Source organism: Anser brachyrhynchus (assembly GCF_964034855.1).
Source record: "Anser brachyrhynchus genome assembly, chromosome: 11".
In the NCBI taxonomy this organism is placed as follows: Eukaryota; Metazoa; Chordata; class Aves; order Anseriformes; family Anatidae; genus Anser; species Anser brachyrhynchus.
This window is the reverse complement of record NC_137706.1, coordinates 13602745-13737197: the sequence shown is the minus strand read 5'-3', so window position 1 is coordinate 13737197 and position 134453 is coordinate 13602745. Positions and strand designations below refer to the sequence as shown.

Genomic DNA, 134453 nt, shown 5'->3' with positions numbered 1-134453 from the left:
AGTGCTGGGCGTTAACAAAATAAGTTTATTCTAGTTCATACAAGGGTCCAGTTGACTTTAGGAAGGCTTTTACACTTTCCCCTCACTGCTTCTGTTCAAGTGTACCACCTTCTTAGCAGTGGCTGAAGACAGAGCTGTATTTGTGTCATCAAAAGACACAAAAGATTTTAATATAGTATTACATAGACCCAATGAGGATAAAGCTAATGACAGCAGTTGTTGCAGCCCTATCTTCTCTTTCATTCTCACTGCATCTCCTTGTAGCATCACGTCAGGTGTGTTCACCTTATAACGTAGCTGTTTGTACATCAGTTGCTAAAATTGACATACATGATGATTTAAGCTATGTTCTTCCAGAAAACTGGAAATGGATTTGCAATTTCTTTTTCCTCTTCCAGGTATTTATGCTTGTCTCCTTAGATTTTAAGTGTATTTTAGGAAGGAAGCAGTGGAAGTGAGAAATCAGGCAAAGAAGTAAGATGCAGTGCTTTGTGTCTTCAGTGCATTGCTTTACCCACAAATAGTGTCTTTCGAGAAGTCTTGAAAAATATTTTCCATCTTATGATGGGAGCATTTGGTTCCCCCCACTTTTAAAAAGGAATTAAAAAAAAAAAAAAAGGAAGTAAGAAACCTCAGAATTTCTTGCGAAAATATTCTTGGTATAAAATTGTGAAAAGAAACACTATGAGAATATTATCTTTTTGGGAGGGGCATGGGAAGAAAGATGGAGAAACAAGTGCTGGAAAACTAGAAAATGCTGAACAAAGGGGAAATCCAGCAGGTGAATTTACAAAGTGTGAAAGCTCTGGTTGCTATGATTTTTTTTTTTTAAAGAAGTTACCTACCTAGACAATACCCCAGGTGATGACTTGCCTACCTCTCATTCCTTTATTCATATGAATAACAGAGAACAGAGAAGACCAACAAAGGAAAGCAAATTCAAGAGTCAGAGAGCCTGCAGGACAAAAGTCTTTTCCACCAGTGATCTAACCTATAAACATGGGAATTGTTAGCATAGTGTTCTAGATAGCTAATCTTAATTGCTGTGGTTTGGAGAACCGGGGGAATTAAGTATACTGCTTTCATGAAGAGCCTATATGCATCAGTCTGTGCATGTGAAGATTATTTATAGAGTTAAGTACAAGAAAGCTGTTTAGTCTGGGAGAAGATGGAAACCAATGGGCAACAAAAGAGTGGCTGAGACATGATACCTGGGGTAAACAACTTCAAGGGAGTTAAAATAACAAAAACTCAATAATCAGTTGGGAAAATGCTATTTTTCAGGCCCCAGGCAGTTGCACAGCTGGCTTGCCAAGTCTGAGAGCCCAGAGATCAAAAAGAATATGAATCTTAAAAGGACCTCGTTGGAACAAGAAAGGAAGGAGTGGGTTGTGAGCAGCTGTCTGGAGATGCGTGGAAGAGCCTGAAAAAGGAAGGGAATTCAGCTGAGCCCAAAGATGGAGAAAACTGAACAGACTGCAAAAATGTAGGCTGAAGCTCACTGCTGCACAGTGCTTATTTCAGCAGCAGGTGGAAGTAAATCCTAGTGCACCTGGGAATATGGTAACTAGAAATATCTGATTACCATAAGGACTTGCACTGATACCCAGGCTTTTGACAGGGTTTAATTTTCAGTGATCAAGGAAGAAGGCAAAATCTAAAACAGGATTTTGGTGCTGAAATTCCGTTACAGTTTGAGAGTCAGCTTTGTTGCTGTTCTAATATTTCCCCGAATTAGTCCCACTGTTTTTTCTATGCAGTAGAGAAATTTATTCTCAGCTTTACTCAGAAGGATCAGTAAAGTGCTAATGTCTTTGTCCAGTAACATCCATGCTATTGATTATGTTGCAGTGCAGTTGTAGGGCAAGGAAAGTTTTTTTTTTAAGCAGGAATTGGTTCTAGGAGATGCCTATTCAAGAAAGCAAAGCTGACTGTTACTTACTTGAAAGGAACTAAAACCTATAGTGAACTAAGCTAGGCGACCAGTCATTTTGCAGATGGTGCATTGTTTGTATACCCAGTAAAGAAACAACTTAATGTCAGTTGTAGGAAGCTTCCGATTTCTTCCTCTGAATGAAAATGAAATATTTGGAAACTAAAGAACATCCAGTTATGTGCTCTGAGTCCATGCCTTAGCCTCATGAATATAAGGCATTTAGGATTTAACAGTATTCTTTTAGCATATTTTTTCCAGAATTAAGATATCAAACCAACAAATGATTTGAATAACCGACAAGGAGCTCTACTCATGGCAGTGTGCGCAGTTTTTTAAATTTTCATTTGCTGTAGGTTTGGCTCACTCAGACATCAGTTTAATACCATAACATGCTTGTGCTTTAACACCGTCTGACTTAACATTCCCAATAGCGACTACCGGCTCTAATTCCTCATCTATTCTTTGCTCCTTTTATTTATTTTCTGTTGTTACAGCTATAAACTCAAATTTTAACAAGGGCTTAAAATCCACAGAACTTGGGACTTAGTCATCCTTTCTGTCTTCATTGCAAAATGTTTTCTGTTTGTTTCTCTCGTTCCTTTGCATTGTAGATCAGGTAGGTGTGTTTTAGGTCTCCCATCTACCACAAACTAGAAATAAATGTGAAAGTACAAGATATGCACTTGTCTTTCTCAGGAGACCTTTTGCACCATGGGAAATGGAGTACTTGCATTTTCTGGCTCCATTAATGTTTTTCCTTAATAAAAGATAAAACAATAATAATAAAAATAATAAAAAAGACAAGCAAAAAGCTTTGGCAATTGTGTTGTAATTTTCCCCTTGTGAAGTTAATCGAAGTACAACAAAATCTCTTAATGAGCCTGCTGCTATTATTGGTAATGATCAGTAGGGTCTGGGCTTTGAACCAGTGAGCCAGGAGGCTCTGAAGCTTAGATTTCAGAATGGATAGTAAACTACATTTTAGCAGGTAATTGGGATATTAGGGAAGAATTGCTCCTAGATAATACCCTTGTGTTGGAAGCTCATGGTTTTTTTTTTCAGCTTAATAGAAATAAAAGTACTAACAGCATCCCTGCAGTGACAAATTTGTGTGAATAGACAGAGAAATACAGAGAAATAATTAGCAAAGCCAGTTGAGAAAATATCATGGATTTGCATAAAGAAGAAACTTGGTCTTTTACAGTTAGAAATATAAAAGCCACACAGAGCTGTGAGTTAAGGATAGAGAGACTTCTAGGGAGTGCTCGGATCCTACATGGATGAATAATTCAAACAGTACAAACAGTGTAACTGGAAAGGGAAAAAAATATGCTAAATAGAAAAAAAAATATGATCACATAAAGCTATTTCTTTAGAGTCCAAGAAGTTTAGGAATACATTATAAATGCAAAAAAGTGAAACTGAAGACTCAGGTTTCCAAAGAGAGTTATCAGAGGTAACAAGCTCCTGTTGGCTGATCTGCACTATTTGCTGGTGTTACATTATTGGCGAGTAGAAAAATTCTTCAAGGTTTGCTTAGAATCTCCTTAAAAGAATGTATTGCATTGAAATTGTCTGGAAAGTAAGTCCCTTAATGTTGAACTCCTCTCAAAAATACATTGAGTTTGAACATAACGGTGAAGTGTGGTGTTTTTTTTTTTTTTTCCCTTTAACTCTGACCCTAAGCCATACAGGCTAGGACAAGCCATACTCAGCCTTTTGGTAAATTAATTGTGATCTTCTATATGCATCACTTCTCTGCTGTCAACATCATGTCTGCTAACTCAACTCCTGGCAACTGTATTCAAATGCAATAAGGTTTTCTGCTGGAAACAAAAGCTCGCTGAGACAACAGCATGTAAGTACAAGCATTGTCTGTGTGGGACGAGAGTTTATGTTTGGAATGGTTCTTTTATCTTTGAAGCTTTGAAAACCATAATAAATATTAAGGAAGCAGATTCCCTGACTGGGGTTTCTTTGGGATTTTTTGGAGTCCCATGGTGCCTGCCTCCCACCCCATCCCACAGATTTGTCTCATCTCTCAGCTGTGGTTTGTCAGTCGAGCTGCAGGCTCCTTGGAGCAAGGACCGTCGTTTTCCTCGCATCTCAGTGAGCTGGCTGCTGTATGCTGTAAACATGTGCTGCAAAATAATAGCAGCCTTACCAAGTGGGATTCGGTTAAACATCCAGTTATTGCTTTTGAATTTGAACTACTTTGTTCAAATCTTCAGGAAAATATTGGGTTTTCTGAGAGGAAATCCCTCTGCAGCATAAAAGGCAAAGCCCACAGCAGAACTGGGATCATTCAGCTGTGACCTCCACATTGGAGTCTGTGCGGTCGGAACATAAAGCTCTAAATATGCTGCTAACCTGTGGCGAAAGATCACCATTTTGGATTCAGTCTTTGGTGGATATTGAGACAAATATTGTCTTTTATGGGTGCTTAGAATTCTCCCAGTGGACCTGAACAGCAAATCAGTTTGCTGAGCAGTTGCTAACAGACCCTTCTGGTGGAGCTGAGTCCATTCCCTCACTTTCAGTAAAATGAATGTACGCCGATTTTATTATAGGCACACATCTGCCCCAGCTCATGTCAGCGTGGGCTCAGATATCCAGGTCCACCCACAGATTAATGTTAGCAGGGAGTAGCAAGCAATGCAACAGCTCATTTTTTTCCATCTCTGTAGAGAACTGGCCTAATGTTTCCACTGGACATAAAACTATGCTAGCTCATGCAGCAAAGGATTATAAAGTCTATCAGAAATACCGTGCCACGGAGTTTTCAGAGTGACGTATATCCTCGTTCATCTGCCTCTTCAAAATTACCGTCCACCTAAGCAACTTTTCTGCACCTTGGTTAAGTGCCAAGCATGTTCTCAGCACCAGGCAGGAAGAAGGAAGGCTCAGTCCTGCTCCTCAGAAACCACCATCACAAATCAGGCACTGACAGCCTTGTGAAACCCACGGGAGAGCCAGATCTTAAATCGTCACACATTTGCAGTTCTGAATTGTTACTCGGTGGCATCCTCGCTGGCAGAGGTCTGTGGACATGGAAAAAGTGAGGCCTGAAGGGTTACTTGAAAAAAAAGAGATAACATTAACGGCTCTGGCTCTGCACAAAACTCGCAGGGCCTGCTTTGACATCCTGCTGGGTATGTTCGGTGACTGGGTAGGGCTGCAGAGTTAGCTGTGATGACATTTTAGTTAGTTGCATGGCATTTTGCTGCTCAGATGCTCTGAACCAGTGTGTTGACCCCTTCAGCAGTGTGAGAACTAGGAGCAGCCCGCGCTGTTTCAGGAACGTTCATTGTGTTCCATCAGTGGTGATTTCCACAATTTCTGCTGCATTTTTGCTTTGGCTCCATCTGCAGCTCTTGACCCTTTCCCATGAATTCTCTTGCTTCTTTCCAGTCTCATTCAGCATAACAGTACCAAGCATTCTGTTTGGTTTTGAAATGTGACGAGTTGTTTGAACTCACCACCAACAAAAACCTTTTCCTTGGGAAAAAAAAGAATAAAATTGCTTACAAATAAATAATGAAAAGTTTAAGGATCAAAAGCACTCAGCATCTCTGACTGATGTCAGCTGAAGTCTTCTCATTGGCACTAACATCATTTATAACTAGATAAAGTCCAGGAAGATATGCACAGGGATTAAATATATATATATATATTTTAAATCTGTTCTTTGTTGAAAAATGACAAAGCATCTGGGAAATTGAGATGAGGGTTAAATAAATAGCAGATTAGATAGATTAATGATGATATACTTAAATAGGTAGGATAGGTTATCAATAACTTCATAACAGCTTGCTGGAGGTATTTAAGGTTGTCTATCCACTTCACATAAATTTCATTTTCTGTTTGACAACAGGAACAATATATTGTCTATTGCCAGGAGACAGTGCGTGAGTAGGGCTGGGAGGGCCAGATTTCGTGTTTCTTCCACAGTACCTCATTGAACAAAAACCCTTGATTTGTATGGAAAAAGAAAATATCTTAATTTTGATTTATAATTTTTACTGTTTGATAGAGGGAATTCTGTCCTAGCTCTAATAAAATTGCAAAATGTCTTAAGCATTTATCCAATACTGCTAATACTCACTGAACAGCGAAATAAAAATGTATTTGCTGTCTTCCAACACCCATTCTCACAGAATGTACTCCACAGAAGGAAGTTGCTTTCATGCTCTTACAGCTCCCATTTATTCTTCCAAATTGTTCTAAAGTGATCCAACAGGTAGAAATGCAGTGTCTTTGTATGTCCATGTATTTTCTTCTTCCAGCATGTATTCCAGCAGTAATCTTGTGTCATAAGTAAGTAAATAAAACCAACAACATATATTATTACCTCTTGTTGCTCTGTGTCTGCTGTCCAACATTACTTCATAACCCACTGAGTTTATTAGGGGGATTTTTGTAAGACGTTTCTGGAAATGCTGGTCAGATGTAATTCCACTGGAGTGAAAGAAATATTTTTTGACTTTGTGCTTTTCTGTGTCAAAGCCAAATTTACGTCTGGGTAGATATTTTTTTTTTTTTTTTTTGCCAGATAAGACAGTAATACAACAAGACCCTGTCTCTGCATTCCTCATATTTAGGGTTTAGCAAGCTTTTATTAACAAGCTGTTCTATTTTTTTCTCAGAAGTATGCCAGAGATGACATAACCAATGCCAGAATTTAGTTTTGTAGACCCTAAACTCATTTTCATTACATATTTAAGTTGGGGAGATAGTGATTAGCCAGAAATCTTTGCACCCATACTGTATTTACCTTTGCATCTTAGATCTTTTATTTACTTTGCGTTTGTTCTTTACACCAGTGCTGTGTTTGCCTCAATATCTCAGATCTTTTCATCCAACTGATGGCTTTCCTTGCATGAATTCCCTTTGAGCTCTTCTGTAGATCCATAGCTAAACTTATTTATCTAGATGGAAATTAATTATGCCTCATCCTTAGGGAAACTGGATTCATGAACTGAATCTATTGAAGTATTATTGCTGATAAAATAACGTGTGTTTCATTTCTGGCCATATATCACACTCCTGAAAGAGTAGAACAAGACAACCTTTTACTCATCAATGGAGCAGACTTGGAATAAAATCAATTATATTGTCCTAAGTGCTGCATGTACTGCTGTAAACAGGCATGATGTTCCCTGATTAACTTAGAGGCAAGGTGGGCAAATTGCTCCATCCCTCTCTGCTGTTTCTGCCTCTGTGATCTTTGTTCAGGAACCTGGTCAACAGCTGAGCCATGAATTAGAGCTCCCTTTTCCCACACGTCCCCCTTGCGCCCCAGCTGTCTGACCTTGCTGCCTCCTACACGTGGATGTAAAATAATATTCAGTGGAGGAGGCCAGCTGTGTAATTCATATTAATATAAGAAATTGCACTGAGACAGGATTCTTTGTGAAACTAAGGGTTACTTGTATGAGTCAGAGACCGAATGTTTTTCTAGGTGCAAGCAGTGTCATTAACGGAAACGAGGAATTCAACTAAGTAAGTCTTGATCGCTGGAATACCTCAATGCCACACAGTCAACGGCCAAATATACTGTGTGCTAACAGTGTGGGAACAGAGAAGCAGAAATATGGAAGTAAATAAGGAAGAGATCCTAATAGTTTAGTAACATTATGATTTTTTTTTAAATGTTTTGTTCCGTTTTAGTGCTTTTCTCTATGTCTCGCAAGTCTGGTGCACTAGCTAGAGTTGCTGCCTTTGTGATTTAAATTAAATTCAGTACCTCTGTCTCATTTTACTCTCCATTTTACTCATTCCTTACAATGAGAAGGTCTTGCATCAGTATATTGCTTTAAACCACGCATTAATGAGCACTTGCTCGTTAGGCAAGGATTGCAGAATTTCACTTAATACTAGCATGAAGCAGTGAAGATACTTTAAGAAATGCAGTCTGAAATTCTCAGCATTATAAACCTATCTTTTTTTATAAAGCAAATTCAAATGACATTTTTTTTGTTTGATTGGTTTGTTTTTTAGATTGTGCAGTTAGTTCTCCCCTCTATGCTGGACATTTGTCTGTCCTGTTAAAATCCACATATTGAAAATCCTGGAAATCCTGAAACAAAGAAAGCAGAACTTCTGTTTTCTGGAAAAGTTTTCATCTTGCTGTGATCTACTTGGACACTGGGCAACGTGCAGACAATTTAATACATTTGCTACTGTGTGGGTACTTAGACTCATTCTATTCATATTCTATGCATCATATAATTCTGTGTTTCCACATTATTTATCCAAGACATCAACCTAAATTATCTTTCAAGTTTGCCAAGTGTTGGCCTTACCTGCTGAGAGGCAAGGGTAGATCAAACCTCTCTCAGCCCAAAACTTCACTGAAAGGGGTGAGATGAACAGACAAACCCTTGGCCTCACTGAAGACGATGGAATTTTGCTATTGACTTTGTTGGATTCAAGTTCTTGCCCATGAACTCCAGCACTTTGCTTCAGGAGCAATGAACTGCTGGCTTAGTGAACAGGCAATGTTGGAAAAGGCAGAGCACCATTCAGTCTGGTGTATGCAGCTCTCCGAGCCCTGTAAAGCTCTGCTGAGCTGTATCCTGGGTTGGTCTTTGCAATAAACTCCTACTTTCTATGAAAGTGAAAAAGGAAATTATTTGCTTTTGTCCCGAATTGTTTATTCGTGAGAACAATCCCACACAATCAAAAGAATTACTCAGATTGAACCATTGTATAGCTGCAAGTCTCATGGAAAGTGACAGCCGTACAATATTTACTTCTTTATGATGTTGCCACAAGTTTGTATCCAGGCAGAAATGTAAGATGCCTGTTTTGCTTGTAGTTCTCTTTCCAGCCTTAAATATTTAAGCATGAGAAGTAAGCAAAAAAGGTCCCTTACCTTGACTGTTGCTTCCTATTTTGATTTAAAGCTTTGCAAGTCATAGAGCGCAGTGTTGATAGTAAGGAATTTCTGTCCTATGATTTGTGAGACAATTTGGTTTTCTCAAAGCTGCTGGAGGTCCAAAGGAACAACCCTGTAGACCTGGTTGTTCATGTGAGTGAGGGACTTGGATTCCAGCACTTGTGGCTATTAACTCTGTTTCCAGCATGATACAGCTTATACTGTGAACTTCGGGAGAGATATGGCCCAAGCTGTAATGCTACACTTTGGCGTTTTGTCCTTACGTTTTCTTTTTAATGAAAGTGTTTCGTGGCATGTTACCCTATAAGCACTTGCATCAACCTGCCATAAAACTGCTCTATGAGTCTTCTTACTTAGCCCCTTAGCATGATAGACCCTAGAGAATTTCTGGGACCTGATATTTCTACTGATGAAGTTAAACCTTGCGTATGGAGTAATGTCCTTGATTCCAGCGGCTCAGCTGACAGATTAATGTACAGTACAACCTGTGCAATGAAATCAGAATGTGGGCATCCATTTACATCGGGCATGACATTTGTGTAATTTAAATAACCTCCCATGGCCCTTGTGTGAATGTTATTGGTCGTGTAATTACAGACAGAAATGATTGTGCCCATAAATCAGGGGAACTGTGTATAAGTCCTTGATATTAGGGAGTAGGATCTTGAAATGTAAGTTATAGGCAGAAGGAATGTAACACACAGAACAAATTACTCTTGCCAGGAAAAAAAAGGTTGATTCACAGAGCTCTATATAGTTTTTAATTTATAATAAACTTCCTTTATCTCAGTTTTTGTACCTTTTGTTAAAATATTAAACAACTTTATATCAAATGTATCCCCTGTGGTATTGGAAAGGAAATGGAAAGCTTAGCCACACATTAATTACATTCCAGAATGTGGTATATAGCTTAATAAGTTTAATTTAAAGAACCTTAGAGCAGAGACAGTTACGTTTTAACTAGAGCAAACAAAAGTTGTGCTGCACGCTTTTAGACAAACAATTTTTCCGGTCAAGCTAGGCTTTTCTGACAAGGTGCACTTCCCTGCAGCATGTCAGTCTTGTTACAGAGGCTAAATTGACTTCCTGGAGATGGCCATTGGCTAAAGAAAAGAAACAACAACCACCACCACCACCACCACGACGAACAAAAAACACCAATAAAAAGCATTGTGAGAACCAAGCAGAGAGTATAGGCAGCTTTAAAGCAAAACTTTGTAAAAAAACAGATAGGACTTTCCCAGGAAAATGAAGGCATTTATTTCTGTTTGAGGAGAAGATATTAAAAGGACCAGATATCTTCCAAAACCAACAATAAGTGTTTAAGATGATTAATGTTATTTTAATGATCCCTTTCTGCTCTGGTATTCTAATATCAGCACATACGTCTAAAACAGGAAACCTCAAAATTTGCGAAGAAACGATTGACATGAGACAAAAATCCCATGCAAAATCAGAGACAGATTAGTAGATCTAATTTACTTAAAAGGTATTCACAAACTGTTATAAAAAACAGATTGGTCATAAGACTTAAAGTTGCTGCCATATGCATCTCACAGATTCTGTTATGTTCCTTATGCTGGCAAACTGACTAATGATTTCAAGATTGCTCTCCAGACAAGAACATGACAATTCATGTGTTGTGCATTAAAGCTCTTCGTGCTCTGCAGCAGAGTGAAACATAAATTTTGCAGAATTTAGATGTTCTTTCACAATCTGGTCTGGGAAAAAGGAAATTGTATAGCAACTCAATATATATTTAAAACAGAGATTCTTACAGAGGGTAGTAAGCATACTGCCACTGTATTTAATTTTACTTTTTCTCTTTTTTTTTTTTTAAATACTTTTTATCCACAATATTAGTATTTCATTATTTAGTGGATTTTCAAATCGATAACTTCTGCAGACCATTTGGTTGTTTTCTTAGGTGTTTTTTTTTTCTTTTTTTCTTGTGATTCGACAGAGTTTGGAGGCACTTGAGACCAGAGGACAAGCAGAACAGCCAGGCAGACCTGCTGAAAAGAACAGCAATTGAATTGTGCATTCTGAAACCTAATGGTGCTAATTAAAAATGTCAATACTATCAATAATCCAATAACATTATCAATGCTAAGTACAGGTATTTGGAAACATATCCGAAATATTTCATTAAAAAATCTGATCACAACATAAAATTAACATTTCTTAGGGAATTCTATCATTTCAAGGATTTTCTTTATTATTGGTTTAAAATCCTTAACTTTTGGGGGGACTGAGGTCTCAAAAATGCATTCAAATCAAGAAACCTTCAGATTCTGGAAAAAATGGTTCCATTCAAAAAATGTCAACAGCCTCTATATTGGGGTTCATCGGGCAGTTTAGTGAATACAAAAACTAACTTTTTTTTTCCTCCTTATAATCTTTGAAGGCCTAGAGCTACATTTTTTAAAGGGAAATTCATTTTGGAAAGCACTTGGACTGTAGAACCATAGGATGTATGTGGCATCAGGCCAAGTGCTTGGTATTAGCTGTTAATTGGAATTCAAATTCTTACTCCTCTTTGCAGGCGTGTGTGCCTGAAAAGTGATAAAACCAGAGCAGTTCTATGCAGCACTGTATGCTACAGAAATTCCTTAAAACCTTTCTTATAAACTGCCTTACCTCACTAGCAAGAGGTCTACTTACGAATCCTGGTAGACTAGAAACTTAAGAGTTCATTTATCTTAGACTGTCCTAGGTATTAAGAGAAAGCCCAGCTGCCTAGAAAATGTGCTCCCATGCTCTTCTGCACAAAAAGATGACGCCGATGAGCTATGCAATTGATGTCAGATGATCTGAGAGTGAAGCTCTAACCCCATGTGATCCAGTGGCGAGGAGAAGTCATGAATTTACCGAGCATTATTTCTTCTGCCTGGCAGCGAAGACAGGAATAAATGAGCAATTACCACTGAGTTCCTCTCCTCTATTTTAATCCTGAGACATGCCCTGCAGCATCACACTTAAGAATTTGAAAACATTGAATCACAATATTTAATTGTGGTTGCTTAAACCTCCATTTGATTGTGGTAGAGTTTTGATTCTGAAGACACAATGCAAAAAACAAAGAAACATTAAAAAGAGTTAATCTATACTTATAATTGTGGGGTAAATATTGTGTGAACTCCAAGAACAAACAAACAAAATCATTAGTAATTTAAGAAATGTCTTTTCTTCCCTGTTACTGCCATTCTGTTGTAACACAACCTGGTGGAGTGGGTTTTGCATGTGGCTGTGTGTTTCCAAGGGATGGTTAGATGATTAGTAATTCAACATGACCCTGAATGCTATCACCCACAAGCTGGTAATCACACAGCTTATGTCTATTTTGCTATTGCTTTGAACAGGGGAAGATGGAAGGATTTCCCTTCTTCATGAATATTTTAGCAGCAGGGCTAATCTGATTCCATATGGTATTAATAGAAGTTCACTTTTTTATTTTTAATTCAAATAATGTCTGGGAACAGCATTTGATATTAGTCATGATAGCATGAAAATATTGTGTCAATATGTTGTCCATGAAAAATATTGCAAGAAAAGATGTATTTTGTGGATGCTGGTCTCCAAGACACATCCCTACTGTTCTGTCACTGCTGCTCCTGTGGTAAGGCACTGTCTTGTACATCAGATACTCCAAACATATGCCAAAGGTTGTGTTCACAGGAAATGAGAAGAAGAGGATGTTCTTAATTGGGAACATAACTTAATTTTTAATGTCCACCTTTCATTCCAGGCCGAGATTCTCAAAGTCCTGATTTGCTCACGCCTTTTGAAGATCCTAAATTCAGTGACGTAGCTGAGGGTAAATGGAAGGATTCAGCGTTTATCCAATTCTCATTTTGGCATGGGACAGTGTCAAAACTGTGCACACATTTCTCCCTACCAGGCATTGACTACTGAAGCGGTGAATCCACCTACGTGTCTCTACAAACATTCAGCAGCTTTTGGGCAGCCAGACCCTGATTTGGAAGTCTGTCTATTTGCTATGGAAATCATCTGTTTCGGGCAACAGGGACAGCAGAGGAAACACTAGTCAGATGCTGAGTTTGATTAAAGGCAAATTTAGACCAGGATCAGCTGTGTCAAGCACCATTCCAGGAAGCACTGGGAGCAGTGCTTTCCTGTGATCCCGTATTATAACCGACGCTCTGGTTAATCACATTTCACATGGCTCCCTCCTGCACTTGCTCGGTGTTCTGGTCTGTCTTCATCATGCACGGTCAGTGCCAGAGATGCTGGTGATGTAATTGCAACACGGGGAACACGTGTAGTCCCGTCCAGATGGACACAGCTGTGTGACCTTAATATCCTCCCTAGCTGGGTCTGGAAATTAGCATCATCTCTGCGGTCCTCAATAGCTCTAATGCACCAAGGGCATTTCTTGAAAGTTCTTTTCTCTGATTTTGCTTTCCATCACCATACAATACCCTAATTGATGGATTGTAACTTTGAAGAACAGCGTGCCTAGAATGGAAAATCCCTAGAAAAATCTGGAAACATCACATTGTGAAACGATAGCTCAGGCTCTGAAGAATGTCACCAATCCATCATTCTTCTTCTGATCTCTCTGTCTTTATCTGTCCTTCTGCCTCACACCCATGGACATGATAAAGCACATCACGGAAGAGGCAGTATGAAAAAACGTTGATTTGCTTACATCCCACTGACAAAGTTTAAAAGGCACCTCCTTTCCAAGTTTTTTGCCAGGATGCTGCCTTGGAGTGAATTTCATGCACACCGAGGGAGAAATGCTGCTCTGGAGTGGGTCTTCCAGAAGTCTGAATTGATCTTCTTGCCAAACAGGACAAGTCCAAAGTAGCATCCCAGCCCTCATCACATTGTATTCCACAATACGGTGATTGAATTGTGAAAAAGCCAACTACTCGATCTTTTTTTTCTTCTTCTTCTTTTCTTTTTTTTTTTTTCTTAAACAGAGATGCGTGGGAAAAGGAAGAGGCTTATATTTCCACTTTCAACACCCCCAAACACATTTACTTACTATTGTCCAGGAGGCTTATCTTCAACAAGCCTCTATGGATGTGAGTCAGGCATAGTGAATACACATGGAATGAACCCAGGAAATGCATTTCAACCTCAGGATATCAGGATATTTTGCGATAGATTTCCCTACTCTTTTGTCCAGTTCACAGGACACACCTCAGGCATTACTATTCCACAATCTTTTTCTTATAAGCGTTTATCTCAGTGTGCCTTTCAGTGCTATTTGCACCGTATCGTTTCCTCTTACACCAAAAGATGCAGCTATGAAACAGCAATCTGTGTGCCAACTCTATCACTCCACTGTTTAAAATCCTGATACTGAGCCTCCTGTTTCAGGGGATCAATGCACAACACAGCCCAGGTGGGTGGAAATTAATTGATGTGACATTTTACAATTAATTCAGAACACTGGGCTAATGTTAAGAGGCGTTTTAATTATGCAGATGAAACCTCTAAGGTTTCAGAGTATGGCAGACACAAGTATAACTCAGTATTTGCCTTGTCTTTGCCCTTTCTTCTCAGGCATTGCAGAGTTAGTGGACATTGTCAGAAACAGAATGCTTGGGCAGGTGGAGCTTTGCTCTGATTAGTTCTTGTATATTGACAACTTTTTTCAACGTAAGTATTTTAATGCACCTTTATTTTTACATGTTAGCAGGTACAGTAAAAGAATTAGATTATATTTGAAGTGACCTAGAAGGGCTGAGAAGAAAGAAAAATGTTCTGTGGCTATATATCCAGCCATTAAAATATTCAAGATGGTTGTTCCTTCTTTGTAAATGCAAATGCAAGAACCATAAAGCATATGGTAAGGGATGCTCCGTCACTCTTAAAGCACACTTTTGCTAATGTAGAAATGAATTATGTCGCATCCCATAATTCAGGGATAAGATTTTTGAACATAATTAAGAATGTACTGTCTGGTCTTTGAGACACAGGTGCACGTATTCACTTTGTCTATTTCAGAAATAAAATCAAGTGGGAAGCTACCAAAAATATTTTGCGCAAGCTTTTAAATGCAAGGGTCTGCAGAGAATTTGCATAATATCTTACTTATGAAATGTAAAACCTGGCATAAATCATAATTCAATTTATAACACAATTAAATGCATGTGGTTCTGTTCTCTTTTATGGTTCTTGGAAATTGTTATCTTGCATAGCTGAAGAAAGGGGAGCCGCAGAAAGCAGAGAATGAGCATATTAGAATAGAGGGCAAATATCAGACAGCCATTTCCTTACATATTTGGGTTTTGTTGTTGTTGCTGTTGTTTTTCCAGCTGTCCGCTCTGGACTCTGAAATAGTGCTGCATATTTCAGATTCCTCCTAATTTTGTATTTTATTTAGGACACAGAGTGCCATTTGTATCTTGTGGAACTCGGGCTGTTTTGCTGCAATTATTTCTGAGAAATTTTCTGCCTTTTTAGTCTTTTTGCAGCTTATGATCCTCAGCAAATCTCTCTGGTAAGATAAAGCAATTCTTATCCTCTGTAAAAGGGATAAGATGATGTTTATAAAATTTACCAAAATACCCTTCATAAATTCTCATTTCAAACCAGGCGAAGGCCTCAATTAAGTTGGCAGTAGTATTTTTCTAATACACTGTGTTTTTAAAGTATACTTTTAAAAATGCATTGCCAAAAATGTAAACTTGTTCTAGTCCTACCATTAGTTTTATTGTTATGACAGAACGCATTAGCCTTTTGTGGATTATAGAAAGATCAGTTCTATAAATATTGTTGATACCTAGAAAACCTGAACTGAGAAATGAAAATACTTTTGTCAAAATGTGGATGTTACATTACTTGAATCTTTACATTTTATTGCATTCATGAACTTTGCTATTGAGCAGATGGGGCAGCAGGAATCTGGGAAAATGGTAGTTTGCTCCTACCCTAAGCATTGATGTGAAAAAGGCCCTTTTTCCATGCAAAAGACCACCTCTGGCTTTACTGATCATTTTTATTAAACTGACTAAGGTAGTTTTTTAATCCAACTAGTATTTTAGAACTAGCGAGCTGGAGGGTTGTCACATAGAGGCAGAATTGCTAATGAAAGCCTTCATCTTGCTGTGCAAATTGGTTTCAGCAGAATTTAGCTTAGGCTCTTATTTCTGAAGGTGGAAAGGGATAAAAGATGTTGAGGAGGATCTAGTGACGTGGAAGTCCACTTCTGTGACTCAAACCCGGAAGGTCTCACTTCATGTTTTAAATCACAGTGTTCTAACTACAATATATCACACACACAAACAAAATCCCTTAAAATGGATAAACTTTTATTGTATTCCAAAGCAAGACGTGGCATTTTGGTGAAAAGGGCGTTACTTCCATAGTTCTGATATCTGCGTCATTTTGCTGATTCAGATCCCGGTGTTATTTCTGGGATCTATCCTGTTGTTTGTGTCTTGGCATTTTGGTGAGGAGAACAGTATTGTTTATTCCTTTTTGTTTTTTGCCCAGTTGCTTCACAGAATGGTTTCAGGGGCGTAATTAAGTATGCAACATGGAAACTATATTCCTGTATGCTCTGTGGTCTGTTCTGCCCGAGGTAACCAGCAGCAGCCTCTATCACCCTAAGGATGCCACTTGTTGGCAGTGCTTCTGTCAGTAAGTCATGTTAACGTTAGGAAAGAAAAATATAATCAGCTTAGTAAACCTTGTACAGCAAACAAGTGGTCTGTTAATGTGTTTGTGCCAGCTACTGCTCTCTTAGGCTTGATAATCATCAAGTTTCAGCATTCGAATTTTGGTTGTTGCTTAATATGTGGTTAAATTTGCATAGACTTCCATAGACTTGGGATATGTAGAATGTTAGAGCTGATGATATGAAATGAAGGACACCTGTGTGCTTGGTTCCTAGTACACACTAGCACAGGAATATTTATGTGATCTCAGTTACATTTCTTAGGTAAGGGGAATTCTGCCACAGACATTTCACCTTTAGGAGGATTTCTCCAATACTCAGTGTCATTTTCCCTAAAGGAAAAGCACCATAGAATTTAACAGCACTAACTAGAGAACATCATAGAAATTGCATTTCTATACCTCCAGGACTGAATAGAGATTAATGTATCTTCTACATTCTTATCGAGGTATTTCATTGCATTTTATAGGAATAATAAAATTTTCTCTTAGATTATATGGGATAGTTTAAAGAACAAGGTTGTAATTTCCTTAACAAATGCTTTTAAGACCTTCCTATGATTGTTCATTTAAAAAATTTCATTATTTTCTCTATAGCTTATTTAGGCAAGTGTGGTCATCCATATGTGACGAAACAAATTTAAAAAGGGCACTTTATGTTCCAGTTGCCAACAGTTGGGTGGATGGGGTTGCTTAATATCCAAGACTTTTGGATGAATTACGAGCAATATATTAACACAATTACAATGGTAACACAGATCAAAGAATGTAGCTGGGAGGTCTTATTAAAGTATGAGACTTTATTAAAATGTCCTGGTTTTGATTATATTAGATTAAAATATCTGAAATATCACCTAGTTTCTTCATGTCCCTGGAAAAGTAAATTCTGCTGGGGAACTGAATCTTCAAGGTTTCATACCTTGACTTTTAATTCTTTTAAAGTGGAATTGTCATAAATTAGAATAGCCATATGACCTTTTTTTTTTAATCTATTTTTTGACATTCAACACATTCTCATTCACTTTAAATTATTACCTTCTTCTTTTGTTTCTGGACTTTATTGATTCAGATGGAGTAAACCAGCTTGGAAAGACCTAATTTCTTCAAAGGAAATAATTTAACAAACAAACAAACAAACAAAATAACTTTCCACTATTTTTAAATAAATAAATATTTAGAAATTATTAGTGCATTGCATGGAATGAAAACACATGGGAAGACGCAAGTTCAAGTTTTCCATCTCACAGGTCAGTGTGCTGTAGTGCTTATCTATTTCTAGTTCTTGTGCCAAGATGCAGAAAATACATCTATGCTGAACACTAGTATCAGTGATAATAGGCCTCTAAATTGGAAACAGTCACTGTAAAGACAACTAACAGAGTCTTCCTCTGGTACATAATAACTGGATTGAGATAAAAATCACTTTTCGTAGTTCATTCACTTTCTGTTGCTACACATCATGCCAACGTTTGTAATCATGTTAATATGGTAAGTAAAGCATCCTGTTGTGCCACACAAACAGTATATATTTTTTTAATATTGCTGTATTGCTTATATATTACATTTTGTAGTTGGTATTGATAGAGTGCTGTTTAATCTCTCAGCAAGTGTACGGGTAGAGACTGGCACTGCCCTTGCTTTTGCTGAGGAACCCCATTCCCTGTGAATTTTGCTTTCAACCTGCACATCTAGGCGTAAACTTGGGGAAACAGCAACTAATTTATTTCATGCTGTACTGTATACCTGTTCTTTGTATTGCAGCAAAAGTAAACACACACCGTGTATTTCCACAATTACTAGAACATACTTTTAATAGCAGTGGTGATTTCTTTCTTCAGTTACCGGCGTTACAGATCTCGCCACAGATATGGAAAGGCTCAGAATGAGATAGCAAGGAAGTAGTTTATTACAGACAAATAGAGGTCAGTTTCATTCACCTGTGGATTGTTTCTGGGATTCTGAAAAACCCTGGTAAAACTACCTAATAAGATAGAGAAAATGGGAAGGAGGGAAAATCAATCTCATTTCTCAGTCTATCTAAGCGAACAAAGAATTGCATGTGAAACAGAACACCGTGAGTCAACAAAGCTCACACTGAACCAAAAAGAAAAAAAAAGCCTTACTTTGCATAATTATGTCTGAATTACAGTAGATTTGACAGAACATGTTCCATTCTAAGCTCTAAGGTCTTATTTAGATGGAGCACGATATCAAATGTACTGGCTGCAACGTGCTCTTTCTGGGCTAATCTAAAGTCTCATGGGATATCATGCATGGAGACAGCACACAGTGTTGTATGGCTTCATTGGTTTATACTCGGCTGTTTGGCTTATTCGATACATGTGTTGAAAGCTGGGATAGCGCACTGTCAGATCTCTGTAGGCTTGTTTCTTCCGGGGTGGCTTCCCTATCTCTAAAATAGAAATGAAATAGAAATTATTAATGCTATACTGATAAGAGAGGGATAAGGCTTAACCCCTGAATACTTGAAAATTGCTTCAGAGGACACTTCAAAAGTGCCTAATGCTATAAATCATGTTTTTATCAAATGGTATTTTATCAACATTATTGTGTTAGGGGTTTGGCTGTTTCACCTTTATGCACGTATTTAACTTGATGCCATGTGGCTCACGGCAAGGCTTTCATGAGCAGCATTACCTGTACAATTTGAATAAGGGACTTAATAGGAACCTAAAGGAACTGAGCTATGCCCTATTTCCTGCTGCAGGGTAAGCTACTTGGAGCATGGCTTTTCCTCACGAAAGGTAAGAATCTAGAAATACTGTGACCAAGGTTCTCTAAAATCACAGTAACACAGTTTTATCTGAATGAAAATAAGTTATATTTACAAAATTGCTGATGCTAACAAAGTCTTCTAGTATTATCAGCATATGTGCCTTAAACCACAGGAATTAGAATGACTGTAGAATATCCCAAACTCCACAGCATCAGGAGGCACTACGGCAGTAAGATGCTTAGAAAAACAGCTCAACATCTCACAGGCAAAAGCACAATAAATCAAAGATAAAGTAAACTTTCTAGATAAGCAAGAGCATTTTAATGCCATGCTGATTAAACTTATCTACAGGAAATGAGTAAACACAGCCTCCATGCTTTCTCGGTCTTTCTGCCAATTTACATCTTAATGGCGAAACTGGTGCAGGTTACTTATTCAGCAGAGCAAGGGACTGATTTGCAACTTTTTGCTCTGAGTGCTGCCCTTAAAGTCTGCAGGACTGTTCAGGGCAACTGCGCACGGCGAATGGAGCCGCTTAACGATTAACAGGCCTTTGCAGCGTTACGGGGGCACGACAGAGGCATTGCAAGACAGGCATGCTTTTTTAGTGTTATACATATATATCATGTGTCTGCTGCAGTTATCACACTGAGGGCTTTCAATGAGTCTTGAAGTTTGTTAATTCTGTGATACTGGTTCATTTTGGAGCCCTGAGGTATGAGATTACAAGAAAAATCTCTGATTTCATTAAAAAGCATACATTTATGGTCCTTGTGTTTGTACCAGAAAGCCTTAAAATGCCAACTGAGTAATAAAGATCAGTTGTTCAGCTATACTTATGCTTGAATGTGAACACAGAGTAAGGCAAACTGTTGATTTTTAAAAGGACGCAACACAACTATAATCTGTATAGATCCCATGAGGAGCGGAGTGGCCCGTCTGAATTCTTTGTGTTTGTCATCTTTTTCATACTGAGGAACTCCATCAGTTACTACATTTTCATTAGTAATACAAGGAAAATCATATTATTAATAATGGACTGAGACGTTTCTGTATATTATCATCCATTTGAAGCCCCAGATCTTCCATCTTGAGCTCAGACACAGGCGAGGCACACCACCACGCCTCAAAACCTCTGGGGCATGCTTCACACCCGACCCACCCCAAGGCCACCCCCGTGCCCAGGGCTGCATTTTTGGCTGGGACCCCCAGAAACAGCGCTGCCAAGCGGAGAAAGCCCCCGCGGCATGCCGGTGCCGGCGCCCCCTCAGCGGCGCCCACACGGCCGCGCCTCATCGCCCGCGCGCGGGCCTGGGCTCGAGACCTCTCCCTCAAGGGGCTGCGCGCCGGGCGAGGAGCAGCTCCCGGGGCCGCGGGTTCGAGTCCCGAGCGGGGCCGCTGCTCCGGGACCGGCGACGGGCGTTCGCCCGCCGCTCTTCCCGGGGGGCGGCGGCCGGGGGTCCCGCTCGGGCGCGGTCCCAGCGCACATGTGCGGCCGCCCGTCACATGCTCACTGAGCGCGGCGCATGAGCAGACGCGGCGCGGGGCCGTCGGACATCTTGGGCCGCCCCGCACGGAGCGGGGAGCGCCGCCGCCGCCGGGTCCCCGGGGCGGGAGCAGCCGCGGCGCCCCTCTCGCCTCGCCTCGCCCCGGCTGCCTCTCCCTCCCCCGCCTCCCCCGGGCTGCTCAGAGCATCCCTCCTCCCCTCTATGCATTTGTCTTAATCCTTCTCAGAGACAAGATGGCAACGCCGGCGGCTGTAAACCCTCCCGGTGAGTAGCTGCCGTTGCCCCCCTGCGCCGCAGGGTCTCCGTCTCGCCCCACGTTGGCCCCGCCGCACCACACGCCCCCGGCCCGCCGTAGGCACACACCGCCCGTGGCGACCGGGACCGGGACCGGGACGGGGACAGCCCCGCGGCTCTCCCCGCTCCCCCGCGGCTCGGAGCGGGCTCGCCCCGGGACCGGCGGCGGCCGTCGGCGGCCGGGAGGAGCGGGCGGGCGGGCGGCCTCGCACCGAGCCCGGGGGAGACCTCGGGAGCCCGGAGGAGTTGTGCATAAGCACCTGGGGGCAGAGGGGAGCGGGGAGAGGCTGAGGGCCGGGGGCTGCTGTCAGTGTATGGTGCCCTACGCCCAGTCTCTGGTGCCCTATGCCAGGTCCTTGGTGCCCTACGCCCGGTCTGTGGTGCTCTGTGCCCGGTCTCTGGTGCCCTACGCCCGGTCTTTGGTGCCCTGCTGCTGTCCCAGGCACGCTATCTGAAGGGAAAGCGGCACGTCGAAACCCCAGGAAAGCACCTCAGGGCTGGCAGGTTCTTTGGTGTGCTCCCGTTTCCCTGCCAAAAGATGCCATAAATCAATTTTCCAATAATAATTTATTAGCAGAAGGAACTCACTAAAGTTTTCTCTTCAAATTCTTTGTGGGGCTAAGACGTTCCCTGAGGCGACGTGTGTCTGTGAGGCGCAATGTCTGGTTCGTTAAGTGTGTGGTGGAGTAGAGTGGGCTCGTGTGATGCGCCGTAGTACGTGTTTCGGTAAGGTACTTTGGTCAATGAAGTGTCGTATCGTCGAGTATCTAACATTAAACACAAATGGAACAGCGGATTTTGCGCTGGGCACAATACGAATGAGGAACACTTTCATCAAAAGTGGATTCCAGTCCTATTTGTTTTAATACTGGGATGCTTTGCCATTTTTCGGTCAGTTTCAGTTCTGACTGTTAAGGGCTTCCTGGAGGAAATGTCAACAGTCGTTCAAATGTTCTTGTAGCTTTCACGCTGAAGGTAAACCTTTTGGTGTACACAGTTTGTTTGTTTCAGTAAGTGTCAATAAAGTAAGCAGGAACAACAAACCTTTGCCAATCAGATTGAGTTTTCATTTCAGAATTCTACGTATTAAATGAAAATCAATATTTAATGACAGGTTATTAAACGAGTGTTATTTAGCTTCCAGGCTACCATGTCATGCATGAAAACGGAGAATTTCTGTGCGTGCACATGTAGCTAGAATCAGTGAGCGGTTTTGCAGGCACAGGCGGATACAAACAGCTTTTTTTGGGGAAAAGTTTGGTTTGCCTTCGTCCAGTCTGCTCCTCCAAGCTCTGCACAGAAGGAGCAACACTGATCGCTTAGAGGTCTGTGCAGAAACTGCTGAGGATTTGTAGAGCCTGGCGGCCCTTTGGCACCACCCTTTTCCACCTCTTTTTCTACCTACCTGCAGCTGGAGTCACCAAAAATGTGGTTGCAGGAGTTTGGGTACACACGCGCTGCAGGGTAGCCTTGGAGCAGGGCTTCCCGGTCGTTCCCCTGTGCCCCAGGGAGCGCTTGTGTTGTGAACTCAGGGAGAGCAATGGGAAACATACTGAATGTGAGCGCCAAGCGTGCTGGCAGTGCAGTGATCCAGCACAACGAGGCTGGCTTGCCGTGCGGTCGTCAAGCGCTTCCAAGCACAGATTGCCGTCCTCCGGAAGGATGAGGAAGCGTGTTGGTTTCCTGGCACGAGCCTACACGTGCGTCCGCGAGGCTGAGGTTGCAGAGCGTCTTCTCACTCGTCGTCTAGGCAGCTGGAGCAGATCTGGGCTGACAGACAATTCACCAGCGATTAACGACCCTCCCATGTTATCTGCGCATGAGCATTGCTGTCAGACAAACGTAGCTGTGCATGGGCAAAGTCAAAATGAGGAGACTTTGAGCTGTGAAGAGGTGAGAACAGTAGACTTCACTCTGCGGTGCAGTGCTACGTTTGCTCTACCACGGACAGCAGAAGATAGAGCTGTGTGCGTGACATATCTTGACTTGTATTGTTTTTAACATGATAATCTGTTTCTTTTGTTATTCTATTTTTAGATTAACCACAAAGCAGTATAGAGAAGCAGAATCAAAAGCTTTACTGGGAGGATTTTAAGGCTGCTTTTTTCTTTTGGGGCCGGATCCTCAGCTGGTGTAGAACAAAAGTAGCCCTATTAGTATTGGTGAAGCTGTGCTGCCTTACGCCAGCTGACTTTCTGATCCACGATGTTAGGGGAGCACAATAGAGAGATTAACTTGTTAAGCATCTTTAATGATGATTAGAAATTACAATATGATTAAATTTTTATTAAGCAATTGTCTGGGGTTCTAATAACATTTGATAATTTAGGCAGGACATTAACCTACAGCTACCACAATACAAATACATGGGGCATTAGTCATATTCTAGGTAGTGGAATGGGGATTATCAGACACAGAAAAGCTGGGTATTCTGTAATTCTGGACGTGGAAATCTTTCCCTGTGGTATCTCCTGGTACAGAATTGTGCACTGCTCTGTGATGTTCTGTTCTCTCCCACGTTAGATGCAGATTTATCCATTTCCCTGCTCTTTTTGCAACAGGGTGGGAGCAGTTTGCAGCCTGTCCATGTTAGGGCTCGCAGGAGCTGCAGTGTCAGGACCGGATTGTGACAGGGATACGGCCACATCTGCTGACAGGTCTTTGTGGTGAAGGTGCTCGTCCATTGCTGCAAAGAGACATTGCTCTGAGAACTGGGGGCTCTGTAAGATAATCTCTTTTCTTGCTCTTCCTGCACGCTTAACCTCAGGAATAGGATCTGGTTAGAAGTACTTTGTTCGTTTGTCGTAATCTGGATGACTAACCAAAGTGTGAAACACAATACAAGTGTGTGGGAAGCTCATCTGCATTGGCACAAAGCATCAGAGTTAATTTATTTCCTCCTGAAATAAGATTGGCATATTAAATGGGTTTTAAGAACAAAAAAATTGTGGAGGTGTAACAAGCATTTCATAAATTACTGCTTGCAGCAAAGTAACTTAGTGCCACGTCTGTTTTAAATACATATATTTTTGGAATGCAAACTTGTCCGTAACTGTTGCTACTTCGGGGTCAAATTTTGCTTAACTTGTGATGAAGTATGTGATGTGGTGGTTCTTGTAAGAGCCCAATTGGGATGAAAATGTGAAATTCTTAATGAAATCAACTTTTTCTTTTCCTGAGACTTTATGTGGCCTTGGGTGACTAAGTTGGCTCAGTCTTACGGATGGTGCCAGAGCAGCAACTTTGTTGTGCTTAGGAGATGGGAAATGGGCTGGCTTTACCCCTTCAGCTCTTCCCCAGGTGGAAGGGGCAACCTGGGTAGTACCCACAGATACACTGCCAAATGCCACACACTCATACACCGAATCTGTAGAAATATTGAGATTAAACACTCAGAGCTTATCCAGAGTTACACCAGAGGGCAGTTCCCTTAGGGTGGTTTTGGCCATCTTTGAAGCTTTTGTGAATCTTTAGGATTGTATTCTTATATTTAATTGAAAAAACAATACCAAACAGTAGCTGAGTTGTTCACATAGTCACTAAAGCTCCTGTAATGATTTCTTTTTCAGCAGAGAGTCCAAGGTCTGACAGTATGTACAGCAACCTACCTGGCTCGCAAGGGCATCTGTCAGAGCTGGGTTGAGATTGAGAGAGGTGCTGGGCAGCGGCAGAAGTGTGCTGCTGGGGCTTAAAGCCTCCCTCTCACAACCACAGCAGCTGACTGCACATCCTTCTAGCCAATGGCTAATGCAGGATTTAAAAAAAAACAAACGCCTGAGGTTGATCCTCAAGGAAAGACAATTAAATGAGCACTTTCCACTTGCAGTTTGTAACGAGTTAGCAGCAAACTTCATGTTGTATGAATGAACACGTGTAACTCAGCCCTGCATCTGGCTTCTTGTCTTAGGCAAGTGTGTGGGTTCTGGGAGCTGGTTTGGTCGGTGTCCATTCGCTTCTCGTGGGAGTTCAAGGTGGAGATAAATCATTCTCCCGTTCCAGCTGGTCCCTCTGGGAATGAAGTGGGTTGTTAGCCCGCCTTGCATTGCACTCAGGGTGCTAAGATGTTAGAAAATGTGGAAGGGGTTTATTGCTGCCACGTTCCATGTTCCCACAAAGGAATTGGCTTTGACAGCCTGGCAATTCTTTTTATTTTTTTAGCTTTGGTAGGGCTTAAAAATTGATGATTAAAAAATCTAATTTGGTGTTTTAGATTTCAAAAGTGTCTATTCAATGCTGAGCCCCAAATTTGTTGTGTTTTATTGCTACGGTAGTAACAGCTTTGCCCATCATTACAATATAGACTATCCAGTAAACTCCAAAATCAATTTGACAGCATCCTGGGGAGTAAATGGAGTGTTCTACTGATGGGGATTATAATGGGCCCTAATGTTTCTGGGATGCAAAAACGTAGTCTTGTTTCTAGGATAATGCTGAAACTCAAAAGCTGAACACTCATTAGCTAATGGGATCCTTAAACTACAGATCTTTTCCTTCTGTTTTCATTTCTTTCTTTCTGCAGAACTTGTCCTTACTTCAGTCAAACAGTGGGGTGAGGTGATAATGCCTATTGAACTGTTCTGTGATAATGTTTTGACCATCAGGACTGTGTACAGAACAGTAACTTGCATTGAAGAAATGTAATTTTTTGGTGTTTCTAATCTACAGGGATTCCAAAGCATTATATTTTAAAGTATCTCTTCTATCACAGAATATTTATTTAAAATTTGCATATGCAGCTTGTGGTTAGTTTCAAATATTTTTTTCAAATAGAATAATGTTTCCCCGTTCCTCTTAATAAAAATGCAAAACAAAACAGATATTGCTGATTCCTGTGATACCAGATGGTACTGCTGTTTTTTCTTTCCAGTAAGAAAAATTGCTGTAGAGATTAGGTAGGAAAGGAAAAAACAGCCATTTCAAAACAATCAAGGCAAAATAACACCTTTGAGTTAGTGATTATTGCTATTAAGAGGACAGAAATGGGGCTGTCATTATGAAGATGAATTCAGAGATTATGCTTAAATGGCTTGTGAAGATCAGATGTGTGTATAGTTTAGGGTAATTTTTTTAGACTTACTGCTTCATAACTGACAAGTAAGAATGGAAATGCGTTAATTCAGTGCTAACTGAAGAAAGTATAATGCTATTAACATTTTGCAATAGAAGGGGGAAAGAGGGGCCTTGAGTTTAGGACGTGGGGATGTACATCTCAGTTCTTGTAGGTCTTCTGCAGATTTTCCAGTCCGCCTTGTGGAAGCGTCCCTTTGGGTGGCCAGCAGCATTCAGAGATGGATGAGGATGGGGCTGCTCTGCCTGGCCAGCACCACGGATCCCTGCACACCAGCCCAAACTAGGTTCTGCTGCTGACTGAAGAGCAGGCTTAATAACAGCCATGGGGGAAAGAAATCTGAAGATACAAAGGTGCTCCTTCACCCATTTGCTAAGATAGTTTGTGCAAGAAAACAGATGCGTTGGACCAAAGAGGCAGAAATTCTGAAATTTCGGAGAACTTGGGTGGCCGCTCAGTATATAAACAATTGGTACTTGTTTATTCTTGCCGACAATGTTTCCTTTGTTCGAATGCAAAGCATTTCCTGCCGCCCCACGTGTAGCCTGCATTCTGTGTAACAAGGAAGAGAAAAATTGCGTAAGGCTGTTGCCCTACGTTTTAGCTTTTGGTTATAATCCAAAGTGGATGCACATTGTAACCAAAGAAAAAGAATGCTAAAAGTGAATCATTCTTCATCTTCTATTGTAAAAGTAAAAAAACAAAAACAAAAACAAAACCACCACAATATCAAATTAGATAACTGCTTATCCAAATTAATTTGAGTATGGAAGGAATACTTTTGGTTGATGAAATAAAAACAATTGACCTATTTAGTCAGAGCATGCTCTTGGAAGATCTTCGAACTGGTAGATCTGATGCTCTCATACCTGTCTTTGGTTTTCTTGCTTTTTCAGTCATTGTTGTTTATATCAAGTTAGTAGTGAAAAGGAATTGGTTGGATAAACTCACGTGGACCAAATTCCCCCTTCCTGCCTACTTCTGAAGGAGTATTTTTGTCACAAAGTGTTGCAGGATTTCAGCAAATACTGGCCTTTTAGATGAGTAAGTTGCGTGGTTTGGAGCTTCAGTACCGGGCATAGACTACCATGTTTTTCAGAAGAGGTGATTGCAACTTTACCTTGAGTAGTCAGCATTTCAAATGGATTTATGTTGAAAAAGGCAACATTAATAAACTATCCTTCATCTGTCTTGGGTTTATCGTTTACGTGAATTAATGACCATAGTCATGCAATGGGTAATGAATTAGAAGCTGCTTTCAGGATAGATGTAATTTCCTTTTTTTGTACCCGAAGCATGCTAGTCCTCCTTGGGCAATGCCATCTGCACGTGGAGAAAGAGAAATGCTTTCTTTTGGATGTTCTGCATTTTCACGAATGTTTCTAAATTTTCTGCTTCCTCCTGTCTTCTGTCAGTTTTTATTTCCCTTCTGCCGATCTACCTCCCACATTTCTGTCCCCCGGTTTCGATTCTGCGTTCCACTTGCGTGCCCCTGCCTCTCGGACGACTCCTGTGACTGCCACAGTTTGACTGTGGTGCTGAGCTGAGCTGTGCATTGGCTTCTCAGTTACTCTTGTCTAAATGTAAATGAGTCCTGGCATTGTACTGCTGCTTCTCTCAAATCTTTCAACAGTTTATAAGTTGTCTCCATTCCATTGATAGCAACTCCTTAAAGAAAAGTCCGTCTTCTTCCGAGTAGCAACTGTGAAGCCTTTTATGTAATGAAGCAGCTACTACAAGGTATAATCAATTGGCTCAAATTAGGACTATCTATTAGTTTACATATTCTCTACATGTATATATGTTGCTGTTTTGTTCTAGGACAGCTCATAACATTAATTTTAAATGTTTAGATTTGGGCTGCTGCTGTTTTTCTCATCTAAATGTCAACTGCATGTGACAAATAGAATAATATAAAATAATTACATATTTTTTCTCCAATCGAGGAAAAGGGGTGTTGAATTGTTTAATTACTGGCTTTGCCAGCATACAGATGGGAAGGCTTTTCAGGTAAGTTGCTCATACAGAATGCCTGAAATGGGTAGTAATTAACAACTGGCTCTTCATTGGTATGTTAATTATGCTGCCATTTGTCCTGGTGCCTGTCCTTGTTTTAAATGTTCAGTTACACTGAACTGAAGCGTTCACTTCCTGGCAAACACAGAATGTATCAGAACAGTTCGACTCTCAGATATATGCAAATATTTTATGGGAAGAGGCATGCCAGTAAATCACTGAGCTGCAAAGGACAAAAACACTGCATATTTGTATTCCTCAGAGGTAAAAGCAAAATCTGTTTCTATGGAATACACAGGCCTGGTTTTGAAAAATGTTCTCCAGTGCTTTCCCAGTAATAATCCAGGACACAATTTCATGCAGGTAAATAACCTGAGGGACTGGTTGCTGCTGGCTCTCTCCATTAGGAAGGGTAGGTGGACATCTGGGTGCTGTGACATGTTCTTGCAATGCATGTATTTTTAAAACTGCATTGCCTATAATGTCTGGATGGAAAATCAAGCAGAGCTGGAAACAATTTTAAAATTTGAGGTAAAACAGGCTATTTTGAATGCAAAGAGAATTAAAGTAACATCTCGTGTATAGATCACGTCAGTAGTTTCAAATCGTATTTAATTTACAGTTCAGTTCTTTTGAGAATGCAGGTTGTCCTCTGTTACTTGGGTGGTGCTTTGCCCAGCGCATCCCCAATCTCCACATATTACCACGACAGGTAAAAACAGACTGCATCCAGCATGAATCTTTAAGTTATTCAGCGATGTCCTGAAGAGGGCCGGGGTGGTAGTTAGGTGGCTGACCAGCATGTCAGAATGAGACCAGTGTTTGAACTTGCTGAGCCTCTGTCACGTGGAAGGTGGTTCGTCTTCCCAAAGCCCTGTGACCCTCGTCATCACAGGGCAAGAAAGACACCCCTGAAATTAGGTGCTGGTTTTATAACAGGAGCTGTAGGAAGAGGATTCGAGTCATAAAATTAGCTATAAAATGGCACTAGCTACTGTGTGTCACTGCCCTCTGAGTCATGTTTGAGCTGTTTATTGACCAAAAAAATGTGGTGCTGTTGGTACTGCAGAGCCTGTATGGCTCCAGAAGAGCTGGAGATCCCTTGTTCCGTGTCCAGCAGGCAAAGCTGCTAGCTCCGTTTGGAGTCCAGCTTCAGAGCCTGGAAGTATTGTCAGCTAGAAAAGCTTGGTTTTGAGATGCTGAATTCCTGTGTTCACAGCCACGGAGAGGCAGCTCATCTAGTAGAGGCCTGCGGAGGCTCAGAGAAACAGGGGTCGGTCTGACTGCCCCCATGAGTCCTGTTCATGTCACAGTACATGGGGACACCGGTGGTTTCTGACAATTTATTTTTTTAGGGCATCTTAAGAGATTGACTGGTTGTCTGTGCATAGCTGTGTCACCTTGCTCTGCACTTTCTGTAATAAGAAGTGATTTGACCAGTAGAAAACAAGGCTGCATAATGAAAACTTCCCTTTATTTTTCGGGATTTTCAGCAGCCATAGGAATACAAAGGTAAATTATTGGAAGTATGTAAAGGTTTCGGTGTTCCTGGGATAAATATTCTTTTACTAATTCATCTTGTTGATGTTTTCATGGAAAAAAAGGTGAAATTTAATTTGCTGGGAGATCAGGTTTGTGGGAGCAGCAATTGCATCTTAGCTGCATTGTATTTTTACTTACCAGTGAAGGTTTGAAGTATGCACATTCATTGTTGAAATTAAAGTAAATGAACCATCACTGAGAAAAACACGGGAGCGTTTTCAAGCTCTTTTACGAAGACTGGAAAATAAGAATAGCTTCTGAATGTGTGGGCACGTTTAAAAGGTGGGCTGAAGTCCTAGTAATTATTCTTCAGCTCCTTTCTTGTAGAAATTTTATCAAGCCAAATAAGTTTCCCGTAAAAAATAGTCTTGGAGGGGGTATTGAGACCTTCTCTGGCCGTGAGGCACAGTTTGGCTGGAAGAGGTCGGTCTGTGCCTGCCCCACAGGAGGATGGATGGCTTCCCTCCTGCCCGGCTCTTGGAGGTGCCCGGCCGTGGTGCTGAGTGGGCTGGAGGTGCTGTGCTCCCCCTCCACTGCACCACTGCCCCCGTGTAAGCTAAAGGCTCATGGGGCAGGTTTGGGCGACGTCTGTCTCTGAGCACCGACTATTTGCAGTCGGTGTGTTGAGGGCATCTTCTGTTCTCTCATCATGGCGGTGGTTTCCAGCAAAGAGGACAGTGGACTGTGGGATTAAGGGTGTTTCAAATAAACATGAATATCTTCCCCAAAAGTCACGTGTTGAAGTCTGCAGAATCCAAATCTTACACTTGTGCTCTGGTGCTGAAAAATGTGGAAGGTCTCTGCAGGTTCTCTGCCAGAAGTTGTCCATGCTATGAGTTAAGAAGAGAAATGTTCTCCTGTTACGCAGGTGAGGCTCAGCTGGAATTTCACTACCAACAAAACACGGCAGATCAGACTTGTGCTACATGGAACCCCTGTCCAAAATTTTGTCTGTCACAAACGTTTAAGAATAAAGTGTAACACTTCCATTATGGATGCTTACGGATTAAGACTGCAACAGAGAATTTTCTACCTTCTTTGTAGGTGATGGGCGTTGTGAAGTACGTAGGTTTATAAGAGTCTTTTGTTCCTCTTGTAGGTTATTTAAGCTTGAGACTTGGTTCTTGAATGATAGCCGTTGTTAGTTTTATTTCTTCTAACAGAAATCAAGTACTCCTCTACTTGGCATGGTCTGTGATGTCTTCCTGATATAACAAATGAACCCGTGCTCTCTGAGATGTAGTAGTAAATCAAGTAAATTTTGCTACTCTTCTGCTCAGCAAACAACTTATCATTGTAAGTTTCCAAAGTATTTGCTGGCTCAAGACTTACTTTTTTTTATTATTTTTATTTTTTAAATGGTGTCCTCCTTCAGCTACGTTAGCCCTTTGGTTCTCAACAGTAAATGGAATTAAGGCTTAAGATTTCAACATTTTAGTGAAAGCTGCCAATCTGAATTTCTTTTGCCGTATTCCGATAACCTTGAGATAGGCATTCTAGCCACACATACTGTAAGCATACCAGCCAGATTTCTCCAGAGTTTTCCCTTTTGCTGTTTGTATTTCTCCCTCCAGGTTCCACGTGTGTTTTAAAAAAGGAGACCATGGAAATATCTAAGTAGTTTTTGAGGTGAGGCAGCTGTAGGAAGGTGCTGTAAAATAAAATCTTAATGCTGGGGTACAATAACCAAATTAAGGGATAGGTGGTTTTACTTGTTGGCATTTTGCTTGGATAGAATCAGTTGGAGATCTGTGGGTGGGTGGAAAGAACATTTACATGAAGTTCATGCTGAATTATGTTTTGCTTGAGGAAAACTATTCATTACTCGCATAGCTGGCACATGCTTTCCTACTCCTCCTCTAAAGCGCTACCTGACTGCTTTGATGAAAAGGTTGAGATGTCATTAAGGAAGCGGCTCTGCCTCACCTACTGATGCTGTGAAAAACCTTTCCTGCCCTTGGTGTAACCAAGTAGGACGCAGGCAGAACCAGTCCTGGCTTTGCTCGAGGAGGACCGTACATGTGGTGAAGGTTTTGGGGTGTGTGGGGTCACGGCTCCATCTCTTGGGATGGAGTGTGTGGCTGTTCATAATGCACCAAAGCTCACTGCAGCTCCACCTGTACCCCCTTCTTGGGATTGGTTTTCCAAGATGATCTTCAGGACGAAATGTTCTTTCATCGTTGCTCAATTCAAAGCGACTGTGGTAATTATGAATAAGAGTTTTGGAGACCAATAAATTCTCACAGTGCAGGAGAATTCTTGGCTGTTACAAGCTGCCTGCATTTTTCAGTTTTATTGCTGGCTGGCTACCTCCTGTCTGAGAAGTGACCGGGGAAAGAAGACAGACTTGTGACACAGTCACTAGCCAGGGTTCAAACTGATTTCAGACTTCTACTTAACCTCTGACAAGTCAAGTAATAGCCGCGTGCCAGAGTTACCAGTCATTTGATTTTTGTTTCAGTTCTCTTATTTCCAATTTGCCTGTCCTGCTTATAAGTCTGTGTATTCTGGGATGGTTTTTTTATGTGCATCTGTGAAATTAGTTCAGTTACAATGGGTTATAAAATAACATATCTGTAGGACAGTGTGGAGTGCCTGAATATATATATTTTTTCATTGTTATGTAATTAATAATATTTTAATAACAGACCTGTATTATGTTGGTCTACCGAAGAATATTTCCCTCTCATTGGGAAGAAGGGGAGATAAAAAGCAAAATATACATTTTCTTTTGCCTTGGAAACAACAAATATTATTTATTCTAGGCACACTAATAACCATTAATTTGTATTTTCTTTATATGGTAGCTATGATGTTGGGATAACATGTTTTCTTAGTGTCTTTGGAAAGTATACCCACAAGCACAGATGGATAGCTATTTCATTGCTAAACTACCAATCATCGACCTGGCTATAAAATCTTAATATAGGCTTTACAACTCATTCCTTGCTCTCTTGACTTATGGTCACTCAATCTGCATTTGAAAACATGTTGGTTTGTTCTCAGCCAGGTACAGTTTGAATTAAGGTTGAGAGCAAAATATTGATTGCTTTGTGCACACACACAAATTAAAAAAAAGTATGAAAAATAGAGTGAATGAGTAATTTTTCAAGTGTTACATGTTTGAGAGCTGAATCCAAAAAGTAGGAAAATGCATTATAGGGGGTATTTGGTTGGTATGTTAGCTCAAACTGTTCTTTCAGAGAAACTTGATTTCAAGTAAATACGTTTTCAGAAATCAAATCGTGATTTGTCCTAATGTTGAAATGTAACAGTAAGGTATTTGTGGTGATTTTTTTGTTGTTGTTGGTTAATGCCTTGGGCTGCTAACAGTTGTTTGCTTTGTTCTGTAGAGTTCCTGTAGTAGCTGGGACACAGTTGCCACGTTTGGCATTCGGAGTAATTGTATATGTCCTTTGTACTCGTCTGTGCTGCTCTTCCATCAGCAAATATGAAAGTTAAAAATTGAATTTGATCAATATTTATAGACAAATACTCAGCTTGTTTTTTGACAAACATCCGATTTGTTTGTAGTGAGTTTTTTTCAGTGTCGTTCTTCGCTCCCGTATTTGGTGTATCCACAGAACCGTCTGTATAGTTTTGTGAACAAGGGGCTTGTAACGGATGTCAGTCAGATCATATTTAACGTGAACATGAGGCCGTGAACATCCAGTAAATTCTTGTGTTTTGTAATTTTGAAAAAGCAACAAGAGTATTGCTTTTACAGCAGAACGCTTCTTGAAAGCCCAGCAGAGCTTACTTGGAACCATAATTGTTTTTGTTTTAAAATCGGTAATTCTGACAAAAGCAAAGTATAAGATTCAGTATTCATTCAATAAATGTAACACCAAGGAACCTTCTGCAGCAGAGCATAGCAGTATTTTGTATTTACTATATGCCTATCAAGATTTCCCTGACTCCATATTGTTGGGGTGTTCTCTTTGGGGCATGTGTGGGAATGAAACACTCTAGAAAGTAAAGCAAAAAAATGCAAATGCAGGTACTGTTGAATTTCCAAAAGCCTGTGGGCTTCTATTATATTTTTATTTGCAGACATGAAAGATGTAATGCTTGAAATTACCTAGAAGGCAGACTGTTCTAAACAGTGTAATTAATGATCCTGGGGCAGTGCTGGGTAGAAAAATCATTAAGACCTTTGTTTGTAGCCTTTTTGGAAGGTAGAAAAAATCAGCTTTTGGAGAAACTCTTCTTCAAAGACATGGGCTACTGCTAATACAGGTTGGTATGTCAGAGCGGTGGGAGTTTCAGAAGATGTTCCTAAGGCTGTCCTCTGCCGGAGGTTAAACTGAACACATCCAGGGCCCTGAACGGTGCAGTCTGTAGGCTGGAGGTAGACTGGTGGATACTTTTCAGGCATCTATTTTGAGGTCCAGTCAGATTTGAATCTGGAATTTCCCTGTCCACAGACCTTTTCCGTGATCTAAAGGCTGGACTACAGAGCTTCATAAATTGTGCCTGGAGTTTAGAAAAAGAATGGCTTGAAATAATGGATCACGACCAGTCTATTCACTTGTGCATCTTGTTCAAGTGGTATGAAATTTTTGATCCTCGTCTCTGCTATGGAAAAGTGAAGATAGGTGTTTTTTCCCACCTCTAGAAAGAAAAATTAAAAGAGATGTCAGTCAGAAAACCTTTTACTTGCAGGAATTTCAGTGAGGGATAAAATGAACATGGTATTTAATACTCAAGGCTCAGGCTGGGTTTTTAAAATGGAGCTAAGTGTGTTTTTTTTCCTCACCAATTTTTTCGCAGAGAACGTTGCTTAAGAAATTTTGAGGAAAAAGGAGAAACAGGAAGTCATACTATTTTTAGAACATATTTTGTGATGCATACTGATATTCTTCTTAGGGTATTTCACACAAATATTCTTACTTGTAGTAATAAATAGGGATGTGGAAACACCTGAAAGGCCAATTAATTATCGTAATATCAAATAGGCATCATTTGCTTGTTGATCGAGCAGAACTGAAGTCATTAGTGCTATCAATAAAATATTGTTTAATGGAAACAACAGAATTGTGATTACCCAACAGTGCCTAAGGACACTGTAAATACACTGATAATTAAGTATTTGGTAACAGGAGTAGTTGTTCTGAATAGAATTTAGAATTAACATACTCTTCTGAGGCAAACTTAAAAAAATCTTTGTAATAAATAATAATAAATTAATAAATAATAAAGGCATTTGAAGGATATGAGTAAGTGATTTACAACTAATAATTTAAATTGGAGTGGTCTAAATTTTGTATCTTTGTAGTTGGACTGTGTTGTTCCTGAGCTTTCTACACGCAGTGGGACTGGATTCCCTGTGTGTGGGCGCATCCAGAAGGCTCAGGTCTCTGACCCCATCTTAGTGGCTTGCAGGACAGCTCGTGGTCCACTGCCACAGCAGCAGTGGTCAGTTCAGTCTTACATTGTTGGACAGACATTGCTTCCTCAAAGGTACTTCGTTCAGATCTTTCATCGTCTTCCTTAGCATCCCTTGATGACTTGGCTCAGTGAACTGACCACCAGTGGTGGTTTCTCTGGGTGTTTGACCTGTGCTCTGTTGTAGTGGGCAGTTAAGGCACGAGACACCGCTTCTTGGTCTGGCTCTCAGAGTTGCAGTTTTAAGTTTAGGATAAATAATGTAAATACTTGTACCTGTGAGCTTAGACCATGCTTACTGTGCCTGTCCACCTCAATGAAAATGGATTAAAAGAATATTTATGTGAAACAGCTAAGAGGGGACCACACATGAATTCATTCACAAGAAAGTCTCTGCTCAATGTTTAAGAAAAGTCTTGTTAAAGTTCTTCCAAGTCAAATCAAAAACTATATGCATAAATACTGCCTTGCATGCTCATGAAATCTGAGAGCTGATTTACCATAGATAGCTTTACAGAAAATATGGACAAGAATCAAGTGATGTTGATTCTCAAGTCACGTAATCTGACTTTCACGTGCATTTCTAGGTTAGGATGAAAAGTGAAATAGTCAAGAGAAGGCTTTGGATTCCTAGGAAAGCTAGGCTACCCCAGTCTGCATTTCGTTAAGGTCAATCTTGTAGGCAGATTTATTACCCATTACCTTTATTTCATTGCATATTTACAGCTATTCGGTATGTTTTTATGAGGTTGATAGGAGCTCAGAGCAGGCTACCTCTGTGAAAGGAGAGCACTGTTGTATTGTTGATGTGAACTCCAGGGAACCATAGTGAGGCTTTTCTTGCTTGTACCATTATAATTACCTTAATGGTAATTTCAAAACAATTTCTGCAAATTGACATTTGAACTCAAATTGATTTTGTTCACGTGCAACCACTGAACTTTGGCCAAAATCTAAACCAGGTTCTGTTGCTGGAAAAAAAATGGCTAGACAGACAGCAAGAAGCCAGACTTCTTGATAGAAGTGAACTGTTGTTTTTATTCACTCATCTTCAGATTACTTATTTAATAGTGAAGTCACAAATGATGGCATAGTAACTGCTCAGTAGTTTATCTACACATATTGCTATTATTTATTTCTCATAAAACAGTTGCATAGGAATTTATTAAAGCACGTTAGCTTGTAAATATCTTTGGACAATTATCTTGCAGAACAGGAAAATGAAACAAGATGAAGAGCTTGAGGAAGGACAAATAGCAATGTCTATATAAAACAAGTAATCGGTCATCAAGAGTAAGGACGTGCTATGGCAAATAACTTAATTTGATTATTTATGAAATAAATTGGGAGTTGGCTAATTTCTTACCTCTGGAGAAGAAGCAAGCTTGAGAAACATGGTGTTCCCTGCTCATCAGGTACAACCTGGCTGTCCTGTCCCAGACAAAAGGTTCATCCAGCTCAGCATGCCTTTTTCCAGCATTGGCCACAGCAGATGCTTGAAGGAGTATAAAATCAGGGCAAGCATGTGTGGTGCTCCCCTGGGTACGTTCCCACCCCTCAGCCATGCGTGACTCAGAGCCTTCCTGAGCCAGGCATGACATTTGTACTGAACACCTCTCAGCATGTTTCCTTTCCACTGTTTTGGGCAGGCTCGTACAGCCTTCTAGCATCCGCAGCTTCCTGTTGCAGGGAGCTTGGAGCATCCAGAGATGGTCATGGCTGGTCAGGATGGCACGGAAAGAAGTAAAAATGGTGCAGGGAGATTTAAAAGAAAAAAAAATTAAAAGGGACAATTTGTAGGACAGTTTAACTCAAATGGTTTCCCTTTGCACTTGATGAGTGGACGGGCTCGGGGCGGTTCCCAAGAGGGGACTGGCAGTGCAAGGAACCTCGATTCAGCTGTTCGGTTTGAGGCACAGTCACGGGGACATCCGGCACGTGGAGCAGTGCAGGAAATAAGGGGTGGTTGCATGAGAGCGTTTTGCTTTCTGTGCAGAAAGAATTCAAGTCTTAGTGCGGAGGCAGATGCAACAGAATTTAGACATAATCGGAATCCCGGTAGAGCTAATGGTGCAGTGACGCGTGTTGTTTGTTGGTGGTGGTTTTGTTTGTTTGGTTTTGTTATTTTAGCTTGTACTGGAACAAACTGAGAGCAACCCAGTTGGCTCTTTGCTTTCCTGCTGAGCCACAAAATGTCAGAGCCTTACCAAGCCCTTTTAACTAATAACGAGTGAGGATATTCTGGTGCAGCTCCACGTGCAGGTGTTTTGCCTAGGTCCGTGTTACCGTGCCTGGCTTCAGCGTAGCTGTGGCTTGTCTTGCAGCTTCCGCTTTCCCTCCTGGTGTTTACTGGTTGAAATACAGCAAGTGTTCTGTTTTAAAAAGGAAAAAAAAATATTCCTGTGCATGAATTTCTAATTGAATGCCAACCCAAACAAGCTAAATGAAACAGACTTGTTAAATGATGAGTTAATGGACTGAGCGTGATCTGTCTCTGAGAAACTTGAAGGAAAGTCATTGCACGTTATTATTTTTCATCTTGTTTGTTTGCCCAGGCTGGGCGTATGCTTCAATTTTTGTGAGTTCATAAATGGGTTAGCCTTGGCCCATTTTGCATAAAAGAATAGCCATAGATTGTATTTGCTAGTTCTGACACAGTAAGTAAAAAATATGGAAAATAACTTTGAATGTTACCTTCTGTTTCTTGCACACAACTTATAATTATGCAGTTATTTTTGGCAAATACAAAATGTCAGAGGAGGAGGGAGGATCACCATTCATTTTAAATGGAAATGATGCATTGTGTGGGAAGCCTAATTTTTTTGTAATGCAGAATCGTTTAATTAGTACTTTTGCCACGTGTCACTAATATCAACTGAAATAATATCAATAAAGCCAGAACAAATTAAGGCAGAAAAGATGAGGAATACGTGTTATCAGTGCATGATCGTGTATGCAATGGCCTAAGACCAGACAGGGTCAGATTCAAACGGTATAAACCATCCTGGCTGCAGTTTTACCGTGACCCTTCGCGTAGGCTAAGCTTCTGCCTCTTTTGTTTTAATTAATGTTCCCTCCACCCTGAAACAGCCTTTCGAAGCCGGATTTTCATCCTCTCTGCAAACTGTCCTTTTACAGTGACTACCCTACTTCCCTGCTCGGTTTGCACCTACTCTTTCCCACTTGCGACTATTTATACCCGAGAGTCTGTTGCCGTGTGGTTGAGGCTGAGGTTGGGTTTTCACTCCAAGGCTGGTCCGGGTCTTTGGATATGCTTCTGACCTGGTTTTTGGTGCGCTTAACAGACCTTGGATGCGAGAAGCACTCCTTCCAGTGAGTCAGTCCATCGTAACATGTGGTGAAGTCCTAAGCGGTGTCCTGCTGGAGTTAAATCCACTGCGTATGCAGTGACAAAGCTTTACGGACGTTCAGAGGCAAGCCAGGTGCTCAGGTTCGGGTGACAGTCTTCAAAGCTCGTTCCGCAGTGAAGGTACAAGCCTTCTTCTAATACTGAGGGGTTTATTATTTTCTGAGACTAGAGACAAGCTTTTAGAACAGGAGCCACTGACGCCTCTCTTTAAGTGTTTCCTCCATGTTTTGAATTCCATCAACCTCTCATTATGTGGTGGGGAGGGAGGGGGTTGAAGTGTACCATGACTTGTCAGCAAAGTTGGATTTGTTAGCTTATTCCATGGAGTACAAGGAATAGTTCATCTGAGCCAGATACTGAATAGGCCAAGAAGAGATAGCAAAGAATTATGAATGAGAAATTGAAAAGCAGCTAGGGAAAAACACACAGGAATATGTGAGAAGGTGAATTGGTGTCATGCAGTTTGTCAGGAAGATGGGAGGAGTGAAGAAGCAGGTATCCATCCTGTCCTTCCCCAACTAGTTGGGCACTTAAAGGAAGAATTCCCATAAAGTAGACCAAAACTGTATCAGTTAAAATTAAAAGTAGAGCCCCAAAGTAAGTTTTTTGGACCCTACCTCCTTTTGCACATCCCCATGATGGACTACAAGGCATGCAGAAGGCATGGTTAGTACTGAGATGCCAGGACTTCTGTAACTGCCCTTGGGACACAGCAGTGAGATGTGGAGGCACCACGCAGGATTTCAGCTCTTCGGATATGATAAATATCTCCTGGATTGGTTTCATTGTCCTAACAGCTGTTGGTGTCTCCTCCGGAGTCACAGCAAAGGCAGTGGGCACAAGATAGCTGGATTTGGCCTCCAGACCACCAGTTAGGGCATCTCTTAAAAGGTCTGTGACTGTCTCTGCCGTGTCCCAAAACGATGAGCTTAATCACATTGTTCCCCCCCCCCCCCCCCTTTCATGTATGCTTAGCGTTCATCTGTGATGCTGAAGGGTGATAAATCCCTGATACTAATTTTTTAAAAGGGAGCATTTCTCCAGTAACTACTCAAAATGTGCCCTAATTTTTCTTTGAGATTGTGAGAGACACCCCCCCCTCCCCAAAGTACAGGGCATTTTGATTTTGGTGGTGGAGAAATTTTAAAATTAAGTAGAATTTATATATTATTCATAAAAGCCCTCCCTTTCTTAGTAGCTGTTTCCAGAACCTAAATGGTTAAAGTAGAAAATGTTAGTAATTTTGCTGCAAATAAATTGATCAGTATGCAAGACGGTTGTCACTGGCTGAATCATGGTCCACAGTTAAGGTAAACAGATCTGTGATGACATTTTCTGAGCAGAATACCAATGCTGCTACATTTCTTCCCAGAGGTTTCTGACACTTCTTATATGCGGATAAAATTTCTCTCCAAGAAGGTTTTGTTCACAGGAAAGAAATAGCATCTTTGAAAGAGTCTTCTTTAAAGGTGGGATTTATTATATTTCCTGATTTATTTGCTATGATAATTGTGTTAGAGAGCATAGAAAAGGATATTTTTGCTTTTCTGCATATCCTCTCTGTACAGTAGATCTTTCTGATGTGGAGTCTATTTAAAGTATCTGGCAGTGAGCTGCAAAAAAACAGTATTGAACAGAGTTAACGGGAACAATGAAATGTTTTAATTCCAATATTCTCTGAAAGTCATCTCTTGTTTTATAATCTCCACAGATAACATGCAAAAGCAATGACTGAATATGCAGCTTTGTTTTAGCATAGGTGTTTCTGTGAAATATTTTTGGCTACATGATGGTTTCATACGTTCAGTGGCATATTCTAAAGTAAGAGATGCAATTTAGTTTATTCCTACATGTCTCCGTGCTAGGCAGAAACCCTCCTTTGCAAATGACTGCAATCAGAACCTGTTTGCTGAGATGCATCTAACCCCCGAATGACTTCAGGGTATGGAAAGATGCAGTTTCCAAAGAACTTTGTGAAATCTGCTCTCTCGGAACACTTAAAATGTCCGTGGATGTTGCTGTTTGAGGGAGAGGGAACGTTCGTATTTCTGTATTTAGCCTTAGATCCATGTTTACTTGGAGGTGATTGACATCTTGGTCATTCTATGGATTAGCGGTCAGAAATCTGTTACATTTCTCCTTATATAAGGAGAATCCTGTTAGTCTAATCAGATGCTGGTATCCGACTTTAATCCCATCAATTACAGTAAGTGCTGAAGGATAAGAGAGCCTTGCTGAGAGCATGCTCCGTGATACCTGACATGTCATAGCAGACCTGGAGCTGGTCATTAAACTTGACGTCAGAGATTCAGAGCCCATTGAAGTCGGTGAGAGCATTTCTGTCACCTCCTGTAGGCTGTGGGTTTAATCCTGGCATGTGTAGTTGAGAAGAGCGCGGCTTGGCGTGCTGGAAATAACGTGGCTAACAGTTCCTTCGGTAAGGTGGACTTGCAGAGCCTTGCTCCTCGGACGGGTGTCTGAGCCCGTGAGCAAGCCAGGAGGAGCTAGAGCTGGATTTCACTCTGTGGATTTTGGGCTTGAGATCTGGTGCTTGGGTTTAAGAGCTGTGGTTTAATAATTCCCGAACTCAAGAAGAAAGCGCAGATTCATCCAGGTGTGTTGTCCATCCAGTGATTCTTGTGACTGTGGTTCACATGTGCTTTCAAGTTATCCCCATGCAACATTTAGCTTGCTTTCTGTCTTCAGCTTTGTAATCCCTCTAGATATTTTTATACAGATCTCTGCAACAGTTTGAGATTAACTTGGAACTTACTGGGAGGAAATCCCTGTATTTTATCTGTATATCTTATGTACATTTGCAGATTATTTAAATTATTTTAAAATCCTTAAATATATCTGGTGTATATATCTGTATATAAATATATCTGGTATATACAGCACTGGAGAAAAGTTCGAGCAGAGCTTGATGTGTTCAGCAGTAAATTTAACTCTGGACAGAAGCGTAGGGATCAATTCTGCTGCTTTTACGATGCGCAGTGCTGTTGTCCCAGGATTAGCACAGCTCCTCGGGGGTCCCTGCGGTGACCGTGAGGATTATGGCAGGGTCAGGCCTGCGCCCAGGCGTGGCAGTGATAAGACAAGGCCTCTTAGGTCGTCTGGTCCGTAACTGGAAGAATATCCACTACAAATGTGAGTGTTGAGTTTTATGTTAATAGCATTTCCATGTTCTTTGGCTGATCTCTAGGTCACTTTCTAACCTTGAAATTAAATCCTGTGTGCAATTTTCAATAGAAGAGCGATTTCCATTTGGCACTAAGGAAGTTCTTTTAAACAAGTTATTTTTCAGAGCACTGCCACGAAGGTTATAGATGATTTTCTTGAACGTTCAGCTTGACATTGTTTTGCTTTCTGAACATTATACCTTTACACTTATGTTTTAATTTTGGGTACAGTGAGCAATGTTTGTCTTATTTCTGTTGGCAGAAGGAAAGTCTTCTCGAGAAGTCCAATCTCAGAAAGAGAACAGTTCGTTACCTATTGTTCGTTGCTGCTGAAACCCTCCTGTGAGCATCAGTATTAACATCTGTGTGGATGTGGGCCTTGAAATGTCATCTTTGATTGTTGACCACATCTTTTATTTTACTTTATTTTATTTTTGGGGGTAACTAACTTGACACCTGCTTCTGCATTGATGGGCTTTGGTACTAGTTTATGCTACAGCAGAATAGCTTCATTTACTTTAGGGGGCTGCCCATAATGTGTTTTCATGAAACTTCAGACAATAGCATCTTCCTCTTATGATGATGATTGTTATTAGGTCTTGGACCAATACACACATTTTTTATTTTTATTTTTTTTTAAGGAAATAAGCTCCCTGGAGTACCCATCTACGACAATATTTCTGTCAGAGATTGTGGTCTGTGGGTGGTTGCTTGTCCCCTGTCTTTCCTTCTGGAGCATGGACATACAGTTACCTTCTCTGATCTCCAGTGCTTAGTCAGAGAAGAATCTGGCTGTTCTGTCGGGTTCTTATTCTGACTCTTCCACACTGGCCTTTGCTTTCTGAGATAACTCTTTCATCCTTTTCTTACCAGCCCATTTTGTAGTTATCCCATCCTGTCTATAAAACCCTCTTTTACAAATGTGAATAACATCAAAGATCTGTTGCTTTTAGATGCTTGCTGATGAACAGAGATGGAACTAATTTGGGAAGCAACTCAAACCTCTTCCATCATCTCCCCAGACGTTCTTGCAACCTGGAGGGGAAGGCTGGGAGCAGCTCGGTTTGTGAGCAGAGTTTTTACAACCACAATCCAGTGCTCCCATTTCTAGAGCAGCTGTCCAGCCTGGGTGATGCTCAGCTGGGTGCTGGCAGCTGCAGTGGGGTCACTGGGTGATCCAAAGTACTGAGTACTGAATTGCTTTCCTCGTTGTGTTCCTTACGTGGCTTGGGGAGACCCAGCCCACCCTCTGGTTTCACCCTCTTCAGAACTCAGGAAAAAATATTTGATGGCAGGAAAGCAAGCTTGGAAAGCTGACTGCTTTTATTAGCAGGGTGCAGCTACCCCCTGGGGTTTTGTGAAAGCTGTAATAGGTGACGCAGTGGCTGGTGGCACCTTGGCATGGCGGGCTCGGGAGTGGAAAGGTAAATTGGGTGTCTTATGCGTGGTTGTGCGTGCAGGGCTGTCACACCTGGCTGTCCCTTAAGGGAAATCCTTCTGATTTTAAGGGCCTGAAACTAGAGGCACTCTTAGCTGAGCTTTAATGTGTGTGGAGCCCCTGATTTTATTTTCCTGTGCGTGTATCTTGGAAATGGAAATTTTTGAATACATCCTTCTAGGGCAGTCAGCTCAATCAACTTAATTTTGTTCTCCCAGGACTGTGAAGACGTGTTTAAAGGCTATTTTGTGTAAGAAGTTGATTTCTTCATTTTGTTTTTATTGATGCATCATTCTGGAGATTGAAGATACCTACACAGTAACTCTTCATTTGTCTGTCAGGGTATAATCTGATTATTTGCTTCAAAATGTTTTCTTTCAGGTGTTTTTGGACACTGGTATGATTGAGTCTGTGGTTTGGTCATTCCTCTAGCCACTGCCTGTGTTTTTCTTTTTTTTCTTTTTAAAAACATGCAGTTCCTGTTTTACCATCCTATTTGAAATTCCCTAACTGCCCTTTCTTCTCATGCCTCCACATGTTAAAGGCTGAACATAGGAGCAGAAACCCAACTCATTTTCCCTAGCCACAACCGCCTAAATTGGACGTCTGATTAGAACTATATGAGTCTGCCTGAGTAGTCAGTGACAAGAGCAAGGGCCCTACAAAAAGAGGGCTACTCAACCTAACTCAGATACATCCCTAAGCACAGAATGCGTAGTAATGCAAGGATGGTGTTTCATTTCTATTTCTATCTATAAAGTTAACTTAAAAAATCTCTTTTACTTCTAGACTTTGAGAAGGAGATGAATCCAACCCTTGGCATGGTTTTCTTCAATTTTCTTTTACCCTTGAGGAAAATGAGACTACAAGAATTTCTTATTACAAATACAGCATTACGTTCAGTCTCTTCAAAATACCACTCAATTGATTTGAAATTGTTTTATGATTACTGATTAAAAAAAGCAAAAACTGATCTCCCAAATGATTTACACTAAAATGTGTTTCTGAGTGATGGGGACACTTTGCAGGTAGATTTATGGTTTTCACCATCTGTTTTAACAAATGAGTCAGCAGAGCATTTCAAAATAACCTTCGGTTATACCCATGAAATGTGAGTTTGAATGTTCCAAGTGAATTACCGGCATGAGAGTGCTAAAAGTACTTTTTCTGGAAATAGTGTTTTACCAGTTGTTTAGATGCTCTTGCTTTTATTTGTATGGAAGTACACCAATATACATTCATGTAGTGATTCCACATACCAGAAGCTTTAGACACAGCAGGGCTTTTCATAGTATGGTAATGTAGGCAGAGGTCTTGTTGGTTGTCCTTGCACACTTTTTTGAAAAATATCGGATGAGTATTTTGCTCTGTTGCTTTTTGCTTGAAAAGGAGTTAATGAAAGTAAATGCACCAGAAGAAATTCATGGAATCAGTGAACAGATAAAATGTTACTGTTTGAAATGCATAATGCTGCATAATGGATTTATATAAAGTGTGGCAGAGATGAAGTGCTGTACAGACATAATGAAAGAAACATGGATTCCTGCTTCCATAATTGAAGTTCTTTTGTATTGATCTGTTGGGAAAGAATAGCAGGATTTTTGAACAGATTTGCTTCCCATTAGTAAATATATTTATTTGTAGCTCCAGATACTCAGCCAAGTTTGAAAAAAGAAAAGTTGGAAGGAGGATGCATTTTCTTTCATGATAATTAAATGTTATGACTGTAGATTTTTACCTCCAGAGTAAGTAAAGTTTATCTGCATTTAAAAAGTTTTAATTACTCGCATACTTTACAGGAATCGCACAGAGACAAAACGTGCTTAACCTGTGAAGTAGGAAAAAATGATATAAATACGTTATATTCCATTTTTCTTTTTTAGAGTGTAACAGACTGTTACTGATAGCTTGTAGAAGTACTTGCCGGTAGTGGTCTGAAGGCAGTTGCACTGTTTTTGTTCCTCAGGTCAAGGATTTGAGATTTGGAGATCTCACTAAGCCTGGAGCACTGGCAGAGGGATGAGTGCCAGCCTGCGTTTCAGGCTCAGGTCAGCTCTGCAAGGTGCCACGCAGAAATGCAGGAAGACTTGGAGCTCTGCTAAGTTCAGTCTGGTCTACTGAGTGCTACCAAAATGTAAATAATAAAAAAACAGTGTTGCCCAATAATTAATTCGTGCTCTAAACTCTTGACCTCTTTGGCGAACTGGGAAGTCCTTGAAGTTTTATTTTCCTCAGTTCGTACAGCTTCATTTCTCTTGGGAATTCAGCCCCGCATATCTCTATGGGGCAATGTAACTACTGTTAAAGGTTGCTGGCCTTCCTCTGCCAGCCCCTCTGAGAAGCAGAACCGTGACGATCCCATAGGTAACCGTTAGTGCAGAGGCACCTACAGTATGCTGTGTTCTCTCAGCCATCTCCCAAGGCACACATAATGGTTATTTACAAACCTGCACTTGTTTTAAAGGAGCTGACAGCTTGCTAGGCTTTGATGGGAGAGCTTTACTTTTTCTTAGAAATAAAAAGGAAAGCTTTTCCCTGTTTATGTTTGAAAGGGCCTTTCCGTAATTTTGTCATCACTGGTTTCTCCTTGGAGGTAATGGATTAAAAGATCTTTTTCCCCTCCCTCTTTCCCTACTTCTGTATTACAGAAATGGCATCTGACATTCCTGGCTCGGTGGCCTTGCCGGTGGCACCAATGGCAAGTGGACAGGTGAGAATGGCAGGATCCATGCCTTCCAGAGGAGGAAAGCGCCGCTCTGGGTAAGCCATTTCCTTTTTTTCAGTGCTGAATGGAAACTATTTTTATTGAAAAACTGGAAATACATATTTGTATCTTTATTATATAACGTTTATATAGGTAAACCGTGTTATGGTATTAGTTGCTGGTGTTTTGCTTTGCTTTTCAATGTATCTGCTCTTACTGCAAGATCAAACTTGCTGATAGGGGTGGTGTTTGTTGTTTTGCACACTTCAAAGGACTTTGGGATTTGGCAAAGCATCCAGAAACAGAGTTTGGGTCCCATGGCTGTTTTTTGTGTAATGATTGTGTGTTGCCTACGTCTGTTTAATCTCAAAAGCGTTTATCATTTGAATAAAGGTAATAAGATGTGTTCTTACTTGTACATGCTGACTTATCCAGCTTCATCTGAAAATTGGACCTGGAATCTCTCAAATAAATGCCTTCTGTTAATAATGTGTTTTTTTTTTTTTATAGTCCCAGGTACAGAAATAGCACAAGTAGTTTCTCTGTTCAGAGTTTGTGGTGTATGATATCCTAAACTTCATGGGAAATGTTGCATAGTCTCCCCACTTCTGGGAGAAAGGGCCTGAATCGAGTTCCTAACCTAGATGAAGGTTCTGCTAAAGAAGAGGATTTGTTTTATCCAAATATAAAGGTTGGCATGGTGTAGCCATAGCTTTTCCACATCACGTTGTTCTGTGGCAGCTGATAGTAATCTTCTGTATTAGAAGAAATACATATCAAGAGATGCAGAAGAGCAGAAAACCACTCTCTAATACTATCAGAAATACCAAAAATACCTTTTTTTTTTTTTTTTCCCTTAACAAATGGTTGATCACAAGTAATGGTGATTCTTTCCCAGAGATATCTCTGGTACAAGTGTGCCTGCAGAAGAGATTGGTTAGTATTATACTTAGCCCTAAATATTACAGTGGTAGGACTTAACGGGATCGATAGTGTGAATAAAATCTTCACTGATAGGCACCTGGTGAGAAGACCTAATTCCCCGTGAGTGCTGCCCTAGGGATCGCTGGCCAAGACATGCTGCCCGTTCTGGGTGCCTGCCCAAGTACTGGTGCTGGAGTCTCATTCCTGGAACGAGTTGGGAGGAGAACGTGGACCTTGCCTTGGATGCAGAACTGAGCTGGTGTGAGCTGAGCACTTGGGGTGTTTGCCCTGAGGGAGGTTCCTTTGGGCAGGACAGTTTGGAGGTTGTTCCTCTTGGAGTGTGCTTCCGTATGCTGAGCTAACTGCATAGAAGTGCTCTGAGAAATTCCTGAAATCTGTTTTTAACCTGTTTTTTTTTTATCCCATTTTTAATTTGAAACTGTTCAGTGAAAAAGCCTTTTCAAAGTTGCCCTCAGAAGAGAAAACAAAGCATTAACATATTTTTATTGCTACATGGCTTGTATAACCTTCTGTGCTTTTGAGTTGCAGGATAGTTGATCTCTTTTTTTGATCATAAACCATGTCAACTACGAATACAAGTTTGCAAATTACTGTTACCAAGGGTTGATGCTGCTGACTGTGAAATCTTCTGATTATATTAAGTCCTGCCTTGATATTAATTGAAAGCTCTGCTTTAAATGTTGCATTTTAAATATCGTCAATCTATTTCCAAGGAAGTGGAGCGGGGGAGGATAGGAAGAACGTAAAACCAAATGATTTGAAATGTATTTGATATGCAAATTCAGTGAATAAGATAGTACAGATTTGCTGTTATATCCATACTGTGGTACTTTATCTGTGCACCATAGCTCTAAACTAATAACCCTTCTTCAAGTCTGAGCCAAGGGTGCGTTTTTTTTTGTTCAGTGTGTACATATTCAGGCCTGGAGGGAAAGAATGCCTGCTGTGTCTAATTCCTTGAAGCTTCTCTTTGAACAAAGTTGCAGCTAACACTTGGTCCTTTCATTACTGTCCTGGCGATATATCTTTGTACACCTAAATCCTTGGGCATTTTAGAAATGAATGCTTTGTGTCAGACATAAAGGAATATAGCTCATGAACACAGTCGCCTTTTCTAGCTCCAGTTATCTCTGAAAATTGTTTCTTTTCTCATAATTGCTGAGGCAAGCTGGCAGAATAATTGCTGTATGGACTTGAATGTAGATCAGTTTAAACTCATTGGCTATCCAGGAGGTGTTCTGCGGTGCAGGCATTCAGCTTCATTGACAGCTCAGAAAAATATTTTTCCTTTCTATAAATTATACCAAGCACTTCATAGAAAAAAGTGACAGCCTAGTAGTGCATAAGAGAAAACATCGCTGTGATCAGTAACTACCGAATGTAAAGTGAAGTCTTTAGGTTTAAAGTAGTTTTAGAGGGTAAAGGGGCTTTTTTGCCCTCCTTGGTTATCTGTACTCGGAGAGGAAGGGCTGTTTTTTTTGTTTGCTTTTACAGATGCATTGGTTTTGTTTCGGTTCAGCACATGGTTTTGTTTCTCAGGCACAGAACAGGGAGATTTGGGGAGGAAGAGACCGCAGCCAGCAATCTCTCTCCCCGGGTGCCCCCATCTCGCACCGAACAAAGGGCTGTAGTGCAGATCCTCATCCTCCTCTCAGCAGCTCTGCCCCATCATTCCTACCTGCACCTTCCTATACCGAATAATCGTGGCAAGCCATCTTTTGACACTGCTTGGGAGTTTTACATAATTATTTTGTTGTGTTCAAATCCTCTCCCATCTCATTTTTTAACCTGTGCAGAACCACCTTGTGTTGTGAATTGTTGTTTTTTTTTGTGTGAAAATGTTTCTAATTAAAAATCAGTAATAAAAATATTTTTGTCACATTACTTATGTTACCCACACATCTTTTGATGAAAATGTTTTACTAAGTACCTCGTACATCAGATCTTTTCACGATTGACGTGAACAGTATGAAAGAGGAAAACAAGACTTATGCTCTTTTCTCAAAACAAAAGAGCACAGTGCAGCTCTTTTTTAGTCTCTTTTTAATGGGAAATTTAAATGAAGATAAGATACTCTTTCTGGAACTTCTGAAATGATGTCATTTGTCTTCTTCAAGGTTGCTTCAGCTGCTTTGGTACTGTGCAATATATTCTATCTGAACAGAAGATCTTATCTGCCAGGGTATGAAGGGTTTGTTGGAATATTATTTTTGTGTGTTCTGCTGTGTTCAGCTAAAGGTTGCAGCTGATTCCTTACCTTTCGCTTTGCCTTACTACAAAGCAGATGGAGTGGTTCTGGCAGGAAGTTAGAATCACTGACTTTAAACCTGAGGGTTTTTTTCAGATTTTTAGAGGATTTTTTTTTTTCATTTTGCACAGTGAAATGTGAAATTAGGGAACTTATTTATTAACAAAGAGGGGACAGATACATTTGCATTTTTGCAAGTATTGACATTTTCATGAACTACACGTTCAATTTCTTATTTTTTTATCTTACTGCATTTGGAAAGAAGTCAAGATTTTTTGGTAGTTGAAAAAGGAAAGGTGTTATTTAGAGATTTAGTATGCTGCAGTCTGGCATTGCACCCTAGGCAACGAGTTTCTGCAGTGATGAGCCTGTTGTACATGTGGTAGGGGTTACCTATGGGTATTAACCCATCAAGATCTTATGAGATGAGGAGCTGATAGCCAGCCATTTGGAAAAGTAGGGAGTAAGTGGGACTAGGCATTGAGCATGGGCAGCAGGATCGAGCCTTAAACTGTCATCAGGCTCTCTGTAATTCTCGGTATTATATTCTGGCAATAATAAAACTTAGTCTAAAGTGCAGCAGAGACAATACTTGATTTTTGAGGGGAAGATCCATTTCTTAGCACTCAGCTAGAGTATTTGGCTGGAAGCTAAGAAAATCTACCACCGTATGGAATCCTAGTGTATTGGAGAGGAGGAAAAGGGAATTAAAAAATGAATGCATCCCAAATTTAAGGAGTGTCTTACTAAATCTCTGGGGGAAAGTCTTTTCCCTATAGTATGGCTATGTATTTTTTTTTCTGTCCGTGTTCCATACACTGGAAACTCCAGCTTTATCTCAGTTGTGTTTCAGTTGCTGGTGAAACCAGGGAAGGATACGCCTGACATGATGATTTTGCAAGTTGTTCTAGCTGCAGCCAGCCCAGTGCCTGCCTGAGTGTGTGCTTTGCTTGAAATGAAACAGCTCTCACCTAACATTGACTTTCACATTTTTGGCGTAAGCACAAACACTGCGATTGATATAACCCCAAAGTGGGTTCTGGGCTGTTGTATATAGGCACATTATTATGTGGGGAAGAAGCAGGTAGGTAAGAGGACAGCTTCAACAAGATGATAATGCACAGATGTTAAAATACAACGAGTGTTGCAGCATATCTGAGGAAATTCAGGCTGTGGATGCCAGCACCGAAGGCCACGTTTGGGGGTAGCAGCACATCGCAGGGTCCTCCTGGCGTAGTACTTCTGCATAGGAGATGTCGCTGGCCGCTGGAGGTCGGTGTTGTTCTGCACAATGCAGCTGAGAGGTCACTGGCAAGGGAAGTGATTTAGAAACTGGGTTTGGTGATAATTAGGTGAGCAAGAATGTAATTTGTAGTGAAAATGATGATTGCATCAAACAACCAAATTAAATGTGCATCTCTTCTTAAGACTCTTTTGGGAAAATGGTTTTCTCCTTGCTTCCTTTAGAAATGAATAATCTCTATTGCCATCTGGAAAATATTACTCTGTCTTTTTTAATGCCATTTTCAATTCCTGTGCTTATTTGCTGCTCACGTCCTGATTGTACGTAGATTGCTGTGAGTCAAATGCATCTTGTATAGACCAGTCTGTCTTTGATATCAAAATTAGGAAGCAAGGCTGTATTGTCTAACTGGAGCACATTCTGCTGTATGTTCATGCAATTTTAAAGAGTGTTTTTACACCACTGATCCCACACTCTGAATGTATAAATCTTAATTTTTAATTGGAAAGTTTTTTTTTTAATATTGAGTTAAATATTGCCACTTTTCAGGGTTTTTGCCTTTAATATGACATATATCTATCGGTAACATGAAGTAGTAGAGGCATTGAATTTGTAATTATATGAATTATATTATATTACACTGAAATGTTAGAAAGCTTCGAGTGTGAAGAAACCCAATAAAATCATTTGCAAAAAACCCTGTGATTTCCTATCTACACGAATTACATTTGTGACTGCTCAAGTCTCTGTCATACTAACATAGCTTCTTATTAAAATAAATACACTAACACGGTAATTGTATATGATAATTTTATATCAGATTGGTTCTTAGTCTGGCATGATGCCAGAGTCGCCCCCTTGTAATTGGGATATCTATTTGTCTACCTCTTCTTAGGGATACAAACATGTAAAAAATACTTTTTACAGAGCTTTGTAGTGACAATATCAACAGGAAGGAGGTAATCGTGCTGCGTAGTGTAGGAAAGTAATTTAGGTGACTAATTTAGGAGGTTAATCTTCCTAGTGTCTCTGTGTGATAAGTGAAGAAAGAGGTTCTTGCTTTTTGTGGCTCCCTAGAGCATCCTAACTGGAGGGCTAGGATTTGGCCCAAGGAAGAGCTCGTCTCTTTTACTTAAGAAGGTCTGGGATACGAAGCAGGTAAGTTAGGTGCACAGTAGATCCAGAGGTCATTTTAGTATGGCCTAGGTAAGGAACACCACAAAGTAATTGCTACCTACAGCCTGGTTGGTAATTCATGTGAAATTATTGGGAGATACAGGACAGGTCTAAGAGTGTGCCATGGTTACAATCAATAGAGGTGAAATACGTAATCTTTTTGGCAAAGAGGCTGGGAGTCGATAACTGCTCCACCTTTAATTTCTGTAGACTTCTATCAGGCCTTAGAGATAACACTTCTGGCTGTTTCACAAGAATTGCATTTGTTTAATATTTCCTTTTATTTGTTGATTTTAGCAGTGTGGATTTTTGTGGAGCAGAACAGCGTGGTTTTTTGTTTGTTTCGTTGTGGTGGTGGTGGTGGTTGTTGTTGTTTGTTTGTTTTTTAACTTTTGTTCTTTGTATTCCTGGCAGCTAATAAGCTACTTTTAGGGGGTCTGGAGAGTATGAGCAAGACTGGAATCTACAGCCATCACTACCCCCAGTCAAAATATAAATCAAACAAGATTGAGAACTGTTGACTTGAATGTTCATGTCACCATTGCCAACTTCATGATTGCATATTTGGAAATCTTGCTTTTACAGAATGGATTTCGATGATGAAGATGGGGAAGGACCCAGCAAATTTTCAAGGTGAGCCTTTATGAAGAGTTGACCAAATTTCTTACTTTTTCAGTGGAGAAAGACAGCTGTCTCACTACTGCTGTTTTATAGTCTCTGTGGATATGGGCTGAAGAAATTGCCAACAGCTTGACCTAAATTCTAGTTACAGTTTACCAGCTTCCTCTGCAAATTAGGCACACTGACAAAAATCTGCTTAATGTAGTTATTGGCTTACAAAGTTGACAGAATATTTGTGTCATAATTTCACTCTGCAGCTAAAAATCACAATTTTTCTCATTTGACATAGCTTAGTATTTCAACTGCTGTAAATGAATTTTGATAATTTGACATTGCTGAAGTTGTCTTTTTGCCACTGAAAAATAATTTTATTTTGAACTTAGTTCAGATACTAACTACTTGTTAAGACAATATGACAGATCCTAGAGGCATGGGTTGTTTTTTTAAGATTCAAGGTCATTATGTACCATTAGGTGTAACTGAATAGTAAGAATTGCCAAAATAAATGTTACAGTTAATGTGGAATATTCTATGCTAGAAACAAAAACAAACATCAAAGCATCATTGCCATTTTTCACTTTTCCTTTTGTTCCAGTCACACTGTTTGCATTTTTTCATTAGAAACCAAGTGCCTGCGCTGAGAATAGGTGCTTTGAGGCCTACTGATAACTGCCGATCATTCAAATTGTAATTGCAGCTATATAGTAGCAGCCATGTTCAAGCACAGCTGTCACTATAGGGTTTTAACAGGATGTGTTGCAACACCATAACATAACCTCCTGGACAGGACCAGCAGCACACAAGTTTAGCTGGCGTCTTTTACAGAAAGAATATTCCAGTCTATGGCATTAAAACACCTGGTCTGAGGGCTACTCTAATGTTTGGTAGATGATGTGTGTTAAGGGTTCAAGATTTATAATTAATATGATCTGATTTTTGTCTGCATAAGCATCAGGGTTTCTAGGTACAGTTGTGCACATGAGTTGGTCTGTCTCCAGCCTGGCTTTAGCCATGGGTAGTGAGGAAAGCAAATATTTCCATTATTTTTATTGGAGAAGTATGGTGTACAGTGCGTAGACTCTCTGATTTTAGATGCCAGATCAAAATGTGATATTTAAATCTTAAATGATGTAAAAACAAACAAACAAACAAAACAGATTGTTCTGCTTTTAGAGAGAGTACAGAAAAACAACGTGGAGATGCCCAGGGCTATGTGCAGACATCCTCTTCTGGCCACGGTTGACCTCTCAAGGAAATGTTATTTCTAGTTGTCCTCCTTTTAGGTCTTTTTCCCTTCTCCAAATTGCTCACATAACTGATTCCTAGCTTGTGTTGGCCAAAATTAGTTGTTTAGCAAAGAATTGCTTTTTAAAAGTTTAAGCTAACCCAGCTTGTCTTGACTGAAGTACCTCAATAATGCACTCGTAGAGGTCAGCTGGGAGACTGGAAGGGAGAAAAGAGTAGCTAGAGGCAACAGCATATTCAGCCCAGCCAACCAGACAAGAATGAGTAGACAGTCCCTAAGCTAGCAGCAGCACTAGAAGTAGTGGTGTTAGCATGGTGCTCCACGTGAGTTAACACACATTGCTTCTCAGGGAGTTCCAAGGCAGCTCAGCTACCTGCATGGCTTCTCACTGTCACCTGGAGACACATGCATGTACTTCTCGCCTAACAGCATGTGGACATTCCTCATTGAACCTGTATTTTTGTTTAAAACTGTTCAGGCACAGTATGTTCTCAGGGCAGAGTCAAGTGGAAGAAAGTGACATTTTTCACTTGAATGTTTTGAGGGTGTTAGTGCTAAAACAATATAGAAAGGAATGCGCCTCAAGTCTCACTTAAGCTTTGTCATGAGAGTTCGAATCAGACTTAGTGAGGAAGGAAAATATGAAGCCTCATAGAGGAACTTGCACATTTGTGGTACTTAACGTTACTTTTAACTCATTTCAGAGGAGAAGTTGTTAATTATTAGTTTTTAGAAGAGAAAAGATGCTTAGTTATGCTGTGTTTCCTTATCAAGTAATAAGTGAAAGCTTCATAGGCTCTCTGTAGTAATAAATTACATTGTTTTGGAAAGACAGAATTCTAATACAAAATCTCACTGGTCTATTCTTAACCAGTAATGCTCTTCACTTGTAGAAAACCCATTAGCCTCTTAACCTTTTTTTTTTTATTATTATTATTAAATTTTTTTTTATTTTCAAAAACGTACTTTTTCTGTTTTGGAAAAAAGCGTTTGTGGTTTCTCCAAAAGTAAGATTTTTTTTTTTTTCAAGATGCAAAAAATGCATCTTTTTGTAACTACTTTAGCAAAATCTAATTTTGAAGGATTAGTATGTTTTTAGGAAAGGGAAAGGAGCATGTCATTTTTTAGTAAAACATCACATTGGTGCCTGTCTCTGGGACAGCACTTCAGAAGCAGTGAAACTTCAATCCTGTGGGGCTAAAGTCCCATTGATCTGGATTTCCTCCATAAAGTTGACAGTGATACACCACGAGTATCTGTTCGGGCATCTAACTTCTGTTGATTTGGGAAGGAATGAGATAACTGTTTACTTCTAGATATTTATGACAGTTTTAACTTCACTTTTATTTACCTAGCAGTTTCATCTGCCTGCCTGACTTTAGCCAGTCTTACCAACAGACGGTACATCATAGATACCTACCTGAGCTTTTTTCTGAAGGCATCCCTACGTATTGCATTGCACTTAAGTGTGTGTCTGTGCCCTCCCATGTTATCTGTAGACCATCAGTGCCCTCTACTGAAAGGAGCGAGTTGTGGTTGCAATCTGGGAAAGATACAGCTCATTCACTTCCAACACAACAATGAATATTTCATGGGCTGCTGCCGATAGAAGCTCAGTGGTGTTTTCTGTAATGGTGTTGGTTGTTAAGTTTCCCAAGCAATAAGTGTACGTCAGAGTGTCTGCATAAATCCACTGAAATATGTCTTCAACTTGTTTTAAATGTACAAATGAAGTTTTTGAATCGGCATGGCTTGGAAGTTTCATTACACTCCACATTTTCTTTGCTTTATTATTTTCATGCCCTCATTTTTCTTGCTGTTATTTGTAATAGTGTGCAGTTGTGAACCTCTTTGCTTTCTGCTGTGTGTTGACTTTAGTACAATGTATAACCCTTGTGAATTTACTTGCTATCTTTTGTTTATAGGTATGATGGTGATCAAATCTCTGGTGATAAGGAAAAGTTTGCAAGGTAGGCGTGTTCCGTAGAGGTCCTCTGCTGAGAGAAAAGAGGGGAATGGTCATATCCAAAACATCTCAGTATTTGTGCATTAGCTTAGAGAGCTGGTTATTTTGTTTCTAGATGGGAAGATGATCAAAGTACTGCTGACACAGGAAGGATGGCCAGGTATGAGAAAGGAAAATCAAAAATGGTTTGCCCCCATTTTTATTTTATATGATGCAGTTCTGACTGTCAGGAGGGTTGACTGATCCAAAAATGCTTGAAGTCAGAAACACTAATGCTGGACCAAAGTGGGTTTGGATCAGCTCCCACAATCTCCCAAAATGTAATGTGCCTCCAAAACATCCACACAAAAACAAAGCTAGAATTGACAGAATTAGGACATCATCCTGCACATGTTTATGAATGCCAGGGTTCCCTGGGCAGGCCCTTTTGGAAAAGGAGCACAGCCCATTTTTTTCTTTTAAGAGTTTAAATTTGAACTAGTTTCAGGAAAGTTTCAGGGTTTTGTTTGGTTGAACCTTTTCATGGCCAGTTGGTTAACAGACTATTACTTTTTAGTTTTTACGATCATAAATGAAATGGACTATTGGATATTCTTCTCTTTCTTCTCAGGAAGTCCTGCAGTCTGTTTACTCCTTATAATGGTTGTTTATAATGATCAGTAGTATCAAAATACTTCAGTGGCAGACAGTGGAATATGTATTTATGAATGTAAAATGTGTGTTGAATATGTGTTCTTTGTCTCTCTTGTCTCTCAGCCACCATTTCTGTGAAAATGCTGAACTTAGACCAAGCTTTCATCGTGTAAAAATGCATTTTTCTTCCCCTTGTCCGTATTTATCTTCATGTATAAAGACTTGAACACACATGCTCTTACGTACATGCACACTGTCACACAAGATGTTCTGCTTGTGTGTGTGTATATGGTCTGACTCCCACAGGCAGTGTTCTCTCCCACATCTGTGCAGACCCACACAAAGACTGTGTATCAGCCATTTGAGATGGAAAAGTTTATTATTAAGTTGTAAAGTAGTTGAAGAGTGTGCCAAGCCTTTCATGATCACTCTTCATAACATTCAGTTCCAAAGAATGTTGCAGTTTCTTTTAAATTTGTGTTTCTGTACTGATCAATGCTGGTGGACTCTCCATGCGATCACCTTTCACATCTTGTTGGATCAGCCAGCGATCCCACAAGAAAATGCCATGCACAGCTCATTGAAATCAGTGGAAGATGCTGCTTTGACATCTGAAGCATCACATACCTGTTGTGTACTTGTATTTAGCTGCCACCTGACAGGTACAGTATCTGAAATATAAGTACTAGACAGAGAAGTATTCTAGGTCCCTTTGGACTGCCTCTCACTTCTGTATTTATTGGTGAAATTCCTTGATAGCAATCAAGCAGTGGTGATTTACAGTAAGGGAGAACTGAACTCCCAGATCTTCAGCTCTGGCAGAATTTGGTGACTGTCAATTTTGAGAATTCTCAGATTTGGCTCACCAGCGCAGTCATATGTTTTCTATAAAAGATGAGAACGCTGGAGCTCGGCCTGAAGCGGGGCAGCATCAAGTACTGTCATTGTTACTTCCCTGCTGTGTTAGATTGTTCTTGTACATAAATTCTGATCTTTGTCTGACAAGCCAGATGTTTACTTGCTGTCTTTTGTCTTCAATTTATTTATTTATTTATTTATTTGGTATGTACTTTTATACCATATATGGTCCCAGTCCTGTCTGATCCTGTAGGCCTGTAGCGTCTCCCTGCAGGCCTGTGGCTTTGTACTGGGATGTGGGACTTTCCACAAAGCATTACAGGACTGGAGACCTATGTTGTCCTTAAGTGGGTGGTTGTGGGTGTGTTGTGTTTTTTTTTAGCTGTCAGTCAGAACTGACTCTTACTCCTGACATGATCCAGTTGTTAGCGAGAGCTTTCCTCTGAAGGAGGCCTCTTACAAGCAGAGCCAACACCTTGGGCAAGGACTGGAAGCTGTGAGATGCATGACATCTGTAGCAAATTTGGGAGTTTGGCAGGAGTTGACAGGTGTCAGTACCTCATATTTTTCTACTTCCATTATTAGTCCTTCAACAAAGGGTACTAAACCGCTTAAGAGATTAAGGTCAGAAACAAATAGGCTAGAAATATGGGTTCTTTTCACATTTAACCTTCTGTGGCCTGGATTTTCTGTCTATAAACTGAGAGATAATAGTGCTTAGCTTTGTAAAGTACTTTGCTCTCCTGGAGGGAAAGCTGCAAAACAAGTGTGAAGTATTATGATTTATTACCTCTGATTGAAATTCTTACATTGATCCTGTCTGCTTTTCTGTTGGTTTGGTGTTTCTCTAAACAATCAGGGAGAATCACAGTGAAATTGAGAGGCGCCGAAGAAATAAAATGACACAGTACATCACCGAACTGTCTGATATGGTACCCACTTGTAGTGCGTTGGCTCGGAAACCTGACAAGCTGACGATTCTTCGGATGGCTGTTTCACACATGAAATCAATGAGGGGCACTGGAAATAAATCTACTGATGGAGCTTACAAGCCTTCGTTTCTTACAGAACAGGTAGATTTTATTTCACAGGTATCTGTTTTCTCTGCTTTGTGGTCTTCCGTGGTGTGAGGAAGTGCTGAGAGGAGTATGGTCTCAGTTTGACCCTTCACTGTTGAGTAGTAACTGGTACAAGCTAAATATCCAAGACGTAAATGCACACAGGTTTCTTGTGACTTTTTGGACTTTATCATAACTATATGACAGATCCCTTGCTCTGAAGCTGCAGAATGGACATTCTTGTCCATTTTCGCAGCATAGGGTACTTAACATTGAGGTCTGTCCTTCTGAAAAGCAAATCACAGGCTGTCCATTGCCATTGGAGATGACTGTTCATCTCTAGGACTGGGTTCCTCCTATCCTAACACAGATTCTCTAAAAAAGATAGAAAGGAATCTGCAAAAATCTGCCTCTCCATCCTTAGTTTAAAGGAAGATTTAAAAAAATTGTTTAGTTTCAATGCATAAGTTCTAGACAGCTGAACTGGGCTGAGATGAATCTCATCTGTAACAGCTGAGGGACTTTGGTTATATTTTTGATGGAGGAGGAGGGAACATGCACCCAGTTTTCAAAGAAAACCTGTGCTTAACAGAGTGCACTGGAAATTCCTACCACCTTCATTGTTTTTGAAGTCCAATGGGTGTAATGTGCATTTTTGTGGTTTGAACAATTTAAGTACTTACACATGTAAGTTATGGCTAGAGGTACTACTTCTTTCTGTTAGAGAAACAGCAGCTGTTGCTGACCTCTGAGTGTTCACATCTCTGCTTATTCTGGCTTTCCTGAAGTGTGCTTCTAGAGGGACTGCCATTCAACTGGTTTTTGGTAGGGCATCTTGCTCACTTGTCCTTCCAACTTGGCTTTGGAACTTTGCAGGATGACAGAGCTTATCTTTTGTTAATTATATATTCAAAACAGTTAATTATATATTCCTTATCCTCTGTATAGTGCAGCCAGCTTGCAGTGAGTTGTTTTTTTTTCATTTACTAAGGGGTTCAGAATTGATATGCTTTCTCTACAGTAAAGAAGTTGAAGCCAGCAGAAATCTTCGGTCTGTTTAGTGTTTCTCCAGATGTGTTATCCATTTCTTTTGGGCTTTAGTAGAATTAATCAGATTTTGATCCTCACCTTATCAGGTAGTATCTGCCACTTGCACACCAGCCATGCTGTGCTGTCTGACCTGAAATGGGGCTCAGAAAGCTCCCTATCTGAGTTTCAGATGCAGTAACTCACTGCTGTATCCTAGCAAGCCCTGATACTTGCTGAAGCCACCAGGCAAGGGCTGTGCAAGCTTGTTTTCCATGAACTGGGGAGACAGTTGTCTTCTTTTCACATCAGAAGTTTTCAAGCTCTGTTAACCAAAGGCAGTGTTTTCATGTGACGCATGCAAAGAGCCATTTGCATATGCAATTCAAGATATTGGGTGTCTAGACCGAATGTCTGAAAGTGAGGGACAGAACTGCCTTGATTTAAAGGTCTGTGGCCCCCAGCTTCAGATCCCAAGGTGGAGTGGAGGCTCTGGGTGCTACGTCTCAGGCAGATGGGTGAGTATCTCAGAGCAGAAGTGCTCAGGACAATGAGCAGGGGACCACATAAAGAAAGGCAAAGGGCAAGGGTGTCGCAGTCGTCTTGGCTCTCAGAAGCTTTGTGTTCACAGGTTGGAAAAGGAAAGCAATAAATGGTATAAGTTTTGTGTGTGATGGCTTGGGCATCCTAATAGGAGAGGAGGCTGAGGATTCCTGTCCTTGCGCCATCACAGTTTCTGTCTTTTATCCACCGACTGTTTAATATACAAACAGAACTTGTCCAGAGGGGGAGAAAAAAAAGAAAACAAACAAACAAAAAGTCTCGTTGTTTTCTTTCCAATTAAATTATCCAGGACATTTAATTAAGGGATGGGTCTGCCATATGAGTTCTAGCCCTTCATTTCCTCTGTTTGTACTCCTAAATAACTTTATAAAAAAAATATTAGATATCTATCATGTACCAGGCAGTGAGTTTTAGTTCATTTTCTTAAAGTGCATTGAGATCACCAGATAAAAGGCAATAAAGGAAAACAATATTGTTTGTTACTAAGGTCAGCAATTTATATTCTGCTGCTAATTTGGATGTGTTGTTTTTTCAATACTACAATAAAAATTTCTCCTAACGTTGTGTTCATCTACTAAAATCACAAGAAAAAAATATTCTTTGGCAGTGATGTATGTGTTATTTAGTTCCCTTTTCTTGCTGGCCTTCTAATCAAATCCTTTCTTTGAAAGGAACTGAAACATCTTATCCTGGAGGCTGCAGATGGGTTCCTGTTCGTAGTTGCAGCTGAGACCGGAAGAGTCATCTACGTATCTGATTCTGTGACTCCTGTGCTGAACCAGCCTCAGTCCGAATGGTTTGGCAGCACTTTGTATGAGCAGGTTCACCCAGATGATGTGGAAAAGCTACGGGAGCAGCTGTGTACATCTGAAAACTCTATGACAGGTCAGATATATCTGATGTATGGATCCCTGCAGAGTTTTTCTGACATTCAAATGCCTGTTGTTACAAGTCTGGTAAAAATGGAGTTCTGCAAGATTAGGGTGCTTTTTTTCTTGCAGGCACTGCAGTAATTTAAGTCATCTTTTGCATCACTACATTTTGTTGCCTATTTATTCGACTTCAGTCAAACCACCTTCATGTAGCTCTACCTTTCAGACTTCTGGCTTGGGTAGGTTTGGAAGCTGAATTGTTTTCAGGCACGGTCTGGAAGTCTGGATTGTTTTCTTTTTGTCTTCAATGAACTTGTGACTTCTTTACAAATGTCTTGCTTTATGGCAATGTTTATTTTGAAGGCAAAATCATACTTCAGACTTTTCCATTTTCATAAAAGTTCCTTGTGGTTTGTTAACGGGAATCCTGGAAAAAAAATTTACTGTTTGGCAGCTGAAAATCTAGTGTGGATTTTAAACAAGAGGCTTGCCCCTGTAGCAATGTGGTAAGTTAGCTACAGCTGACTATGTATCATTTGACACACAAAACTAAATAATATTCACAGTATAACTCTGGCTTTTACAATTTTTCATGCTCAAGACTTGCCAATAGGAAACTATCACGTCTTTAATAGAATCTGTGTATCAGAGCTATGAGAACGCTAAATCCTATTTTAACTCAGAATTGGAAAGGAGGAAACCCAGCTTCTCATTTTATTCTTCCATGTAATACATTTATAGCTAAAGGGAAAAAAAAAAAAAAAAAGGAAAATTATTTATAACAAAATCCTGATCGAGGCAAAAGTCATATAATTTCTCCTTGCTTTAATAATTCAGAATTCTGACCTGGCTTGCTGGAAGTTTTGTTGTGTTTCATAACTCAAAGGACAGTGATCCAGTTTAGAGTGAACCTGCACACTGTTTACAGCTTCCATGTCAAAACAGTGCCAATTTCATGGTTTCCTGTGGTTTGAATGTGATGTGGTTTTGGCAGAGCTTTCCCGTATTCATATTGGAAACTCAAAGCAAGATTCTGTGGTAAAAAATCCAGATGGATCAAACCCAAGCGAACAGTTAGGGGAACCTGTGCAGAGCAAAACAGCAGAGTTTCATACCACTTTAAAATGTATGTGTGAGATTTGCAAAAGAGCACAACGACTGGTTTTTATTACATAGTATGCAATACACTTTAATGCACGTACCATCTTCCTCTAAGAAGCAATTACTCCAGAACCTCAACGAATGGTCACACTTAGACTTTCTAAAGTGCTCATTTGGTGAGTGGGCTTAACCTGCTCAAACTGGAGCACGACTAGACAAACACAGAGCACTTCTGAAAGTCCAACTCTGTATTTCTTTCAGCTTTAACTGTATGCTTTCCTTTTACACTTCATCCATCTTTAGCCAGTGGAAAGAGAAGTTCAAATACTAGTACTTGGAGGGCTAAATCTTTTTTCTTGTCTGACTCTTTTAGACTCGTCAGATTGCTACAGAAGGCTCTTAAAACTGTCATACATGGGCAGCTGAAAGTTTTCCTGGCGTGAGGCAAACAGCAGCCTGTTTAGAGCCAGGGTACTGAGCTGCACACTTTAAGGTGTGCATATAGGCTGGATGTAGAAAGACGCTTTTTAGGGACTGGAGAGTGTGTGTAACTACAGCCATTTCAAGCAAGTGCAAATAACAGTGCATAATTGGTCCTAACTGTATAGGATACCTTGTGCAAGTTTTCCTTTGCAAACCTGTTGTGGTTACTTGTATGGTGCAATTTTTTTGGCTGCCTAAACATCTCACAAGCCGTAAACACAATAATCAGTCTGCTTCTGAATCAAGCATAGACCTATAGTTGTATGTATCTCATGTCCTGTAAGATCATAATAGAAAGAACAAGTTTTTGAGGTGCCTACTGAATTTTTCTAGCTTTTTAATAAAAAAGTGTGAACCAGTTTACATCATCATATAATCCTGCTCTTTGAGTAGTTTTGTTTTAAAGATGTGACTGATGAAGTACATTTTTTATTTTATTTTTTTAGAATAACAGTAGTTTTGTCAGTCTGTGGAGCATATAAATAAAACTAAAAGCTGTTTCAATTTGTTGTATTAAACTTGTATTTCCTTGACTTTGCAAAGTACCATTAAATAAGAGAAGCAGTCCTCTTTAAGGACTGTCAGCCAAGCATCAAATTGCTTATAAGCAGTATACAGTCGGACTTCAGGAGCATCACTCATGAGCCTGTGCAACCAATTCCACTTCCCTTCCTGTAACACAAGCTATATTCAGAGTAGCAGCATTGTAACAGGTAGGAGTAACTGGTAGTGAACAGAAATAATGAGTGCCATAGTGACATTAAAAAAAAAAAAGTCATGTAGGCAAATGCAGTTCTTTTAAGTCAGTGTTTACCTAACCATTTGGGCAGCCTCAAGTCTCTCTAGGCTTTCGAAAGTTACGTTTCATGCAAAACAAAGGTCAATGCAGAGCTTGAAGGAGCAGCAAAGTGCAAGCCAGCCAGCTGTGCATTTGATTTTTTTTTTAATTTTATTTTATTACTCAAAGTGAAGGTCACCCTGAACAGCAGGAAAACCCCTATTGTTTAGCGGCCTCTGGCTGTTGAGCACTGGGACTACTTAGAGAGAAGGGATTTTCAGGTGAAAGCGTAATGAATCTTACAATTCTAAATTTTGCTTTCCTCCTCACCTTCTTGGGGTCTGTTTCTCAGTCCTATAGCCTCCTCCTTCAGCCCTTGACCTGAGGAAACAAAGACAGCATCTTGACAAAGATCCTTCACTTGCTTTGCGCTGGATCGGAGCACTATCCTCTGTGTGTGTTTGTTATTAACGGTGATCGTTATCACTGCATTGCTGTGTTGTTTTTTTCCCCAGCACCTCTTAGCAATCCTGTCATACAGAAAAGATGTTTCAGACCCCGAGAACTTGTGAGGCTGCCATTGCCAGAGAGAAGTGACAGAATGAGCTGGTGGAGAAAGCAGTCTCCCTCTCACATTTCTGCCCCCAGGAATAAGACTAGGTCTGTGGTTGCATGAGCGTTTCTTTGGCAGTCGTACCAGCTTATGCAATCCTCACCTCGTTTCACCCTCTATTACTTTGGCATTTACAGCGTGAGTCACATTAAGGGGGCTGGTCCAGCCGAGAGCTAACCTAAGCAAAAAAAAAAACCCTTGGTTTTAGTAGAGATAGCTCTTTGGCCCACCTTATCATAGGGCTACTTGAACTCTGTGCTAGTGCAAAGGAGAAGCAGGGAATAGTTATGGATAAGGAGAAGACAGGACTTCAGGAGCAATAAAAGCATATGCCAAGCTGAAGTGGCTTTTTAACTGCGGCCTAAAAAACATGATTTGTTTGCAGAGTTAATTGCTTGCTCTATTTTTAACTCTCAGGATATGGGGAAGGATGGATATTTCTATTTCATTTTATACCCTTGGAGATTTTATTTTTCCCTGGAAATGGAACAATTGTCCGCTTGTTTATTGTACATTAATTGCAAACACATTGCAGCAACGGGAAAGCTAAACTGTATGTATGGTTTGAAATGCTCTAGAAAAGACAGCAGCTGAGACTTGATAGCAACAAATGGTGCTCCCAAGAAGGGTTTGCGTGTGTCATGGGCATGATTAATTAGAATGGGTCAGATATTCAGCGTAATAATGTATTTTCCCTTTTTGTTCTTGGAAATCTGCAGATGGGAAAAACAAATCACTTTAAATATGCATGAGATCAGATCCCACAGTAGGATCCATTTGCAAAGACCTCTTTGTTCTTAGGATGCACTGATGAAACTTGATGGATGTTGGGGTTCAGATGCAGGTTCGGGGTTGGAGGTTGTGAAGTGGTTGAACAACGCACAGCAGAGTGGAATCCTAATGCAAGTGAGAGCCTCTAAACGGCTACAAACAAAAAATCTCTGATGGCCCAGAAGATAGATAGAATTTAGAAAGAGGTAAGTAGAAAGAAAAACAGCTTTTGAAGAATACCTCCACTGTGTTTACACTGGAGTGTATGATATTCAGCTTGGAGCTCCAGGCAGCACAGCACATTGTAATCCATATATAACGTCTTCCTTCTGCTTCCTTATAGCTAAGGTGAGATGAGGAACAGGATAAAGAGTCCCATCCATGCACAAAGCCTGCTTGAGACCCTCATGTTGAGAAGAAGTCTTTGCAAACTGTTTTAGCTGAGTATATGAAGGATGCTGAAACTGTGGTCCTGTGACTGGAAGGAAGTGATGAAAACCAGAACCTCCAAAGCTTTCATTTTCAAGTGATTTAAAAATGACTAAGTCAATTTAGTTGCTAGCTGAAAAAGATTAATTGAGGTTACTTCTGGACAGGACTTGTATTCCAAGTTTAGTCTTGGCACAATATTTTATTGCCATATTTTATAAGTACAAAAAAAGTAGAACTTTATGATGGAAATGGTGACTGACCACAGCAAAAGTTAAGCTGATAGGTACCTTTTTAGAAGAAAAGACCATTGTGCTGCAGTTTTCAGTGGTTCATGAGTACTGTGGAAATATCACTCCATATTAGTTGAACAGAGGTTTGGATTGGGGAACCTGTCTTTCAGAACTTTCAAGTAATGTGTTGTCTGGTGGCGATGGTTTCATCATATGCAGTTTTCTATGCAGCTGCAAAACTTGCTGTTACCAAGCACAGTTTGTACACACAGACAAAATGTAGATGCTGTAGATAGAGTCAAATTGTCTGTAGAAATGAGAAAAAACAGTGTTAAATTCAAAAGAGGGCAATGTCAGAGACCAGTGGAGAAGCAAAGCAAAGCTTTCCATAGCACTGAACAGATGGAAAATGCTCAACAAACTGTAAACAACCATGTGAGAGACAAGATTAGGAGTAACTTCCCTTTGCAACAGATGCTCTTCCTGAAATTCAGCACAGGGTTTTTGTGCTGAGAGCTGTCTTATACCTCCACATCAGTTCTTCAACTCTGATTTCTGCATGAGCTTTCTTAGAAGAAAGGCGCTTCTTCTCACACACACTGCCAGCCTGTGAGTGCAGATGTGACTCTTAGGCATGCTCAGCATTTTGAACTCCAACTTGAATTTACGTTTCAGGAGAGGATCCAACTGATATGAAGAGTTGGATGAAATTCTTCCTTGGCTTCATGTGCAAAATTCTCCGAAGAGATTCAAAGACCGACTTGAGGCATGCCCAGAAACTCAGCTCTGGCAAATCGAGTGCCACTACACTTTAAATATCATCATCAGTAGCAGTAAAACTCATGATTAATAAAAAAGTAGTGTATTATCAAAACATTTAATTAATGGGATGACTTCTGCAATATATTAGCAAACCAGGGAGCTTTTCCTAATCTATTTGAAAATTGGGTCAGCCTGTTAATAATAATAATAAAAAATCTATTCAAGTTATCGGTGCCTGAAATTTTATACCAAAAAAAAAGTTCAGAAACGTCTTCTGACAGAATCTGTCTTTGTTCTGTTTTGCGGTGATTAAGATACTTGCCGAAGATAGATGTTTTTCTACCCAGAGCTGTTCAAATTCCTTGAAAAAGAAAAATTCTCTTTTGTTCATGTAAGCATGTCCTTGTCAAGACAGTTGACAAAACGAAGAGTGGTAGTAAAGCTTGTTTCAGAATTTATTCCTTGGCCTTTGGTTCTGAAGAGTACATTTATCAGAGTTTTATGCATCAGGAAGGTACTGTGCATGTGGAGGGCTGTTTCAACTGGCAGCGTTTTACTTCTTTATTTTTTCTTCTTACTTCTGTGAACTCTTTTGAGTGCATGAACTCTAAACAACCATCTGCCTCTGAAACATGCCCAGCCCAGCAGCTTAGGAAGTCAGAGTACAGAGAATTAAAACCAGATCTCAATACTTCAGATTTTAATGTCTTAGCACAGGATGACTGACCTAGTAAGACCATTAGCCTCTGGACAGGTAGGGAACAAGTTGTATTATTTTTATTTTTATAGAGAGAATTAATAGCTACATGTGTCTTTTATTCGGGGATAAAACAGCGGTTCATCATCCACCGTTTTCATTGAATGTCCATGAAACTTAACAACCTCTAGGATGAAGAGAAGCAGTCATCCCGTAAACAACATACGGTACCAGCAGGCAGGTGGAAGAGGAGGAGATGAAGTTTCCATATACATGATATGAGACGTCCTGAAGTCTTCTAAGTCTCTGCAGAACTGTCTGAACCTTGACTCTTAATGTTTTATGGGATTTTCCACCCAACCACACCCCGCTTTATTCCATGGAAGGGTGGAAGCCTGGGACAGCTGTGCCAGGATTATTGCACCTGCAGGGGAAGGGAACAGAAATTTTTGAAAACAGAAGCATTGAGTTTGTCCCTGCTTTTTCAAGATGTGAGTTCACGGTCTTGTGTAGAATGTACAAGTGGTTCATGTGAACTGGGTATTTCAGGATTCAGTCTGGTTTTATGGTGGAAAAAGCTAATTCTGGCAAGGCATCTTCTCATATTTAAATCCTGGAAAATATTCAGCTAATTTCTGACAAATACCAAATCACCACGTGTTACCTGTTTTTCAGCAAAGGTATGTGGTCCCACCGGCATTGCAGAGAATGAAGAGGATGTTTCAGATGTAAGGCTTTCCAAACCCGCCAGCCCATTTCTGTGCCATTGTTCCAAAGAACAAAAATCTGCCCACAGCTTTGTGGACTGTTTGTTCTGGTAGCAAGGTCACAGTACCAGCCAGAGATGGCATTTGAACTTGGGCAATGCCATGCAAAGGAATTAGTGTTTTTCTGCTGTAGACTGTTCAACTTGTTTTTACATGTCAGATGAAGGAAATGAGTGTTTTGCTTCCCCCAACCCTGTTCTGTTTGCAAGGAAATGAATTAGTACAGTAGATGCTTAGGAGCATGAAACAAGAAAGCTGTGCCGCTATGGCACGTACATCTTGGATCTCCCACTAATGTGCTTAGAAGTTATGCCCAAAGCCTCTGTGTTTCCCACTTCTCTTCTGTTGATGTTTGATTTGATATACTGTGGTTTGCCAACTCTGTCTGACAAAATAAAAAGCTTGGTGGGTGAATGAGGTTTGTCTGAATCTGTGAATGTACTGAGATCCAGAAGGAAGACAAGGAAACTTTTAAACATTCTGCGCATTAAATTACATGTATGGGACTTGAGGTTTCCTTTACAAGTGAATCACACAGTTTTTCGGTTGAAGTGGATGGAACAAATCATTCATTTGTGACTGTGTGAGCAGTGAATGTGGTTGCATGGTCTTACAGGGGCAAAGAGGAGCATGGAATTTAGCTTTTTGTGTTGTTCGTGCGAGGAAGAGGACTTAGGTTATTTCTGCCCTTTGACACACTGGACAATATCACAGAAATAGAAGAATGTAGTTTCCTCTCAAAAAAATAGGTACTTTCAAATGATCATATTTTAAATGTATGGTACATTTAATCTCTTTAACTTATTCCAAGAGAATTTTGTTTTGCTTTGGTCTCAAGGGTTGTTTCTGGGGAAAAAAAAAATCCCAAATGTTGGGAGAAGTCAGCTGTGCATAAAACAGTTCATAAAGTAACTCCTACACAAACACACAGATCCAGTGGTCTCCCTGCTGCTAAGGCACTTGGTATGGGTGGATAGTACTGGAAGGAAAACCAGTGATAATAAATTCAACTTTTAACGTGACTTTACTAATTATAATGGTTGTTTAAAGAGGTTAGTACATGTTTTTACAAAAATAAGGAAGCAGCTTTAGCCTAGTACTCTAAGACAGACTTATAACACCTGAATAGCATTAGGGAATGCTTTTAGGGTGGATTTTCAGGTGCTTGGGCATGCATGTGCAAGTGGGTTTTGTGGTTGTTATTTCTCTTTAGTCTTCATCATGAGTTTCTCACTTGGAAAGTGCCATGTACTTAGGTCTGTTATCACAGATGTTTGACTGGATCATTTTCAGTTGCTGGATTTTTTTTTCTGTTGTTGTTTTAATGTTCAATATTTATTCAACCTGCTCTGTTTTGTTATACTGTGTTCATACATGATGAAATATATGGAGTTAGCAATTTTTCCCCTTTTGAAAAAGATTAGCGTTTCACAAATACCTTACAAAAATGTTCAACTTTTTTGGTTAGCACGTTGCCAGTAAAGCAGTCCAAGTGTGCCTCGTGGAGCCTTTTGGCACTGGCCCTGCTTGCAGCCCACTGTAAATCTCGGATGGTTCAACGGAAACTCCTCAGATGCTGGGAGGGTGCAGTATTAGCTTTAACATCTGCCCTGTGGGGAAGCAGCTTTTCCTTCAGTCACGTTAGACTCCTGTGCTGTCTCAATTAAGTTAATACAATACAATACAATACAATATTTTACTGTTGTGTGATGAGTTGTAGGAGCAGGAGGAGTGGTGCCGTGGAGTGATAGTCTTCCACCCCAAGCATCTGCTTTCTTCAAGTGGGGGATAACTGGCTTAACCCATGCTGCTGGAATCTTTTCCTCCTTAGCTCAATCTCTTCTATTTCATAGTAGAGGGACAGCAGAGGCTTCACTTCCACATTCTTTTTCTATTCCCTGCCAGCTTGCTGGGACTGTGGCACCCACCTGCCCTGCCCTGGTCCTGCACAGAGCCATGTGGAGGGAAATGCTTCCCGTATGTCGGGACACTGCTAGCGTGGTAATGTGGCCTATCACCAGTTTTCTGTGATGTGATCACAGAATCATAGAATATCCTGAGTTGGAAGGGACCCACAAGGACCACTGAGCGCAACTCCTGGGTCTGCATAGATCCACTAAAAATCAAGCTGTGTCTGAGAGCATTGTCCAGACGCTTCTGGAACTCTGGCAGGCTCAGTGCTGTGATCACTGCCCTGGGGAGTCTGTTCCAGTGCCTGACAACCCTCTCGGTGAAGAACCTTTTCCTAACACCCAGCCTAACCTTCCCCTGTCCCAGCTCCATGCCATCCCTCGGGTCCTGTCTCTGTCCCCAGAGAGCAGAGCTCAGCGCCTGCCCCTCCGCTCCCCTCGTGAGGGAGCTGCAGGCCGCCATGAGGCCTCCCCTCAGCCTGCTCTGCTCTGGGCTGAACAAACCAAGGGACCTCAGCCGCTCCTCATGTCTTCCCCTCTAGGCCCTTCACCATCTTCATAGCCCTCCTTTGGACACTCTGTCTGTTTTATTGTAGTGCCTTAGATCTGAAGTTAAGTCACCAAGCATATTCTTCTTTCTGTTTTCATAGTGTGGAGACTTCTGCGTGTAATGCATAAATGTCTTGAGTCTTCAAAAAGAGAATTAAAACCTGTTACGATGTTTTGCCACATATACCGTATCTTCATTGAACTAAAGGAGTAGAGGAGTAGCCTATGTCAAGCAACCAGCTTCCCTGGGCATTTTGTTTTCTTCCTGCTTTCTTACCCTTCTTTTGTTTAAATTTAGTTCTGTCCACAGCAAAATATCTCAAAAAGTCATCCAGCATTCATTACTTATTTTCTCTAATGGGCTGTTCCATTGTGTGTCACTGGCTCGTGGAACAGACCACAGCCTAATTTCAGAACCAGATGATACTAATATTTACTAATAAAACATATATTCCAGTTATTTGAGTTTGATAATGAAATACAAATAATTCAGAACGCAAGAATTTGAAGCTTTTTTGGCAGAAGTGTTTTTCAGTAAAGCTTCCTGCTGAGCATTCAAGTGGAACAAATAGTTTAAATTAAAAGCTACTTACAAGCTTTATGTATTTATTTATTAAGCAGCTGTGAATGGTAAAAGAATAAATTGCATCTTAGAGTTAGTTTGGATGGCTTTCCTGTGGTGGGAGTTTCTGCTAATGGTACTTTGGAGTTTTCTGGGGTTTTAGATCCTTTTTCTAGCTGTAGAAAGTCTGCTTTGTCTTTGAGGAGTTTTGTATCTTGGGTCTTTGGCAGGCCTTAGTGTGATAATTTTCTTCTGCTCCTTCAAATACATCTGATAGTTGTTACAGAATTGCTGCCACAACTGTGCCCAGTTCATGGAGACATGAACTCAGTGGTATTTATTGGTTTAGAAGTACCTGTGGAGGTCAGAATAGGTCTTTCAGGCCTTACGCAGCATTTTAGCACGATAAAGCTGCTGCACAAGTTTAAATGGTCAATGCAAAGATGGAAAAAGAGAGGATCACCATCCCACTTTACAGGTGGGGAACTGGAAATAGAGAGAGAGTGCTGTTGTATTTTTGTATAAGGAGAGCTCAGGTGTATGACCTTGCAGAAACTACTTCAGTTAGCACGGTGAATATTTCCCATACGTAAGATAACTTGTTGAGAGTTCCAAAGACTTTTAGTCCTTCCTTTTTTTTTTTTTTTTAACGTTATAACTTAACTTTTATGATATGCTTTGAATTATTTGCTTGGGATTTTTTTGGTCCATTTTTTCCAGGTCCATCAGTGCAGAAAATTGCCTGTGATCTGTAATACTATCCATTCAGATAGTCCCTTAAAGTTAATTCAACAGCGTGTCTTAAAAGCCCACATAGTTTCATTTTTAATTTAATTAAAAGGATGCATATTTGCCCAACACTGTGGAGAATTACATGATGCAGTCTGGCTACTCAAACATGAAGGCAGTCACAGCAGAGACCTTTTGGCCTCATGAGCTTTTATAAGAACAAGTTGTATTAGGCTAACAGCTATGTAATGTGAGGGGGTTCTTATTAAAAAAACAAGGGGGGATGGGGAGGAGGTTTTTCAATTCCCCCTTTGCTGGTTAGTGTCTCCAGTTGGTAAGCAGGGGACAGACAGATTTTAAAAATAGCTACATTTCAATTGCATTACTTCGTCTCTTTTGAAAAAAAAAACAAAAAAACGTTGCTGTTGATTGGATCGGCTCTTCATTCTATTATAAGAATGTCATAACTTGACTCTAACGCTTATACAACGCCTTTTGCAATTAGATGATGTAAACCTTAATATCACTAGAGAGGGTCAAATAGTCCCCCTGAGGAGCTAGACCAGTGAGAAAAATGAGCTTTGATGGCTTATATTTATAAATGGAACATTATCCATCATTAAGGATAGGTAGTTCAGGATTTTTTTCATGAGTGCAAAAGGAAAAATGAGCAACAGAAAGCATTTTGTGGTTCTAAGTAGCATCATGAACGTGGGGTATTCAATTTAAGTGCAGTTTATTTTCCTCATTTGGGCTAATTCATTTCAGGTTTTATACTGGTACACCAAGAGGTTATCACTGGATTTAAAGACAGATAAATCAGCCACCCAGTCTTTAGTCTTTTTTTGGAAGTGTAGTCGTACATTTCACGTATAAGCTGATTATGCCCCCATAAGCACAAAGTTGCCATGAGACTTTATGGACTTTCTGAGAATCACTGTAGATTATGTTACTGAGAATTACTGTCTACATCTACAGTGTGTGATAACTGGTATTGCTTTTGTGAACTCGGGCCCTGATCCTGACTGCACCTCCTGCTTCTGGCTGACCAAGTGAAAATAATTCTCTTTTGCTTCAGTTTTTTCATCTCTAAAATAGGAATAAGGGTATGGATCTCCTTTGAATGTTACTTTAACGTCTGCTAACAAGAAGTACATGCTTGCAGCTAGTTATTTGTTTTGTATACTGATGTATTTGCTTATTGATATATTAGTGATGCTTTGTAAAGTGGGATACAGTGCTGCTTATTGCTATGTGATAAAACAAGTGCACAAGAGCAGAGAAGCCTTATGCCTGTGAGAGCTAAAGCAGTTTCATAACATTTGTGTGGAAGGCACTCATCTTCAGAGCAAGAGCAACCGCATTTTATCCATGCCATCCCATGATCTTCTTGGTTGATATGAGTGCAGAATAATGACAGCTGGGAAGCCCTTTGTGGTCCCTGATTTTGTTCCTGGCTGTGTAAGGCTGACTGATTTAACATTTGCGTGATATTCTCAAGGGATGTTGGCATATCATCATCCCTATGGCTTCATTCTTCTGGATGCCTGGGGTTATTCTGCATGGCGTGGTTACTCTGCACAACACACACTGTTGAGCAGTCGAGCAACATCCCGACTCGATGCTAGAAGACCTGCATACATGCAGTCTGTCAATATGTCCAGTTTTCCTTGTGAAATGGCAAGTGGGACATGGGACAAAGGCAGGGAAGAGCTATGACTTGTTCCTCTAGGTCCCTAGCTACGAGATTCCACATGCACCTTCTCTGCATAGCTGAGAATTATTGAATGCTGGAAGCACTGCTGTGTCAGTGGCGTTTGTGCCCCATTTGGCTTTGCGTGTTGTCACCCAGCAGAGTCTTGTCCCATGCTCCTGGCCCTGCTATGCCCTGTTCCACCCAGGTGCCACCTCCAACCCTCCCAGTCCCACAGGGGGCATGGGGAGACACTGGAAGCAGCATTTATTTCCTTTGCCCACCTCTGCGTGCTGCTGTCACAATCCTTTTTGGTAAAGCCTAAGGATTAAAGCTGCTTTGTATTGAGCCTCTTGGATGCCTGAAGATCCCAGGAGGGGTTGGACCATGACATGGAATCCTATACGGCAGCAGAGAGAGGTATAAATGGTGTATTGCTGTACAGCCTTGGAGGTAGGGTGAAGTCTCTGGTGGGAAAGTCACATCATCTCTGCAGCCAAACCAGCTGGGAAGCAAGGGCAGGAGGTGTGCATGGGGTTGTGATTGTTTTCCATGCAAAATCCAAGGACTCCTGCACCCAGAGGGGAGACAGCCTGGAGAACAGCCCCCAACAGCACCCAGACCCTCAACCACTTTCCACGCGTGAATTAAACCTATGTGTACACTCTCAACAACGCAGCTCCGATACTTCACATAAATCTGAAACGTGAAAGAGAAGTGCCTCCCGTCTGGTAGGAACCCATCTGTTCTGCATCCTTCCAAGTCCTGGCAGCTGTCCCGCGTGGCGGTGCTGCGTCTGATTCAGGAGAAAGTGAGTGTGTTAAGGAACGGCAGTGCCAGCGTGCTGGGGTTGCTCGTGGCAGGGCGATCTGGTGAATGAGTTAAGCATCACGAGGTAGCAAATGTGTTTTGTAAAAACAACCTCATCAGGCGCTTTATTTCAAGAACTGTGTGTTCCTTGTGACTTCTTTGTGTATTTTAAGTGCTGTTAAGAATTGGTGTTTTTGTGGTAGGTTTAAAAGACCGTTATGAAGTAGCGGTGTTAAAATAAACAACAGATTAGCAGGTACTGCCTGTGAGATCTGCACTGCAGCCTCTGAGGGGAGTGAGAGGAATGCTGTAAAATCAGTGTTGGCTTTTGGGTGCACGCTGTAACTGGTGCCAGTCAGGTGATTCTGTCCCTGGTTTGTAATACGAAGTTTTGATGGTCATAAGTCCACCTATTTTTGAAATATTTAGGCTATTCTTCTTGCTCGTGTTTGTGCTCCCCTTTCAATGAGGGGCCAAAGAGGCATTTTTCGTGGGTACGGTTTTACTAGGATTGTGTTGTTCAGCGTGTTCACTCCATGTAGTTCCTATTTTGGTGTTGAGATGCTGAAGGAATGCTCTCTTTTTGGAAGGTACTTGGATGGCCAGCAGCATATTTCCGGGCTGTGGCAGTTTCTTCTCAATCTGAGTGCATATTGTTTTATTTGTATATTGCAAGCGGCCTCTGGTTTTTATGAACATGATTTCCTGGAGGGAGAACACCCATATTGTGTTCGTATTTCTATTTTGATTCTTAGCATATTTGTAGATCATCTGTAATTTTTTTTATATTGGGATCCACAGGGTGGAAGTTTATTTATTAAACTTAATAAAGCTTAAAACACTTGCTGAGATGCATTAAACATGAGACATAACTGCATCTCTTACTATTATAATGGTATCCATTTTTAAATTGTCTTTTTTTCTTTTAATTGTTGATTTAATGCAAAATAATTACTTTGCTCTGGCATGAGTTTAGCAAGAGTAATTTAAAATAAATTGATGAATTGTAGGCTATCTAAGCTTATTGACAGTATTTTGTTTATGTATTCATAATGCATCTATTGTTTTCAAGAACAATTCTGTCAGCTGGTGTAAAGCTGAATTTTCAGCAGTAGTTGGTGGATATGTGCAGACTGGTAATGGAGAGGGGGCGAAAAAAAAGCGTTAGTTTTCTGGAACTTGGTTGTTTGTCCCAAGCAGTGGACAAGTGGACAACATCTTGTACCTGCTGGGCTGTTGTTGGAGAATCAGCCTTCCAACCACCGCTGCTGCCTTCACATCTTCACATCCTTCCTATACCAAAATACAGTAACAGAGACCACTCTGTGATGCTGGCTCTCCTGGATGACCAAGTCTTTTCTATGTTTCCTCCCTACAAAATCATAAATGATAAGTAGTTCATTTGCAGGGTTGCGCTTCTTTGTGATGGGCTGGCAGCTAGTAGTTGAGAGTCCATATCACTGCTGCTGCTTTCTGAAGGCTTCTCATACGAGCAGGGAGCATCAGCACAGAATAAGGCTTTTGTTTTCTGACATTTCAGTTTGCGGGTCAGCTTACGTTTGTATCTGTATCCAGAAGTTTCAGTACCTTGACCATCACTTCTATTTTATTTTCATTATTTCCTCTTGTTTTCCTGCATCCCTGTCTTGCTTTTTCTGTTTTTGTAGTAAGATAAAGATGTTTTTAGTTCTCATAAGAATTTTTTGGTGCAGTATTCCTGCGTTCTGTTTTTCTTCCCTGAGTAGCCTGTGGAGTGTTTTTGATGAACACAGAGTCATCTTTTGTTATCTTGTCCAAACCAAACTTAGTTTCACCTTCATTTTATTTTGCCTGGAAAGAAGTGTGTAGACAATCCAGTGGCAGAGAATAATTATGAAATATCCGGCTTGTTCTTTCTAAGGCAAGAGACTATCCTCTACAGCATGAAGTTTGCTGGGTTGCTGAAGGTTATTGTTTTGAAGGCAATGTGAGACTCCTTCTATTAGTTCAGACTGTTTCCTTATCAACTCCAAGATTCTGTGCAGGACAGCAGGTGATCTACTCATGAGCTGGAGGAAGATGGAAAGTTGTATCATGAGCTTTGCCAACAGTATTCTGGTGTGCATGAGGCCAAAACAAACCTATTCTGAACCAAGAAAGCAAGTAGAAGTAGCCTTTGGATGCAAAAGAAGGATATTTCCATGCTGCAAACTCCAGTCCTGGGTCTGGGTACCATATGATAGTTTTTGAAACAGACAAAGTAACTTGCATGGAATTTTTTTCGGAAGAATACTCTCATGTAACGGGCTGTAACGGGCCCTTCTTTCTAATTACAGACTGGGGGATTCTTAGGAACTGGAAATCCAGCAGAGAAAGCATTTATGATAGAGTTAGGTGTAGATGCCTATGGAGTTTTGGATCCACCAAAAAAAATAGAACTGAAAAACTAACAAAGAACAGGCTGTGTTTGATAATCGGACTATAAACCCTAGCACGCAGTGCTTATATGTGGAGGAACAAATTTTCTAGCAGGCTGGTGCTATTGTGTAAAGATGGATTTGAGCCAGACTTCCAGATTTGAAACCCCATGAATGCCGGTAGGCTCAGGCCAGGCTTTGGCTTGGGTTCATCTCAAGCATTGCAAGCACAGAAAAGGTATTTGAACATTCACAGTAGCAATTGGAGGTCCAAAAGGGGAAGGTATCTGCATAATCCATTCACTGCTTGCACATACAAGGGGCTTATTACTGCCAATTTGAACCTTTGTCTCCTTGATTGTTACGAGAACATTTTTAGAGCATCTTTGAAAACATGCTGCAGCATAACACAAAGGGAGCGCTCCTGGCATGCATCCTCGCTATTTGAATTGGTTGCTTAACTATTCTCTTCAGTGGGAAGAGCTTTATTTAGCTTCTCTAATTTTACCCAAATAATAAGTCTCTTGCACATTGTCCTCAACTATGTGGTCCCCTCTGACAGCCCTTTCCTGTAGCAACAGCTGAGATCGGGTTCCTGAATTGCGTGGTGGATTCAGAGGACAACGGGTACATTACAGTTTAAGCAATGCTGCTGTCCGAAAGTGGACTCTAATGGGTAGATTTCAATAAATTATCAATTATATCCAGACCAACTGGAGTGATTTATGTGTTGGTTTTAATAAGCCTTGCGGTCATGTATTCACTTTCACTTTTGCAGCAGAGTAAACTCTGGTTTCCTCTGAATTGTGCAGCTGCTGTAAATGGTAACAAGGCACCAGTGTCAGTCACAGACATGCATCCTGTGCTTGCTGTGTCTGAGGGTTGTGTCTGAAGCTGGAGAGGGGAAAAGTTGCACGTGAAAGTGAACTATGCAGTTACCAATTTATGTGGAAGCTCATGGGGGATTCAGCTGGGGGTGGCACTGAATGGCGTTTCCCTGTTGAAATTGTTCTGCTTAAGAAACTAGAAGAAGAAAGGGAAAAAAATGCACGTACGCACTGTTCAGTTAGAGGAAGTTGTCAGAGCATCCTAAAATATTTCCTATTAATGAGAATATAATTGCCAACTTTTACATCAGATGTACTTTATGCAGGTTTCCTGTGGAGAAACCTAAATGAGCATTTATCACTACAGAGGCATTACTAGTGTAGAAGACGCAGGAACACACAGAAATACGAATATTTTATGGTTCTGTGACAGAGCTATCACCAGAATGTACCATCTCCTTGAACTGAGCTGCACGTGTGGCACGAGGTTGTGATGTACGTTAGATTGCTTGCCTGCAGAGTGGGACCCACTGAGGTCCATCATGTGAGCAGCTGCAGTGAGTTGCAGATGATATTAAAGCAGGTAGCAGATGATTTTGCAACTCCGTGCTGGCAGGAGTGGAGTCCCCTTCCCAGAGTCAGGCGTGGAGTGGCAAAGAGCCCGGGGAGGAGACACGGCTGTGACTCCTGCCTTGAGCCCAGGTGAGGTCGTGTTGTTGCAGCTGCAGATTTTCACAGCAGTAAGAAGCTGTCACGAATATTTCCCTGCGCAGCGTGGCCACACTCGTTGTGTGTAAATCTCATAGCAGGTTGTTTCTCAGTTTGCTCTACCAGACACGCTGCACACCTGATACCACCGGTACTATGAACTTAAAAGCTCCAACTTTATTGAGAGCCCTGTTATGCCATGTTTTAAGAAATCCCTCTTATTCCAGGGATGCACTGGCAGACTGGTTTGAGCTAAACTGAAAATTTTATCCTTGGTCTACTCAACTATAATTCTTTCCCCTTTTAATACAATTTGTTCATAAACTTCTAGCAATATGTAAGACAAATTGCATGTTCTTTATCAAAATTGGTGATATATTGTTACAGCACACATGGCAGGCTGTTGAAACAAACTGCTGAGAGAGCTGTGTCATAATATCTATGTATCAAATATTTCTGACTCACCCCCACCCCCTGCAGTTATTTTGTAAGTCAGGGCAAAATTTAGACCGCTGTTTTTTATCTGGTACATACTTCTAAGGCATTGCTAAACAAAAAGTTAATCTTAAAAACTATGACTTCTTGTTGGGGGTTCCAGGCTTGCCAAAGGAACTTGTGTCAGCAATTTTAAGCTTAGCAGCCACGTAGCTCTGAAGTATATTTATAGATGCTCTTTCCTGACAAAAACTGCGAAATTTCCAGTGGCTGTTTGAGTTACGTTTATAGTCACAGCTTTTTGTTCACTAACATCACTTTAAGAATTATAGAACATAGAATATAGAAATGAAGAATATAGAAATGAAGAAAAAACTGGAGTGCACAAGAAACAACTCTTCTTTTATTTACATGTATGACAAAGTCATTGGGTTCAAAGAGAAAAGCACTTTTAATGGTTTGACTGAGCACGCATGCTCATGTGGACAGCTGTGGGGTCCTGCACATATGCGCATCTTTAACCTGTTTTGTACCGATTTTATTCCCATTCTTGGTTGGAGGTAAATACTTAAAGCAATTCTGAAATGCATATGGTTGGCAGTAGAGTTGTTTCAGAACTTAATTTTTGGACAGAGACTTTTGAGTAAGTCTGGTGAGGGAGACTTTGAATATATTCTGTATTTCTCCAATTTAGTACAGGCAGAGTAGGTTATATTTCTATAAATTTGGATACTGTCGTATCACAGTAAAGGCTTTAAAGTCATAGGCTTGTATCATTTCAATAATTGAAAGGTACTGTACCCACCATAAACATGTGGGTTTGCTCATGGCCTGTGTCATCAGCACTGGTGGCTGTAATTTAGTTGTCTAGCAGCTGTTCCACTGCATTTCTCTTGGCCACTGTCACTTCAGTGGTGTGTGGAGCCCTGAAGCGTTGTGGAGCTGGGCCAGTGATTCATTGCTAGTCCATTTTTGTAATAAACAACATTTTATATTCATCTGTTAATGACTGAGCTGTAAATGCAAAATAGAGGTTTGTCAGTTCGTTGATAAGCAGTAGGAGCCTAGATGATACCCTTACCCTGCTATTACTGACCTGAAGCTTTTTGTAGTACTCACTGCCTTCTGCTTTGTCTTAGGAGTGTGGAAAGATTAAGTTATGCTACTGCTTTGCTACCTTTGTGTTGTTTTTTTCCTGAAGACCTCCCCCAGTTTACTGTAGGAACATCGGCTCAATTCTGCGTCCGTTTGTCCTCTTCTCATTGCTGTGTTTATGGAGCAAGGGGCTGAGCTTCATGGTCAGCTCACACAGATCAGCAGGGTCCGGCCATGGACCTTGCACAGAGTCGTGGTGAGTCAATTATCTCACAGATCCAGCTGAAATTTAACTTCAAAAAATACTGATGTGTCAGTTTTTGATCAACTCTGAAATGGCCGTACCACAGGTGCTGCTGTGACATATTTTGTGTCTCTTCACCAAGGAGAAAAACTTGGTGTTACATGTTTCTTATCGTCGTTATAAGCCTGTATGTGTGAGGTGTTGTTACGATGGGGATTCTGGAGAGACAAACAAGCACAGGGAATGAGAAGCAGCCATCAGAGAAATGCCTGTTGCTTTATCCACACTTCTGGTAAGGAGCAGAGTAAGCAGATCAAGTCAATAAGCCATTCTTGCTGTAATTGCCTGCCCTACTTCCAGACATTTGACCCTGGCTTGGAAGCTGGTCTAGGGCCAGTCAAGAAAAGAGCCATCACTCTTGTGACTCAGAGTCAGCTTTGCTGAAATCGTTAGTTAAGCATATAACCAATGTGAGACCAGGATCAAGCTGTTTTGTTGTTTGTTTGTTTGTTTTTTCTTTTTTTTCCCCCACAGCGACTAATGACATTTAGTTTATGAGCTTATTGTCATTTTATAGTAAATGGGATTCAATTTATGTATTAAATGTTAGTTGCTCTCCCTGGCTTTTCTAGGACGAATCCTGGACTTGAAGACTGGAACGGTAAAGAAAGAGGGTCAGCAGTCCTCAATGAGAATGTGCATGGGATCGAGACGCTCTTTCATTTGCAGGATGAGGTATGTATACACTCGATGTTCCTGTTACAGTCCCTTCTCAAATTATAGGCTCCAGACATTGTGTTGCACTTATTTGACCTTGTTTAAAAGCTGAAGCTGTAATGACACATTCCTATTAAGAATTTCCAGAATGCTTACTTTTGTAACTGTAGTAAAACTGAAACTTGTTTTCCTTCATGATGAATGACAAAGCAGTACCTCATTTGTGTTGCAGTTATTTTTATCAGTATGGGGTGTTGTATGCTTTCCCCAGAGAACTGCATGACAACTTCATCCCTGGAATGTAAGCCATTGTCTCTTCTGGTCAAATTATTCGAATCAATACTTTGGGAACTGAGCTTTCGCAAGTGTAATGAAAGCCCAACTCTGTGTATTTTTCCAACAAACCAATAATATTAGAAGAATCTTGAAGACAAACAGGAATTCAGCTGCAAACTTGCCCGCTATGGAAGAATTAACCTAAGCCTGGTATGAATTAACCAGATGTCAGCTGGTTGATTCTAGATAAATGAGTAATTGTTGGAGGATTTTTATTTTGCAATTTTCCAGCTTCTCCTGTATTGCTTGGGCTTCCTAAGAGGTCTGCCTGCCCAGTGGTTCTGACTAGAGCTTTGTGGACACTTTTATTGTAGTGCAAACTGGATAAAATGTCTATTGCTGTTGCAATAACTTCCTCTCTGTGTGGTTGGGGGGGAAGTACGTAATTGCATCTGCAACCTATATCCAATATGTACTCTGAGAACAGATGATGTAGAATTTGTTATAGAATGGAACACACAAACCAAAATACTTGACACGTTACAACAGATCCATGTGCTTCTGTTACCTGTGGTGGATATTCTTCCAGTCATGCAAGGAGTCAGAATATATGGCTGTTAGGTGCCTTTGTAAGGGGCTTGTGTACTTCATGCCTGCAACATCAGACTTGAAAGAAGCTGTAGCTCCTTTTATGCCTTGGCATCCTCGGTCCATGCAAAGAGTCCCTGTGCTTTAGACTTCACTCTTTTTTGTAGTGATATATGCAGGGTAATGGCCATAATTTAAACAAATAATGAGTGTTGGAGGATGCAGTAAGAAATGTGTATTTCAACAGTAGCGTTCATCAGACAAGGAGAACACTTCAAAATTGAAGGATGAGGGCTACGCTCTGAAGACCGGTTCTCCTACTTTTTTTCTCAGTGCTCTGCAATATATGAGGTTGCTGCTCCTGCTGATTTTAACTGTATTTGGCCTTTGAAATTCTGAATCCAGTATCATGCACGCATCCTCTCAAGTAACGTTAATTGTAGTTTTCTCTATTGTAGCTTGTTAGGAAACAAAATACGGTGGCTTCAGACAAAGATTTCTTTAGAGACGTTAAGTCTGATATTTGCTATTTGGTAAGCATCTTTTCTTCTCTAACAAGGAGACAGCAACCCACAGCCAGTGCCAAGGATGGTTAGAGCTGACTAGTTAGGCTTTTGGATGTTATTTAGCAAGGCTGATACAGGGTGAGGAGCCAGGAGATGTCTTGAGATACATTTCTGGGCGTAGCAGCTGTGGTTGGCCAGCATGGGCAAGATGCTGCTGGTTGGCAGCGCCTTGTCTCTTTTGAAAGACAGCAGCCTGAATCCTGTGGTGTTACTACATTTAACTGCTAATTTCACGGGGAAAAGAAATACAGCCTGGCAGAGAGACACTTGGAACACTGCTTTGCCTTCCTCCAAGCTGCACATAATAGTCATGTGAGGAGGACTTTTTTGTGCAAAGAAGGCCTAATGTCCTGTTTACTGTTTTTCCCCAGCTTTTAAAACGATTCAAATTGCAGTTATTTTTTAACACTGATTCTGGAAACTCCAGTGCATGAAAGTAGTTTTAGACATTCCAATAGTCCCATTGTTTTTGTAATTCTAAATCTTACTTTAATTGTTCGTTCATTCTCATTGGCAGTGAGTGGTAAAAATAAATAAATAAAAACCTTGTTAGAAGAATGATCCTCAAATAATGTGAACTTTCCTTGGGATTACTTCTTTCATTGTTATTGTTCTTTTTGTCAACTGCAAATGAACTGTTTCAATCCTTCAAACTATTTACTTAGCTTCAAACGGACTGTTAAAATTATGCAGTTACACATAGAAATGCCACAAAATATACAGGAACAAGTGTTAAACAAAATTACTTGTCAGTAATAAATAGTCCATTCTTGCAAAGATTAGTTTAATATCTAACAATGTTATAGCTGGTGTGTGGCAGTTGTAATGCTCTGTCCAAGAAAGCTACTAATACACTGAGATTTTTTTGTGTCGGTGTGTGGGGACCTGACTTATATTCTTGTCTAGTCTTCACCCTTTTTGTAATTTATATCTTGAAGTGTATCTATTCTTAAGCCACTCTTGGAATTTCTGTTTCAAATAGTCCTTAGGTTTGGGGGGTTGGAAGGGAATCTTTATTTTTCTTTATAACATAGAGAAAATATTTGTAGTATACCCAAAAAGCTTGAGCTGTGAAACTCGCAAGTTCTAAGAAAACATGTATCTGGGACTTCCTGTCAGAAATAAATATCCATTATGGTCTATTTATGCATACTAATAGAAATCTTAAAATGCATTTTCATCTTAGGTATTTATGTTCATTTTTGAGCCCTTTCAAATATGAATTTACTTCTAGGTGTGGAAATGCTCCTCTGGATCATTTACCTCTGAACAGAATAACCACCATGAGAAAAAGATACAGGTACTATTACTTAATTTACTGCAACAGTCAGTTGCCATAAGCACTCTCATTTTTCCACTGGTCTGATGCTCAGCTGAAGAGTACTACCTGGACAAACATCTGCGTTAGCATAAAGTGTGAAGTAGCCCTGGGTCACAGGGGAGGAGAGCTTGCCACTCAGCTCAGCCGTGGCAGAGTCACTGGATCTTTTTGCAAGCTGTTAGCAAGTCACTCAATTTATTTGTCTTAACCAGCACCATATCTGAAATAGGTTTCATTATATTTCTCTGAAAAGTATTGTGGAAAACAGGTAAGGTTTGAATAGCATTGTAATAGAGCTGATGTTGTACAAAACTCTAGGTTGGCTGTTTCTAATATAACTTAAAGTTAACGATAAATCATTAGTAGTTTTAAAATGTAAAGCTATAATGCATGTCAATCAATGTGATGTTTTTGTGTTTCCTTTTCATTTAGGAATGGCCTTGGCCCAGTAAAAGAAGGCGAAGCACAGTATGCTGTTGTCCATTGCACTGGCTATATCAAGGCATGGCCACCAGCAGGTGCGTACCTTGTATGTGGCATGCAGCGCACTGTCTGCAGAGGGAGTTGGAAACATGGCTCAGGATCCATTTGCTGGTAGAGAGCCAGTTTCTATCTGATCTTGAGAAGCTTTTGATATCAAGCAATCAGCAGTTGTTACACTCTCAGAATCTCCCCATTGTTCCCTGTGAAACCCTTCTCAATTTTATTGCCATGGAGTGCTGTAGGAGTTGTCATTAACGTGGGACCACAGCAATTGAAGCCAAAAGTTTTCAGTCTGATAGCCCACATAAAAATGGCCAGATTTTAAGCAGGTGAACACAGAGTGCTTGTACCTCTACAAAACACCAACTAGTGCTTTTATGTTTAAGTACCAAGTTGCAAGAACCCACATATGAAAATGTGTAATTTCAATTTCGGTGCATAGGTCTTCACTTCAAAGTGGTGGTGGAAGTGAAGAACATTCAGCGTTTGTGATAAGTTCTCTATTAAGGCTGTTTTTCTGAGAAACAAGTCTTGATGTGTTTCTTTGAACTACAGAGAAAACGTTTACCTTCTGTAACTTAGTATTGCACATGGGAATATTTACATTGGAAAAATTCAAAGAGGAGACAATGGAGTTCATCCAGACATCATCATGAACTGGGCTGGCTGACCTTGGCATTTGCAGTAGTTGGAGAGCGCTGTTTGCAATATGACAGCACCTGGCATGAATCAAGCCGTGAGTTGTCCTGCCCTTTTGCGGTTGTATACCACAAGCATAAATCACATTTATGCAGGGATGAATGCTAAAAGTAGTTTGCACCGAGTCTGTACACTGGTGTGCAGATTACAGGCGTAAACCTCTTGTTGATTTCCTGCTGAACTGTAGTTCAGAAGTTATATAATAGTTCAGTTACCAGTGATTTTCGTCTTGCACACAAGTACACACAAACAAATATACATGTTTAAAATAGTACAGAACTGAAGCTTGTGACATTGTCTGTAACTTTTGCAGCCAAGAACAGGGCTAATTTATATCACACGTGATCTGTGCTGGTTCAGACCACAATGCAGACAGTGAAAACCTCTGCTCTTATTGCTAACAGGATTTAATACACTTCAGCGTGATGTAGAAGTCAAAATGTCCCAATTTCATTTCAATCCCAGAAGAGTGAACAGAACAGTATATGTAAATTGCTCTATGAAAATGAAACATTTTTGTTTGCTTCCACAAAGAGGTCAACCTTTCTGTTGGTATTCCCAAGCGTAAGTAAATTTAGCTGTGATATATCGGATGTCTCTTCAGAAAGGTGCAGGTCAAATGAGATTTCTTGGAGATCCTCGCTCATTTCAAATGAAAAGCTTCCTGTACAGTATTGAAACCTTAGAGTCCTAATGCTTCAGGGCTGTGAGGTGTTTTCCCCTACTCCAGCTCCTCCAGAACCACACAGTTGTCCCATGCTTAGCATCCTCTCCAGTCTCATCTTCAATAGTTTATGGGAAGATTATGCCAGTGTGTATTCTTGGACTATATTTCACGTAAGATCAGACAGGAGTTTTCTTGTCTCTGTCTCCAGTGTTCTGGTGCACTTCGAGAAGGAATTCATATCCTGTCAGCTTTTACTTTGCTCGGTTAAACCATCCCACTTCTAATCTCCACTCTTACTATGTACTCTTTTCTTTGCACTTACTCACATTTTAACTTCACTCTCCAAAATGTGGGTCACCAGAGCTATAGAGTCTTGTTCCAGATGATACTGCAGTGATATATAATGAAAAGGGTATTTCCTGTCCTGACTGGCAGTATATGATATGGTCTGTTTCTCTTTTATATGGTGCATCCTGTTGGCATCTTAAGTCACCTAATATATATACCAGACTGTCTTTTCCTCAGTTGTTGTCACTCAAGATCTTCCAGTTTATAACAAAAATAGCTGTGAATTGTGTGATCTTCTGATTTCGTAATACGAAGTTTCATCCAGTTTCTATTGCTGTCTGTGGCAGTTATTGGTCCCCAAGTGCATGCTTATGCATTTAGCAATGTTGAATTTCATCCCATTTCTATTACTCCTCTCCTCAAAATCCCATGGTGCTTCCCCTATGATATCCCAGTGCTCCTCCACAACGTTAATGCCTCCAAACTGTAGCACAGTCCTAAGGGATGTTCTAGTCTTTTTAAGAGCCATATGTGGAATTTCAGTGTTCTTTTATGTTACCATCCAGATTGTTACTCGTCACAGTCATGCCTCAGTGCCTTTTTCAGGGCATATAGTACAGAATCGAGACATCTTTCATGACTGTTTATTTGCCCTCACCCCCAAGTCTTACCCAGTTTGTATTGGTGATTATCATGTATACGGTGTCTTTAGGAGCTGAACGGGAATATCTAAAGGCTGAATTGGCTTCCAGTATATTTGGGTAAATCAGTGGCAACATTACTACATTTGTTCTCATTTCCAGCGGTAATTCAACCATAATGTGCAAAGCAAATGAAATAACTGCACAAGTAATCGAATTTGCTAAAGCTTTTCCACCCTGTAATAAAATTACTTTTTTTCAAGTCAGGTAGCAATTAACAAGCCCCTGGCCTTTTCATCATCTCTGCATTCATGGGAATAAATGTGTTTGTGCCAAATGTCAGCAGTTTTAAAAATTAGCTGTAGAAAGTATCATTTTCACTTATTTTTCAATTGCCAAGTGGACACTCCAATATAAACTCTGTATCTTCTTCTTTCACAGTATGCAATGTGGCATGTGCATTATGCAACTAAGACATAAGGCATACTTCATAAAGAAAGTAGCAAATATTTAGCAAATTTACCTAATCTGCACTTAATTAAATTTGTTTAGCACCCAGTATTTTCTCTTTCTGGGTTGTATTGCAATGTCCGTCGCCAATGTGTTAATTCTTTTTCAGTCCCACACAAGCAGTAGTGATGCAGAAATGCCAAGACAAGAACTGCTGCACCATCAGTGTTAATGTGATAGACCAGCTGGTCAAAGGTTTGACAGTTGCTGCTATGAGTAATCTATGCTAAATCGCTCAGGTAATTTGAATATTTTAAACATGAAAACAAATGAACTATAAACAGCTGTCATCAGTGTGGTGGCATGTTTTAAGGATCGGGCTTGTTTTTTCAGAGTTCTAAAACAGAAAGCAAATTCTGTTTTGTCTCATGTCTGTGGTCAGTGTGAAATCACTTCTGCCCATCTAGCCTTTTTTTCTTTTTTTTCTCACCTTTATGGAGCAGCAAGGCTCACTTACTTATTGGCAGGCTGCCCGTAGTGCCTATTTCACTGTATGATGGACGGAAGAGAAAACAGAAGCAGCATCATACCTCATCCTCCTCTCAGAAGTGCGCAGAGAGCAGGCAGGACCCGTGGGCAGCACCTGCCTCCTTCCTAGCAGAGCAGACCAAGGAGAGCTGCGGGCTGTGCTCCCTGTGCATTCCCCTGCAGAAGGTGCTCTTTGACTGTTCCCTTAATCCCGTGGGGTTTGCCTTTGGTTGAGTGAACCACAGAGGGAAGACAGCTGCTTGGAGGGGTGGCTCTGCTCAGGCTGCGTGTTTTCCTGGTCTGTTCATTGTCCTTTGTGTCTGCAGCAGAAGGGTAAAGCTTTAAGTGCACGTACAAACCCTGGCGTATGACACCTGCACACCCATACGCTCACAAATTTTAAGTTGACCTCAGATAGACTCTGCATCGGGATAAGTTTTGTGTGGAAGTGAGGGGATTCAGATCTTCCAGATCAACATTCCAACCTGTTATGTTGTTCATTTCTTACATGGAGTGTATGTTAGAATAAGTAACGACAGTGCAGTGTTGCATTATTTTGAATGAGATGAAAAGCCCCCTTGTTTGAAACTGGCTGTGTACCAACTCCAGGCTTTGTCCCCCTGTTTCCCATGAGGCAGCCCAGCTAGAAGACCGTGTGATTCTTAGCCCAGAGAATGCTTCAAGCTCATAACCAGTCACAAAACTGAGAAGTGCTGACCCTTTCCTGGTTGTTCGGTTTTAAACTTAAGCAAGTACTTACTTTACAAATTTTTCCTCTCAGAGCATCTTATTCCTGAAAGGAAATTAATCTTATGTAGTCCATATGATATTTTCCTAATAGTTTATTTTCATGCCGTAACAATTGATGGAAAATATTTGGTGGAGAGAGAAGATACAGTCTGTCAAGATGTTGTTAGTTTTCTGTAAATCAAAAACAGGACCTGCAGAAGAAAACATTGTGAAGAAAAGGCTTAGATAGATCCTTATTTCAAAAGCTTCAAATAAAAAGTCCCAGAATAATGTTGAATTCAAATAATGTTGAAATCTTCCTCTTTTTTCCTCCTTAGTTTTTTATCTTAAAAAAGAAACAGTTTGGTCTTCCAAGTCAGACTTACGGTAACGTCTTAACCACAGCATGCCAAAGCTGTTAGGTTATTTTAAAATTTTGGCTGGAATCTGGACGTTTGTGTAGAGTACTCCCTCTTCCAATACAAAACAAAATAGTTGCTTGAATATTCTTTGCACTGCTGTCATTTTAAAGTTCTGGGTTTTGCTTTGTTTTTTAAAAAACGAACCTCAGCTTTTAGTGGGATTTTCACAATCATTTTCTTTGGTATGCTGTAAATATCCACAGTTTCCACTGTTGTGTATGAGAAATAATCTCATGCAGTGCAGTTTCACGCACAGGCGTATAACTCTATCAGTAATGGTTCTGATGGAGATAGGCATTTATAGGGGATTGCTAGAGATCACTGGGCACTCACTTACATCTTTCTAAATACTCATAAATGATTTATTTTTGAGTGTAGTGAAGTGAAACCACAAATCCACTAACACAGTTCTGTGTCTCGCAGAAAGTATGGGGCAGAAGGACAGAGAAAGAAGGCAGAAAATGAAGTTTTTTTCTGTTGTTAGAGCCAACTGGAAGCTCAATGGGAAAACTAAAAAGTTCCTTATGTCCACATAAACACATGCCATTACCCTGTGGGAAACTGTTTGCTGGCACACAGGACACTTGGAAATTAAATATAACCTCTAACAGCACAGTGTTCTATTTGTGATGCTCAGTTGCAGGCTTAGCTTTGTAAAATGTTGATACTAACTTGAACAAGCATCGCACTATATTTATTATTCGAGGGGAGCATATACTTGGTGTTGAGAAATAAAGCCTCTGTCAGGGTTACATGTAAAGAATGTGAATAACTGATGTATGTTTATTTTGTTCATGTCTTCTAAAGGTCAGCAGCATGGCCGCTCTCCTGCATGCTTTTGGAACTTTTCTGGTGGTGCTGATGGTGCTTGATGAACTTAAAGAGCAATGTTACATTTTGTTAAGAGCTACACAAACCTGTCCTAACAAAGTCTGTCGTAAGAAAATAACTTCCATCTGTGGAGTGCTATCAGTAACAGCCCCTACACTGCAGACAAGTGGACAGTCATTTTGGCATATTTTTGCCCTGGGCACTTCTAGAGAAATGACAGTACTTTACTGGGTCGTGTATTGATTAATTCCAGCCAGGTTGTTTTTTATTCATAGTGTGTCTTGTGGGATAAACCAACTAATAACTTTTCCAGTGTGTTATGGAGACCAAATATACTCCATCTTGAAAAAAAGAAAAAGAAAAAAAAAAACCACTAACAAAAGGTGAAGTTTAGATCAACACCTTCCCTTGCCAGCACTGAGATCCATCAAAAATGGTGTTTCTTAGCTTGGTTTAATTTTGGAGATTGTTTATGTTGCTTTGAGTTTATTTGGGCAGTAGCAAGCCTGTACAAAGTTCCTAAAAAGGAAAGTGCTGTTGAAAGCTGCAGAAAAAGGATTGTGCAAAGTGGAAGCCGTCCAGCTGGGTGTCCTTGCTGTCATTTCAATGCACTGTGCCGCTAAGGAAGTGACTGAAACTGCTGTTGGACACAGGAACATACTTCAAAATTGTCCTCTCCAAATGGAAAACTCCATTTAAAAGAGATTTTTTGGTTAAGATTCTCCAATCAGGAGGTCTAAAATTTCTTCCTTAAGAACACGCTTCTCTGTGTTTAAGTGGCCTACTTCTCAGAAGTCCCAAGCATCCCCCAGGAAAATCCTCTGGAGGTGGCAGGATCTCGAGTCACCCACCATCAGTGAAATCAGACCTCTGCTACCGAGCTGTCTGAGCGTAACCGCCGTTACTTCAGGCGCTGGCTTTTAGGATGTTTGGGTTTTTGGCTGACAGTTGAACTTACGGATTTTCCCTGGTGTGGAGCTCAGGGCTGAGCGATGTCCCCAGAGGCGTGCAGTCCCTGCTGCAGTCTTCCAGCCAAAGTGTTACAGCTCTCTCCTGTTTCTCCAATTTTTTTTCTTTGTGTGGTTGTTTTGTACGCTGCTGCATTCCTTTCACATCAAAGTCAGCATCCTCGTGTTCCTTCTGCCACATCATTTAATTTGTCATGCTCTCGGTTCACCCCTCCACTCACAGCTCTGTAGGATGAAACAGAGTCGGATTCCATTTGCAAACTGCGTTATACAATCCTCAGTTAACCATTTTACACCTATTTAAAAAGAAAATTGGTCACGTGGAGGAGTCTGCGTTTAGGTTCAGCAGCTCAGCCTTCCCTACCCACCACATGTATGTGATCAAGCAGCCATGTGTCTGCCAAAATCCTGTCTTAAGTGGACAGGATTTTTAGTTGCTGTGTTTGATGCTGCTTTTTCAGGACAATCTTCTCTTCTTTTTTCTTAAGAGGCAGCCAAATTCAGTTCTTTTGCATATTGGAGCTGTCATTAGTTAATTACTAGGCCTTGTGTTGAAGAAATAACTCTGTAAACACAGCAAGGAAGAAAAACAAAATAATTCTGTAATCCGACTCTCTTAGCTGTGGTTTCACGTCGGTGGTTTGTGCACTTGGTGATACGCTGCTCCCTCAGAGCGTGGGGCTTATGTTTGGAGGCTTTTTCATGGTTTGCCTTGTGGGTGAAGAAAGAGAGACTGGAATAGTGGTGTGTGAAACGTCAAAGCAATGCTTTGTGATTTAGCTGCCCGAAGGACCCGATAAACTGCGGGCAGCACAGCGCAGTCCCGCAGGAGGTGTCTGTGCAGCCTGTCTTCGCTTCAAGGATGTTTTACATGGCCCCAGTCAGGTGAAGCCGTGGTTCAGTGGAGGTACTTGGTCAGAAGCACAAAATTGAAAAATAGTAGGATTCTGCCCGGTGTTACTTTTAACTGCTGTGTTTAATGACTGATTTCTTGAAGTGTATTCCTGAGGTCAAATATTGCCATCTTGATATTTTTGCACAACTCCTAAGAAAATATTTCAAAGCAAGTTCCCTAACTTTTGTTGAGGGATATTGCGTAGGTTTAGAAGCTAAATTTAGGGCCAAATTTTTATCTATGGATAGTAATATCATTGTGTAAAAGACAAAGGATTTCTGCCTTTTTTTCAGTTCTCTTCTGTGATGTTGAAATTTCTTACTGTGCTTCAATTTCCCACTTGTTAGAAGGGACAATAGTGCGTTTCCTTTGTAAGCCTCTTGAGATCCCTTTTGGAAGTATCGTAGTTAGCTGTTGGTGGCTGCAAATGAGGTCAGCCCCCAAAACTGTGAATTTTGTTGCAAATAAAGTTTGTGATCATGATAAATATATATGCAAAAACATGTTTTCATCCATACTTTCCGTATTTTGTTTTGTTGTATAGCACAGTAAGAACTGAAAAATACCTGTAGAATGATATTTAGAAATTGATAGATAGGGTTGAATTCTTTTGATACAAAATACATCATTCAGAAACTCCTTCATTCAGTTCCTTTACTAGCATTTATTGCCATTTTTCAGAGGCATCATTTTAAACAGTTGTGTGCCATCATCCTCTGCATGGTCCAAAGATTAACCTATGTGGGGAATTATAAATTTTGAGAATAAGGTGGCTGTTATTTCATAATTGGTAACTGCTTTGCAATTGATTTCATCGATGAATCTCATTAAAGCCAAAAATGCATCTTAAATGATTCACTGCCTGTTGTGACTGAATTCCTTGAAAAGTCTTGTGAAAGAGCTTGCAAATCACATAAAGTAAGTCATCAGTGTCACTATGGGGAGATGTTTTTTTCAAATCCTTCATAGGAAACTGGTATCTCAAAACTTGAGTTGGGAAATAGCCTTACTAAAAGTTTAGCCAGCTAGTGAGCAAACAGAGCTAATCTGAGTGTTCCTATTTGTGAAACACTGAGATGGAAAACAGTACACATGTATGTTTTGAAATTATTCCTGTGTTTATAGTAGTTACTCCTGTTACACAACTGAGGCATGCACTGTTAGCTAAGCATCCGCATTTTTTCAGTCTTTCAACGTAACGACCCAGATTTAGTCCATTATAGAAAAAAGTAAAACCGGCTGTTAAATGTGAGCACGAAGGTCATGAATAATCTAGGCTGTGCCTTGTTTTTAAGGCTGTTGATAAAAGATTATTCACAAAGAAAACGGAATGCAGTGTGCGGTGACTGACCATATTAAGTGACAACATGGTTCCAGTAACATGCTGCGGAGCAGTACTCATGGAAATGTTGTTGCCCATCTCAGTGCGGCATGGAGTTTTTGGTACCTGCTTTCTCTTCAGCAGCTGAAATATTGCTGCAGTATTTGCTGTATTTGCATTTGAGATGTGTAGGATCGAGCACAACTGAGAAGGATCATCTGATCTGAACCCAGAGATAATGTCTGAATCCTAGAGAAGGTGATAAGGTCACTTGGTATGATTCAGAGCATCTAGAATAGCACAGAACCAGGCCAGCAGCATCTCTGCTCATCCCAGTTTCCTAATTATAACAGTATTTGTTATTGTTTACTTTAGGAATGACAATACCAGAAGAAGACGCTGATGTGGGACAAGGTAGTAAATACTGCCTCGTGGCAATAGGAAGGCTTCAGGTAATGCCAGTCTTTCCTTATGTAAACTACTTCTGAACACTTAATCAGTGTTGTGGTTTAGGTGTAAAGGATTTTCACGAAGTTCTGGTTCTTGACGATAGCTTTTAATATGCTTCCAAAGCATAAAGTGCCTTGATGTCTGTGTGCAGTCTGTGGCTTGCTTAGAATACATCGACAGAGCAATGACAACGTGATTTTGGTAAACGTATGTTTAACCCAACAACAGCAACAAAGATGCTCCAGGAACATGAGCACATGTAGACCTGCTGTTCTGTAGGGTGCGTGGGGCTGCAATGCTGTGGGTGATGAGAACCATGGGAGTACAGGTGCTGCAGATGGTAGGTTTAAGTGGCTCCCAAAAACAGCAGTCTGCTCCCTGCTGTTCTCTCACCTGCCCTCTCTTTCTGGTTAATCAATTACTTGAAGGAAGGTAATTGCAGGAGTTATTTTGAGAATGGTAAAGATAAGGCAGTCAAGAAGCACTTAACATCTAATGGCTTTTTTTCTCAACATGTGTTGTATTTTGCATTCAGAGGTGATGCCAGCTGAGGGAACTGTGAGAATAAAGTTTTACTGCCTTTTTGTCCTGACTGTTGCAACCGATGTGTTATATTTTCTTCCTTTGCCCATTGCTGGTGAGAGTTCTGAGCTGGATCTGGAGCAGTTGCAGTGAATCTCCTTCACCATAGCAGGAAAGCTAGTTTTTAGCTTTGCAGCGTGGGAATTCTGCCATGAGCGAATGTGTTTGAGCCTCCTGCATGATCCCTTGTTGGCCTGCACTCGTTGCCATATGCTAGGATGGCATCACTCCTCCTTGCAGGGTAGAAGGGACCCTTTCGTAGAGCACAGGTGCCAAGCCTGCCTTAGTCGAGGCGCACAGCCTCCACGTTACTGGCAACGTCAGCACTTCAGCAGAGTGTGTCTCTGTTGTGATGGCAGACCTACAAAAGTATTGCACGATGTTTTTGAAGTTAATCATACTTTTATAATCAGGGGTAATATATTCCACTAATGGAGAGAAGGAAGTTATGGGGATTCGTATGTTAGAGCTGCCAAAGAAAAACTATTTCCGAGAAAATTGCATTAGTAACATGTGGAGTGTCAAAACATCTGTTAGATTACAGAAGCCAGCAGGGCTATGGGAGGGAGGGCAAGAGGAGGCTCCGGGGATGGGTTTAATCGCAAAGGAGTTAAGGTGAATGAAAAGCTGTGCTCTGTAACAGTAAATTGAAATCTTGCATACAGTTAACTGGCAAGTCTGCAACAAGATGGCAAAAAATGAGATTTTGTTCCTTGTGCGTTGGCACCTTGTTAGCCTCGTTGGCTCTGGAAGTTATAAGAAAAACAATAGTCTCATTTGTAGCCCCAGCAGGAACAAATGGAAACGAAGTGGCCTGATTGCACAGGTTTCAGGCAGAGAGCTGGAAGTGCTTCATTCTGTCTGATGAGCTTTGGGGAGCGTTTACAGGAGAACTGTCTCTCTCCATTGCTAGCAGCCCCTTGCTAGCATAACCTACAGCAGCCTGTGGAAAACTTGGTCAGGTTGTCTGGGAGTTTCAGGTGAGGCTCATCTCACCTGACTGCGGTTATCTGAAAGTTGAATGCTTAGTCTGAGCTAGTCTTAGATCCATTTACGGATAATGAGTTGGCCTCTTCTAAAGAGTGACCTTCCCATCCTAAAATGGCTGGCTTGACTTGTCCTCGGGGAGGCTCTCGTTCTTGGTCGGCAAGCGCAGGAACCAAGATGCCTAACTTCAGTGTGGTCCCACACAGTGAGATGAATCCAATCGTATTCTATCCTGACTGTTTCCTTCCTTATTGGAAACTTCTGATGTATTTGTTTTCCTGCTGTGCTCTTAAGCCTAGGAAAGTCCCATGGGGTGAGATAATTGCACTGCAAAGTAGCACAAAGGCAGTTCTATGTCATACACCCATGCTGTTGTTTTATATATGACTTTCTCAGCAGTTAGTAGTCTGCCAACAGATTTTGTTTTTTAGCGTTGTTACCAAATTTGAGTTCAGGTTGCTGTTCTGTGAACTAAATGCTGTGGACTTGGTTGGTCGTAGGTAACCAGCTCTCCGGTGTGCATGGACATGAATGGCATGTCAGTCCCAACTGAGTTTTTGTCGAGGCACAACTCTGATGGAGTCATCACGTTCGTCGACCCCAGGTGCATCAGCGTCATTGGCTACCAGCCCCAGGTCAGTGAGCAGCTGTCAATGCGGAGACTGGTTAGACCTGATAAAGAGAATTCTGTTTGCACATTAAAAACGAAAGCAGCAAAACATGAAATATTTGTAGCTGACGATTCATATGTTGCGAAATAAATGATGTTCATTTTTCTTTGCTGTCTCTGCTTCTGTAAAATTTGGTTTTCCCCTTTGTATGGGGGATATCTTCTTATCCCTTTTAGATCTGATTAAAATCCAAATGGCAAGATGCTTTAAATCTTGCATGGCTAGCCAATGAAGACATACTGTGACAGAAAGTTTAACAATGCTTGGAGAGAGTTTTAGCTCTGTAAATCTTAACTTTTGCTAGACTCTTGTAAAGTAAGAGAAGATCATTTATGGCATCTACTTTCCTTTAGGCTTACATCTGTTCCTCTGAGTAGGAGGCTAGTAATTGAACTGAGGAGAATAATAAATGAGCTTCTGACTGCCACAGCCCTCCCTCAGATAACTCAGCAGTTGCAATTTACAGGCAAAAGTCATTTCTTGCTAATTTGTTTTTCCATCTATTTTGATTTTAGGTAGCTTTATAATGACTGTTTTTACAAAAAATAGTGCCATAGAATGTATTTTTGTAGAGGATGTCAGTCTCTTCAAGACACTGTTTCTCAGGTATTTAAAAAAAAATCAATATATGTTTGCAAATGAATGTGTCTGTGCAGCAGGGCAAATACAATGCAGGACATGATGCCTATAAACCTTGCTTTTATGTTCATCTTTGATTAATTGAGTAGTCCCTTTGAGGATGATGGATCTAGTGGCTCTAGGGATTACTTACAGATCTGCCCATGGATTTGTGTTGTGGTTTGGGTCTTTTACACAGCTTTGTTTTATTCTAGGATCTTCTGGGGAAAGACATTTTAGAATTCTGCCATCCTGAAGATCAAAGCCATTTGAGAGAGAGTTTCCAACAGGTGCTGCATCCTGTTCATTTTCTTTTGCCTTTGACTTATTTATTTATTACTATTTCATTCAGAGAAATAGCTTTTATTTTACATTTCAAGGTATTTTTCTGTTATCCAGGGGAAGAACTGGCAAGATATGAAACAGCCTGTTAATCAGTTAAGGCAGTCAGTAAAGCTGCATAAACAGTAGCTTAAGCTCAGCATCTGTTGGCTCTGTTTTCAGAAATAAATCACCTTGTTATATATTTTGTTTTCTTTTTACAAAGAGTTAACCAAGTGTTTGCTGCACAGTTAGAGCTGTCCTTTCACTTCAGAGATGCCTGTGTAGATCCCCCTGTGTGAAGTGGTAACCAAAATTATTTATCTTCAACAAGGTGGGCTGTTGATTTGAAAGTAATTACATTAATTTGTAATACTGTGGATTTTTTAACAGGGGAATATAAAAGCAATGTATAGATACATACTCACAGATACAGTTTGGCATTGTTAAATTTGCTCAGCAGTGGACCTGACTCTCTTCCTCCCGAGGCTCTTCCAGCGGCTTCAGTGAGAACAGGTTTAGCTGAAACTCAATGATTTTCAAAATTAAACCTGCATATAGTTTGTGACGTAAATTCTCTGCTTGCGTAGATAATACGCTTCATATCCTCTATGGGAGTTACACCACTTTACATCAACAGAGGCATTTATTCCATTGTAACGCTTGTTGTTTCAAATTGATCTGGGACATACAGTAGGGGTGTTTTCCCCAAGACCTCTGCTCACTGCTGGTCTTTGCAGTGCCTTCCCTCCGTGCACTAGAACGAGTTGTGTATCATGTTTAGCTGATTACTGAGATCCAGATGATGTAAGTGGTTCCAGATTTTCTGACAACAACCTATAGCTCAACCAAAGTTTGTTGATCCATCTTGTGCTAGATGTTGTGTTTTCAGCTGTGAAGCATGGAAATGAAGTGATTTTTAAACGAAACTATTTAGTCAGGCATGGCATGCAAAAATGGAGCATGAAAAAACTTCTCTGGGGAAGAATAACAGAATGGCGTTCCGTTTCCGTGGATTGTGAAACTCAGCTTATGGTCTTAAGTTTGGTATAGTGGAAGATACCAGTGCTCCTGAGCTATTTCTCACCATCACCACCACCCTCAACTGGACAAGTGTGTGAGCACTCGGCATCCGTGTGGCCTTTGTGGCCTTTGAAAGGATCAAATTCAAACAGCAGCTAAAGGCCTTTTAACTCTAAGGTGTTGATTCACAGGCAGGAGCATCTGAGAGCTGGATGCTTGAAATATCTTACCACACCCAGTCATCTCCTCTGCCCTACCTTCACATGGATGTGATGCTGCAGCTACACCTACGTGGTGGCATCCTGTTACCAGGAGTCAGGTCCTACCACCCTTTTTCTGTCCTCCCTGACCTCCTCCCTGCCCTTCCTACTGTCCTGACACTGTCACAGATGGCCTTGCCTGGTGGGCTACCCAAAGGACCACTCAATTTTGCATAGGACTAGCTTTCAGATGGCTCAGCTCCCCGAGCCCGTGCCTGATGGCACCAGTGGTGCAAGAAAAGCAGCGAGAATGCGTATGCTGTTTTTCACTAAAGCCCAAATGATTGATTTCACTAATTCATGCAAGAGACAGTGACAGAATGCTGCTGGATAGTACCATGTCAGATATCTGTCTCTGAAGTGATTGTCTGAGTGCTGCCTGGGGCTCAGGAAGGCTGACTGACTAACATGCCAGTTAATGACTCGGTGCTCACTGAGTGCACTTGGGCCATAGGGGGCTGCTGCTGTTTCCCTGAAGTCAGTTGCTGGGGACTTGGCTGTCGCTGCTCAGTACTGGGCATGTCCATAAACGATTTGCTGGATCGGGGACTTCCATGATTTGCTCAAGGTCATGCAGAAAGACAGCAGGAAAAAAGAGCAAATTAGAAGTGAAAGTTCCTGTTCACTCGACCTGTGTCCAATCTATGAAAATATCGTGCTGTTTCTCTAGCAGGCGATTCCTTTTTCTGTATATTTTTGTTCAGTACAGTAGCAGTGTGATCTGGACTGTTATTTCAATCATGGAATAAAAGACTGAAGTAAACAGTTAAGCTATGCACCAGGTGGTTTTTATTTCTGAAGAATGTAAGAAAGTAAAGGTTAAACATTAGCTTTGAATCTTTTTTTGTTCTATTTTGTTTGTGTGCACTGTTTTAAGACAGTTCACGATTTTCCCACCAGTGATCTCTGTGCTTTATATATTATTACAGAATTAATGTTTGCTTTATTCAGACTTCAGAACAATAGATCATTGCCGTTTGTTTTATTATTGTTAGTTTGGCCTTACAAGACTTTTCATTAAAAAGGTAACTGTGATTTCCAGTAAACTCTTTTTTTTTCCCCTCAAACCTCCTGAAAACTTGACGTGTCTAGTTTGCTGGCAGTATCAGAACCAGGTTGGTGCATAATAGAGGAGGAAAGGAGGGCGGGGTTTGCAGGTTTTGGTCAATTGCCAGCATCCATCTCAAAGCTTTTACTTCCTTGGGAAGATAAATTCATTCATCAGGGTGGGAAAATCAGGCCAGAATGAGATATTCTCAAGGCCAAGATCAACAAATAGAGTTTAGTATCAAAGGATCCAGAATACAGCTATTCGATATCCAGTCGGATGCTATTCAGATTAGACACTTTTACACAAGTTCTGTGTTTTTTACCCTGGGTGTGGTGGTAGAAAATTGCTGATTATAGAATGTTGCTCACTGAACTCGAACTACAAAAGCATTTATTAAAAATAAAAGGCCTTTGCCTTAGTATTATTTAGAACTTTTCCAGGCATTTCTAAAAGGTTGTTGTTTTTTTTGTTGTTGTTGTCATTCTTTCCGTTTAGTCCTGTAGCTAGTTGATCAATTCGAGATGCATCGGAGCACATTTCCTAACCTGATTGCTTGTCAATAAAGACACAGGGTAAATAGTGGGTTTCTGCTGAGATAACTACTCATGGGGAATATAGTGGATAATGATTAAGAACCCACAACAAGATGTGGCATTTATTTGCAGTAGGCCTTCCCTGAGGCCCAGCTGAGGTAGCTTAGTGGAAAAGTAATAAAAAATAAACACAGATATCCCAGGTAAGTGCCAGCTGAATGACTTGAAACCATGTAAGTTTTCTTCTGACTTAAACCCAGGATTATTAGATAACACATACAATGCAGTTACAGTGCCAGTGTGCAGGTATTGTTTTGAGCATGCTTCTTAAATTCATCCATGCTTGTCAGAGAGAGAAAGATCCAGGCCTCAAAGTTTGGAGGAAGTGCATTTATTTCCAGAGTTCCCAGGGACCAGAACCACGTTACTTATTTTGAGATAACTCGTTATTACATCATCTTTGGTGCCATCAAAGCCTTTGTTTTTTTTCCATCATACTGAGAGAATCGAGGTGAAATTTCTCTCTTGGTACCCAACTGTTGACTTCAATGAAACTTCAGCTACCAAGGCCAAAGTTTGAATTGGTTATTGCCAGACACTTAAATTCTGACTTAGTTATAAGCAAGTATGCTGTCCAAGCAAAGAATGATGCTCTGTTTTCATTAATGCTATTAAAATGGATTCTCTCTGCTCTCTCCATTCAAATACTAGCTCATTCTTTCTTCTTGTGAAAGCCAAAAGTGTTTCACTTTGCCATCATAGGTTTTTTGCTATATACTCATGGATGCTCTTTCACTTGATTTATTATGTGGCGTGTTTATTTTCAAATACAGAGATACGGAATTTCCCCCAAAATTGTCTTTCCTTGCGATGTGTGAGCTCTGATTAGCTTTGTATAATTATTGAAACTATTTTAGTGAATATTTTAGTTTATTTATCAGCTTAAATTACTTCTTTTGGAATGGTCTGTTATAACTTTAGGTATTGCAGAAGTAATCTTCAAGGTTCATTTCAGCAAAGCACTGCAACTTGTACTTAACCATTAGTAGGTGGTAAATTCATTTATATTCAACTATGCCCCTAAGAGCAGTTTAATTTAGCACATGCTTAATTCCCACTACATTTGAAGCTTTGTGCACTGCTAATTATTTTTTGCTGGAGACAAATCATTTTTGTCTATTTTACATCTATGATTATCCCTTTATGTATCTGTTTCCTTCCAACATAATTGCTGGCTCCTATGTATTCTTTGGGAGTTCTCATTGCCTGATCTTTACCATCCCAGCAAGGTCTTCCTGGGTCTGTTCCACATAGCAAAATTCATCTACACATCAGACAGATCAAGGGTATCTCTGCTTTTTATTCTTTTTGTCTTTCCCATCAATATTTCTCTAATTAGTTATCATTCCCTGGAAAAAAAAAAAAAAAAAAGGTAAAATTATTTTCCCATACTTTTTCTTTCATGCCTTTAATTATGAATTATTACCCTTCTCTAACTGCTTTTCTTCATTCTTACTGCTTCTTGACAAAATGTAGAACTTGTTCTTCATCTCTTCTCCTATCTTTGTGTTATCTCGGGCAATTTAAATGCTGTTTTTAAATACTGTTACCAGTTCATTTGTTGGAAAAAATAAGGTATAAAGGGAACTTGTCAGCCTTTGGACAGGAAAGCTTATAATAAGGAAACAAGCGCACAAGATAAGGATTATTTTTTTAAGGCATTTGCTATCATTAGGAAGAGGCAGTGAAAAGAAGAGATGAGATATAAGGGAGCAGATGCTTAGCAGAACCCTAGCTAGGTGCCAGACTAAAACACTGAACAGAGATTTCTGAAAAGGGACTTAAAATTTGGTAGGCTTTTTTTGGATAGTCTTTCTTAAAAATAGCCTGTGGGTCCTGCTAGCTGTGTGTCTTGAAGTCTGCGTGGTGCGTCTGTTCTTATGCTTCGAGGGCAGGGTGTATGTTAAAGCTTTCTCCGAAGTGGAGTTACGAACAGACACTTTGAGAGAGAATCCATCTCTGAGTAACCCTGACTTAGTGCAGTGCTCTTTGAGGAGTTGTGTCAGGATGTGACATCAGGTGAGCAATGTCCTACTGCTGCTTCCTAATATGAAGACAGAGACTTATAATATGGAGAGACTTGCAGTCCGAAACATGTGCTGGTATTTCGTCTTGGCAACAGAAAACACAGCTGTCCTGAGCAGCACTTTGAGGTCTTTTGTCTTGGAGTGGTTCTGCCTTTAAGTAACGCTCAAGAAAGATGACTCATGACGTCTTCCAAGTCATGCTGGGATGGCTGAAAGGGCCCCCGAGCTGTCTGCCCGCCCCTCTGACAGAGGTTAATGCCCTGAGACCAAAAGGGCTGAATCCACAGAAATGTTTGCTGCTCAGCTACCCCTGAATTAACACCCAGAACCCACCATCAGTTTCCATTCGTGTCAAGGAGCCGGCCCCAAAACTGTGGTGACCGAGGGCTTCTGTTGGCTTTGTGTGGCAAGATGTCACACCCCAGGGGGGAGGAATGGTAGAGTTAAATCATGCAGGGAAATATATGTCAGAATCCCCATGGATACAGAAGGCTTTGATAGGTAGAGGCACTCAGTAGGTAATGCTCAGAGTGTTTCAGGATCAGATATTAGTGATCTGAAGAAAGATTTAGGCACTAGGGTAAAGATTATCAGGCTTGTAATGTTTGTAGGGAAAAAAGCAAAAACAGCCATATGCAGTTTCTAAGTGTGTATATATATATATATTTTATTAATTTTTTTAAAATACTGTCCTAAATTTTGATGCTACTGTATAGTTTGCTATGTCACACATGAATCGTATAGCCAGGTATCCAAGCAGAAAAACAGATAGCCAACCTTATAAAAAAAATTTTTGTGGACTTTTATTTCAGCTGCAATGTTTAGTTTATGATATACGCATATATACATAAATGTTTAAAAGATGCCTCTGTATGGTTTCTGTCCATCTCTCTTGATAAATGTTCTGCATTAAAACCTTCTTAAAGCTTCCCTGTTGGGATAACAGCACAACCTGTTGGTTCCTGAATCTGTGTTCTGCTTATACGCAGGCTGGAAAGGACATTTTACATAACAAAGCGTGGGGAGCTGACTCTGAAGGAGATAACTTCAAACATGAATCAGATTTTGGTTATTTTCTTTGAATTAAGAATTTTCCTGCTGTGTCCATGGGTTTCTGTAATTTAAGTTCAGAACACACCAGTTACTGCTGTTTACTATTCATCTGCACAGCAGGTAGCAATCTCCTTTTATTAACCTTTCCAAATGGTTTTGCAGGTTGTGAAACTGAAAGGTCAAGTCCTGTCTGTGATGTATCGTTTTCGCACCAAAAACCGGGAGTGGATGCTGATCAGAACCAGCAGCTTCACGTTTCAGAATCCTTACTCTGACGAGATTGAGTACATCATCTGCACCAACACCAACGTGAAGTATGTGCCTTTCAGCTGCTCACGTACATGGTTTTGAAAGAACTGAAGCATTACTTTTTGCTGTTAGCAGTGTAAATGCACATTCAGATTCTTGTGGTAGCCTGTTTCTAGCCACGTTTTGTGACGCTGTTGCAATCTGTAGTAGGGTGTTTCTGCATTATAAGATCCTGCAGCATAGCTGCTTCTCTGTGTCATTATCTTGCAATGCTTCCAGGGCCTGGCTGCACCAGGAGAGACGTCACTTATCTGTTATGTCATTCAGCAAACCCATTGATCTCAATCCAGGGTTTTTTAAACTAGCAGAGAGCTTCCAGCAGCCAACCAGCTGTCATGATATTGCCTTCATTTGTTAGCCAAAGAGAAAATTATGTCCGTGTTAACAAGTAGCACACAAGTTATCAACACTCCTGCCTCTTGTTCATTGTGATCATACCCTTAGGTAGTCCTAGGTATCGTCTTACAGCCTATGAAAGCTGGTGATGTGATTTCCTAGTAGGCTAAAGTGGGAAGGGTTCCTACTATTCAGTTGAGATCTGATGGAATATCCCCAAGTACGGGGATAGATCCAACCCCTTATATGATGAGGGGAATGAAATCATCCTGTCTTTGAATAAATACTTTCAAAAATCTGTCACTGGATCTGTTAGAAGTCTGTTGAATTACTGGGTGTTTCATTCTGCAGCTGATGGAGCTGCTTCTAAAGAAAAGTCATGCTAGGAGTGCATCAGGGGTTTGTCACGGTGTAACTGAGCAGAGAAGGTTTTGGAACCTCCTGAGTTCCAAGCCAGCAACTGCAGAAGCTGATCTGGTCTTGATAAAGCTGTTGCTCTATAGTTGTTAGGTGTGGGGGTTTTTGTGTTTTTTTTTTTGTTTGTTTGTTTTTGTTTTGGTTTGTTTTTTTTTGTCGTTTTTTAATAAATATTTTTTTATTTCCAATATAAACTTAATCTATTGCTAAAACAAGATCTGTGTCTGGTCTGACCAGAGTTGTTTCTTGTGTTTCTTTCTTTGCCAAGTGTTTAACTTAGAGGAAATTATTGGATTTAAGATCTCAACCTGTCAGACTGAAAGTGCTGAACGAGCAGTCTACTAGTGGAGATGCACGCTGAGAGCTCCACTTGTAAAACCAGCCTCCCGGGGCTTTGGCATTTGAACTACTAGAAAGCTAGTATGTGTCTGTGTGTTCCCTGACTTGCTCCTGAAGAAAGGTGTTTGGACATGGCACCTACCTGGGCTACAAGAGCAGTGCCTTCAGTCTCTTGGAACCCATCATCAGAATCAATTTGCTTATTTTTTTGTACCCCAAAAGTTGTGTTTAAACAACCGAACAGTTTGTCGAAAACAAGCGTGTCCTGGAATCAGACAGGTAATCATCCCTGTCTGCGCTATGAATCAAAATAGATATTTCCTCGTTTTTGCTGCCCCATATTTGTTTCCAAAATGATTTATATATGCAAAACCAGGCCTGAAAAATAAAAGGCAACTGCTGCAATCTGTCCTAGGATGGCTTAATTGTGCTTTGTTCCCAGGAGTCCACAGCTCAGAGAGCGGGACTGCAGACTATGTCGTGTTTACTCTGGGAATGTTTTTCCGAGACCCCGCTGTACTGTGCAGCTTGGCATCACAGCACTTGCTGAGATGAACAGGGTTGTGCCAGCTTCTGGCTCTTGTTATATCTCTCTTGCTAGGTCTGAATAACAACCCAGCAATGTTGCCCAAATATGGGAATTGCCTGCTGCTACCCTGACGGAGGATGTTCCCTCTTTTCTGTAGTGTTGAAAATGTTCTCGTCCTATGGCAAGATAAAACCCATTAGACGTCTGCTTCTGAATAGTAGAAAGAATGCGTTATTCAGACTGTTTCTGTTTTTCTCCCTGTTCTCTCACACTCCTCAGACAGATGTCCAGAGAGGACTCACTGTAATGGAGTGCTCTTCCTGCCTGGTTCTGGATTTATTTATCGTTGGGGGTCATGTTTTGAACTTTGATTTCCTAGAGGCGTTGTTCGGCATGGTAACTGCTGATTTCTGCCTCATTCGGCTCCAGCTAGGGCTGGTTGTTCAGCCCCAGCATGCGTGGCCATCCTTGCATGTTGGTGGCTGCATCCGATGCTCCAGATCCAGCAAAATGCTTCACAGCAGCATCCGATGCTCCGGGTCCGTCAAAGTGCTTCATATGGAGACCAAGCAGAGGTGCCTTCCCCTGCGCAGCTGGAGGCAGTTCTGCACAGACAGATTTGGTTTTATCCCTGAGATAACGTAGCCAGCTCCATAAAATGCAGGTTTGAGGCAGTAAAAAAAAATTCAAGATGCAATTTTAAAAAGACAACGTACCCAATCGAACTAGGTTTAAATCAGTTTTTGACTTAGAAGAGTTTAAAGCCACAGTGTGTACACCTGTGTGTCTGTACAGGCAATAGCTCTAACTTTGTGGTGGTCGGTGAACAGTGTTTTCCCAAACACGAGACTGTAGAGGGCAGCGATGGCTCCAGTTGTGGAGGTATTAGCTGATTTTTTTGTTTGTTTTTTCTTTTCTCTTTTTCCTGTTTTTCCCCTCTTTTCTTCTTTCTTCTGTTTTATGGATTTTCCTTTAGAGCTTTAGTCAACTTTCCAAATCTGCTTTTGGTGCACAGGATAATGAAAGATTAGGTTCAAATGTTCAGTTAGTTCCTTGCAGAAAAAAGAGAAAAAAAAACTCTCAGTTTCTCTTGGGTGCAGTCATCCAAGAGAAACTTCCTGGAGAAATGAAGCATTTAATGTTTAGCATTTGTGCTGTGTTCGGCTGAAAAGAAGAGTCACCCATTCAACCGCATCTTCCTGTGTATTTGGGGCTGTTTGATTTCCAAAAAGAAATAATCATTTTGATTAATGTTCATTTAACAGCTACACAGGGTAGTGCTTGAATGAAATAATCTGTCATGGTGACAAATGATTTTTTTTAAGCCTTTATATATGTAAACAAAATATATTTTTCTGACCTTTGTGGAAATCTTGATGTTTTCATTTTTGTAAACACCAAAGTCCGTGCATGTTCCACTGCATGCAGTTATGAATCCTCTGGTCGTCCTGAGCCTCAAGATTATTTTTGTCTCGGAGAGGGCTGGCGCAGGTCGCTGTTAGAGGCAGCCTGCCGGGTGAATCAGCCATGCCTGTGGGACTGATGCTTTCCGTTTCTGATTCCCATGGGCCAAAATATGCATGAGATCGACTCTTTTGATAAAATTTCAGCCTATGGTAGTGGTGCTGAAGATTTGCTTTCTCATGATTGCTGTGCATCTGTGGGCTATCTGGTCCATCAAGGCCTGTGTAAGACAGACAGTTTTGTAGTGGTGACTTTGAGATTGTAGGCTAAGAGAGAGAGACTTCAAGACTTTCTGAAAGAGGACTTTATGATGGCAGCCACAAAGCTTTTATTACTGCCTTTTTGTCCAAAACAGATCTGGGAAGTATGTGTGCTTCTATCATGTACAATAGCATGGTAAAGGTACAGTGTTGTTTCCGTATGGAGACTGTTAAACTTAAAGTTCAGATCCTTCTTTTCACTTTGATGTCTGAAAAGGAACAGGTATGTTGCAGAGCAGTGCTTACACTAGGCCAATGACTTTTTGGCTTCTCAAAAGCCTCCCTGCCGGTGAGGAGGCTGGGGGTGCCCAAGGAGCTGGGAGAGGACAGAAGAAGGACAGCTGACCCAAACTGGCCAAAGTGACGTCCCATACCACGTGGCGTCGCGCTGAGCAATTAATATGGGATGGCTGGCCAGGGTAGGGGGGGATTGCTGTTCAGGGATAGGCTGGGCATCGGTCAGTGGGTGGTGAGAAATTGCATTGTGCATCACTTGTTTTGTACACATTCTTATAACTACTAGTATCATTATCATCATTATTATTTATGTACCAGTAAACTGTTTTTATCTCAACCCACAAGCTTTTACTTTTTTTTCCCGATTCTCTCCCCCATCCCGCTGCAGGGGGCAGGGTGAGCGAAAGGCTTTGTGGTGCTTAGCTGCCGGCCGGGTTAAACCACAACATCCTCCAAATGCATTCTCCAAGGAAATTTGAATTAACTGTCAAAAAGCTTCACATTTGCTGAGAAATTTCTTGTTCAAGCAGAGGACTTTCCCAGTTTCACATTGGACTGATGGGTGAGCCAGGAATTCCTGCAGTACAGGCAGAAGCCAGTGTTGACCTAGGCAATACCTTACTTGCTACGTTGGGTAACAAGCAGAGCCAAGAAATTTTGCTTTCCCTTTTTTTTTTTTTTTTAAGCTACAAAACCAAAATCAAAACAAGGATAGTTTAGTTTGGGTTTTGTTTTTGAAGTCAGAAAGCAGTTTCAGTTTTGCCCAAACTGATACTAAGTCCCTGTTCCATATCATCTCTCAGAAACCGTGTGGCAATGAGTGTCCTGGGGGTGTTGCTCTTTCAGTCACAAGGGTTGTTTGGATGCTGGGGTCCGAAGTGACCGCAGCAGCAGCGTTCGGCTCTCCCTGGTCGGATGCTCCTTGACTTGCTGCATTGGCTTCTTCCAGGTTTCAAACACCATTTGTGCTATTTAGACAGTAGCAGCAAACAACAGCAGAAGATGCTAACCCGCCTTTGCATTTCAATCTGAATTAGGTGCAGTGTAACTAACATAGAGCTCAGGGAAGAAACACTGAAGAGTTTGATTTTTTATAGGAAGTGGATTTGCTAGGTTGCTCCCCAAGTCCAGTGCTGTTAACACAATGTGAAATTTAGATTGTATTGCATGAGTACAGTATAAATACTGAACGAGTATTAGAGACAATAGAAAAGGGCGAAGGAGTACTAAGTTAGAGAAGAGCCTACAAAACGAGTAACTAGTAAGTATGCTGTTGTGCTTGGCTCATTTATATGTATATGGCTAAATCAAGAAAACATGCTTTATACGGAACAGAAGAAACCTAATGTGCTGTTTATTGACACGCGCACCGAGTCACTGGTAATAAAAACAAATGAAACAGTGTAATTAGCTTTCACGTTAACAACAGGATTTAATGGGTGTTTATTGTCCACAGGGTAGTATTTAGAAAAACTTCCTCATAGATTTGCCATGATTAAATTACCTCCCATAGTTCTGCTGGAAGAGCATGCATTTTGTGCTTGCAGAACAAAGAATGTCTATGCATTCCAGGGGTAATTTTTTTTAGGATTTTTCTGTCGACTAAAACAATGTGAAAAATCCATGCCTCTATAATGACCTGAACGAGCAACTTTTTTGCTCGTTACTTACGGTACAAAAGTGATTCTGTGTATTATGTATTTTTAGATAGTAAGGCTAGCAAAAGGCATTTGAGCATCTGCTTTGATCTGTGTGGTGCAGGCCACAGATTTTTGTCCAGTTTCCCGGACAATAGTAACTAGTGCCTGTGTAAAAGTATTGTCTAGAAAAGCAACAAGTCAAGATTAAAGGCATTAAGGAATGGAAAAAATAGAAAAAAAAAAGTCACTTTAGTGTCAGTAGCTTGTTCGAGTGGTCCCCCACATTCCTATCAGTTTGCGCCTAGTTTCTTGTTTGGCTTGGTCTGTATGTTTGTTTCTTAGTCGTTTGACATTTCAATCAAAATCTAGATCAAAATTTTTAAGAATGTTTGGATAAAAATCTAAAACTTAAGCCTAAATCTAAAATTATGTCCTAGTTATCCAGAGTTTTGAAATCCACAATCTTGCTCTTTTGCAACATCTCATCTACTGCAGCTGCCTGCCTGTTAGGTGATTTTTCCTTTGGAAAGAAGTCAGAAGCATGCAGAACTGCAACCCCTGTCAAGTATTATTTGCACATATCAAGCCTGTTAGTCCAACTCCAGTCTTATGCCAAAGCTCGAAGATGAGGATAACTTACAGGGTTTTATATCTCCTTTAGTATCGGAGCAAAGAGTATCATAGCTAGAGTGTGCTACTTGCACATTCTCAGGTCAGAAGTAATCTTGCCAGTTGTGACCAAGTGACAGAAAGCAGCCGTTAATGGAAGGTGCAAAGCATTCAGGTAATTTCTCTGTAGGAACAGAATTAAGTAATGGAGAGTGCAATCCTCAAAAGACAAAATATTTGATCACAAAATATTCCTGTTCCATTTTTGTGAAGCTAAAACCTTTAACTGAAGTGCTTTACAGTGATTCAGATCTTCTTCCTCAGGCAAAACCAAATAGCCAAAAGTCGAGTCTTCTGTCTTACGTTGTCTAACATTTGTAGAGCACATTTAGGTGAGCTGCTGGGAATGGGCTGGAACGACATCAGCGTGCCCGTCCTGCCCGAGCCCTGCACTGCTCTGGTTGTGTGGCTCTCACACTCTGCTGTCCCGGCTCAGCACTGGGACAAAGCTGGGTTTGGCTTTCTGCAAAGAGGCGTACAGATCTGCGCTCAGACAAGCGAGCTTCTCAATGACCTAACATGGGGATGGTGCAAGTCCAAAAAAGAAAGCATAAGTTCACGTTTTAATAGCAAAATTCTGGTATTAAAAGACTGGTAGCAATTTTGCCTTTCATTTCAAGAGGGTTGTTTTTTATATTGGATAAACTTTACTGCACAGTGGGTTCTTGTGTTGTCATTTTATTATGGTAATTTCAAAATTTCCAATAGAAACAAAATGATAGTCTCTGCTTTAAAATAAATAAAAAAATAGGAGCTTTGAATTTATCTTTTCAGAATTAAAAAAAAAATAAAGAAGAGGGTTATATTACAACTATATAAAAGATATGTATGCTTTTATAAATAGTATTTTTGCATGTAGAATATGAATATGCCTGACTTACCATAACCTGCGTACTGTCCCTACAAGTCTTCATCTATAGAAAATATCACCATTGGTTATTTATCACAACTTCCAAAGATCTTATCTGTTGACCCTGGCTAATTGTTGTAGTTAAGTAACAGTGCCTGACACTAAACACAAATCGAGTGCGTTGCAAGGACCTGCAGTTTTCAACACTGAGGTTCTTCATTCTGGCCTACAGCCTTCATATTTATTTGCTCTGGCAGTTTCTTCTGAACTGTTTTTCTGTTGCTGCTGCACATTTAATTTCTCCCAAGTTCATATAATTGGATTAAAGCTATTACTTCCAGTGATTCTTACCTCATTTAAACAACTGATTTATTTTTTTTTCAGTTCTGATTAGCATTAATATGAGACTTGTGTTTTCTGTAGCATTTCTCAAGACAAATTGATTTTAGGTAATGCCTTGATTTTAGATAGTAGTACAAGTAATTTATCTCTTGATATTCACTTCCTAAAAAGCTTCAGAAATTAGATAGAATCCGGACTTGGATCCTGAGAAGAGTAGCACCAAAGCATGTTAAATAGGTGTTACTACAAATTCGAATTTATGCAGTTCGAGCTCAACATGTTGTTGCATTCAGTCTCAAATTTGATGGCTTTTTTCTTACTGACTGGCATAATTCTGCATCATTGTTACTGGAGTTTTACTGGTTTACTTCAGCAGACTCAGGGAAGGAATCTGACATATTCATCTTAAACTTGAGGAAGATATTCTTGGAGTCTTCATAGTGAATTGTTAAATCCTGCCTAAGGAAGTTGTATTCCATCCTCCATCACTTACCCACCTATATTTCCGTGCTATCACAGGAACACCCTTCCTGTGCACTACTGTGCACCACATTCCTGTGCTGCAAGCTTTCTCAGTGAGAAACCTTAAAAATCAGATGAATCTCACTGAAAATGACTTAAATCACTTGAGAGACACATCAGTCAGAGTATAAAATAGAAGAGCATGGCTGTTCTTTTTTTTGTATCTTAACTGTTTTTTTGTAATGAAGTCATTTTGTCTCCTTTGCAGACAACTTCAGCAGCAGCAAGCAGAACTTGAAGTGCATCAAAGAGACGGGCTGTCATCCTATGACTTATCACAGGTGAAATATCTCAATAGTTTTTATTTCTGTGTCTGTGATTTTTTAAAATGTAAAGCAGTGGCAGATTTCAGCAAAATTAAAAATGCACTGTGACTGTCCCTGGATTCCTTTTTGTCAAAGTAGCTGGAGGGGCTCATCTTCCTCTGTGTATCTCAACAGGTGCCTGTTCCAAGTATACCAACTAATGTCCATGAGGGCGGAAAGTCTGTGGAAAAGCCTGATGCTATCTTCTCCCAGGAGAGAGATCCTAGATTTGCTGAGATGTTTGCTGGAATAACTGCTTGTAAGTGAATGTCTCTGGTGTTTAATTTTTAATACTGTGTTAAGTTTGGTTACATGATGTGGAGCACAGCCTTGAGAGATCGAAGAGAAAATATTACAAGCAAAGTCAATTTGCAAGGCATTTCCTAGAATTTGTCTTTAGTTGATATTTTCCCTAAAAATGATGAGGAGAAAATCTTGAGGAATGAAGAGCTGTTGTTTCACCAGAGCTGCTTATTTCTGGTTCTCTTTTCATTCCACAGGAGTACCTTAAACAGTGCTCATAGATACTAAACATACCGAGCAGAACTTGCAGTTTCTAAGAAAGTTTTTTCTTAAACAGCAGATGTGAGTTCATCTCTCTAAGTAGACACGGACTAAGAAAGCTACCAAGCAGTCTCAAGATAGGCCTGCAAATTTTATCATATCACCAGCTTTTGCATTGATGTTTTGAGGTGCCTATGCTGCCTTGAAATATAGCAATATCCTTGTTCTCTGGCAAGCTGAGGCATCTCCTGTCATGTCTGTCTGGAGTCCTTGCTCTGTTCCCCACAGCTCTTCAGCCTGTTGGCAAGTACTTGTAAGAGTGATACGAGAAACAGTAAGTTCTTCTATATTTCATGAAAATTACTGTGAGGACAGAGTCCTCACCCAGTGCCCTTGCTGAAGGATTTCGCAGCCCTGTTCCAAGAGGTAATAGCCAATTTGTCAGCTGGACAGACGTAGTCCCAAACTCGCCCCAGGTTATGCTGCCTGTTCCCTAACAGACAGAAGTCATCGAGAAGACTGGCAGCTGAAAGGGTCATCCGAAATGTATCTGTAGGAAACCAGGCTCATTACTTCCACTACTCATGGAAGAACTTGTAAATTGTTTATTGTTCTTAACTGTCCTCACTGAAAAAGAGAAGTTTTTACATTTGTTTTAAATAAATCAATGTGCAAGTGTCACGCAGCGCATGAAGGAAACAACCCACAGGGTCTGACTCCAGGGGTGCTGGGAGGTGACCTCACTGCATTGGTTTCTTATGTCTGGCTTGGCCATTTCAAATGGAGAAGGCAGTGTAATTGCAGGATAGTCTTGAGACTCTGTCCTCCTGTTGCTGAGACTTCTCTGTTATTCCTGTTCATCCTTTTCTGCCTACTCTAACAGTGAAGTCAACAGCTGAGGCCATAAAAGGGGTCCATTAGAAGGTAGCAAGATTCCAACCTCAAACATCAGAATGTGTTTTTCCGAGCAAGAACATCTTGCTTTTTGGCTGCCTTATTGGCTCTTTTTCAGGCACCTCTCAACTGTTTGCAGGGAGGGGTTAGGGTTAAGGGTGTAGCAAGCTGGGAGGTTATGTTCTTGGAAATGCCATTTCTCTTTTCATTCTTATCAATTTACAGGCTATGCTTTTTTTGGGACATTCACCCTGTCTGAATTTCTCATGGGAGCTGTGATCAAGGTCTTCTCTGAATGATAAAAAGAGATGGTTCTCAGTTGGAGATGAGATAGTCTGTCCAAAACCAATATTGACAAACCTGCATGCTGCCTGCAAGACATTTGCATTATGTTGATACCAGATCTCATGCTCTGCTATGTTCTATAAAATGACGGGTTTGACATTCAAGGATTGTTGCTGTAATCACATGCAGCAGCCACGCATAATTAAAAAACCTAAAGTGGGGGTAGGAGGGCTTCACGCATTCATGCAGGTGCCTTGAGGCACGGGGTGGTGCAGTTCTTACGGAGATGTTTATTCTACAGGCAGAAACACCGGTCCTGCTCAGATAAGTGTGTGTGTTTGACCAGTAAAGGGACTGAGTGCAGGGAAGGGGATTAGAGAGAAACAGGACTAAGGATGCAGGTAAAGCATCAAAACAAAATAGATACTTTATGTTCTACCAAAGGTGAGAGAGATGAAGTAGTGTGTAGAGACCTGAGTGGAAATAAGAGATTTTAAAGCCAGTTTAGCTGCTTGCAGTTAGTTTAGCTGTTCCCTTTGTCTCAGTCTCATCTGCAGCATGGACCCGCTAGCTGCCGTGGCAACTCCTCTCTTGAGGAATTTGAGTTCATTTAGGGCATTCTCAAGGTCGTTGTTCAGACATTTTCAAATATCTAAAGTAGCTGCAGGATTTTGGCTCAGTCTTTCCAACCCTGAGAGCTTGGTATCTTAGAAAAGGGTGGCCTTAGGAAATGGGAGATCTCAATGACATCACTGAGGGAAATAAGGCAAAATCTGTCCTTCTTCCTGATGTCCTTATCCCAACCCATTTTCATTTCTTCTCTCTTACCATATGCACAACTTTCTCTAAACCTTGTCCTCATTTCTCCCTGCTGTTTTTATATCAGAGTGTAGGTTTGCAGCCCAGACTCACAGTCTAAGCAATATGTAGCCAGTTAGGAATTTCTACTCTCTTCTGCATTAAAGAGGAAAGCAGTGCCAGCTTGCATCAGTGGCATACACAGCCCTTCTCTCATGTTCTTGTGAGGTAATTTGAGGCGACTTCTCCCTTTGGGAAGGTGAGCTTAGATACTTGTTAAGAAAATAGTGTAATAAAAAGTTAAGTAGCAGAGAAGAGCAGATGTGTGTTGGAGAATTTTTGTAAGCCAAGCTCACGGGGTCGCTAAATGCTAGAGAAAATTAAAAAATACTTGGAATACTTGTGAGTTGAGTGGGCCTCGTGTCCAGGAGAGCACCTTGTGAAACGAGTGGGTGTCTGAAAAGAGCAAAGAGGAGAATGAGGAGGCAGACTTGATTTCTAGGCCTGTCAGAGGTGCACAGCAACAGATGGCTGCAGTCATCAGTGAGTTGTGGGGCGTTTTGCACCCGAAGGTGGTAAGGGAAGATGGGGAAAGTGAGTAAAGGGGGATGGAGAGGACCTTTCAATTATTTTAACGAAAGTAGTAGTAGTGAGTTTCTCTGGCCTTTAGAATAATCCAGTGCCATAAAATTAACTTAAGGGACTAAATGGCATTGTTTGTTGTCTAATTCAATTGGAGATTGATATCCAGTTGCCACATTAAGAGTAGGCTATGAAAGTTAATGACATTTCTATGTGCATGTTATGTACTATGCTAGCCTGTCTTCCCGCACCCCTGGGATGCTTGCATCCTATTTCTTGGCTCCCTCGAGCCATGTATAGGACAGCGAAATCCACAAGAGACCAGTGTTATGCCTTGCTACAGCTCATCCGCATGAGTCTCGCTCATGCTCAGAAGCAAAGAGCCTCCAGACACCTGTGAGACAGACACAGGTGGAGGCAGCAGTGTCGCCCCGGTTAGCTGGTGACCTGGGGTTTGCAGGAGTGCCCCCAGGCTGCTGGGAGGGTTGGGTACTCCACTCCTGCTGTCCCTGGAGCAAGCGGACTCTCAGCTGGTTAGGGCAGGAGCTTTCTGACACCGTTCCTTCGATCGTTTAACCCACCTGGGTGTGGGCCCTCACTACAAACACCTGTGCTGGCAGCAGTGGCACTGTGGGGGCTTCTCCTGGTGCCAGAAACAAACCCTTGCCTGAGGCCGTCCTGAGGCGGACCCCAGAGGTGCACGTGCATCAGGCTTTCTGCAGGCCTGGCTCATTTCATGCGCCATCCCTCCGTTCCTCTTCCTTTATTCCAGCAAATCCACGTTCCCCTTCCCAGGCAATAGCTGGGACTTGTGTACCCATCGCTCCCCCCTCGGCCGCTGCCTGTGGCTCCCCTCCTGCCTACATGGTCTGGAGCAGCTTCCAGCGGGCACAGCAAAGGTCTGGACTGTGTGGCCAGGGGGCATGTACCAGTGCTATGTTCCATGCAAACAATAGCATTAATGAGGTACATCCTGGAAGGGGCTGTGAAGTAGACACAAACCAGCTGTGGCTCTAGTTTCATATTGAATTGTCATATGGCCCTTTTGTGTCATTCCTAATGTATTCCACAGGGCCTTTTCATAAAGGTTTAAGAAGAGAAGAACAATCCCTGCTGTGTGTATACATAGCAATTTTCATTAAAAAAATCTCTAAGCTTTTCTCTTTCTGTGATTTGCTTTTCTTTTGTAGCAGATAAAAAAATGATGGCCTCAGCATCCACAGCAGGAAACCAGCAGCTTTACTCACAGGGAAGCCCGTTTCAGCCAGGACATTCAGGAAAGACTTTCAGGTACTGTAGTCCAGATCCTGAGCATATCAGCTGGTGACTGAGTGGGGGCTGTTCTCTTTCAGTTTGGTGGAAACTAAACTGACCGATGGTGAGAGGGCTTTCTTTACATTTATGAACTTTTCTTTGCGTATGTTTCACTCCTACACGATGTCTCAGCACTTGGGCTAGGCTTACAAGCTGCGAAGATTTGGATCTCTCTGTTAAAAATAGTGATTGGTAAGTGCAACTGGAAAAAGCTAAGAAACAGCAGCAAATCATGAAGGGAAGCAAATCTGAGAGGTGATGGGGAGCCTCAGAGATCCGTCTGAGGAACATTCACCTAACCTGGGAAAGTGCAAGGATTTGTTGTGCACTTCAGGCTGTCAGTACGTCTGCAGGCTGCCTTGAAGGGCATCGTTTTTCCATGATCCAGCCTCATGTGGACACCACTATTAAAGGGAGCAGAGGAGCGCTTCATCATTACTTTCTGATGAAGCCTGGGACGCAGGCATGAACAGTTTCTTAAGGCACCTTCCAAACATGTATTAGGTGGTGGTGTAACACTTCCTGGGGTATTTTTGAGTTATTCAGAGCGCATGTTGTTGCCTACCAGCTGGCAATACAGATTTGGCTAGTAGGAAGTTTCAGAATTTGCATGCTCTTCCATTCACTTCTTGAGAGTGTGGTAACAGTGATTATATTTACCTTATTGTCCTTCATGTCACCATTCTGCAACTGTGACACTGAAGTTTCATTCAGAGGCTGTTGATTCCAGGAACTAGAAAACATCTGCAAATTATAATTTTATATAAACCATTGTGTTCTTAGAGTTATAATTGCTAATAATCTCAGTGGGGAGAAAAATAATCCCTCTGCTTGCTTTGTCCAAGTAAAAACCAAGAGTAACTTACAATACAATACTTTCCTGACAGTGAACTGAAATGTCTTTTAGTTGGATATTGTATATTAGTGGATGGTTGACGTGCCATCTTGGGGTTTGGCATGTGTTTTGTTCATTTCCTTTGTTCATTCCTGATGTTTAACTGTAGCTTTATTTCTCCTGTTCTATTACATCGAGTAACAACACGTAGACCAGCATTTTTACCCTTGATGAGCTGTCCTTCCTGAATGCTCTCCAGGCAGATCCATTAGGTTACTGAGCCCAGCAGCCTTTAGGCACTGTTTTTTAGACTCGTGGTTTCAAACTGTATGTTCCAGATGCTGTCCAAGCCCTTCAGACGATGTGACTTGCCAGTGTGGCTGAGAAGGTGTTGGCATTAGGGCCAGCCCTCACGAACAGCTATTGTGTGCTTCCAGAGGTCAGCCAAAGTTAGATGGACTTTCTGGTTCACATTGCCCACTTGGGAGACTCTGTGCTAGTAAAAAATAAAAATAAAAAGTAATAATAATACAGACTCTGCAAGGAATTTCTAGACACGCACTTTTAGGCAGCTGAAGACAGGATAGCAAATCCCATATTCAGATGCCTGCCACATTTTGCTTACTACTGTGGGAAGTATTTAGTCAGTCTTCTCAGAGGATTCAGATTCCCGTATCCTCTTTGCTCAGCCTGGTTTACTTCTTTTCCCAATCTGCTCCCTTCTTTATCTGTAAAATGATTGTGAAAATGGACAATAGCAATGACATAGAAGAAAGATTGAACTGTTTCATTTGATGTACAAAAGCATTTTTATATGTTGTCTTCATTTATATTTATTTAAATATTTATATAGAATATGTAAATTTGTGAATATACATATATACTCATATACAAACAGCATAAATGCATATTCACAATGTGTGGTCATATATATTCAGTTGTTCAAGTGTTAAAGTCCTTCATAATATTTTCTTTCTGATTAGAAATGTCGGGGAAAGTTCTCTGTAGCAAAATTCAGCAATTAGGAAGCACTAACATATAAACAAATTCTTTTGGAAAAGAGTTTAATTCCACATGTGTAATTTTTTAATTCCACGTTAATTTCATTTTTTCTTGATTATTGCTTTGCCTGGATATATAGCTACATATTCTTTTTTCGCATTAGTTGACAGAAATGTGAATTAAAAACTTCAATTTTTTATGTATAACACACACTTCTTCATTTTCAAGGTAGGAAACAAATAAGGACATATTTGTAATTATCTTTTTGTGCGTCTTCATTTAGGATGGCATTTCAGCAAATGCTTAAATACTGTTGACTTTTAGCACAAATTCAAACTGAAGTACCTGCTTGAATACTCTGCAATCAATTTTTTTCAGTGCATTAGATGAACTTGGATGGAGCTAAGTGTTTATGTACAGTGTGCTAGATTACATTTTTTTCTTGCAGGGGATTATAGAAGTCAAATTCAAAATAATTTTGTCGTCTGTGTCTATTTGAACCTTCATTTTAGAATGCCAATAATCCTGATAGTTTTCTAGTGGTTCTAATTATTTTTTTAATTAATACAGGATGAGCAATTACTTTTACTGAGATGATTATCAGAATTTCAGTATCTGGAATGCTATTTGTGCGTTGAGAATATATCCTACAAGCTGGGCACTGTTTCTGTTTCTTTAGTTCATCTGTGGTACATGTGCCTGGTGTGAACGACATCCAGTCTTCTTCATCAACAGGCCAAAATCTGACACAGATATCTCGCCAGCTAAATCAGAGTCAGGTGGCCTGGACAGGAAATCGCCCACCATTTCCAGGACAGGTATTGATTAAAGCTGTTCTGTTTTCACGGTCATTAGAGATTTGCAATCCCTCTTCTTTTTACAAAGGGATTAGTAAACTCCATTTATATTGTGATTAAATGTACTGTGTTTGGTTCTCAGAGGGAAATCTGTTCCTCCACTTCTGTTCCTTGACAGGTTATAATAATTTGAGACAGCAGCCCTATGTGTAACTGCATTTAGTTTGTAATAGTGTTCATAATAGCGACAGTCACTGTACTGACATAAATCCCAGTAGAGGTCTCAGTCCTGCATTTATTTGTGTGTGTGCACTGAATGAAATAAAAGAGGACAGCCGCTATGCGTTAGGATTAAGCTCACTCCTTCTTTCTTTCTTGAACCAAGGTCTAGCCCCCAGCAATACTACCCACAGTTAGCAGCATCAACTGGAAGTGGCACATACAAATCCAGGCATGAATTTGGAGCAGAGGCTACTTAGTCCATTGCCCTTCCATTAACCCTGCCCGGTGCAGCTCACAGTGTGACGTGTACTGGAGGAGATGTGCTGGCACATCTTTCGATGAAATACCCCCTTCAATAACATCAGGGCTACCTTAACCCAGAAATCACCTCTTGTTCTAGGTAACAAGAAATAAATGTTTCAGAACTCCGTTAAAGACAAAGAATATAAAATTACCATGTTTGATCCATTATTTGTGCTGTTCTTAATCACTGACTTTCCTTTGTTTAATAGGCTAGAATGGCACGGTGGGATGGGCACTAAATATTTTTTGTGTAGCTGAGTTACTTCCACATTAGTCACATTGATGCTGCATAGCCCTCGGTGTGCCATGGTTATTCTGTTACACCTGCTTAACAAAACACAGTTGTAATGTTGACACTTTTTTTTTTTTTGGAACGATATGGAGGATGCTAAAAATGATGTAAAAAAATTACTCATCTCTCTTTCTGTCCAAGTCAACGGAATTTATATGTGAGCATGAGGAAATTGGAATTCATTCATCCATCCTAAATAAATAGAGTTAAGCCTTGCAGAAGTAACACATCATGCTCTCATTGTCGTTGTGGAAGCCTTTCGAAATGTACGATGTATTAGGTTTGGAACTGAGCTGAAGACTTAATAGCATCTCCATCATGTTATATGCCTGTTGGGATCTCTCGTCCTCCCCCAGGTCCCTTGCATTTGTCTAGGAGAGTAGCTTCACTTGAGCGCATTGATTGCCAATAAAAGTGCACATCATTAAAAGTATCTAGAGATGTAATCACCTTTAACTTCTATTTGTGGAACTGATTAGGCAGTGAGTTTTTCTTGGAACTGCTGGATTTGTTCACGATGCGGGAGACGGGAAAGAGTTTATAAGCAGATTTTATCTGTAGCATTATATGTTGTTTTAGCACATGATTTTGGATGAGACACTTCACCTCCCTTAGACTCAGCGTACATGTCTCAAAGCAGTCTTGCGGTGTTTAATCATTAGTATTACATTCTTGGAGATCCTATGACAATGCCATTATGTAGATGAAAATGACACCAAGTTGTTTTTTAATACCCTTGAATTAACTTGGCTGCGCAATTAGATCAAAGTTAGACTGTTTATTCCCTCCTCCCAGGACTGGTGATTCACACTCCCTCCCAAACCTTTTACAAGGCAAAATAACTTTGCTCCTTGTACTTCTTAGGCAGGGAGAGAAAGCAGCTCATGAGCTTTTGAAACTTCTTTGGCCAATTTCTCCCAAGCACTGAAGACTCTAATCACCTGAAAACAATTTATATTCTACAAGGCATTCACATAACTGATTTTACTGTGGCACTGCAAAATCAAAACATAGCAAATAAAGGTGAAGTCTTCATAGCTGTTCAGTTTGAGATTAATCCCCATGATAGAGACGAAGGAAATCATGTTTTTGCAAGTAGCTCTCTTATTGAGTACATGCAAGTTAATAAGCAGGAGAGCTGTGTTAGTTTATAGCTTTGTTGTGTTCCTTATGCAGCAATAAGTTGGCTTTGACAGAAATTAAACATGGCTGAGATGGGGATAACGTGCCTGTTTGCATCTGCAGAATTTATTAAGTCTTTGCTTTGCCTTGTTAAAACATGAGTCTGCTGTGCTGCTCAACAATAAAACTCATTCCTTTCTTATTCCCTTATTCCTCAGCAAATTCCTTCTCAGTCTGGGAAGGCTCAGTCATCTCCCTTTGGGATTGGAACGAGTCACACCTACCCAGCTGATCCATCGTCGTACAGCCCTCTTTCCAGCCCTGCCACCTCTTCTCCAAGTGGGAATGCCTACTCTAGCTTAGCAAACCGAAGTGCAGGGTTTGGTAAGTTTTAAATGAGGTAGCACAGAAATGCACAAAAAAAGGAAACTCTCCAGTACTAACGTAGTTTAAAATCCTCCAGCCTTTTCTTTTGGTGAGTTGGTTGGGAAGCCCAGGATGTAAAAGGGTTCTGCTTTCTCCTTTTGAGCATGGTGGACTGAGATGACATGGTCCCTCCATGATACCTCTACTCTACTCTACTTTTAGTAGACTTCAGAATGTTGTGACGTTTTGTGATATGAGGGTACTTCTTTCCCCCTGTAAATTGTGTCATGATAGATTCAAAAATTGCTTACATCACTAGGACATGTCCTCCCAAGTTGTGGCCAGGAGGCTCAGTCTCTTTTCACATTGCTTTTCATTGCTTATATGGAATGTTCAAATTTACATTCCTTCAATTTTTCAACTTCTCTGACTGCATAATAGCATCATGTCCTTGTCCAGAGATGGCTTGCTAGAGTGTGGCTGGATACAGGATTTTCTGTACCTACACTGCTGCTAACCTGATCAGAGAAGGTGCCATGTTTTGAAATGGTTTTATTTGCCAATTATATCGTCATTCAGTGGCTTTCAGACTGTAATCTAGTGGATGACCCCTTCTTGAAGATTTCTAGACCCAGCAGCAGAATAATATTAAAGAGTAAAAAAATTATGGATCTATCAGTGAAAAGCACAGATGGAGTCCATGAAAGATGTTGCTGGCTGATAATAATCTGCAAAAAGCATAGGTAGCATCATGCTAATGTGTGTAATTTTCTCTTCTCTCTTGAGAATACCATGGAAGCAGCTCTGCTGCAGATCAGCCTCGCTGCGTGCAGACCTGCGCTGCATTGCTTAGAACAGTACAGTGAAATGGAGCTCTTCCCACAGAGCTTATTCATGACTCCATTTTCATTTCCACTAGGCTTTGTACATTTGTTTATGAGACAGCCTTGCATTTCAGGCCTAAGCTACTTGGCAAGAACCCTTTCACCTAATGAGAAACATTACCTGACCTACATCAGTTTGGATGCTATTAATAACACAGCCTTCAGAAAGACGAATGTCTTCAACCTCCGGCTGGCAGTAACCATTTTGCTGAAAAGAAGCATCATTTGCCTCACTGACTTAATTTCAACGTATTCTTCTGAGAAAACAAATGTTGCAGCTTTATTTTAAAGGGTAACTTAGATGAATTTTATTTTGGCCAATAAAGTGACTGTAGGATTTCTGAGTCAGCTGAATTATTTGTTGTAGTAATGTCAGTAAGGGAAGAACTGTAATTATCTACTTAAGATGTGATAGAAATAGGTCACTACAGCTTGTTTACTCTCCTGTAAAATGTTCGCTTTATCTGTTTTGCATGGCTTAGCTGGTAGTCAAAAAGACAGGATTAAGCATGCGTTCCTTTTGTTTTCTAAAGCAATGACTATGGGATAGTGATTGATTTGACATTATAGGATCTGGTTCTCGGAGATGTGACATAACGTGGTGTGTGGAAATTTGGTATAGGAAATTTGGCACCCTTGGCAGAGAGTGCTGATAATCTGGAAGAACCAGATCTACGCAGCTTGGTTCTTTGCAGTGTTGGGAAGACAGGCAAAAAATAGTAGAAATAGCTATTAAAAAAAGAGAGAAAGAGAGGGGGAAAAAATAGAGGAAAAGTGTAAGCCTGGCAGCAAGCTTTCTAAATAATTCTTAGAAGGAGATATTGTAAATAAGTAAAAGAAAATTATGCAAAAAAAAAATTTAAGTTCAGGGCCAACCTGTAGAAGTACAGGGTAAAATGAGTTCAGCTAAGTGTGAGCTGTGATTGTGCTCATGAAAAGTGTATGTGTAATAGGTGATTGAATTAATGTGTGTGGTATCATGTTTTTTTCTGGCATACTGTTTAGAAAAAATATCTCCCCGAAGTCATCATTTTAAGTGTATTTACCATAAAACCTTGTTGTTCTCATTACTTTCTGTGAAATTTAAATGGCCTCAAACATTTAAGAAGCCATCAGCACATGAACAGGATAATAATTTGCTATAGACTGCCTGTTAAATAAATCATTTTGCATCTGTAATATTGGTGGACATGACAGCCCCGCACAGCACTCTGCATTTAGTGCAGCAGTGTCCGCATTTAATACGGCATGTCTGTTGCCTGTTGATCTTACTGATTTTACATCTGTTTACAAAATCTGAAAGTTGCTTCTCAGATAAACAGGTAACTGAGCACCCACTGCTACAGCAAGGATTAGTTTTAAAGAGACAGCATTTGGATGCTGCAGTTTGTTTAGCTTTTAATTGAAATGGTAAATATTAATGATTAATAGTGGCCTATTTGTGCCTACAAAGATGTAGAGGGATGCTTGAAAATTGTCTTCCATGCTTGGCTTATGGCGTCACGGTGCGTTTTGCTGTTAACAATTCATCTGCTATGTCTGTGCAGTGAGGGCAGTGAGCTTTGCTCTCGGGTTGGCACCTACCCTGCCGTCAGTGCTGAAACTGCCTTTGGCTTCCACCCAGCAGGGGCAGGGTGGCACTCAGGGTGCTTTTTCGGAGAGGCATTTCCGAACGTGGGCATCAGCGGATGAAGCTCACAAAGCAGGTCACTGTTTTGAAGGAGCTGCTCTCTGATTTCTGCCTTTTCTCCCCTCCTCCAGCTGAAGGTGGACAGAGCAGCGGCCAGTTCCAGGGGAGACCATCCGAAGTCTGGTCCCAGTGGCAGAGCCAGCATCACAACCAGCAAAGTGGGGACCAGCATTCGCACCCGCAGCCCAGTCAGACGGAGGTGTTCCAGGTGAGGAGAGCTCAGTGAGCCCAAAGTCCCTCTAACAAGTTCTCATTGCCAGTTTGAATAACCATGGCTCTTGATGAGCTGGGGGGCTAGCAGGGTTTGGAGCAATTACCTCTTGCTGTGTGCTGCTGTAGGTTTGCGTTGCTGGTGGCTGGTGTTAGCTACAACTGAGATAGTTCTGGTTTTTGCCAAAGAACAGCATCTTTGGTGATTTAAAATGTTGCTTTCCCTTCTTTTTTCTGCCTATACTTAGAGCATAGGTATTTTGCAGAGAAGCCATAAAATAGTTCCAACTAGAGTGTCTTCCTTATCCTGGTGCTGACCTCTGAAATCCCAGTCAAGTCCAATTAGACATCAGTCTAATTCAGGATAGTTCCAGCAGGAAAGGAGTCTGATGCTGCATAGAAGAAAGCGCCCAGTACGTTTTTGAGGCTAAATCCATTCAGATATTCAGTCTTCTTCAGCTACCTGATTTTGCAACATCAAGTATTATTTTTGGCCTTCAACAATGGATGGAGTGGTCTTTATAAGTTGGCTTATAAGATTGCTGTCCTTGTATAACTTGTTTTTAAATTAAATGAAGACAGCTTGCAACAAAACAATGCAGATAAGTACAAAAAAAGACAGCTCAAGCCCCAAGCAAGGTTTAGAAGCGGGGCACCTCATTATCGTATTTGTCTGCAAGACTGGGCTCGTGCTCAGTTGCTCTCAGGAATGCTGCAGAAGAGGAATTAGCCTGAAAATGTTCCTTTGTGAAGCCATGGTTCATTCACACAGGAACAAATAACGTCACTGCATCTAGAATAACTACCTGTCTTCGTGCTGCACGGCCAAGGCAAGATAAATATATCTCTCTATAAGCAAAGTATAATCACTTTGCATGTATTTTAACCCAAAAGCGTCTTCAGGATAATTCCAGTGGAGCTGATGGCAGCGTAGTTCGATTGCCCGCAGAGACACAGGGCTCCCCGCAAGCAGCATCTTGCTTTTGTGTCTAAGGCAAGTGCTGTGTCCCAGCAAATGTTTTTTGAAATTATGGGGAACGAGTGCCAAGGATTAAATGGGAGAAAGGAAGAATTAGACTCACCTGCACAGTACTTGGAGGGGAATTTGCATTTGGAGAGATTTAGGGTAATTACTGGATGTGATGAGAAAGTTGGATGAGCTTGATTGAAAGGCCTCCAAGAGGCTGCTTGGGCTGTTTGTGCCTGAAGCCAGCCCTGGGTTAGCTGGACATGAGGAGAGAGGCAAAACTCGAAAAAGGAGCTACCCTGCCAGTCTTTACCTGAGGAGACTTTGCCTCAGAGGCCCCAGCAACAGAAATGCCTTCAAAGGGATGGAAATTTAAGCAGGCAGGGGCAAACGAAGCTTCCCTTTGGCTGGGAAGGAATGTGGGGAAAGATGAAGGCTGACCCTGGCAGCTTGGAAACTGCCAGTACTGTCCACTGCCTCATTCTCTACTGCTGATGGCATGCTACGGAGACCTCAGTTGGATTTTAATCTTCCTTTATTTTGGGGCTACTGCTCAGTACACAGCTGCTCTCGGTAGTTATTCCTTCACAGAGCAGATCTGGTGAGCTTTCTCATTTGTTCTTTAGATTTTGTTTTATTGTAAGGATCCATCCATGGCAAAACTTGGCTTTGCAGTAAGGGCTTATTATTGTAAGGACTGACAGGAAAAGCAAGCGTAAACTCTGGTTTTCTCAGCAAGGGATGTCTTTTCCCTGTGGCTTCAGTCTCCGGCGGAGAGGAAAGGTTGAGTATTTTTGAAGCCTCCTGCAGGGACCTCACTTGGCTCAAGACACGTGGGAGCAATTACCATGAAATCCCATTTCTTCTGAGAAGTTCCTGCCATTTCCTCTGCCACTGCGTGTGCAGGAAGGCTGCTTGGGCAGCTTGTCAGCCAGGGTGGACATCCAGGCTTCAGCGTTCCTCAGAGGATGAAGAGCAGTAGTATGTTCACTTACAGAGTGCTACTTCCCAAACCAGTGCTGACTTAGCAGAAGCTCCTTTTGGTAGGATGCAGGAGTGTGAGAGATGTTGAATATTTCCCATGTAGTGCTGCCCTCAGTGAAGCCAGAGAGTTAGCTTCTCTCCATGTGTAACTAACTACCCACTGCACTGGGAATTGTCTCAGCCTGGGACTAGTATGGGACTAGTATGGGATGGCTCAGCTGTGGTTTACTCAGAGGAGCAATCTGAAACTTCTGCACTGCTGACATCCCACATCCAGCTCAGAAAAGCTCCAGCAAAACAGTGGCACATAAACCTTAGCCCAGTATCCTGCAGAGGTCTGGTTTTATCTTATTTATCTGACCTTTGGCCTTTCCTGGTTTTACACTGAAGAGATGAAGAGGAAATGGTTTGTGTCTGGGTAACATGTGAGAAAGTGACACTTTACTTTGATTTTTCCTTATCGTGCAGGACATGCTGCCAATGCCGGGGGATCCGACGCAGGGTACTGGCAATTACAACATTGAAGATTTTGCTGATCTGGGCATGTTTCCACCATTTTCTGAATAGCTTGTGAAGCAGAAATGGAAGCTCTTCTCCAAGGCCCTTTCAGTGTATTTTTGGCTCTGCTTTTTCTGTGTTGCATTTCTGTAGAAGCTACTAAACCAGAAGACGCATTTCTCATATTTCAGATAGTGATGTAGGGCTTGCTCTTACCTCCTTGGGGTGCGTCAGTGCCAACAGAGGAGCTCCAGGTCGTTAGTGTTCATTGACAGCTCCATTATTTTTTTTAATGTCATCTACCTCAGAGATCAAAAACTTTGCTTGATTGAAAAAAATAATCTCTGAGACTTAAATATTTGAATGTGAATGATACCCAATATTTCCTTTTGAATGGTAATTTTTAAATAGATAATGAAGTAACAAAGACTAACAGAGAAAAGGTAAGGTAATGTCTTGTTACAGTGCCTACCGCTCAATTTCGATGCCTTGCTTTAAGCTTAAGTTTCTGGAAGCAGACACAATATTCTGTTTTCTTTGATTCTTGTAGTTCTTAGGTCACTTTAAATGTGAGATTAAGCAACATAATGTAGGCCTCTCTCACCAGAAGATTCAGCTCCGCCTTTTCTAACTTAAACTTGAATGTGTGTACATTTTGGTACTTTATGTATATCTTGTGCTGTATGAAGTGATTTCCTGTACTGGTTTCTTTTGCCTTTAAATAGGGTCCATTCTGGAGCGTACTGAGAAGGCTAACAATATGTGGAGGATTTAGGTATTGGAGGAGTCTCCATCACTTCACATAGTGTTCTTACTTTTAATTCAGGTTGTTCTCTATTCAGAACAAGCATTTACTTACATAAGCTATTAGTCTGGTTTTGCACTGAATTGAGGCCTATAACTCTATACGTTTCTCACTGGCTGCTTTAATTTCTATTGTTCTTGCTTTCCCAAAAATATTGCCTCATAAAAATGACTATAAACACACCAAGATCGTAATTTCTATATTAGCTGCATTTATTTTCTGTGAAGTACTTTTTATACTGTGAAACCTCACATTTTAACAGTGCAAGGTGGTGGCCTATTACAATGAAATCATTCAAGCTCATTTGCTGCAAGCAGTGAGATGGTTTTGTAGTGTATAATTTTTTTAGAGTGAGTTGGTAATAGATACCAGTTGGACTCCTGTCCACTGCGTACACGATGATAACTTGAATTTTTGCTTGGATTCCCAAGCAATTTCTTCTGTTAAACCCTGTTAACCCTATTATGTTAAATATGGGATTTTCACCTTACCAAGTGTTTTGAGGACTCTGACTATTCTGAATGCTATATGCTTTTCCACAGAGGTAAGTGAATCACCTTCCTCCTGAACTAGTCATTTACCACATACACTCATCAGAAATGTGGTAGAAAGTTCTTTATTTGTTATCTCATGTGCATGATGAGTTACAAGAGGTTGGGTTGAAAGGTCAACATTTTTATCCATTCCTTTGGGACTGGAGGAGAAGAAATGGCTCACAAAGGACAAGGAGCCCAGAGTTCCTGCGTACAGGGTTTCTGTGACATTTGAGGTTGGAAGGTGGTAGTCAGCCTTCACAGAGGGACAGGGTCAGCTTCCTAAAGCCTTTGCATGTTCAGGAGCCATTACGGACCTCAAAATAGCAACCCCAGGGCATAGCCCCCCATCTAGAAGATCTCAAAACCCACAGCAATTCTTAGACTTCACAGCGCCCTTCCGCTGGGAAGGGCCGCGCTCGCTACTGCCGGCCATTTTGCCAGGCCGAGCAGCCAGGCCTCCGTTCTGCGGCGTGCCCGGGCCGCAGGCCTCGTGCTGAAAGGCCCTGCAGGCTGCCGGGCCACAGCCAGTGCCACACAGGGACACTGCTTTAACGCTTAGCCACGGGGTGCTTTTCCATCTGGATTTGCTTCCCCAGCCCTCGGGTAGAACAGCATGTAGTTTTCGATGTCCAGGAAGAGCCTTTCCTACTGTTTCTCTTGGTAAACCTGGGACCAATCTCTTACTCTACGTGCAAGTGGGGTTAGGGACTCTTTTTTTAGGATTTTTTTTAATGTATCTAGATGCAGTACTGCAGAGGCCTCAGGTCTCCTGGTCTGTACTTGCCTGGCCAAAACCATGCTGAAAACAAATTAAAAAAAAAAAAAATCATCTCTCTTCTCTCCCGGAGATATGGAAAATACCTTCCTAGGTAAGCAAGCCATGTGCTTATGCACTATTCATTTAAATACATGGATGTTTATTCTCTTGGAGCCTTCTCCCTTTCCGCCCATGCTGCTCAGACAAATGACTGCTCACTGAACTAGATAAACAAAGCTCTGCTGTCCTCAGAGTGAAATTCAACAATTTCTGTAAAAGGTGCATAGATGCTGTGCAGGCTGGAGGGAGATACAGTCAGCATCTGCATGATTGTATAATTAGGAGCATTCTGTAGGATCTAATCACAAGGGAGAGAGCAGTAGATGAGCAGCTTATATTTCTGTGCAGAAGACACTTGATAAATTTCAGTTCTAGATTTTTTTTAAAAACATTTGTCTATAAAGTGAGAATGAATCAAAAAATGCTGTTCCTCTGTTTCATTTAACCTGACAGACTGCTCTATTTATAATTTATTTTTGTTCCTGAATTCAATTTAAAAGTAAGATCTGTGTAATTTTCTTTTTTCTAATATCAGCAATGATAACTTCCTCAGTGTATCATGTTTTTTATACTACTGTTGAAGGCTTCTTGTGTACCGAATTTGACTGTGCAGTTACAAGTGCACTGTTAGCAGGATTTCAAGCACGTCTCCCCTTTTTTGTTTTGTTTTGTTCTTCTACATACAGTATTATTTTTTTTTTAAGCCAGTATGCCAGAGGCATCAGAGCATGGGCTGCTTCTTATCTTGTAGAGCACCCCTGCCTTCCTGGTTGGGAAAGGGGGTGGCTATTCTGTTATAGGGCAGACCGGAGAGCACCAGGTTTGGGTTTTCCTTGCAAGCCTTTTTCACCCTCGTTTCTGGTGTGCCATCCAGATCCAGAGCTTTCTTCTCATTTCCACCCTTCCTTACCTGCCAGCCCGGTCCCGGCCATCACATCCTTGTAGCACCTTGCCATGCACAGGTGGGGAGGTGTGGGGCAGCCCTTCCCGAGCCAGCGAGGAGGGAGCGCTTAACAAGCTTTAAGAGTTTGGCAGCTTCGTGCTTCTGGCCAAGTGAACAAGCGAGCTCAGCGCCTGCTGCTGCTGGGCATCCTGCGCTGCCCTGGCTGCGTGCCGCCGTCGTGTCAGTGGCTAGCTCCTCTGCAACAGCCTGGTCCAGGTTCTTGTGGCACAACGCGCCGTGTCGCCTAAGCTGTGCTGTACCTTTCTGTCACGTGTTTGGTTACTAAAGCAACTTACTTATACTATAGCTGAAGTTAGAAAGTGCATTTGGAATGCTGACGTCTTTATTACGTGCCGTTGGTGTAACTTTGCTGGCGCTTTGGCTGCCGGTTTCCAGAATTTCACAGGTGGTGGATTTCTTGTTTCTTTTGTGGTTTTTTAAGCTGGAAATAAAGCTGTGATTTCTGATCGAACTGTGTTGCAAACACAGTGTTTCTTGAAACTGAATCTTTTGATTTTTAAACTGCAAGTAATAATGGTCCGGGTGAGTTATTTCCATGAGTGGGCATGTAGACTGAGATTTTAGATACTAAAATATTTACACTCGTTTATTCAAACAAGCAATCCTGTTTAACAAGAGGGACTCCATCACATTACTTGTTACAAGTGCTACTGGCAGTACCAACGTTTATGCTTTAACCAGATAGTTCCATTTGTAGCTTTGTTGCTTTTTTTTTTTTTGAAGTACAGTATGAAACTGTAAATACTTCTTGCAGTACTGCCTTTTTAACTCTTAATTACTTTTGGCACAGTGTTAAATAGTGTTGGATTTACCCAATTGCTATGACATATATTTTTATACATAGGTGTACTCTTTTTTCGAGAATAATACAGCCATTTTGTCATTAATGCCTTATCAGTGTCATACTGCTGTTGCTCTTTGTTTGCAAGGTATCGAGTGGACTAATTTCTAGTTCGGATATTTTCACTTTTCCTGGCAGTGCTCAAGTTTGGATTCAGGTGATTTTTTTGCCAGAGTCACATTTTTCACAGTTGTTGGCTGTGAGAAGAGGAGAATGCGGCCTTTGTTTTGTTTCTATTAATGGAGCAAAGAAAAAGCGATGGCATCTAATTGTCTGTAGAAGGTCAGTCTTTTTCTACTTGACACCGGAGTGTATTTCATGGAACTGATGACTGGGCACTGATTACTTTGTGTAGATTAATGGTCTTTAAAAAAAAAATCTCAAAAATGGGCTTCTGTCATGGTTAGGCACTTGGTTACTTATCTGTTTAAACTCTTCATATTGATGTGAAATTGTGCTGTGGATAAAGTGTATTTTGTACTTCTGAATGTTCTATATTTATGACTAACAAGTACAGAATCAGTTGTGTGTATGTATAACTAATAACTGCCTTTTTAAATTTCATTAAAATAAAAATGTCATGAGCTGTTGTTACTTCCTGTCTTTTTGTAAATAAGTAAGAGAGGCTGTTGGGAATCTTCAAGTAGGAATTAACCCTGAATGATAAGATTAATGCAAAAATCAGAAGATCAGGCACTGATCTTTTCTTTGAAATCTGCTTCTATGGTGTGTGGTCGTGCATGGGAAGGTCCCCTTTCCTTGTACAAAGGCTGTCCAGAGGGAGAGGAATGTTAGTTTGAGATCTCAAGTTTTGAAAGAAGTTCCAGAAAAGCATTAATCAACAGCCCTGTTCTGCTGGTCGTGCTGAGGTGTGTGATTTGGTATCTGTATTGTACAGTGCTTCATTAGAGCACAATTGATTTAGAATTGATTCATAGTCTGTGGCAATTTTTATTCAGTCTCTGGGGTGGCAACACAGTGGTTTCTTTGTCCACCTTTCGGTCTCGTTATTCAAAGTTGAAAAATACTTCTACCCTTCCCACAAACATTCTGGTGACCTTTCCAGACTTTCTTATGTAAAGTGCATTTGCCTTTCACAGTGCTTCTTCTTCATTGTATTTATACTGTATTTCTTTGTCTGCTTGGTATTTTGTGAGCGGGATTTACCTTGCTAATAAATCCAAAAAGCCGATGCCTTAACCACTGCAGGGAGCTGAAGATGCTGTGCTCCAGGGCATGAATTCCTCTTTCAGGGTAGGTGGTGTTTTCACAGCCCACGCTCCTTTTTAAGGGCTCTGCCTGCAGAGAAGAGGCATGAGCCCTGCTGGGGACCCAGCGGGGACACCCATGGTCAAAGCAGGGCACTGGGATGTCCTTAATCAGATGGTGGTGATGAGGACAGGTTGAAAACGTTCCATTGATACTGTTTTGCTGTGAAAACTGGGTCTTCAGCAAAGTGATATTTTTTTTCTTTGGTAGTGTCTTTGATAAATGGATATGCCCAAAGCCATAAACCCCCAGAAATGGTTCAAGCGTTTGTCATTGCAGCTGTTTGTTGCTTTTTTGTTGTGTTTTAGTAGGCTTTTATTTGCTTTTGGAAGAACATTATCCAAGTAGAAAGGAGCACACACAACGGGGCGGTGCAGCACTACCAAGCAGGGTACGGTGTGGCTGGGCTCTTCCAGGATCCCTCCTAGCGCTCCTTTTGGATTGATGGTCATTAACCTGTACTCTCACGTGCTAAATCAAGGGTGCTGCTGGGCACCGTGATGACAACTGGCCGTAGAATTGCTGGGGACTGTTACTGTTGGTGTGGAATCTGGGTTTGGAGATGCAGATATGGAAGGGAGCCGCCAGATGTTCAGTGCCAGTTGCTGTGGCACAGCGTGGTGGTGGGACAGCGTGGGAGAAATCAGGAAAGAAACACATGAAAGCTGATGCACAGGAAAGAAATGAAGTTGAGTATATCCCTACGCTTACCACCTTTGGCTCTATAAACTGGCGTTAATGACTCATAAAAATGGCTTAAGTCTTCATTAAGATGATAGAAATATATTTTTCTTAATTTTTCCGTGGGAGCTAATTCTTAGCCACATTTCCATCAATATACCATCATAGTTCAGGAAGTATTACTCATTTTCCCAGTTTCTCTCCAAGTTGGATATAACGGGGACAGATACAGATGAATTCTTTCATCCTTTTTCACCAAGTTTCTGCATATTCCTGGTTGGAAATACTTGGCAGCATCTTTCTTCAATTTTCTTGTTCTGTCCCACATAAAATGAAACAGAATCACTTGAAATGTATTACTGGATTTGGGATCAGATCCAGAGGTTGTGAGGGCATCTTTTCATTAGCTCTGGAAAAAATTATCTTCTAATTATAGACTGGCACTAAATAGTAATATACAAAATGTGTCATTTGGGACCCAGCTGAAAAAAATGTCAAGTGAAGGGTCACACATAGAAGGTGCACATGCAGCAGTGCAATTACCATGGCTCTTGCAGACAAAATTTAACAGCTGTACACACATTACTGTAATTACAAATATGCAGGCACAACTGAGGGACAGAAGAAAGCCCCAGCTGCAGCTTGGAAGTTTGCCTCAGCTCATGGGTCCTCTTCGAGGTGATTAAATTTTCCATTGCTTTGGTGCACCTCTGCTTCTTATAAATAGCAGGTTCTTAGCGAAGAAGGTGAGGTTTTAAATACTTGAAATGATTTTAAAAGCAGACTTGAAGCACTGTAAGGCTGCTTGGTGCACCCTATCATCCAAAGTATGTTTGGGGTGGCTCCCGGGGCCTTCACGCCCAGCTGCCCGTCCCTCCTCGCGGTGACCGATGGCAGCCCCAGCAGTTCTGTGTGTGGCCTGGACAGGAGGCGGCTTCGCTCTGCAAAACAAAATCACGGCAGAGTTATTTTCCTCTCAGCGCTGGAGTTACTGGCTAGGCAGTCAGACGCGTTGTCACTGAGGAGCGAGTGTTGTGGAGGCGTACGTTACTGCTTTTTTGGAGTTTGGGGACCTCCGCTTTGCTAAATACAGAGGAGAAAACACCCTCGCACACGTACACACAACCCACGCCATCTTCAGTGCACAGACCGGGGGGTGAGGACCAGATCGTAATACTTTCTGCTTAGTGGAGGAATCCGTACTGTGGGATTTCTCTCAGCTGCAGCCTCCTCTCACCCCTGGTTTCCCTCACTGCATGGAATTGCAATTTGTCCAGGCCCAAGTGTGTGTGAAGGCGCAGGGCGAGGGACACCAGGACATGACTCACAAAGGAGGTGCGAACGCTTTGGGGTTCCTCCGTGTAAAGCACACTCTCTCAACCAAATGTCATGACTTTGTTTCTGGTTCACATCTGAGCAGAAGACGTCATGAGGCAACACTACAGTGCGAGCGACTGAAGACTAAATTATTATTTTTAAAGGGACTCTGGGTATGTCGCATCCTCCCTCCTTTACCTGCTGCCTTCTCCAGCCACCGAGAGAGCTCAGTGTGAACACTGGGGGCTGCGTGAGGTAGCCTGGGCCGGGCTGTAGGTACGAGGGAGCGATGCAGGCGGTCTGCTCACCCCACCATACTCCGTGTGCGAAGCGTGGGTGCCCATGGAGCATCCCTTCTTCAAGAAGGTAGCTAGAAAAAATAGCTCCTGACCCCGTTGCAATGTCCCTTTGGTACCAGCTTACACAGCCGGACTTGCAGTCCTCCCTGTGCCTCCGCTGCTCTGCAGTGTGTAGCCACCCAAGCCCCTGCTTCATGGTGGAACAAACTCTGCTATGTTTAAAAAAAATGAAAAGATTTTGGACATTGGTTTACATAGCATCGACTAGTCTCCCCCTTTAATACCAAGCACATGTGTCATCGTGGTTGTCTCCTGTAGGCAGGAAAAGCTCTTCTCCGATGATTTGTTCAGTGATGTAGGAAAGGATCTTTGTCATTTTACCCATGAAGCTTAGACACTGAACATCTGCGTCTGTTGTGGTGTGGCATGGAAAAGTATCAAACCCTTTAACTGAAAAATGTCTTGATTTTATTCTGTGCAACCCTAAAACTAGAAGGTGCTACAGCTTTCTGAAGAATTTGCAGAACTGATGCTTTGTGAACTTCTAATCCTTATGTTTTCCATTGTCTTTTTTTTTTAAATGCATTTGGTGTGGTTGGAAAGAAAAAAGGCACGCTTTGAAATTCGTGAAATTCCTAGGAAACAGTTACTGAGAAACTATAAAGTGTTCAAAACAACGCAGTTCCTTTAAGTCATACTGATGCCCATTGCACAGAGGTGCTTAATCTAAAGGGGGTCCTGAATTGGATTTTATTTGGATTCTTAACATATTTTTTGTGACCTCCATGATTTAAGGTCAGAGACCTCAGCAGGGGGTCAACAGAAGTTGTCACTTTAATCATTTCAGTTCTAAAGATTCATCAAAGTTATGCGAATTGACCTAAATTTCCAGGTCCTGCTGAGGGAGTGGGGTTCCGCACTAACCTACCAAGGCTGACCTGGATACATCATCTGGTAATGAGATGCCGAAGCAACCCCACTGAAGCAAGTGTCGATTATATAAATAAGGCTACTAGAAGACAAAAGTCCTAATGCAGTAAATGGTAATATTCGATATTTATAGATCACTATAGATCCGCGTGACACTTCATCGCAGACCGCACACCCACTCAGCTCACCAACAGATTTCCTCTGACAGGTTTGTAACCCCCCGCTGTTCCCCCTGGTTCTTCCCATCTACAGCTGTGTCAGTAGAGGGTGGGTGAGCGCATTTTTGTACCCACGTTAATAAGGTGTCAAGACAACTTTACAAGACTCCTCTAAAATCAACCAAGACTTCAGTATTGAAAAGAGAACTTTATTAGCAGAGGTGGGAATATCGGAAAACAGATTCCTGTTTTTCCTCTTGTTTTCATGCTTTTTCCCATCAGGAGCATGTTTCACAGCCCTTTAAAACAATGGAGCTGAGCTTCCAGCAACAAGTCCATTAATAGCTCCTATTTCCAGGAGGTTCTATAATTGGGTTAAAGATACCCTGAAGGCTCAAATTTCTTTGCTGTTAAAAGTTTGCTATCCAGAAGAGAACAATCTCTTTTTTTATTTTAAAAAAAAAAAAAATTGTTTCTTCTCATGCAGAGAGCATGCACTAGATTCCTTGTGTTGGATTTTTAAAGTCTCTCCCCACTGCCTGTGAGGATGAGCGATGCACCAGCACTTCTCTCAGCTGCTGGCATGGTGGCCGTCTCCCTCTCCTCGTCACCAGACTCAGAGTCTGGTGGTAGTGGAGGAGAAGGTCTGACCCCCGCTCCGCGGGTCACAGCCACAGCCTGCAGCTTGGGAGGCTCCGTTTGGACACTTGGGGAAACTTCGTCACTTGGAGAGCTTGTGTGGTGTGGGAACAGGCTGCTGAAGGGTCCTGTTGTCTTCATCCTCTGCTGGACCAGGCCGTGAGGTGGGGACAGCCCTGCTTCCCCAGGAGGTGATGAGGTGGCCTCCGTGGGCCTGGTACCTCCGTTATGCCCGGGATTCAGGGAGGGCAGCTCCCACCCTCAACACAACCATGGAGAGAAGGCACCAAGACCTTTATGTGGTCACCAGCCCTAAGCCAGCTGAAAAGTCCATCTGGCCTCCCTGGCAAGGTGGAGCAGCCACAGGGCTGAACAGAAACAGCCACAAGACTTTCTCTGGCTGCAGCCGCCTCCAGCTCTGTCTCCATCACGCCTTGACGCATCCTTTCCCATATCCTGAAGAAGCTCTGAGAAAATGCTTTGTAACACAGATTCGGATTTTATGCCACCTAGCCCTTCCCACACCCATCCTCCTCTGCAGAAATCTGCTTTACAAAGAGCAGGCCAGTTCCCCAGAATGACTCAAGTTGTTGACAAAAATCCTCTGGAGCTGCTGACAAAACCCCAGAGATACAGTCTATCAGCAAGGCCATTCCCCGAGTTTTGCAAGCAACTTTTCCTTTTTATTACAGGCCCTGAGAAACCGGGAAAGGGAAGAAAGGAACCGGAGTGAAGAAACAAAATAGCTATTGCCTGATTTGGAACCCTTTTTTTGCTGGATGATCTCCAGTTTTCCATCAAATAAAACCTTTATTAACAGCACAGTAAAACGCAAACAGGGCAGTTACCAGACGTAACAACAGTGGGAGAAGTAAACAAGGATATTAATGGGTAAGATCACAGTTTAGCCACCAGCTAAAATATCTTCCTGTAGGATTATTTCCATCCTCATCACCCAGAAGCTATATGGACTGGTTTGTATGCGGTGTCGAGGTCAAATGTGAAGTCTGCTCAGGGATCTCAGTGCTATCACAAAAGCATCCCGGACCGAATGCCTGAGTCTGATTCCCATGGCAGGGGCGATGCTGCTAAGAAGGAAGGCTGCCCTTACAAATGGTGTCACAGTATAGGCCCTAGTTCAATATAAATTTAGGTTTTATTTGATGTTTAACCACCTGAGCTAGAATTAGAGCCAGTCGTTTCATGGCGTTTACAGTCCTGTTGCTCTGCAAGCTTCCATTCAGATGTAATAGCTGACACGTTCTTCAGCTGTTTGGAAATTGATGCTTTTTAATCATTAATGTTCCTGGGCTAGAAGTCGCTTGTTCACTTTTTCACTTCCCTAAGGATCCAGAAAACTGCTGCGGTCTTACCAAGAAGGCTTTTGTTCCTTTACTGCTAGGGAAAGTGAGAAACTGCTGCAGCGTGCTTACGGGTGATCTCAGCTCAGAGCAGAACGGCTTGCACCAGACCCCATCGGATGCAGCATTCCTGATTCAGAGACTGCCTAACCCAAACCAGCGAGAGGTGAAGGTAGGAGAAAGTTAAGAGCCAGTCTTTAAAGACCCCCACTCTTTATTTGGGTGTTTTTGACCTTGTGCACCACATCAGGATC

The 134453-nt window shown here is 41.0% G+C and overlaps 1 protein-coding gene across 9 annotated transcripts; it reads left to right on the top strand.

Annotated features, from left to right (window-relative positions):
- Positions 1-20743: 20743 nt before the first annotated feature.
- On the top strand, positions 20744-128139 carry ARNT2 (aryl hydrocarbon receptor nuclear translocator 2). Of its 9 annotated transcripts, none has more exons than XM_080607440.1 (20): positions 20744-21002; positions 45685-45796; positions 51938-51985; positions 55145-55189; positions 57536-57749; positions 59996-60209; positions 79421-79523; positions 82170-82235; positions 82689-82774; positions 91554-91630; positions 93698-93832; positions 94702-94776; positions 100977-101128; positions 108937-109009; positions 109169-109292; positions 113290-113386; positions 115927-116065; positions 118202-118367; positions 120995-121131; positions 123553-128139. In XM_080607440.1, the coding sequence occupies exons 1-20, from the start codon at positions 20972-20974 to the stop codon at positions 123649-123651; spliced, it is 2193 nt and encodes a 730-aa protein (XP_080463566.1). In that variant the 5' UTR covers positions 20744-20971; the 3' UTR covers positions 123652-128139. The 9 variants fall into 9 exon arrangements, with proteins under 9 accessions (XP_080463566.1, XP_080463565.1, XP_080463568.1 ...); XM_080607439.1 differs by having other exon boundaries at positions 113287-113386; XM_080607444.1 differs by lacking the exon at positions 20744-21002 and adding an exon at positions 39739-39885 and having other exon boundaries at positions 113287-113386.
- Positions 128140-134453: the final 6314 nt, after the last annotated feature.

Coding starts and splice junctions, on each gene's coding strand:
- ARNT2 (XM_080607439.1), top strand. CDS start 20,972: ATGGCAACGCCGGCGGCTGTAAACCCTCCCG. Junction 21,003..45,684: donor GGCGGCTGTAAACCCTCCCG/GTGAGTAGCTGC, acceptor TCTGTATTACAG/AAATGGCATCTGACATTCCT. Junction 109,010..109,168: donor CATCCTATGACTTATCACAG/GTGAAATATCTC, acceptor GTATCTCAACAG/GTGCCTGTTCCAAGTATACC.